The sequence below is a fragment of the Brachypodium distachyon genome, chromosome 1, assembly GCF_000005505.3.
Source record: "Brachypodium distachyon strain Bd21 chromosome 1, Brachypodium_distachyon_v3.0, whole genome shotgun sequence".
NCBI lineage: Eukaryota > Viridiplantae > Streptophyta > Magnoliopsida > Poales > Poaceae > Brachypodium > Brachypodium distachyon.
The window spans coordinates 29,245,030-29,381,904 of NC_016131.3; the positions used below are offsets into that span (position 1 = coordinate 29,245,030).

The 136,875-nt window shown below is 49.8% G+C and overlaps 16 protein-coding genes, 3 long non-coding RNA genes and 1 pseudogene across 24 annotated transcripts; 13 read left to right on the forward strand and 7 right to left on the reverse strand.

Moving 5' to 3' along the window:
- Nucleotides 1-17,995: 17,995 nt before the first annotated feature.
- On the reverse strand, nt 17,996-23,567 carry LOC100832311 (adagio-like protein 1). Its single transcript, XM_003563420.4, has 2 exons — nt 22,998-23,567; nt 17,996-20,258 (listed from the first exon to the last, which is right to left on the reverse strand). The coding sequence occupies exons 1-2, from the start codon at nt 23,369-23,371 to the stop codon at nt 18,650-18,652; spliced, it is 1,983 nt and encodes a 660-aa protein (XP_003563468.2). The 5' UTR covers nt 23,372-23,567; the 3' UTR covers nt 17,996-18,649.
- A 2,499-nt stretch (nt 23,568-26,066) lies between these two features.
- On the reverse strand, nt 26,067-30,436 carry LOC104581491. 2 transcript variants are annotated; one of them, XR_001405539.2, is made up of 6 exons: nt 30,026-30,436; nt 29,878-29,948; nt 29,688-29,781; nt 29,340-29,617; nt 27,403-27,684; nt 26,067-27,308 (listed from the first exon to the last, which is right to left on the reverse strand). It is a non-coding gene; the product is annotated as an uncharacterized LOC104581491 (long non-coding RNA). The 2 variants fall into 2 exon arrangements; XR_001405538.2 differs by having other exon boundaries at nt 29,878-29,959; nt 30,026-30,434.
- On the forward strand, nt 26,555-29,220 carry LOC104581490 (G-type lectin S-receptor-like serine/threonine-protein kinase At2g19130). Its single transcript, XM_014897718.2, has 2 exons — nt 26,555-26,686; nt 27,367-29,220. The coding sequence occupies exons 1-2, from the start codon at nt 26,680-26,682 to the stop codon at nt 28,974-28,976; spliced, it is 1,617 nt and encodes a 538-aa protein (XP_014753204.1). The 5' UTR covers nt 26,555-26,679; the 3' UTR covers nt 28,977-29,220.
- Nucleotides 30,437-31,773: 1,337 nt separating the features above from the next.
- On the forward strand, nt 31,774-33,577 carry LOC100841592 (heavy metal-associated isoprenylated plant protein 7). Of its 2 annotated transcripts, XM_010229094.3 has the most exons (5): nt 31,774-31,912; nt 32,008-32,197; nt 32,280-32,494; nt 32,679-32,760; nt 32,851-33,577. In XM_010229094.3, the coding sequence occupies exons 1-5, from the start codon at nt 31,904-31,906 to the stop codon at nt 33,504-33,506; spliced, it is 1,152 nt and encodes a 383-aa protein (XP_010227396.1). In that variant the 5' UTR covers nt 31,774-31,903; the 3' UTR covers nt 33,507-33,577. The 2 variants fall into 2 exon arrangements, with proteins under 2 accessions (XP_010227396.1, XP_024313070.1); XM_024457302.1 differs by having other exon boundaries at nt 31,855-32,197.
- Nucleotides 33,522-37,013, forward strand: LOC100832623 (G-type lectin S-receptor-like serine/threonine-protein kinase At2g19130). The gene has a single exon (XM_003563421.4). The coding sequence runs from the start codon at nt 34,098-34,100 to the stop codon at nt 36,687-36,689; it is 2,592 nt and encodes an 863-aa protein (XP_003563469.2). The 5' UTR covers nt 33,522-34,097; the 3' UTR covers nt 36,690-37,013.
- A 10,943-nt stretch (nt 37,014-47,956) lies between these two features.
- LOC104582120 (brain acid soluble protein 1-like) lies at nt 47,957-48,803 on the forward strand. Its single transcript, XM_010231459.1, has 3 exons — nt 47,957-48,318; nt 48,401-48,579; nt 48,661-48,803. The coding sequence occupies exons 1-3, from the start codon at nt 47,957-47,959 to the stop codon at nt 48,801-48,803; spliced, it is 684 nt and encodes a 227-aa protein (XP_010229761.1).
- An 11,570-nt stretch (nt 48,804-60,373) lies between these two features.
- Nucleotides 60,374-62,972, forward strand: LOC104581492 (G-type lectin S-receptor-like serine/threonine-protein kinase At2g19130). The gene is made up of 2 exons (XM_010229096.3): nt 60,374-60,511; nt 62,317-62,972. The coding sequence occupies exons 1-2, from the start codon at nt 60,484-60,486 to the stop codon at nt 62,787-62,789; spliced, it is 501 nt and encodes a 166-aa protein (XP_010227398.1). The 5' UTR covers nt 60,374-60,483; the 3' UTR covers nt 62,790-62,972.
- A 2,118-nt stretch (nt 62,973-65,090) lies between these two features.
- Nucleotides 65,091-70,915, reverse strand: LOC112271906. 2 transcript variants are annotated; one of them, XR_002965441.1, is made up of 4 exons: nt 70,402-70,915; nt 70,243-70,323; nt 66,720-66,809; nt 65,091-65,817 (listed from the first exon to the last, which is right to left on the reverse strand). It is a non-coding gene; the product is annotated as an uncharacterized LOC112271906 (long non-coding RNA). The 2 variants fall into 2 exon arrangements; XR_002965442.1 differs by having other exon boundaries at nt 65,091-65,831.
- LOC100842502 lies at nt 66,838-69,845 on the forward strand (annotated as a pseudogene).
- Nucleotides 70,916-70,960: 45 nt separating the features above from the next.
- Nucleotides 70,961-74,978, forward strand: LOC100843113 (uncharacterized protein At2g39910). The gene is made up of 7 exons (XM_003560451.4): nt 70,961-71,525; nt 71,810-71,896; nt 72,076-72,266; nt 72,995-73,190; nt 73,432-73,496; nt 73,587-73,688; nt 74,542-74,978. Exons 1-7 carry the CDS (start codon nt 71,025-71,027, stop codon nt 74,645-74,647), a joined length of 1,248 nt encoding a protein of 415 aa, XP_003560499.1. The 5' UTR covers nt 70,961-71,024; the 3' UTR covers nt 74,648-74,978.
- LOC100843415 (acetylajmalan esterase) lies at nt 74,915-76,861 on the reverse strand. Its single transcript, XM_003560452.4, has 5 exons — nt 76,513-76,861; nt 76,189-76,404; nt 75,907-76,055; nt 75,494-75,767; nt 74,915-75,387 (listed from the first exon to the last, which is right to left on the reverse strand). Exons 1-5 carry the CDS (start codon nt 76,772-76,774, stop codon nt 75,146-75,148), a joined length of 1,143 nt encoding a protein of 380 aa, XP_003560500.1. The 5' UTR covers nt 76,775-76,861; the 3' UTR covers nt 74,915-75,145.
- Nucleotides 76,862-78,636: 1,775 nt separating this feature from the next.
- LOC100843726 (pentatricopeptide repeat-containing protein At5g44230) lies at nt 78,637-81,138 on the forward strand. Its single transcript, XM_003560453.4, has one exon. The coding sequence runs from the start codon at nt 79,071-79,073 to the stop codon at nt 81,027-81,029; it is 1,959 nt and encodes a 652-aa protein (XP_003560501.1). The 5' UTR covers nt 78,637-79,070; the 3' UTR covers nt 81,030-81,138.
- A 163-nt stretch (nt 81,139-81,301) lies between these two features.
- On the reverse strand, nt 81,302-83,267 carry LOC100833553. Of its 2 annotated transcripts, none has more exons than XM_003563424.4 (3): nt 83,123-83,267; nt 82,645-82,895; nt 81,302-82,299 (listed from the first exon to the last, which is right to left on the reverse strand). In XM_003563424.4, exons 1-3 carry the CDS (start codon nt 83,139-83,141, stop codon nt 81,841-81,843), a joined length of 729 nt encoding a protein of 242 aa, XP_003563472.1. In that variant the 5' UTR covers nt 83,142-83,267; the 3' UTR covers nt 81,302-81,840. The 2 variants fall into 2 exon arrangements, with proteins under 2 accessions (XP_003563472.1, XP_014753346.1); XM_014897860.2 differs by having other exon boundaries at nt 82,645-82,972; nt 83,123-83,264.
- On the forward strand, nt 82,802-85,645 carry LOC104581493. 2 transcript variants are annotated; one of them, XR_002962100.1, is made up of 4 exons: nt 82,802-82,944; nt 83,032-83,892; nt 84,731-85,002; nt 85,098-85,645. It is a non-coding gene; the product is annotated as an uncharacterized LOC104581493 (long non-coding RNA). The 2 variants fall into 2 exon arrangements; XR_729456.3 differs by having other exon boundaries at nt 84,734-85,002.
- Nucleotides 85,646-87,769: 2,124 nt separating this feature from the next.
- Nucleotides 87,770-89,565, forward strand: LOC100833861 (nifU-like protein 3, chloroplastic). Its single transcript, XM_003563425.4, has 4 exons — nt 87,770-88,429; nt 88,522-88,606; nt 88,685-88,977; nt 89,185-89,565. The coding sequence occupies exons 1-4, from the start codon at nt 88,364-88,366 to the stop codon at nt 89,374-89,376; spliced, it is 636 nt and encodes a 211-aa protein (XP_003563473.1). The 5' UTR covers nt 87,770-88,363; the 3' UTR covers nt 89,377-89,565.
- A 382-nt stretch (nt 89,566-89,947) lies between these two features.
- Nucleotides 89,948-91,408, reverse strand: LOC100844031 (pentatricopeptide repeat-containing protein At3g61360). Its single transcript, XM_010229097.3, has one exon. The coding sequence runs from the start codon at nt 91,406-91,408 to the stop codon at nt 89,948-89,950; it is 1,461 nt and encodes a 486-aa protein (XP_010227399.2).
- A 205-nt stretch (nt 91,409-91,613) lies between these two features.
- LOC104582121 lies at nt 91,614-92,691 on the forward strand. The gene has a single exon (XM_010231460.2). The coding sequence runs from the start codon at nt 91,636-91,638 to the stop codon at nt 92,266-92,268; it is 633 nt and encodes a 210-aa protein (XP_010229762.1). The 5' UTR covers nt 91,614-91,635; the 3' UTR covers nt 92,269-92,691.
- A 2,253-nt stretch (nt 92,692-94,944) lies between these two features.
- Nucleotides 94,945-96,077, reverse strand: LOC100834172. The gene is made up of 2 exons (XM_003563426.4): nt 95,528-96,077; nt 94,945-95,400 (listed from the first exon to the last, which is right to left on the reverse strand). The coding sequence occupies exons 1-2, from the start codon at nt 95,866-95,868 to the stop codon at nt 95,175-95,177; spliced, it is 567 nt and encodes a 188-aa protein (XP_003563474.1). The 5' UTR covers nt 95,869-96,077; the 3' UTR covers nt 94,945-95,174.
- Nucleotides 96,078-117,245: 21,168 nt separating this feature from the next.
- On the forward strand, nt 117,246-119,009 carry LOC100834474 (peroxidase 45). Its single transcript, XM_003563427.4, has 4 exons — nt 117,246-117,571; nt 117,697-117,894; nt 117,980-118,139; nt 118,365-119,009. The coding sequence occupies exons 1-4, from the start codon at nt 117,362-117,364 to the stop codon at nt 118,739-118,741; spliced, it is 945 nt and encodes a 314-aa protein (XP_003563475.1). The 5' UTR covers nt 117,246-117,361; the 3' UTR covers nt 118,742-119,009.
- Nucleotides 119,010-133,172: 14,163 nt separating this feature from the next.
- Nucleotides 133,173-136,220, forward strand: LOC100834997 (peroxidase 16). Its single transcript, XM_003563429.4, has 4 exons — nt 133,173-133,779; nt 133,880-134,071; nt 135,127-135,292; nt 135,430-136,220. Exons 1-4 carry the CDS (start codon nt 133,516-133,518, stop codon nt 135,843-135,845), a joined length of 1,038 nt encoding a protein of 345 aa, XP_003563477.2. The 5' UTR covers nt 133,173-133,515; the 3' UTR covers nt 135,846-136,220.
- The last annotated feature ends 655 nt before the right edge of the window (nt 136,221-136,875 follow it).

Below are 136,875 nucleotides of genomic sequence, written 5' to 3' on the forward strand. Positions count from 1 at the left end.
TGATGACCAAATCATACTTTCCCCAAAAAATTGTTTATGACAAAAAAGATTAGTCCATGTGTGATGGATGTACTCATGCTGATTTCCACCCACGGACGTGTCATCGTAGATGACGGGCAAGTTCACATGTACCGGCTTGATATCCCTACCCGCTCCTTTGCGTTTACGGCGTGACACCAAAGGCAATGAAATAAGTGGGAATTTGAAACCAGGCCGTACTCGAAGCGCACATGGACGATCAGGATTTGTAATGGTATGCACCCGTATATCTCTCGCTTTGGATCCGTCACTGGGTATATATTTGATAGGTTAAGGACAAAACCTAAAATTTATTAGTATAGTGTTAAACGCAATATACTGCATTAGACTATCATGACAACTTTTTCATTGCTTTTTCGAAGAATCATTGGAACATTAAGTAGGAAGCTCACTGAATTTACCAAAGTCTATTTTTTAAACAAGATTTATTAATGAGTATTAAAAGTTATAATTCTACATATCAACATGATCTAAATTTATCTATGGCTACTAATTACATCGCATACGAGCGACTGGCTAGATAGCAAATGAGAAATCATTTACTAATCAAATATCGCTACGAAGTCAAAAACCAAACGATTAGCTCATGATCTAAACTGAAATACGAGTATCGATAGCATAATTGCGTAAAAATTTAAGCCCACATGATGATTTTCAACAAAAAAATAAGTCACCTACTAATATAGTTTGCCATACACATGACCCATCGGCGCAATCCAAGTGATCGACCAATTTAGCTTGCAAACATTGATCAACTAACATGTTGTGAACTTTAAATTATGGACTACGATCTAAAACCACATAAATGTGAAACCCCAGGTTTCGAAGACTCAAATTATATAGCTTAATCACCATATTTCACAAAATAATACAAAATCCTTTATTACAAATAAATATTTCAAAAATTACAAAGAAGTCTTTTAATTTTACATTCGACCCCTTGGGCAGAATCTTAGCACTTAAGAAACCCTTAGGTGGGCCCAGATGCATGAGTGGCATTTGTCACATGATGTTTGCCATTCGTCAAGCTTCAAGACATGTGTGTGCCATGCATCTAAGCCACACAACACATGTCATCACCATACTACCCACCGTAAATAGCAACTTTTTTCCACCGACCACCACATTCACCCACGGTCATTCCTCACCTTTCTCTGTACTGAGTTTCTTTTTTTTTTGCTGCAAAGGAATGGGCAGTTACTAAATTTTCAGATTTGCTTATGTGTGTCTCTGCTTGTTATACAAAAGTTACTAATATTTTCATATTACATGCTTAGTGGCCTAGTGGGTCGTAAGCCACAGGCTGCGGATGCAAGCTTCCTCCTTCATGAACGCAATCGCCAGCAGGAACAATTTTCCCGACTGAAAGAATCGCGAAATCTGCGAGTGTTTTGGCCAATGCCATTTCACGGTACCCTTAACTCGCTGTAGAGGAATGCGAGTGCCAATTAAATCTGTGTCGCACCAGTGGCACCCGGGGTACCACCGCTGAGTGACACGTCGGCCCCGTTCCCAAGTCCCCGGGAAGGTCTCGTCCCGGGAGCGTCTATGAGCAGCCCGGCAAACTACCTGCCCGGAAGGGGCTTGCGGGGCTTCTGAGGAAAATCCCACCTGGGCACCTCCCGGGAAGCTGCTTCCCGGGGAGGGGTTCCCGGGCGCGCTGGGCCCGGGCGCTTCCCGGGGTCGACTTACCGGGGCAGAGGGTTCCCGGGCGCATGCCCCCGCCCAGGCGTGGGGCCCAGAAGACAGGTCAACAGCGCCGCGCGGGCGCGTGGCGGGTGTGGGGTGCGTGGCCCCACCGGGGCAAGGAGTAAGGCGCGCGGCTCAGTAAATGAGCCGACCGACGGGTTGTTACCCGTCCGATCAAAAGAACAATGGCTGTCCAATCCTACTCTAGGGTTCTAGACCCCTAGCGGCGGAGGTGGCGTCCATGCACGCCACCAGCTCACCGAGGGAGAGCTGGATGCCTCTCTGCTCGACATTTGTAATCCATGCGCCATGGCACCTGTGGCATCTCCTTAAGCATAAAAGGAGGACCCCCGCCAACGGTCAGGGGGTTGGGTTCTCGTTAGGTTGGTTAGCTTGGTTCAGCTCATTGGCATTCTTGCTAACAGTGATCGAGAATAGCAAGGAGCACTTAGCCAAATAGGGGCGAGACCATCCGGGAACCCCCTAGGGGAAGAACTTGTAAACACTTGGTTTCGGTAAAAAATACAAGCTCAGACAAGCAGGACGTAGGGTTTTACACCTCCGGGTGGCCTGAACCTGGATAAAATCTCTTGTGCATGAGTTCTTTGCTTGCATACACGTTGGGTGTACCCCTCTCTGGACTGCGTACGCCATCGGCCACGCCGGCGATCGCCGGAGCGATCCCCGACGCCCCTGCCGAACCTAAAAGGGGGTGCGCCAGCATGCCCCCGGTGTCGGAGCCCCGTGCGACGACATCTGGCGCGCCAGGTAGGGGGCGCGAGAGGAGAGCTCGTCAGTGACCGCCGGCGGTAGTGTCTGCGTCAACGTCGGCTTCGTCCTCTGCGCCGACTGAGCTGCCACCATGCCCCCCAAGCGGGTTGGTGACCCACGGATAGGCGCGGGTGAGGCCCCAGCGGCACACACGCGGTCGCACGACGTGCGGCCCGAGTCGGGGCTCAGGAGAATCCCGAGCCCTCGAAGTCACAGCTGCCTCCCCCGCCTCCTCGGCCTTCTGCAGACAATCGGCCGAGGGGACCGGCTGCCCCCAGTGCCGGGGCCAGTCGCGCGAGCGGGTATGGTGCTGCTCGTGCCGGCCAGCGAGTTGAGTCGCGGGCCGAGAATGTCTCGCGGTAGCGGCACCAGGAGCACACTGCGTCGCGGGCAACCCCCGGGGGTTCGCACCCTGCGCACCCGGAGGCATCCGGGGCCAGAGTGGGAAGCAGCCGTTCGGGAAACCGGATGCCCCCCGTACGAACCCCGGCGGAAGCCATCATCGCTACGCGCGTCATGGTGCGGTACGAGCCGCAGCAGGGCACGCTGGCGCATGAGACCTGGGGCGAGGAGTTGGAAGCGCTTCTCGCCCTAGCCGCCTAGCAGCCGCAAGGCGAGGGCGTCTTGGTAGGCTCCGGCCACGGGCAGAATCCGGAGCGCAGAGACGCGCCACCTGCCTCGCGACAGGGGGAGAACCCTCCCCCTTCGCAGGGAGGCCAAGGAGAGGGGGGTCCGGAGGGGTCCTCAAACTCATCGCCGACCGTTCCGGGGGGCGATGCGCGTGGCATCTTGAATGCCCGCCAGCAGGAAGATTTGCGTCAGCGCTTGGAGCGCCGGCGCAGGCGCGAGGTAGAGCGCCAGCGCCCATAGGAGCAGGAAGATGCTCCCATGGGCCCCGAGGACCGCTGCACCGCGTTTGCACGCGAGCTGCGGCGGGTGACGTGGCCCCACAAGTTTCGAGCGCGCGCGCTCGGTACATACGACGGGACCGCCAACCCCAAGGACTTCCTCCTAACCTACACGTTGGGCATGCATGCCATTAGCGCCGACGACAAGTTCAGGGCAAACTGGTTCCCGATGGTCCTGAAAGGATCAGCGCGAACCTGGTTGCTCAACCTGCCCGCCGGGTCCATCGTCACTTGGGCCGACCTGCGTGAGCAGTTTGTGAGCGCGTTCCAGGGCAGCTATAAGCGTCCGGGAACCATGGCGGAGCTGCACACTATTGTGCAGAAGCCGGGAGAGACGTTGCGGGCCTTCGTCAACCGCTTCTCTAACCTCTCCTACTCCATCCCAGAGGCGGAGACGGCCGCCATTATCAACACCTTCGCCACCAACGTCCGTGATCCCAAGATGCGCGAGAAGCTGAGCACGCATCGGATCCGGACGACGCAGGACCTGTATGCCTTGGCGCACAAATGCGCCATGGCTGAGGAAGGGCGCCTAGCGCCCGAGCTGGCAGCCAAGGCTGCCGCGAGCCCTGGCGAGCGCTCGCAGAAGAAGGGTTCCCGCAAGCGCAGCGGGAAGCAAGTCCTCACTGCGGACTCGGGGGCTCCTGCCGCGAGGCCCGCGAAGAAGGCTTCGTCGGGCGGTGGGCCTGGTGGGATGCAGGGCGACACGCCCCGCTGCCCCATCCACAGCAACTCCACCCACGACGCGCAGAACTGCCGCGTTCTGCGGGGGATCAAGCAGCGGCGGGAGCAGCGCCAGGAGGAGCGCCCCGCCGCCGGCGTCTGCTTCAACTGCGGAGACATCGGAGATCTCTCCCGAGATTGTCCGAACGACCCCAGAGCGGGGTCGAGGCCGGCCGGCGGCGGTGCCGGCCGGGAAGAACCCCAAGGGGGGCGCGGTCAGCCCCCCGCTGGTCGGGAGCGCCCTCCCCGGGGACACGACAGGGCACGCGCTGAGGAGCAGCGCGGGTCCGACTGTACCGACGGCGACGAGCCGGGTTTCCAGGAGCCCCGCGGGGTCGCCTGCATCCATGAGGGAGCTTACGCCCTCCCATCACACGCCGCGGTGAAGCGCCTCACCCGCGATGTGTGTGCGCTGTTGCCAGATGCGGAGCCGCAACAACCGCTGAGGTGGTCGCACGTGCCGATCACCTTCAGCGCCGACGATCACTCGGCTCGCCAGTTGGGTTCAGAGGTAATACCCTTCGTCGTCTCGCCGATCATTAGCAATATGACGGTGACCAAGATGCTGGTGGACAACGGAGCGGGGATTAACCTCCTGTCCGCCAGGTTGGTGGAAAAGCTCCAGCTGCCAATGGAGCAGTTGAAGCTCACCGATCCGTTCCAGGGGGTGAACCCCGGGATCGTCATCACGCTCCGGTCACCTTTGGGTCCCGGGAGGCGTTCAGGACCGACCACATAGTGTTCGACGTGGCGCATACCCCGTTGCCCTACAACGGGATCCTTGGCCGGCCAGCGTTGATCAAGTTCATGGCGGCCACGCATTGCGCCTGTGGCGTGATGAAGATGTCGTCCGTCTATGGAGTCCTCTCCATCCGGTGAGACCTCAAGGACGCGGCCTGGTGCGTCGGCGAGGTCGTCCGGGCTGCCGCCGCAGCCGACACCGATGACGATGATGCAGTCGGGGACGACGGCTTGCCGGGCGATGCCCCGGCAACGAAGAAGGCCCGCACTGCCCCGTGGGAGCTTGCTGGGGGAGGCGCAGGCTCGACAGGGGCTCCGGGAGGAGGCCGCCAAGGTGAAGAAGCTGCCCCTCCAAGCCGGCGACAAGGAACGCACCGTTACCGTCATCGCGAACCTTACTGCCGAATAGGAAGGCGCCCTCATCACCTTCCTCGGGGAAAATGCCGATGTGTTCGCTTGGGAACCGTCGGACCTTCCCGGAGTCCCCAGGGAGGTGATTGAGCATCGGCTTGCGGTGCGCCCGGATGCGCACCCCGTCAAGCAGAAGGTCCGGCAGCAAGCGCATGAGCGTAAAGATTTCATCAAGTAAGAGGTGGACAAGTTCAAGACTGCCAAGGCAATCAGGGAAGTTCTGTACCCCACTTGGCTGGCTAACCCTGTAGTACTGCCTAAAGCAGGGAATAAGCTTCGCATGTGTGTAGATTTCACTGATCTTAATCGTGCATGCCCCAAGGATCCCTTCCCTGTACCCCGTATCGATCAAATAGTTGATTCTACCGCTGGTTGTGACTTGCTGAGTTATCTGGATGCTTTTTCCGGCTACCATCAAATCAAAATGGCGGTCGAGGATGAGGAAAAAACAACGTTCATCACCCCGGTTGGCTGTTATTGTTATACATGCATGCCTTTCGGGTTGAAGAACGCGGGATCCACATTTCAGCGTGCCTTGCGCGAATGTCTGGGGCCCCAGCTAGGCCGCAACGTGGAGGCCTACATGGACGACATCGTCATCAAATCAAAGCGAGGGGACTCGCTGATTGATGACCTGTGGGAGACGTTCGATAACCTCCGCAGGATCAAGCTCAAGCTGAACCCCGGCAAGTGCACCTTCAGTGTTAGCTCCGGGCAGCTCTTGGGCTTCTTGGTTTCGCACAGGGAGATACAGGCCAACCCGACCAAGATAGAAGCCATCGAGAAAATGGAGCCCCCCCGCAAGGTGAAGGACGTCCAGTGCCTCAACGGCTGCGTTCCCGCGCTGGGACGTTTCATCTCCAGGCTAAGCGAGCGTGCCTTGCCTTTTTTCAAGGTGATGAAGAAGAAGGGTCCAGTCAACTGGACTTCCGAGGCCGAGGCTGCGTTCAAGGAACTCAAGCGGTACTTGAGATCGCCGCCCGTCCTCATCGCCCCCAAGCCGGGCGAGCCGCTGCTACTTTACCTAGCAGCGACTGACCAAGTGGTCAGCTCGGTGCTTGTCGCTGAAAGGGAGGAGGACGTCCTGGGGCCTGGGGCGGCGGGGCAGGGGGCTGTGCGGCCCCCGGCAACCTCCTCAGACCCGGGAGCCACCCCCGAGCCAGCGACTTCGGCGCCACGGAAGCGCTTGGCGCAGCACCCGGTGTACTTCGTTAGTACGGTGCTGCACGACGCGCGGACAAGGTACCCGCAAGTGCAGAAGCTCCTTTTGGGGATTCTCCTTGCGTCCCGCAAGTTGCACCACTACTTTCAGGCGCACTGCGTCACGGTGGTGTCAGGGTTTTGCCTTGAGCGAGCCCTCACCAACCGTGAAGCCACCGGGAGGGTGGCCGAATGGAGGATGGAGTTGTCGGAATTCGACCTCCACTTCACCAACTCCAAGAGCATTAAGAGCACGGCCTTGGCGGATTTCGTTGCGGAATGGACGTCCACGGGCGTAGAAGAAAGTGAACCGGAGACCAGCCTGCCCGGCAAGCAGGACGAGGACCACTGGGTCCTCTACTTCGACTGTGCGTTCATTCTTCAAGGAGCGGGCGCTGGAGTCGTCATCGAGTCACCGACGGGGGACCAGTTGAGGTTCGCTATCCAACTCGACTTCGCTAACTCCACCAACAACACGGTGGAGTACGAGGGCCTGCTCGCCGGGCTGCGAGCAGCGGTTGCCCTCGACATTAAGCGCCTCGTTGTTCGCAGCGATTCCCAGCTCATGATCAACCAGGTCAACAAAGACTACAACTGCCTGCAAATGGCGCCGTACGTGGAGGAGGTCCGCAAGCTAGAACGAAAGTTCCAAGGCTTGCGCTTCGAGCACGTCAAGCGGAAGGATAACTTCGCTGCCGACGAGTTGGCCAAGATGGCGGCAGAGCGCCGGAAGCCTCCGGCGGAGGTATTCTGTCAGAGGCAAATGGCGCCTTCAGTTGCCCCCCAGCCGGCTGCCGGGGACGCCCCTTCGGCAACCGAGAGAACCCTTGCGGTGGCAGGGGTCCATGCCGCTGACATGGCAGCATGCGTTGGCAGGGAGATTCCCCCCTGGGCGGAAGAAATCGCCCGCTACTTGAAGGGGGAAGCTCTCCCGGAAGACCACATCGCCGCGGAACGGGTAGCGCGGCAAGCCAAGATGTACACTGTGGTGGATGGGAATCTCTACCGCAGGCGTGCGAATGGTGTCAAGCTTATTTGCGTCCCACAGGATGAAGGACTCGCACTGCTGGAGGACATACACCGGGGCAGATGTTCGCACCATGTGGCTTCCCGGGCTTTAGCCGTCAAGGCATTTTGGCATGGCTTCTACTGGCCCACTGCCCTGGCTGACGCGGAGTAGTTGGTGAGGACGTGTGAAGCGTGCTAGTTCCATTCGAAAAAGAGCAACCAGCCGGCGCAGGCCCTGCATGTCATCCCGTCCTCATGGCCGTTCGCGGTCTGGGGGCTCGACATCGTCGGCAAGCTACCGAGGGCAGTTGGCGGTTACGAATATTTGTTCGTGCCCATCGACAAGTTCTCCAAGTGGGTGGAGGTGGAACCAGTGCGGAAGGTGACCGCCCAGGCGGCCATCAAGTTCTTCAGAGGCATTGTGTGCCAGTTTGGTGTGCCTAACAGCATCATCACCGACAACGGCACTCAATTTACGAGCGTGGCGTTTCAAGCCTATTGCGAAGGCATGGGCACCAAGCTGCGCTTCGCGTCCGTTGCTCACCCGAGGAGTGACGGGCAGGCGGAGCGAGCCAACGCAGAGGTGCTGCGGGGGCTCAAGACGAGAACCTTTGACAAGCTCAAAGGCCACGGGAAACACTGGGTCGAGGAACTCCAGCCCGTGCTATGGTCCATCCGGACCACACCTAGTCAGGCAACGGGCGAAACTCCTTTCGCCATTGTCTACGGGGCAGAAGCGGTGCTGCCCCTCGAGCTCAGGTACGAATCTCCCCAAGTACGCGCGTACGGCGACACCAGCCAACACGAGCAAAGGGTCGACAATCTAAACTTCATCGAAGAGCTTCGATGCCGGACTGCTGTGCAAGCCGTGAGCTACCAGCAGGGACTCCACCGTTATCTCGACAGGCGGGTCCGTCCCCGGGGGCTTGAGAACGGAGACCTTGTCCTGCGCCGGATACAAGAAACGAAGGCCGGGAACAAGTTGACTCCGAAATGAGAGAGCCCCTTCTGGGTGGTGCAGGTGACCAGGCCGGGGGCTGTCCGGCTGGAAACCGAAGACAGCTTGCCGGTGCCCAATAGTTGGAATATTGAGCACTTGCGCAAGTTCTACTCGTGAAGCGGCGGAGCCCGACCCTCAGGTGATGCCGCTGATGCATACCTCTCGAACTAGTGTAGCCGGGCAGCCCCAGTGTGTAAACCACTAGTTATTGTGAATAAAAGATAAGTGTTTCGCACCCGAGCTTTGAGTTTCCCCTATCTATTTGCATGTTCCTCTCTCTTCTGTCTCCTGCCTTGAGTGCACAAAGGTGTCTTTCCATACTTGATTGTGAGCAGGGGCCTGTTGAAGCCTCGAAAACATTAACCCGTTGCCGGATTGTTCCGGCACGGGACATGCGGTTGCCGGGCTTCCCGCAACGCGCATCACTGGACGTGCAGTTGCCGGGCTCCCCGCAACGTGCACCGCGCAGTCACTGCGCCGGGGAATGAAATGCTCTCACCCAAGTTTGACATCGACCTCTTTGTGCCCGGGGGCTAGGAGGCAGGAGGAAATTGTCTGTGTTGCTTTGTGTATTTTCGTAAATTTCAAAAAATTTGCAGCACCTCGGGCCTGGTAAGAATCTAACCTGTAGAAAATTTTGCAGCACCCGCCGCCATGTGTGCCACAGTTGCTTGGTAAACACAGCGGTGGAGATTGTACCACGTTTCGAGGAAGGGGTGCCACGGGTGCTGCGCGAGCCCGACGTGTGCAGTGGCAGACCCCCCTCTCGCGCCTATAAAAGGCGCGCCCCAACCATGGAACGGCTCGGAGCGAAGCCGGGTTCGGGGCTGTAAGGCGGGTGGTGTCGCGGAGGCGCAATGGTGGTGCATTCCATCAGTGCCTAGCGCCGACGGGTGCGCTGCCATCGCGCCCCTGCTGCATCACCCCATCGAGCCTGCCCCGAGGGGCGTCGTAGCGGCACGGTGGTAGTGCATGCCATCCGCGCGTCCTGCGCCGATGGGTGCACTGCCGCCGTGCTCTTTCCGTGCTCCCTCAAGTGGGTGGCTTCTGGGCGAGGGTCGCCGCGGAGGCACTATGGTGGTGCATCCCATCAGCGTCCGGCGCTGACGGGGTGCATTGCCGCAGTGCCCTTGCCGTGCCCCTCCATGGGACACCTCTGCGAGGAGTAGGGGCTACCGCGGAGACTCTATGGTAGTGCATGCCATCCGTGCCATGCGCCGACGGGTGCACTATCATGGAGACCCGGCCGCTTTCCCCTCGAGAAAGCCTTTTTTCAGGTGCGGGTCGTTGCGAGGACGCTGTGATGGCGCCGGTGCTGGCACCCGCTGCTTGTTCCGGCCCATCACCGCGTCCCTGCCACGGCCCTCGAGCAGTTTTGCTCCCGGGCAACAAGGGCTTTCACATCCCTTGGGACGAGCTCCCCAGAAAAAACCAGGTCTCACCGGTTGCGGGGGCCATCGCCGGGAGGCTATAACTTCCTCGCCACCCGTGCCCGCCACTCGGCGTGGGGCGCGACCGGCGGCGAGGACATTATAGCCGTCTTGCGGCTGCTCCCGGGGTGGAGTCCTCCTAAGCCAGGATTTCTTCCTGAAGGGGAGGGTTGCCGCATGAGCGTGGTGGTAGCATCGTTGTCGGCGGATGCCGTTGGCGGCAATCCTGCCTCCGCGCTCCTGCCGCATCCTTCAGAAACCGCTTCCCTTGAACAGGAACCAGGGGTGGGTCCCTACCAAGGCGGTGCCCTAGCCGCACCTTACCGCCGAGCGTCACGAGGCATTGGACTGAACGGAAAAGCTAAGTGTCTGAACACGAACGCTGAATTCACTAAGAACTGAACGAAATTGAACACTGTCTCATTGGGCGTTGCCCCAGATCCTGCGCGTAGCCGGGGTGTTAAAAGGACGCTTGCGGGGAGAGTGCGCTCCCCGTGTGGCTTCGCGGGTCCGTCCCGGAAGGGCACGGCTTGGAGGAGCTACCCCGCAAGTGGAGTGGCTCCCCGCTACCGCTTGGCCCCAGGTCGGCACCGCGGGTCCGTCCCCGGTCCCTGGTCTGGTCAAGGGTGAGGCGTGCGCGAGTCCCCGGCAACACAAGGCACAGTATGCAAAGGCTAAGGGAACCGCCCGAGGCAACTCCGGGAACAAGGAACAAAAATTAAGCAATTTAAAGAGTTTGATTAACCGAGTGCTGAATGATTACATGACCTAATCAAAAAGTGATTGTTCTAATGGCGCTAAGCGCCATACTTGCAGGAAAGCAAACTAGAGAAGATACACTGGGAGCAACGAGCATGGCTGGGGGCTGCGGCGACTAGTTGTCGCCGTCTTCAGCCGGGGGGTCGGCGGGGAGATCAGGCTCCGGCTTCATCTGCATCCGCTCGACGACCTCGTCGACGAACTCGCGCACTGCTTGGGTGTGCGTGGGCTCGTCCTCGCTGTCAGACCAAGCGTCCAGCAGGGACTCGAAGGGAAACTCCGGGTCCCGGAGATGGATCTGCGGGAGGATTGTCCCGGCAACCTCCCAGGCGCAGTTGGAGACTTCGTTGGCGCCATACTTGGCGATCCAGACGTCAGGCGCCCCAAGCTTCCCCACTAAGTCGGAGAAGAAGGGGATCAGCGTAGTGACGTCTATCCCGTCCACTTCTGCTGCCTGCAGCTCGAACTTGGGCAGCAGGTCGCGCAGTGACTGGGCGATCTTTGTCAGCTTCTTCGTCTCGATCCCCCACTGCCCGATCAACGTGCCGTGATGGAGTCGAGCGTCGTGCACGGCCTTCTTGGTCTTGCGAACGTTGCCCTCCATCGCCGCAAGTTCCGCGGTCTTTGCCCCGATCTCGTTGCCGGCCTTGGCAAGCTCCTCCCGGGCGGCACCCAACTCGATCTCGAGCCTGGCCGCTCTGTCCTGGGCGGAGTTGAGCTCAGCCTCGTGCCGGGCCGCCGCTCCCGCCGCTTCCTCGACGGCTTTGACCTGCACCTCCAGCATGACGCGGAGTCCTTGGATTTCGCCACGGTAGTTGGCGATCAGGACACTCTTCTCGTCCAGCCGGGCCTGGGCCGCAGCGACCACCTCGGCAGGTTCCTTCTTGGTCGCCTTGAGGGTGGCCGCCATCGAGTCGAGCCTCCCTTGGAGCTTTGCGCGCTGGGCCTCCAGTTGCCGCTGGAGCTCGGCCTCCGGGACCACCGGCTCCCGGGCGTCCTACAGGGCTCGCCGAGCCAGCCGCGCTTCTTCTTCAGCGAGGCGCGTCTCCTCGCGCAGCCAGGAGAGTTCGCGCCGTTCTCTCTCCACGGCCTCCCGCACCTCGCCGAGCTGATTCTTGGCGGCGGTGTGGTGCTCCCTCACCTCGTTGAAGGAGGTGACGAAGGCCAATTGCTGGTCCCTGACGGCGTCCAGGAACCGGTGCCCCCGCTCGAAGATGCTCGGATCCCAGGTAAGGGGGTTCCAAGCGACCCCGGCGAGGGTGCCGAGGTCGGTACCGGGGAGTGCCGCCGAGGATGATGAAGCCCCTGTTGCCGAAGTGGGGCTGGGCGCGCGGTCGCCAGCTTGCTCCCGGGGGTCCTGCTGTCCTCCCCCGGCAACTTCCCCTGCACTTGTGCCCGAGGACCCCGGTGCAGGAAAAGTCTCCCTACTTCCGACGGGGGCTGCCTCCTGCCGGGCGACGGGTGAGCCCGCGCCGGCCGCGTCCGCAGTTGCGGGCGCGGCGTCGGGCGCAGTCACGGCAGCGGCGGTGCCCACTGCTGCCGCCACGTCCGCCGCAGCGGGGCTGGAAGTGAGAGCCGGTTCCGACTCCACCTCAGCCCCCATGGCCTCGGCGACCAGGTCGAGATCAACCACGGTCGCGCCCGCTCCTGTTAGGGGCGCACCTGTCCCTGCAACAACGAAGGGCATAAGGATTGGCGAAGAATGGCGCTATTGAAGACACGCGAGGGTGACTAGCAAGGTTACCTGGTGCGGCCGCTTGGCTTGCTGGGGAAGCCTCCCCTGCCTCGCCTGTACCGGCGGGAGCGCCCAAGGGGCCTGCCGTGGGCGGGCTACCGCTCACTGCAGAAAGAAAAGGAAAGGTACGCTCATGAGTTTAGCTAACAAAAATTGCTGTTGCAGAGAGGTGACAGAGACATACCGGCTGCCGGCCCTGCCTCCGTCAGGGCCGGGTCACCAAGGGGCACGCCCGTGTCACTGCCGACCCCAGCTCCGGTAGGATCGGCAGCGCCGCTGGCATCAGCGCGCACCTTCTTGCTCGGTGTGCCGGGCGGGGAATCACTCCTCGCCCTCTTGCCGGCACCCGCCGGCGAAGAGGACTTTGGGGGTTTGCGCCGGAGTGCGAAGCCCCGGAAGACCCCCCGGGCAGGTGGCGCCGTGGGCGCCCGTGGAGTCGTCGTGACCCGGAGAACTCCGGGTGTCGACGGGGAGGCCGCCGCGGCGCCGGAAGCCGAACTTGCGGAGGCCCCCGCTACCGGGGCGAAGGCCGTTGCCGGGGCACCGGCGATCCCCGCAGGCTCTGGCGCTACCGAGGTACCGACGGACGTCCCGGGACCGGTTGCCGCCGCAGTGCTGGCGGCTGTCGCTGAGGCGGAAGCCACAGCTGGGACACCCGCAGCCCCAGTTGCTGCAGATGCCGTCAGGGTGCCGGCGGGCACCCCTGAAGCAGCTGCCGCCGCGAGGTCGGTGGCCGCTGCCGGGGCGGATGTAGCCGTCGAGGAGATGGCTACAGCCGCTGCAAATGCTCTCGATCTCCTCACGATCAAGGGCGCGCTGTCGCTGCTTTCGTCGTCATCGTCGTCCACGGCGACCACCTCTGGAGGCGCAGCCGCCTGGCCCGCCTCGTCGTCCAGCGACTGAAGGGAGGGCCAGCTGGGCTCAGACCCGCCCCTGCTCTCCTCGAGCACTTGCTTCTCGCGGGGTGCTCGCGGGGGAGCGCGCGGGACCCGGGTGGGGGTGTCGTCCATCAACCCCCACTCGTTGAAGGGCGGGAAGGCTCCGACGATGTCGTTGAGCCCTGTGACGCCGACATGGAGGGTGGAAACCCTCGGCAGGAACTCCTTCGATTGGAAGGTCTCGTCGGAGATTCCTCCCACCCACGTCCTGAGGGTCTCGAAGTCCATGTCGTCCCGCTGGAGGCGTGTCCTGTCTCCGGAGCCCGTGTACATCCACGCGGGTCGGGAGCGCAGCTGCAGCGGGGCTATGCGCCAATTGACGAATGTGCGTGCCACATCCACATCGGTGAGCCCCGCTAGCCGCAGCGCCTTGATCTTCTCCACGATGGCGACTTGATCTTCTCCACGAATGCTTCGCAGAGGAACTGGAAGGTGGCGAGGAGGAACAGCGACGTGGGGTGGAGCTGCGCCACCCGAAGCTGGTAGGACTCCATCAGCGTGTGGAGGAAGAGAGAGAAGGGCGGCACCATGCCGCAGAGGAGGAAGCGCACAAACACCCAGAAATCGTTGTCCTGGTGCTCGACGCCCGCCGGGAAGATCTGCGTCTCCCCGTGCTCGTTGAAGCTGGAGGCGACGGCACCCCGGAGCTTCCCCAGCGCCTCGCCGTTATAGCCGGGGCGGAAAAAGGCGACTGTGGCGCGCATCTCCCGCCTCTTCTGATCCTTGGCGGCGGCCGCCTTGATTGCTGCCTCACTCTTGCTTGTTGAGGCCCTCTTCGAGGTTTGGACCCCCTTCCCCTTTCTGGTGGTGGGAGGCGCCATGGGAAGCGAGGGCGGAGGCTAGCAGGGGCGCAAGGACTCAAGATGCGGAAGAGGATGAGGATGAAGGCAATGGGGGCAGAGTATTGTTCCCCTTTTGGCAACAGTAAGGGCTTAATAACGTCCGGCCGTTTGGTAACGGCCAGTTCCGTACCCTACGGGTGCGCGGGGATAACTCCTGATCATTAGGAATAATGTGCGGAGTGGCCTTAACTTCTCTATTTCGGGGGGGGGGGGGGGAGTTAGGGCGGAAATCACGCGTCCACTGCTCCGTTTGTAACGGCTCCGTACACGGGGCAGCGAAGGGACGCGGGCCCGCGACTGGTCGGGGCCCACGTGTCGGTTAAGGGCGTAGCCCGGCAACCGACCAGGGAGAAGACTCATCTGGGAACAGGTGATGCCGGCCCACGCTCGGGGGCTGCTGTCGCACCAGTGGCACTCGGGGTACCACCGCTGCGCGACGCGTGGGCCCCGTTCCCGAGTCCCCAAGTCCCCGGGAAGGTCTCGTCCCGGAAGCGTCTATGAGCAGCCCGGCAAGCTACCTGCCCAGAAGGGGCTTGCGGGGCTTCTGGGGAAAATCCCGCCTGGGCACTTCTCGGGAAGCTGCTTCCCGGGGAGGGGTTCTCGGGCGCGCTAGGCCCGGGCGCTTCCCGGGGTCGACTTACCGGGGCAGAGGGTTCCCGGGCGCACGCCCCCGCCCCAGGCGTGGGGCCCAGAAGACAGGTCAACAGCGTCGTGCGGGCACGTGGCGGGCGTGGGGTGCGTGGCCCCACCGGGGCAAGGAGTAAGCCGCGCGGCTCAGTAAACGAGCCGACCGACGGGTTGTTACCCGTCCGATCAAAGGAACAATGGCTGTCCAATCTTACTCTAGGGTTCTAGACCCCTAGCGGCGGAGGTGGCGTCCATGCGCGCCACCAGCTCACCGAGGGAGAGCTGGATGCCTCTCCGCTCGACATTTGTAACCCATGCACCATGGCACCTGTGGCATCCCCTTAAGCATAAAAGGAGGACCCCCGCCAACGGTCCGGGGGTTGGGTTCTCGTTAGGTTGGTTAGCTTGGTTCAGCTCATTGGCATTCTTGCTAACAGTGATCGAGAATAGCAAGGAGCACTTAGCCAAATAGGGGCGAGACCATCCGGAAACCCCTAGGGGAAGAACTTGTAAACACTTGGTTTCGGTAAAAAATACAAGCTCAGACAAGCAGGACGTAGGGTTTTACACCTCCGGGTGGCCTGAACCTGGGTAAAATCTCTTGTGCATGAGTTCTTTGCTTGCATGCACCTTGGGTGTACCCCTCTCTAGACTGTGCGTACGCATCGGCCACGCCGGCGATCGCCGGAGCGATCCCCGACGTTCCTATAGAACCTAAAAGGGGGTGTGCCAGCATGCCCCCGGTGTCGGAGCCCCGTGGGACGACAATCTGAATGTCCACTTCAAAGGGCAGTTTAGTCTTTTTATAATTTACTCAAAATCCGGACCGAATCGTGCATCTAGGGAATCGGAGATATACAATTGTTTGGGCGCTGTTCACGGCTGCTTCTTCGTCCCGGTGGTCACTTGTATCCACAATAGGGATCGCTCGCAATTGTCCTGACAGAACCATACCATACTTCGCACTTGCCATATTTAGCGTTACAGATTCTTCCCTGTACAAAGCATTTGAACAGAGCTAGCCGGCAGCACCAGCAAAAATTTGAGATTGAAGATCCAAGGCAGTGGTGGCAATGCCAGACGTGAACACATCCGGAGCAAGCCCTCTGAAGATCCTGATTGTTACTGCTCCAAGCAGTGGCCTTTGCCAACCTTTTCAGTTTTGCTTGCTAAATCCTGAACCTGAAATTTAGCAACTTAGAATACGGACAGAACAGACAAATTCAGACTACAAAAGGAGTGAGCTTTCCATTCATCAGCATATAATTACAAATTTACAATCTCGAGGAACCTTTCGATTCATCAGCATCCTTGCATCAAGTGTGTACAGAACAGGCAAACTGCATTTGCTGCCAGTAGTTACAACTGCATCACTTGCATCACTGCATGTTCGAGAATTTCGATACAGACACGAAATGAACAAGGAATGATTGCTGAAATCAACTATCCTATTGCTAGAGCCCTAAACCCTATGAGGCCTGGAGACGGAGATGGTCTTCTTCACCATCATGGAGCTCCCGCACTTTGCTCGGCTCCTCTCCTTGATGATCGGGTGCATCTTCCGTTGCCTCTGCTTCAGCATCTCCGGCGCCTCCACCACTTGTATCCTGCGCTGCCGCTTCGCTTTCTCCGCTTCTTGATACCCTTCGTGGAACTTGCGCTTTGTGGCATCCATGATCTTGTCGTCGGAGCAGAGCCCGGCACGGTCGCCACGGGCGATGCCAACGGCGGTAGACACCTTCTTGCGGAGCGGCGGCAGCGGCGGCTCTGTGGTCTTCACCGTCTTCTTGGCCGACGGCTCGAGAATCTTGGCGGAGGCAAGCTGCTGGTCGGCGACGCTCTTGTTGTTATTGGGCAGAGGAATCTGGTCGAGCTTGTCCATGGCCGCTCGGACCCTGACGAGGTTGTCCTGGAGCGACGCCCTCCACCCGCTAAAGATGCCGCGGGCAAGGACGCGGACTCGCTCCGAGTCGTGCTTCCGGAGCGCGGCGACGGCCTTGGCGAGCTCCGTGGACGCCAGCACCGTCGGCATCGCAGGGGCCAGCCGCAGCGTCTCGAGGGACTCCGCCATGACTTCGTCGAGGATGAGGCAGAGCCGCTCGGCCTCGCGGTCGTCGTCCGTGGCGTTGCAGAGGAGCTCCACGACGTCTCCCCTCGCTTCCCGGAGCTCGTCGCGGCGGAGGTCCGGGTCGGCGGCCTCGATCGCGGCGTAGACGGAGTCGAAGGCGGCGAAGAACGGCTTCCAGCGGCGGAGAGGGCCCTGCGCGGCCATGATTGCCGGCGAACGCGAGCACGAACCTAGGGCTTGGGTGGATCGAGAGCAGTTGGATTGAGGAGGAAGATGATCTCAAGGGAACTGCGCATTATCGCTGCCGGGTCTCCTCAGCTTATATCCAGAACCGGGAGTACGAGTGATGCTCGAATTCGGACTCAGAGCAAGGAAGCGCGTGCTCTACACTCTAGTCCGAAATGAATCGGGTTCAACGATTAACTGCAGATCGAGTTGCTCCACATCACAGCCGTGCGTTGGGCGGGCGCTACGTGAACTTGGTCGGTTTCCACGGCATTGAAGTGCCCCCTGAGCCGACGGCAAGTTTGAAGCGTTTGCTCGTGGCTTCGGACCGGCTATTCACCAGCCTGTGATCTGGTTTGCGGGCACCGTCCACGACGCCCCTGTCTGTCTCTGCAGAAGCCGGCATGCCGGCGTCACGTTCTCGGTGCTGATCCAGTGAAGACAGTGATTCGGCACCGGAGATGCTCCTGGGAAGCCGCACTACGGCGAGCTCGTGGAAGCCTGGTCGGTTGGCTTTCCGGGCGGCGTTGGAAGCCGCTGCTCCCAGGCCAGAACGCTATGCTGTAGTACGTTTTTTTGTTTGACCGGAGAACGGTGTGCTGTTGGTCTGAACATCGTTGTACATTTCCGTGCCAATTCCAGTTTTTTTGGGTCTCAAACACATTCCAGGTCATTATGCCAATATTACCGAGATACTGTATTATAAGTTATAACTTGTAGTCAGTTTAACCGCAGCATCGCGTTAGTTTTTAAGTGCAGCGAGGCACGGTTGAATCGGTGCGAAGAGTTGTAGGTGTTGCAGTGGAACTGCAAATAGAACCGTCACCGTGCTTTCAATATTCAAGTACAATCTCAGAACTAGCAAAATATTGCATGGATGATGATCTAAAGCAGACAGTTCAGTATTGTTACACAAAAAAAATCTGTACACACGGAAAATGAAAATGGAAAAGGTTGGCACACACAGAACTAAGCTCACCCGAGAGGAACTTGCTACAGCCTGTTACATTACATGCCTTACAAAAATTCCCACCTATCTCATCACTATCACAGATTCACAGTGCACCAATTCCTATAGAGGCCGTATCAAGATGTCCAAGCATACTAGCATAGTACAAACAGAAGATTCATCTATACAGCTCAGTCCTTTGTTTCCCTAACATAATTGTATGTCAGAATTGTCTGAGAATACATGACACTGGTACTCATAATTCCACAAGAGTAGCTTATGAATTATATTTTTATGGTAAAAGACTAAACAAACAGCAATAAATAAAAAGCATATCATATCACTACTACCCATAAGCTACACAGAGCCAGCAATCCAAATAGGCTACAGGTTTCATTGACTTGAGACCAATCATCTCTTCCAAGCAAATACAAGCAACTTCACCCCAAAAGATCTGGTGTGCTCATTTTGTGTTTCAGGCCTGGTGGTGAAGAACCTTTGGACCTCAAACTGGTGGCTTTTAAGGCCACATGAAATGTCTGCATTTGTTAACGAGGATGCTTGCCCGGGAAGAACGTTTTGGACCTCAAACTGAGTTGCTGGCAAGAGAGAGCTCATGTACTTCAGTTAGCATCCACTCTTCTCCAGTTTGTCCTCCAAGCACTATTGCTTTTGTTCCTCCAACAACGCAGGTGCTGTGGCCCCAGGCAAACCGTGGAGGCCGTCCAGGAACGTTAAGTATCCTCCAGGTAGGTTTTTCTTCAGTTGGATCCAAGAGATACAGCTGCGACGCTGAGTGAAGACCTGCCACTGATCCACCAAATATTAAAACCCTGCCCCCTGGCAAGCTGACAGCAACATGATCAAGACGAGGAGGTGGGCCAGCTCCGGCTGGATTTCCTGCACCAGGCATTCCACTCCCGGTGAGGCACCGCCAGCAGGGCTCATCTTCACTTAAGTCCATTGTGAACACATCACTAGACCTGAGTCGCAGTGGACCACTCTTAGCAAGCCCACCAAACATCAGGATTTTCCTGCCATCATAGACAGACATCGAGTGGCCCAATCTAGAAGGTGGTGCCCAAGATGCAGGTACTTCCCTCCATACAGGTCTATCCATGCTTACGTCAAGAAGATATGTATCACTGAGTAGTACACCCGAGTCCGCGCAGCCACCAGAAACCACCAACTTCGTCCCATCCAAAGTGCAGGAGCTGTGCCATGAACGTGGAACTGGCGGTGCAACACCAGGAATCTCGCGCCAAGTTGGGTGTTTTGCATCCAAATCCAGTATGAATACATCATTAAGCAGACCCTGCCTTCCACATCCACCAAAGACAACTAACCAAGATCCATTTAGGCACGATAGTGTATGGCCCCAGCGGCCCGGAGGAGCGGCACTTACATTGATATGCCTCCACTCTGGATTGCTAGCATTCAGATCCAACACAAATGTATCATTCATTGGTTGCATGTTAACACCTTCCCCGCCAAACAGAACAACACGATTCCCTACAGCACAAGCACTGAAGTTGCATCGGGATGGCTCCACTGCACCGCCAACTGTCAATTTCCTCCAGGCAACAGCTTCCAGGGTGGTTAGTTCTCTTGCCAGTCGACCCCAGCCCAATCTTTTTGCAGCAGGCACAGTCTCAAGAGCTCGAGTAGTCTCACTACCCCATGCATTACGGCAAACCATTCTCCAAAGATCTTCATTTTTTGTTAAGTCATACAACCGTCTACAGACAGAACTAACAGATGCTATATCTCTTGGTGACAACCTTGACAATATACTCTGGCAAAGTACTTCATCAGTCAACAGGAAGAGACTGGAATACTCACGGCAGAAATTGCTCTCCCCTGGCCCCGTGGATATGGGTCGGAAAGAGTTGTCCGGAGCAAACCGTGTGGATCTCACAGGTTCCCTTGTAATTGAGCCAGGCAATGGTCCCAAATCAACATTGGCATTGGTGAAGAACTGAATGCCCATATAATGAGTTATGATATCGTCATCTCCATATATAGGGGTAAGGTGCAACCTGTTCATCAACGGAAAGCCATCTTTTCTGAAATTTAACAAATCGCCGCGGAACTGGGTACCATTGTCTATGCATCTTTGAATCCCAGAAACTACCGCGGCATCAACTAGGGGGTGCCTCCTTTGAGCAAACGGGCCTCTACATTGCAAGAACCGGCTGAAAGAGGATAGAAATGCAAGTACATAAGAACACTTACAAACAAAATATAATACATAAAAAGAAAGTTTAACAATAAACGAAAGAACGGGAATTGCGTCAAGAAAAGAACCACACTTGCAATAAAAAATATTATTTTCAGTTGCCATTTCCAAATTCATTTTGCATACAAGAATCTCTGTCTCCCAGGAAATTGACTGCATCACAAGGCCCCAGTGCTGTAGTAATGGCCGTATTTGCTAGAGGTTTCATTGCCAATACCTCAGTTAACATGTGTGTTTCAAGGTAAAAACTATGCAAGATGTCAACCAAAAAGAGAAATGGTTGTTCCTTGTTCCAGTGTTCAAGGCTTCTTACTAATGCATCCAGTTGAACCTCATGCTTTTAAAATGTGACAGCAACTTGGTTACAATTTCAAGGTAAGAATATCTTAGATGAGCTTATGAATTTATATGAGAGATAGTCAAGATGGACAGCGGCTTTATGACAGAACATCTTACACCGAAGATAATTCTAAACGACCTATTTTTCAGGAAGGATGAAGTATTTATTTCCTAGGAAAAGTTTTATACGATGAGGAAATTGTTATAGGTAATAGCAATGGATAGATCAGTACCAGACTTCTAATATAGCATAAGATAACTGGTTTGAGTAAAGTGCACCATAGGTTCACGAAATTGCATGGGTTACTTATCATAGAGCCCTTTGAACTTGAGGATTGCACATTAGGACCCTAAATTGTATAAGCAAGACAGGTAAGTTTTCTGATTACGAGATGAACATTACTCCCCTTGTACATCCCAAAAAGACATAGTATTGCCATGTGCCCAGCAACATTTGCACACACTTTGATATAACTAGGAAAATCTTTAAGATCACATATAAGAAATGCATGATAAACTGATCAGATGTTTTCTTCTCTCTTTATACCAAAACTAAAAAGTAAAAACACAACGCCTGTGGACACTTGTACAATCAAGCTTTTAAAACTTTGACCAACACTTATCCAGTAATATATTTGTTCCACCATTGAATCAGAGCCGCTAGATTTTTCTTCAGAAGTACTTTCCAATGGTTCCACCCTATTTTGTATTTCTCTATCATATGCAAGACAATAAAAGTAGTATTACAAGGCAAACATATGTTAGGTTATTCTTCCAAAGCAGATAGGCTTAAGAGAACTTTAGAACATGGCCATCTTAGACGGGAAGAAGAAAAAAACTTCAGCAAGGTAGAAATTTGTCACAATTGATCAGTTTCCCATCTCCATGTATACCCCAAATTTTGAGCTATAATATTCATTTACATACATTACTTTTTTGGTTCCCCTTGTGTGTTATAGCTTTGGGTCATCATTCATTTAGGCCAACTACCTCGAAATCCATTTTCACAACTTGTACCACTACAGCTATCATGATTTTCAGCGGTACTGTTGAAGAGTGCAAAGCATCATTGTCAACAGTTCAACCATCAAACACCCTGGGATTCCGTTGAACAGGATATGACACAGAATTTGGCTGAGGACATTACAACAAAAGACCTTCTTTCCTGGAGATGATTACAACAAATAAATTGTTGACTTCCGTGTGAAGGAGCTAAGTTCCAATAAATATTTTTTTCAAAGGACACTAAAACATAAGATCGCTAGACCTTAAGACAAAAAACATGCTAACATGACTAAAACTTATTACAAAGATGCTTTTTGTTTATCACTATATTGTTATTATCATGCAAAAAGAGCCTGTATCAATACAAAATACTAGAAAAGTGACATAATTAAGTCAACCATTTGCAGGGTACTCCCTCCTTCCAATTTTATCTGTCGTATAAGAATTATTTCGGATACCAATGCATCTGCAGGGTGATCAAATGGCCTTTAATTCGCGTCCCCACGAGTCCATCGGGCTTGCTGTTTTCTGGGCTGAGCGTTCCTCTGCTGAAGCATTGCCCAGTGCATGTGCGGCTTGATGGCCAGAAAGCTGCATGCGTCTGGGAAAGCAGCATGCTCCAGGCTGTGGTCTTCCGAAAAGTACTCCACATTAAATCAGAGCTTGCATGCAGTAGTCGGTTAAGCCTAATACGACGTTTTTTATGGGAAAAATTATAAATGCTAATACGACGTTTTTCTGGGATGGAGGGAGTAATATCCAAAACAAAGTAAGCCAACCAAAGAAAATAACTCAGACAATCAAGTTTAGCATGGTAGGGCAGGATGTTGGTTCTCTAATTCCAATACCGTGTAAAAGAAAACTCAAGATATGATCCAAGCTCGACTTTGGAAACGACCCCTAGAACAGGAAGCAAAACATCGTGGTACTTTGTGGTGTTAACTCCGATCCCACTCAGTCCAACACTAGAGATTATGCATTTGCACTATCTGTTAACAGCAAGCAAACAATACTACCAGCATGACCACAGACAATCACAAGGAATCCTAAGCATAACAAACACACGTCACTGCTTGTCGTTTCACCCAATTCATACGTCTTCTAACAACCAACCTTCTATGCAACAGCTCTATTGATCCAACTCATACGTCTTCTAACAACCAACCTTCTATGGACACTTATATTGCCCAAAAATCGACACTCCGGATGGTCATGACGTAACGAACCAAACAACAAAACTAAGTTTTGATTTTCTAAATATTAAGTTCTGATCAATTCCAAGTGGCATCAATTCTAATAATACAAGGAATCAAACGAACTGAAGGGAAGCATATGATCCACAGACACCAACCAGTTCCTGCCGAGCACCTCCTCGGCGCGATACCCCGTGGCCTCCTCGAAGCCGCGGTTGACGTAGATGATGGGGCAGTCGGGCTCGAGCGCGTCCGTGACCACCAGTCCGTACGGGCCGGACCCCCGAAGCACCCCTTCCATCGCGAACGTGAACATCCCGCCGACCCCGTCGCCTCCTCCTCCTCCTCCTCCACCGCCCTCGCTCCCATCAGCTCCCTCAACCACCATCTCTCCTCCTCCCTCCTCCTCTTCTTCCTCCATATCCCCACTGCCTACGCTGGCGGCGCCGTCCGACTCGCTGTCCCACTCCATGGCGCGCGCGGCCGCAAACCCTAGCTCCGGATCTGGGCTCCCACGCCCGCGGCGGCTCATCCCATGGCGGTGCGCACGCGGATGGGAGAGCGTGGGGATTGGATTAGGGCTCGGTGTGGCTCTGGATTGGGTGAGAGAGCCTGAGAGGAGGTTCTGGGGGTATGGCGGAAATGGGAGGAGGTGGTGGGTTCGGGCTTGGGTTGCTGCCTCGCTGTCGGGAGGAGGAAGACGGGAGACGAACGAGTGGACGGGGCAAAAGGCGCGCGACACAGTGGCGTGAAGCCGTGAACGCCTGAACGGCACCGGAGCCATCCTGCTGGGCGAGTCTGCGCCGTCAGATCAGACCTTCGGGGTACGTGGACGGCTGGACCTGGAAGTGACCAAACAGCGGCCTATCGGATGATACCATACTCCACCCCGATCTCAACCGTCCGATCTGATTCGAGAATCAAGATTAAGATTAGTCATAACAGGAGACCTCATCCTCACCTGATTCGAGAAACAAGATTAAGATTAGTCATAACAGGAGACCTCATCCTCACCGTGGCGCATATGCAACTTATTAGTCCTTATTTTTTCTCAGATTATTGCCCACGTCCATCATCTCTGAGTTGTCTCTCTCCAGTCTCCCCTGCGCATTCTCCCCTTCCCCTCCCTCCCCACGACCGCCCGTGCGGGCTGAGGCCGCCTGCCCCCGCAAGACCAGCCGCCGCCGCCGCTTCCTCCTCCATGACGACCGCCGCAGCCTCCTTCCTGCGCACGAGCCGCCCCCGTCGCTTCTCGAGGCCGGGCCCGCCATCTCATCCGGACCCGATCCCGTCGCCAGGGTGCCCTAGAGGCCGGCTGGAGGCCGGATTTGTGGGAGGGGCCAGCCCGGATGCTCCGCCTCTAGGGAGCTGCGGAGGCCTGGCGCCCACCTCCTTCGCCCATCGCGGTGCTGGCGTGTTGCTGCTGCGTGCATCGCGTGCGGAGCCTCCCTCTGCCTGAGCCCTGGGCAGCCCCACCACGCTCCTCGCGCCCGGCGTTGCTCTCTCGGGCCGCCTCGTTTGGTTCCGTACAGATTTCATTGAGTGTGGATTTCTTAGTTCCGAAATAAGATCGTGAAATTTGCTGTTGTTTGTACAGAATTTCATTTGTTTCATTGAAGATTCGTAGATTTTCTATTGATATCTCGTTGAAATTTCATAGATATATCATTGAAATCCATGATTTTGTTTCGTATCGATTGAAAATTCACAGATACACCATTGAAAATCCAAACGTGCGATTAAAATCTCATTTAAATTTCACAGATACAGTTTTGAAAATCCAAATGTGCAATTAAAATCTCATTGAAATTTCACAGATGCACCATTAAAAATCCAAAGGTGCAATTAAAATTTCATTGAAATTTCACAGGTGCACCATTAAAAATCCAAAAGTGCAATTATCTCATTGACAAGTCGTTTGAAATTTCGTTAGCATCAATTATTTTAATGGTATGACAATAAAAAAATTGGTAGCACCAACCATTGCAAAACCGAAGGGTGTAAATAAAAAAATGACTAGAGAGAGGAGTGTAGCGAGGGTTGATTCACACAAAACTTAAAGATCTAAAATGCAAAACTGTCAAATGCTCTAGTTTCACCTCTTAGATTCAGATTGAACGCTCCAGGTTGCTCTGGAGCATAGCACTATTTGGGAGCACCTAATGCACTGGCTGCACTGGATATCTTCTCATTCCGAGAGCAAAATCATGACAAGCTAGCACTAGTGCTCCCTCCAATCCTTAACTTTGTATCAACTTCAAGACACTTATTATTTTGCAGGAGAAGTGTAATCATTCTTATTTGGAAGATAACTGAGAGACAAAAATATAGAGAAATAAATAAAAAAATATTTCTATTTTTTTTATGTACACTTACTTACTGGATCCACTCTCCAATATTCAGGTCTGCAATATTCATGTTGGCTGCAAGAATTGCTATACCTATGGTAGCAATTGTTGTTACAAAGGACAAATATATTTGCTTGACGGTTTGGATGGAGTAAAGCAAGCCAGGAGTTTGATTTTGTAAAATTTTGGTTATTTTCATTCTTTTTCTCTATGGAGGCTAAATTTATTTGTTTATACAGTGTACTCCCTCCGTTTCATATTAAGTGGCAAAATATTATATGTATTTAGACACTTTTGGGGTATAGATACATCCATATTTAAGCAAATTTGAGTCATTTAATATGGGACGGAGGGAGTACAGCAAGCTAGACAGTTCAGTTCTCAATATTGGATATCATTGTTGTGATTACTTGCAAGCGATTGCATGTGATCATGTGATCCTTCATGGTTTAGATGACGAAAAAGGCATTGCAACGAGCTGAAATGTCTTTGATGTTTTCCTGTCAATTTAAAATCAGATGTGTCTTAAAAAGTAAAAAAGTAAAGGAAACTGAGCAGTAAGTTCATACAGACGTTGTCTTAAAAAGTAAAGGAAAAAAAAAGGAAAGGCTACTCCACAGGTAAGTTAGCAGCAAACAGAAACAAGGCCAAACTGAGGCCACCCCTCTGGGCCTCCATCCATCAGATGTGTCTTTTGTTTAGATATAATGCTCGAGGTCACAGGGTCGGTTCTAATTTGCAAATTTGCATCTTTAAAAAGAAATATCACAATGGTAAATCATAAAGTGCAGAACGCGAAGCCATGAGAGAGGTCACCGAGCGTGGAAGGACAATCATGAAGTGCAAAACGCGAAGATCAGTTAAGTATGACACCAAACGGGACACGACAAAGCCAAAGGTGTACGTTATTTTTATCCGCAACAAAGAGCCATATTTACAAAGAATTAACTTATTACCTTTTCTTGCGGAATTTTATTTTCCACAAAAAAACACTAGTAGTAAGATTTGTTTTTCTTCTATGTAGCAAAGCACAGGTAGCTCACTAGTATCTTTTGGATCCTGTGTTGATACTTGATAATTATGTTTGTTTGCAAATACCTTCTGTGGAGCTCATTCCCACACTTTCTTCGTTAATCCTCTTTTCTCCACCACACATACCCAGTAAGTCAAGAACAGCGGCTAGACGGCACCTACTCGGTTGACAACTTTACATCACCACTGCAATAGGTTTTCGTTCAACTTAGTTTGGCTGTTGTGCACGCGTGCTTGACTGTTGACTCCACCGTGCTTATTTCCTGCAATCACCACGGAGCACCCATCCTAAATTTGCAATTTATGCAACTGCAAACTCATCCTCCTCTTCAGGTCATCATGCATCTCCTCGAAGTTTTCACCTTGCTCTTCTTCCTACTCATCCCAGCAATTTCTGCCACAACGGACACCATCTTGGCTGGCCAAGCACTTGCCTTCAACGACAAGCTCATCTCCAAGAATGGCAGGTACGCGCTTGGTTTCTTCAAAACACGCAGTAAATCCTTTGAAGGCACTACCAACTGGTACCTTGGCATATGGTTCAATACAGTCCCAAAATTCACTTCAGCATGGGTCGCAAATAGGGATGACCCAATCAAGAACACCACCTCATTGGAGCTCACAATCTCCAACGATGGCAACCTTGTCATCTTAAATCGCTCCACCAAGTCCATAATCTGGTCTACACAAGCACATATCACAAGAAGTAACACCACTGCAGTGTTGTTAAGCAGTGGAAATCTCATCCTGGCAAACTCTTCAAACTCGTCAGAGGTTCTCTGGCAGAGCTTTGATCACCCCACAGATACAATTTTCCCTGGGATGAAGCTTGGATGGGACAAGGTCACCGGCCTAAATCGGCGTGTTATTTCTTGGAAAAACTTGATGGACCCAGCTACCGGCATGTACTGTGATGAGTTAGACCCTGGTAGTGTTAAACAATTCTGGCTTGCACCATTGAACTCCTCCATACCATATTGGTTGAGCGGTGTATGGGATGGCAAATACTTTGCCTCAATTCCAGAGATGACAGTCCCAGGCCATGCTATTGTTAGTACAGTATTTGTCGACAATGAGCAAGAGAAGTCCCTGTCATATAATTTATTAGATGAAAATATGGTTATTCATCATTTAATTGATGTCTCAGGTCAGTTGAAGGTATTCATTTGGTCCGAGGGCTTACAGGATTGGACGATGATCGGTGTCAACCCAAAAGAAATATGTGATGTCTATGCAATTTGTGGACCTTCCACAATATGCAATGCTTATGGCATTACACACTGCAATTGCATGGAGGGCTTCTCTGCAACATCCTCCGAGGACTGGGAGTTAGATGATCGAACCAGTGGGTGCTCACGAAATACCCAGTTAGACTGCATCAGAACCAAAAGCACAACACGTACAACAGATAAGTTCTACCCCGTGCCATGTGTCAGCTTGCCGCAAAATCCCACAGAAGTAAAACCTGGTACAAACACGAGTCAGTGCTCACAAATTTGCCTGAATAATTGCTCTTGTACTGCATATTCCTTCAGCGACAACGAATGCTCTATGTGGCACAATGAATTACTCAATGTAAGACAACTACAATGTAGTGGCAGTACCAATTCAAATGGAGAAACTCTTTACCTTCGCCTTTCTGCTAAAGATGTTCAAAGTTTCAAAAGTAACAGAAGAAGGATTTTTATTGCACTTCTAGCTGGTATAATCATTTGTGCTCTAGGCTTATTTGCACTCATTCTCGTGCTAATGATTTGGAGAAACAAAAGGAAGAACTCTCGTTGTCTATCTGACGGTGCTCAAGGTTGTAATGGAGGAATCATTGCATTCAGATACAACGATTTACGAAGTGCAACAAAAAATTTCACGGATAAGTTGGGGGGAGGCAGTTTTGGTTCTGTATTCAAGGGTCTTGTAAATGACTCAATTTCTATAGCAGTGAAGAGGCTTGATGGTGCTTATCAAGGGGAGAAGCAATTCAGAGCTGAAGTGAGCTCAATTGGAGTTGTCCAACACATAAATTTAGTTAAGCTTGTTGGTTTCTGCTGTGAGGGTTCTAGGAGGTTGCTTGTTTATGAACACATGCCAAATCGCTCTCTTGACGTCCATCTATTTCAGAACAGCTATACTACGTTGAATTGGAAATCTAGGTATCAGATAGCCCTGGGGGTTGCCAGAGGGCTAGCCTACTTGCATGAGAGCTGTCGAGACTGCATCATACATTGCGATATCAAGCCAGAAAACATACTTCTTGACGCTTCATTCCTTCCAAAAGTTGCAGACTTTGGAATGGCAAAGCTTTTAGGAAGGAATTTTAGTGGAGTCTTGACAACAGTGAGAGGCACTGCAGGGTACCTTGCGCCTGAATGGATTACTGGTGTTGCTATTACACCAAAAGTTGATGTTTATAGCTATGGGATGGTGTTGCTAGAAATAATATCAGGAAGGAGGAACTCAAACGCAGCATGTTCTAGTGGTGGCGACCTTGATATTTATTTCCCAGTGCATGCTGCATGCAAACTTCTTGAAGGAGATGTCGAGAGTTTGGTAGATCACAGGTTACATGGTGAAGTCAATTTTCATGAGGCTGAATTGGCTTGCAAGGTCGCGTGTTGGTGCATCCAAGATGATGAGTTTGGTCGACCAACAATGAGGGAGGTGGTTCAGATTCTTGAGAGGCTAGTTGAGATAAGGATGCCCCTGATACCAAGAATGCTTCAAGTTATGACTGAAAGTCCGCAATCAACATGCTCATAATATTTTTGTTCAAGGGAAACTAGATGGAGTGCTGGACTGTGCGTTCTAAATGTTATAATGCATATGTCTATATTTTAAACTATAGTTGTATACTTATATTTATTATTCAAATATAGGGCCCATGGTTTGAGATAGTGATATTTCTTATGATGTTGTAAAGTTTGTAATGTATATCGTTGGATAGTTATAATATGGACTCATAACAAGCCAGGCGTCATAAATATTCCTCTTCTTTCTCTGCCTACCATGGAAATTTCTAGGGGTGAAGATCCAACACAGGAACTCATTTCAACGATATTTCAATAACCTGTGAAAATGCTTGTCATAATGGTAGCCATATAAACTAGGTATATAATTAATTACCTTATTATACTAGCTCCATGCTTTGCAAAAGATGTCGATGGTGTATGTTCTTATCTTTGGAAGTGTTAACCAGTTTCAGAAGAACATGGCAAGGCATCACTGTGACTTACACAGTGGTCACTCACAAGACCGGCAGGGGCGCAGCAGTGGGGATGCAAAAACTGGAACTGTGGTGCATATGCGAAGATGTGGGTTGCCATGCTGCTCACCATGGTGCATACATGGCATGCTGATGACAGTGAGAGGTGACGCAGATACATGAGCTAAAACCATACCACCTGCCAGCAAGAGGCCGGATGTAACCGTTATCGGAAGAAAAACCTGCGGCAATGCTGCTGCTAAACTCACCAGCATTTTCAGTGGGCTCCGAATTGGTTGAGGCCTGCAGGTGGTCAAGCCGACGGCGTGCGGTAGCCATCTTTGCTCACTCGGTGATAGAAAGCTGGGGTGCACAAGAATTTTAACGGGGTCAACCAACTCGGAGCCCACTGGACGTCAAAGCGATTCTATTGGACGAAGAGATTGTACAGAAACTCACCGGAGCGCGGGAGACGCGGTGGCTGCGCAGGGAGGGAAGACGGCGGCGATCTCGATTTCTGGTGCAGGGAGCTGGAAATTAACTGAGGAAAAAGTTAGATATAGTCCAATGGCGCATTGCGACGGGAATGGGATTCAACGAGGCTCACCGGTCAGGGAGATCGGCGAAGGGCGACACGGCGGCGCGGCGGTAGCTCGATTCCAACCTCGCTTCGGGGGCTTCAGATCGTGAATGGGAGTTGGGGAAGTGGTAGATGAAAGTGAGGAAAAATCATCGGGGTGCTCGGCCTCTGCCGCGGGGAAGGCGAGCGGGTGCAGTGAAGGAGCTCGGACTGAGGGCACAACCTGCTTTGCGTACAGGCGACTAGATCACGCGGGAGAGTGAGATGCGAGCGGGGGTAGGCCCTCTGCAGGTCTGCGCGGCGCGACGTAGAGGAGAGCGCGGTGGTGTTGGCGAGAGCGGCGCTGTTTTGCTGGCGCGGCAGGGGCTACGGGAGAGCAAAATCCAGAGGTTGGGGATAGATCTGACAAGGGGGACCCGATGGCAGCGGTGTCCGACTCAGACCCGGCCCTTCGTCTCGACCGGGGTGTAGAGCAGAGTGGCATATGTTTTCCAGCACCGTTCTTTTTTTTGACGATTTTTCTACAGCTTTTGCAGCACCAAACATTAGTTAGGTTTACAGATTTTGAAGTCAAAATGATAGAAAAAGATAAACGATTGGGATGTCATGAACATTTCCATTTTTAGGAATTTTTCATGAGAATTTCATCTAATGCCAAGAATTCTTAGGAATTACTCTCTTTATGCTCTCATTTGGAACGGAATTTGGACATACACCCTCCGTTTCTTACATTGAAAAACAGTGGGAGGGAGTAATCCTTAGGAATCGAACATCTGTATTTTTTGAAACGAATGACACATGTAGAAAAAATTCATAAAGTTTGAAATCCTCTAAAAATCTTAAAAACCAAATGAGCGTTTAACCAATATTTAAACGATATACATATGTATTGAATACGAAGTTAAAGCTATATCAATATGGAGTAAGATCTATCATAATTAACCAATAGTGAAAATATACATTTTAAATGTCTAAAAATATTTGAGCCGATCCTTAGATCAGATGCCAAAGGGACCGAGGACTGACATGTGCACCCCGTAGACTACAGAGGCCGGAGGGTTTCAACCTCCTTTTCAAAAAGAAAAATGTGCACCCTGTAGACAGAGGAGCCAAATCCATGGTACAGGGAGCAACTGATATTGGTTGAGAACTTGAGATACAAGTCAATTGAAGAGCGAAATAACAAAGAAGCCATAGGGTGGCAGAGTATGTGCTTGCATTCCATCATATAGTTCAGCCCAAAATCCAGACAAAAAAAATACTGCCCACACCTCGTGTGTGTCTGGATCGATATATTTTGAGTCTCCTCTCTCCTTCTCACACTATTTTTTTTTACGAACTTGTGACTCTTTCTTATACGAATTTTGCCATCATGCTCGTATTCCACCATTTCACCGTTTTCAATTCCTGAACTCTACTACCCTAGCGAGGTGAATGGAGGCATTGCACGTGGGGATCCACCCATTTCTACCACCGTGCCTTTTTTTGTACTACTACTTGGTAATGGTTCGTCTAAGACCTCCAGCACCGAAATACCGAACACAAACGTACGTCCTCAAGAGAAAGAAAACGGCAGCAAATGCAGATACGACAGAGCGAAACGTCCACAAGGCCTTTCCTGCATCAGCGTCCGAATGGCGAGGCACAGCCAGGCATCCAGCTAGCTAGCAATCTAGCATACCCGCCGCTAAACCCTGCAAGTTGCCAGGTTGGGTTCCAGCGAAGAAGCACACCGACGCAAACGGCCGCACCGCGCCGCCCGCCCGTGCAGTCCCCTCGACCACGTGGCGCCTCGCGGCCTCTCCACGCACGACGCCTGCCCACAGACTCACCCACATATATGTACGCGCACGCAGGCTCTTCGTCCATAGACACCAGTGAACACCGCGGTGGTGGTAGGCCGGTATGGCCAAGGTATGGATCGGAGACTAGAACGCGCAACTCGGTCTAGAGTTCCTTTGTGATGTTATCGATTCATGGTTTGTTTTGTCCTGATTCCGGTGCGGCAGTGGAGGACGAAGAAGACGGCGGCGGCGGCGGCGAGCGGCGGTGATAAGGCAGGGGGAGACAAGCTGCTGCCGCCGGTGAAGGGTCGTCGCAGCGATGCGCCGGCAGATCAGGAGGTGGTGATGATCAGCGTGCCGGTGCACTGCGATGGCTGCGCCAGGAAGGTGCGCAGGTCTCTGCTGCGCCTCGACGGTAACTAACATGAAACCTGAATGAGAAGTTATTGTTTTGTTACACTATCATGGTATCATTCGTTAAACTTCTTGGTAAGCAGGGGTTGAGGAAGCGACCGTGGAGTACTCGACCAACACGGTGGTGGTGATGGGCCGGAAGGCCCTGGAGGACCCGATGAAGGTGGTGGAGACCGTGGAGAGGAGGACCGGGAAGAAGGCGCTGCTGCTGAGCCCATCGCCGGGCAAGCTGCCGCCGCCGCCGTCGTCCGTGGATACCGAGGAGACCAAGAAACATGATGTTGCGGATCTAGACATGGTATATATTTTACCTTGCGAAAGTAATTACTTGTTGCTAATAACATGATACTAGAATCCTACCTTTTTTTTTACCACAATACTGAGTGGAATCCTACTTAGTTACCATTTTCGTGTTTACCTTTAATACTACTGTAGCGGTCATTATTTTACCTATGTTTGTGACACGGCTAATCGAGTTCCAGGAAATGGTGGTTGTGCTGAGGATCGAACTGCATTGTGACGCTTGCTGTGAGGAGATGAAAAGGAGGATACTGAATATAAAAGGTATTATTGGTGTATGTTGATAGTATGAAATTTGTTCTGTTGCCGTATTATTTATATATACTGCATGGCTGCCATCGAACTTTTGCTCAGGAGTGGAGGAAGCCGTGCCGGATATGAAATCTTCAGAGCTGATGGTTAGGGGGACGGTTGAGCCAGCAACCCTGGTAGGCTTCATCCACAAGTGCACGGGAAGGAAAGCTGCCATTATCAGGGCGGAGCCACTGATGGATCCTCCGCCAGCCGAAGCAATGGCCGCCGAGCCATTGACGGATGTCAAAACACCAGCAGTTGATGCCAACGTAGAGCAACAAGAACGACCATCTGACAATCTAGAAGAGAAAAATGAAGGAGTAAAAGAAGAGATGAAAATGGAGGAGCCAAGTAAAGGCAATGGAGTTGAACTTGAAGAGGAAACCAAGAAGAATATTCCAGATGATGCAAGCAGCGGAGTTACAGAGGAGAACCAGTTGATGAAGGATCACCTATTCAATCTTCCTATGCCGGCTGCAGTTGTTGGGGTGGAGCCTGCAGAGAGTCAGAAGATGGCCATGAACAACATCTACCCGTACTACTACCAGCAACCAGCCTGTGCATATGGATACCCGAACTATGCTTATCAGCCGTATCAACAATACCCTGCTTATCAGCCATGTCAGTGCTCTGCTTATCAGCCGTATGGACCGTGTCCGCACTGTCCACAGCAGACTTCCGGCTATGAGAACCCAGATGGATGCACCATCATGTAATGGGAACGATATGTGACTTTTATGTTATATAAGTGACAATACATGAAATAAAACAGCTGTGTTACCGCATAGTATTGTTGAAACTGTATCAAATATTACTGGGAGATGTAAAATGTAATTCAGATGGCCGTCTCATGACTGGGGATGAGAATCCGTAGTCAAAACTCTGGGGATGTAGCCGTCAGAAGAACACCTTATATTTAGGAGCAGAGGGTAGCTCTTAAATGGCTGGCTGGAGGCATCCATCCTCGCATCAACTGTTACTGAACTCTGAACGTTTCCAAATTTACACCCAATTGTTGTTTTCACCTGGTATTGAAATATCCTATTTCTGGCAGGTGTTTATTTCGAACAGCAGCCACACACCTGGCGCTCACGCAATCAAAAGACTTTGACCAATTCCAGACCGGTTCTTCGTTGTGCGTCGTCCCCTCGATCCCCCACCACGCAAATCCAGTCCAGAACGACTAGTCCGCACGTTGCCATGCCGTGGAGGCCATGCAGCTGATCATGGCCACAGGAATGCTTTCACTCCTCTGCTTTGGCTGTTGTGCTTGACTCCACCGTGCTTACATACCGCCGTGAGCACTGATGACCCATTCTACAGTTCTTTTTTCGAATGCCACCACCCATTCTACAGTTGCATCCCTCTGCACCGGAGTTCCCTCTGCACCCATTCTACAGTTGCATCCCCCTGCACAACAAGCTTCTGCACGCAATACGCTTCAGTTTATCATGCGTCTCTTCCTCATTGTATCCACCGCACTCTTCTTCCACCTAAGCGTCCAGGCAAGTTCTGCCACGAGAGACACTATCTTGACCGGCCAAGCCCTTGCCGTCAACGACAAACTCGTCTCCAAGAATGGCAGGTATGCACTTGGCTTCTTTGAAACACGCAGTAAATCCTCTGAAGGCACTACCAACTGGTACCTTGGCATATGGTTCAATACAGTCCCCAAATTTACTCCTGCATGGGTTGCAAATAGAGATAAGCCAATCAAGAACATCACTTCATTGGAGCTTACAATCTACAGCGACGGCAACCTTGTGGTTTTAAACCGGTCTACCAAGTCCATATTCTGGTCTACACATGCAAAAAACACAAGAAATAACACCACTGCTATGCTCTTGAGCAGTGGAAATCTCATCTTAATAAACTCTTCAAACTCGTCAGAGTTTCTGTGGCAAAGCTTTGATTACCCCACAGATACATTTTTCCCTGGGGCGAAGATTGGATGGGACAAGGTCACCGGTTTGAATCGGCGTCTTGTTTCTTGGAAAAACTTGATCGACCCAGCTACCGGTGCGTACTGTTATGAGTTAGACCCCAGTGGTGTCAACCAGTTACTGTTTGTAGCATTGAACTCATCTATACCATACTGGTCAACGGGTGTATGGAACGGCAAATACTTTGGCTCAATTCCAGAGATGGCAGCCCGCCACTCTATTAGTCCAGCATTTGTTGACAATGACAAAGAGAAGTACTTGACATATAATTTAGTAAGTGAAAATATGGATGAAAATATGATTGCTCGTCATGCAATGGACATCTCAGGTCAAGCAAAGACATACATTTGGATGAAGGGCTCACAGGATTGGGTAATAATCAATGCCCAACCAAAAGCTCAATGTGATGTCGATGCAATTTGTGGACCTTTCACAATTTGCACTGATAATCAAGCTCCACATTGCAATTGTATGGAGGGCTTCACCATAACATCCCCCGGGGACTGGGAGCTAGAAGATCGAAAGGATGGGTGCTCAAGAAATACTCAAGCAGACTGCATTACGAACACAAGCACAACACATACCACAGATAAGTTCTACTCTGTGCCCTGTGTTAGGTTGCCCCGAAGTGCCAGAAAAGTAGAAGCTGCTAAAAGCGCGAGTAAGTGCTCACAAGTTTGCCTGAATAATTGCTCTTGCACCGCCTACTCCTTTGGCGGCAGTGGATGTTCTGTGTGGCACAATGAATTGCACAACGTAAAACGAGTACAGTGCAGTGACAGTAGCAATTCAGATGGAGGAACTCTTTACATTCGCCTTTCTGCTAAAGATGTGGAAAGTTTGAACAATAACAGAAGAGGGATTGTTATTGGAGTTGCAGCTGGTACAGGTGTTTCTGCTCTAGGTTTATTTGCGCTCATCCTCTTACTAATGATTTGGAGAAACAAGAATAAGAACTCTGGTCGCATACTGAATGGCTCTCAAGGATGTAATGGAATCATTGCATTTAGATACAATGATCTACAACGTGCAACAAAAAATTTCACAAACAAGTTGGGGAGGGGCAGTTTTGGTTCTGTATTCAAGGGGTTTATAAATGACTCAAATGCCATAGCAGTGAAGAGGCTTGATGGTGCTTATCAAGGAGAGAAGCAATTCCGGGCTGAAGTGAGCTCGATTGGAGCTGTCCAGCACATCAATTTAGTTAAGCTTGTTGGTTTCTGTTGTGAGGGTTCCAAGAGATTGCTTGTTTATGAATACATGTCAAATCGCTCTCTTGATGTCCATCTATTTCGAAGCAATTCTACGATGTTGAGTTGGACTGCTAGGTATCAGATAGCTCTGGGAATTGCCAGAGGGTTAGCCTACTTGCATGATAGCTGTCGAGACTCCATCATACACTGTGATATCAAGCCAGAAAACATACTCCTTGATGCTTCATTCCTTCCAAAAATTGCAGACTTTGGGATGGCAAAGATTTTAGGAAGAGATTTTAGCCGAGTCTTGACTACAATGAGAGGAACTGTAGGGTACCTTGCACCTGAATGGATTACTGGTGTTGCTATTACACCAAAAGTGGATGTTTATGGCTATGGGATGGTGTTGCTGGAAATAATATCAGGAAGGAGGAACACATGGACAACATGTTGTACTAATGGAAACCTTGATGTTTATTTCCCTGTGCATGCTGCACGTAAGCTTCTTGAAGGAGATGTGGGGAGTGTGGTAGATCAGATGTTAGATGGTGATGTCAATTTGGATGAGGCTGAACTAGTTTGCAAGGTTGCATGTTGGTGCATCCAAGATGATGAGTTTGATCGACCAACAATGGGGGAGGTGGTTCAGATTCTCGAGAGGATAGTTGAGATCGGGATGCCCCCGATACCAAGAAGGCTTCAAGCTTTGGCTGGATGTTTGCATTCAACAGGTAGTTCACATTCTCAAAGGGCTAGTTGAGATCACGACGCCCCCAGTACTGAGACTGATGCAGAGGGTGGGGGTTTTCCTCTTTTTCGGAAAGAAAACAGAGTACCAAGACTGCTCCAAGTTTTGGCTGGAAGCTCACATTCAACGTGCTCCTAATCTTTTTGTTTCAGGAAAACTAGCTGCATTGTGAGACTAGATGTTATATGTCTATATTTAAGACTATGGTACTACACAAATGTAATAGTTATAATTGAATAGTTGTATTTCATATAAATTTGTAAGAGTCTCTTAATGTACCCTCGCTGCATCATTATAATGTGGAGCCATATCGAAATAGGCCTGATGATCCATAGATATTTCTCTTTCTTTTCTCTCTACTTAACAAGGAAATTTCTAGCTTTCAAGATGCAACATAAAGCTCATTTTAAACTTGGATCAACTACTGGCACAGTGGTGTGAAAAGATCATCTTTAATGTATATTGAAAAATGCTCGGCATAATCAAGAAAGCTAAGACATATAATGATTCCAAAACAATGTGTGCAGTTTCAGGAAACTCACTAGAGCACGCGAGAGTGCGAGACGCTGCCGCAGTTTCAGCTGGAGGTGAGGAAGACGACGGCGATCTCGGACTTATGGCACACGAAGCTGGAAATTAAGTGAGAGGAAGATCAGATATAGACTATCATGGCACATTGTGACGCGAATGGAATTGGGCGCGGCGCTCACCGCTCACCGGTCCGGGAGATCGGGCAAGTGCGACTCGGCTGTGCGGCGGCGGACCCGATTCCGACCTAGCCTCTCCGGGGCATCAGAGGGTGAATCGGAGTTGGGAAAGTGGTAATGGAAGCGAGGCAAACGCATAGGCGTGCTCGGCCTCGGCTCTTGTAAATGGAGGTCATGGGCAAAGGCGGCTCGCCAGGGATTCGATTGGGGGCGCACTGGGGGAGCTTGGCCTGAGGGGACAATTTCGGTGCGCACAGGCCTTCAGATCTCGCGGGAGGGCGAGAAGAAAGCTTGCATATTCCCGTGGCGCGGGCCGGTGGCAGCGACGCGGGATGCTAGGTCGATGCGACACAGAGGACGGCGAGGACTCTCGTCGCGCGGCGTGGGCTGGGCGGCGCTGCTTCGGTGGCGCGGCAGGGCTACCAGAGAGGCGAAGCCGGAGGAGAAGGTTCTGACAGGAGGAGCCCGACGGTATTCCCGGTTAAATCTTAGATGAAGTACTGCCTCCGTCGAAATATTGCACGTAACTGGACGTTTTTTAAACATAAGTACATTTATATTTGGGCAAATTTGAGACAAGTAATATGTATTGGAGGGAGTAGTAGTTAAATAACCTTGGTTAAAGATTGTGTACAACGTTTGAAATTGAATTTTGGAAATGACCATTGTATATACTTGCATATAATCTTGAACATGTGTCACTATCCAATATTCATTGGATAAAAAATAGCAGACAGATTATTGACTTGTAATTAAAGGCTTGGTGACCAATTTCATTTAGAAATAGACACTGCGACCAAAACAAACACATGCCAAATCCCACCATATTGAAGGATATTTGATTGCCCAAACATTGAACGAGATTTCTAAGTGGGGCCCGTGCCCTACTTCGTTTTTGAACCGTCGGATGCTCCTTTTCGATCTCTCTCTTGTTTTGTATATATCTTCTTTCTCTCCCCAACAGCTCGAGTCCCGCCACCTTCGCTGATTCCAACGTTCCCTCCGTCAGGTTCAATCGCTTCCTTTGGCTGTCTCCTCCTCCTCCAGAGTCCACCTCCGCCAGATCCGACTGCCTCCTCCTCATGCCGAATTTCGCTCCGCTGGTGCTTGACCAATCTCCTCCGCCTTCACGGTTATGAATTGGGGAACATTAAGGAGATGAAACGGGGAGGAAAAGGGCAAAATTGGTTCGTGGTGTGATGGGAAATATTTCGTAAGCTTCGCTTTTTATTTGCATTTTCAATATTACTCTTCTACAAATGATGAAGGCCCATGATTTTTACCGATTGGTATTTTCTAACAGACATGCTGAAGCCTCAGTTTCATTACCGATCTAAATTTGGCATCTAAGTTTTTCATTGTGTGTGATTAACATTTTGTTGATGAACTGGTCCATCCAAAAAGTAAAAACTTACAATTTGCAAAATCAATTGAAAGTACTACCCAAAATTTGTACAGATCCAAGTTCCATCCAAATTTGATACAGATCCAAGTTTCAAACCATGTACGAGAAGTGTCAAAATAAAACCCAGTGTTTTTGGTCCATGAAATTTGACTGGTACATGAGTCAACATGACTGAATATATACTTTGACCAACTATCTGAAACTTGTGCCAAAATTTGCTCTGATTAAGATTTAATGCAGTCACATGTGATATGAACGCGACAAGCAAGAACGAAGAACGAAGAAGAAATCACAGCACAAGGACACACGGATTTAACGTGAAAAACCACGGACGTCAGCCAGCGGAACTTCACTATATGAGAGTGTTTACAACGCCAGAGAGATTTCATGAACTCAACTCGTCCCGAAACGGCGGCTTACAAGTGGTATATATAACCGGAGCATTAGGACAACTTAGATCCGTAACGGGCACACCGGAAGTTCCGGTTGGAAGCCGGAAGTTCCGCTTATTCTTGAATATTCGGAAGTTCCGCAGCAAGTTCCGCAATTTCCCGAAAAGTAACAGAGAGCACTCGGAGGTTCGGCCGGAAGTTGGGCCGGAACTTCCGGCCCCTGGGAATTTGGGTCAGAATCCAACAAACTCCACCTTGAGACAAATTCCTCCTTATAGCAAATTCCTCCTTGTAGCATGAACATTAACAACTCCTGAATCAACAAAGAAAACACTTTCGGCGCCAACAACCACTAGGGGCTAAACAGTTATACCAACTAAGCTTGAGCATAGCTCAAACTTAGCAATAGGAACAGGCTTTGTCATCATATCAACAGGATCATGAGTGCTGATCTTGCATACCTTCAATTTACCTTGTGCAACAACGTCACGAACAAAATGGTACTTGACATAAATGTGTTTGGTTCTCTCTGGAGCATCTGATCCTTAGTAAGGTAAATAGCACTTTGACTGCCACAAAACAGGTTAATGCAAGAAACATCTTGACAAAGCTCAGCATATAAACCCTTCAACCAAACAGACTCTTTGCAAGATTCAGCAATAGCCATATATTCTGCTTCGGTTGTAGATTGAGCAACAACTAGTTGCAGTGTTGCCTTCCAACTCACAGCACATCCACCTACCGTGAACACATAACCTGTGAGGGATATCCTCTTATCCAAGTCGGTAGCAAAATCTGAATACACAGAGCCAGCGAGTCCCTTATCAGTCTTATCAAACTTCAAGCAAACATTGGATGTGCCATGGAGGTACCTGAAAATCCACTGAACAGTTTTCCAATGTTCTTTACCGGGATTAGCCATGTAACGACTGACCAAACTCATAGCATATGATAAATCAGGACGTGAACAAACCATGGCATAATCAAGGAACCAACGGCACTAGAATAGGGAACTCGTGACATATACTCAACTAGCAGGTGTGCCCGCGCGTTGCTACAAAATCACAAACTATTTATTTTTATTTTTTGTGTAGGCAACTCATGGTGCCGTTGAGGTCGGCATGCGGGTGTGGTGGCGTCGGTTGTAAGACGGAGTAGGAGAAATCGTGAAAAAAAACTGAAGGAAAAGAAAATAACAGGCAGTGGCATATTGGTTGTAATTTTAACGAAGTTAACCTACGGCGGCGACCGTACCATCACGACCAACTCCAGTTTAATATATTGGTATAGATATCTTCATCAGAAGTAGGACATTGCAACGCTGACAACTTGAAATGAGAAGTAATAGGAGTACTAACACACTTTGCATCATGCATATTAAAACGGTGAAGTACTTTCTCAATGTAACTTTGCCGACTAAGAAATAGCAATCTAGATTTTCTGTCCCTTTTAATTTCCATACCTAGGATTTTCTTAGCAGCACCAAGATCCTTCATCTCAAATTCACTACATAGTTGTGCATTCAAAGTAGTGATTACTTTCATGCTCTTGGCAGCAATTAACATATCATCAACATATAACAGCAAGTATGTAGGTGATTCATCAACAAATTTAATGTAGACATAACTGTCATACTGAGATCTACTAAAGCCACGTGAGATCATAAATGAATAAACCTTTTATACCACTGTCTAGGAGATTGTTTCAAACCATAAATGAACTTTTTCAACTTACACACAAACTCCTCTTTACCAGGAACTATGAACCCTTCAGGTTGGTCCATGTATATTTCCTCCTCAAGCTCTCCATGAAAAAATGCAGTCTTCACATCTAACTGCTCAAGCTCAAGATCATGCATGGCAACAATACCAAAGAAAGTACGGATGGAACTAATGCTTTACCACTGGAGAGAACATATCATTATAATCAATACCTGGTATTTGACTGAAACCTTTTGTCACTAACCTTGCCTTAAACCTCATAGGCTCATCAGGAGACAAACCCTCCTTTCTCTTGAAAATCCATTTGGAGCGAACGGCCTTCTTTTGTTTAGGCAAGGGCACAACATCCCATGTGCCATTCTTCTCAAGAGATTGCATCTCCTCTTGCATGGCAGACAACCACTTCACACGGTCGCCGGAAACAACTGCTTCATTATATGTGGCCGGTTCACTATCATGCTCCACCTGTTCTGCACAACTCAAAGCATAATGAACAAGATAACACTCTTCAATTAAACGTGGGCGAGCACCTTTATTTCTCTTTGGACGGTCAGCTGCAATAGACCGTGTGGGTTGCTGCAAAAAAGGTGGTGAGGGTGGAACAATATCATCATTATTGTCATCATTGTTCCCATCATCATTATCATGATCAACCTGAGCATCATCGTTGTCAACAATTTCATCAACGCGCTCCACCTGCACTTTAAGTCTCTCCTCTTCAACGCGAGAGGCATCAGTGGACAAAGTATCATGATACATAACTTTTTCATTAAAGACAACATTCCTGCTCAGTAAAATCTTTTTAGCTTCAGGATTCCACAGCCTGAAAGCTTTAACTCCGAAACCATAGCCAAGAAAAATGCACTTAACAGCTCTAGGCTCTAGCTTTCCATTATCAATGTGAGCATAAGCGGTGCAACCAAAAACTCTCAACTATGAATAATCAGCAGGTTTACCAGACCATACCTCAATGGGAGTTTTCTTTTCAAGTGGAATAGAAGGTGACCTGTTTATGAGGTACATGTGGTGGAAGTTGCCTCAGCCCAAAAACGCCTGCCCAAACCTGCATTGGAGATCATGGAACAGGCCCTTGATATGATAGTTCTATTCATGCGTTCAGCCACGCCATTTTGCTGTGGAGTACGGGCAACCGTGTAGTGCCTAACCACACCATCATTGCTACAAAACTCCTCAAACTCATCATAAACAAATTCACCACCATTATCAGTACGCAAATGTTTTACCTTCCTTTCAGTTTGCTTTTCTACCATAGCTTTCCACTTCTTGAACGCACCAAAAACATGAGATTTATGTTTCAGAAAATAAGGCCAAACTTTTCTTGAGTAATCATCAATAATGGTAAGCATGTAATTAGCACCACCAATAGAAGTCTTACGGGAGGGTCTCCAAACATCAGCATGCACATAATCTAATATGCTTTGGGTGGTATGAACGGAAGAAATGAGCTTAACCCTTTTGTACTTACCATAAACGCAGTGCTCACAAAACTCAAGCTTACTCAAGTTGCAGCCATCGATCAGCTCTCTCTTGACCAACTCTGCCATCCCATGTTCACTCATATGCCTAAGACGCATATGCCACAGATTCGTTTTTGCACAATCATCAGAATCATTAGGTGTAACGGCAGCAGCAAAATCAGGCAAAGTGCGACCTCTAAGAAACATATAATTTGGCAGAATTCATATCACCTATCATGTGAATAAGAGAACCTCTAGATACCTTCAAGAGTCTACGCCCACCGGCGTACTTGTACCCGTCACAGTCCATGGTACTAAGTGAGATCAAATTTCTTGCCATGCTTGGTATGTGCTTCACCTCTTTCAACGTGCGTGTCATGCCATCATGGGTCTTGATCTGAACGGACCCAACGCCAACAATATGACAAGGATTGTCATTGCCCACACACACAAAATCTCCAGTCTGCATAGACTCATAAGAACTGAATCAACCCTTGTTATAACAAATATGAAAGGAACATGTTGTATCAAGAATCCATTCATCATCATGGGAAATACAAGCAGCAAGAACAGCGAGGCATTCACCCTCAGAGATGTCGGTGGAAACGACAGCGGCCTTACCAGTACCATCGGACTTATCTTTCGGTTTGTAGGTACCGTTCCTTTTCTCCTTGTTCTGCAGTTTATAACAATCTTCAATGACATGATTATTTTTCTTACAACACCTGCAGAACTTATCATTTCCACGGGACTTTGAACGAGCTTTTCCGTCCCGGCTCTTATCTCGGTTGCCATAATTGTTGTTCCTCTGCTCGGTCCTGCCACGAACATGCAGAGTTTCTGTCTTTGACGACGACCCATCGGTCTGCACCATAGACTTCATCTTTTCTTTCTGTCTAAGTGCTTCTAAAACCTCATTAAGGATTAGAGAATCATGGCTATAAAAAATTGAATCGCGGAAATTTGTATAGGAACTAGGCAACGAGCATAAGAGTAAGATGGCTAAATCCTCATCATCATACTTAACCTCCAAAGCTTGCAAGTCAGAAACTATCTCTCGAAAAACAGTTATATGAGATATTACCGATCCACCTTCTTGCAGCTTATGGGTGAACAACTTCATCTTTACATGCATCTTACGGGTTAGATCTTTAGACATGCAAATCGATTCCAGTTTCAGCCACAGGGCTGCTGCGGATTTTTCATCCAACACTTCCTGCAAAATATTATTGGATAGATGAAGTTGAATCAATGATAAAGCCTTACGATCTTTGCGTTTCTCTTCGGCAGTCCACTCCTTTTCATCCTTCTTGCCGAAGGAATCAAGCGCTTCATCCAGATCTGAAGTTTGGGCGAGAATCGTCCGCATCTTCACTTGCCACAACGAGAATCGTGTGGTGTAGTCCAACTGCGGCAGATCGAACTTCAAGGTAGACATGTCGCAAACCCTAGGTGGAACCTGGGGCTCTGATACCGCTTGATATGAACGCGACAAGTAAGAACGAAGAACGAAGAAGAAATCACAGCACAAGGACACACGAATTTAACGTGGAAAACCCTCTCAAACAACGAGAGGGAAAAACCACGGGCGCCAGCCAGCGAAACTTCACTATATGAGAGTGTTTACAACGCCAGGGAGATTTCACGAACTCAACTCGTCCTGAAACGGTGGCTTACAATGGGTATATATAACAGGAGCATTAGCGCAACTCAGATCCGTAACGGGCACACCGGAAGTTCCAGTTGGAGGCCGGAAGTTCCGCTTATTCTTGAATATCCGGAAGTTCCGCAGCAAGTTCCGTAATTTCCCGAAAAGTAATAGAGAGCACCCAGTGGTTCGGCCGGAAGTTGGGCCGGAACTTCCGGCGCCTAGAATGGCCGGAACTTCCGGCCCTTGGGAATTTGGATCAGAATCCAACAACATGGTGGGCCATATCTCACTGAATAGAGGAATATATATATCTAAAATACCAAAAGGGCTGAACTTGAATACGAAAAGGGCCAGCCCATTGTGTCAACAAAAAAGAAAAGGGCCAGGCAGATAACAGCAGTGCGACAAAGAAATCCACGTTGCTGATACGAAGCTCCCTACAGCTCCGGAGCTATTTTGAACAAGCAGATACAATTAACCTTAAAAGTAGGCATTTGATAATTAGATATAGATAACCTATCAATTAGGCATAACTAATCTTGCAAGTGGACATGTTGACAAGTAGGTAAAGATAACCTAACAAGTAGACACAATTTATTTGGCAAATAGGTATAAATAACCTGACAAGTAGGCATCCGTCTTATAGGTACAAATAACATGTCAAGTAGGGAACAATTAACCTAACAAGTAGACACAATTAACGTGACAAGTAGATATAACCTAGCTGAAATGCCCGTGCGTTGCAACGGAACAACAAAATAAAATGATACATTCAAAAAACATGCATCAAAACCTCCCTTTGCTCTTCTTGAATGATCACCAAATATTCCTTTAAAAAAGGTTTCTTCCGAAGATTGTGTCTCTATACTCTAGTCTCTCAAAATAAAACAATACACTTCCTTCTAAAAATTATATAACATCACCCGGTCAAAGAAGTTTTGAGACGGAATCACTTAATTTTTTAGTTCTCTCCACTCTCTCACTTCAGCCGTTAAAACAAAGAGTTAGAAGGGGCAGCAAATTATGTTTTGGAAGCTGGATGAACGTTTATGAGTATAGACATTTGATTATTTTGTTGAGTATGACTATTCTGATTTTCTTGGTTCTCTGAAGAAGCTTATCATTATTAGATTAAATCAAGCCTAACTAATAAATTGGCAGTGCACGTGTATTTTTTTTCCAATTATTTGCTCGAGTTGTTCGTCAGATCTGGCTTGTGGGCAGTTCAGACGACTTGACGTCGTTGGCCTCTCGGCTATCTGTCTGCTCGTGGTCCTGTCTCTGCATGGCGGCCGGAGTCTGTCTTATATGGCCGGCAAGTATTAACTGTGGCAACTGGCCCGCGGATATCTGACGCAAATGGGTAGGATATGGGTCGACGTTTACGCCCATGGGTATACCCGATGGATCGCCCAATTAGTCATGGATAGGGTATGGGTATAGGTTTATACCCATGGATACCCGATGGGTCGCCTAGTTAATATTTTAAGTAAAATATTATTATTATTATTATTATTATTATTATTATTATTATTATATAATATGTGGACTCTTTGATTTCTTTTAGCGAAATGTGGACTCTTTGATGCAATAAGGATTAACGGATGAACCTTGTCGTAGCCCAGGGCTTAGACACCGGGGAGGCGAGGCACCCCCATTTTGGTTCGGCAGTGAGCGTTGGGGATCGCTCCGGCGATCGCCGACGAGGCCAATGACGAGCGTACAATGCACAAGCCTGTTTACCCAGGTTCGGGCCACCCAGAGGTGTAAAACCCTATGTCCTGCTTCTGAGTTTGTATTAGCCAATGAACAGGTGTTTACATGTTGCCGGGGGAGTCCTCGAGCGTTCTCTTTCTTTTTCTGCTAAGTGGCTACTTGCTACTTCTGGGCTAAAGACTCTCACTCAAACTCCATTGGAGTGTAACCTACAAAAAAAACTAACCCCCCAACCGATGGCGCTGGTCCTCCTATTATACTCAAGGGGATACCACAGGTGCCTCAGTGCATGGGGGACAAGTGTCGAGCAAAGACCCTAGGCAGCTTGCCCTTGCTGCGCTGGCATGCATGCATGGTGCAAAGTGCTGTAGTTAGGGCGGTACGTGCCTTAGATTCACTGCGAGCCACTCACTGTGGGCTGACTAGACAGGGAACCACCCTTCTGTCGGAGCATTTACTGCTTGCTTGTGCCATACTCCACGCCCTGACCAGCCCTGCACAAAAGGAGCCTGCTAGGCGGCCACGTGGTGCCAATACTCTCCTTGCATTGGGCGCCGGCCCTGTTGTAAGCGCCTGCGCCAGGGATCACCCTCCCTAGCAAGTGACCTTTCCGGGGGGCGCCCTGACGGGAACCTTCACACTGCCATCCGGGGCAACCCCCGCAGCCCGGCTAGTCCTGCCGGGCTGGTGGCTTCCCGGGCAGCTCGCACCGCGCTGCCCGGGGTGCCGTCCTTGCGGGGAGCAAGCGAGGCGACCCACGCGTTGCGCAATGGTTGTACCCCGGGTGCCACTGGTGCGACAGTAGCCCCCGGGCGTGGGCCGGCAATGCCTGTTCCCGAGCGAAGTCATCCTTGGTCAGTTGCCAGGCTACGCCCTTAACCGACGCATGGGTCCCAAGTTGTTTCGGGTTCCCGTTCATGTGCTGCTCCAGGGGCTCCGCCATTACAGGCAGAGTGGTGGGGGCGAGATTTCCGCCCTTAACCTCCCCTTAACTGCGGGTGGTTAAGGCCACGTCCTGCATTCCCCTTCTTTAAGCGTAGTTATCCCTAGCGCACCCGTAGGGTGCGGATGCGACCGTTGCTCAACGCTGGGGTGCTATAAAACCCCACCGCTGCGCTGAGGGGCAATCACTTAGCCCCCAGTCCTTCTTCCTCATCCCGATTCCTCCTCGCGCTCCTGAATCCTAATAATCGCCACCCACATTCCTCATGGCGCCTACGGCCCCCAAGAGAGGGAAGGGTTCCAAAAGCTCTGCGGTCGACAAGGGCGAGAAAACCCTAAGAAGCCCTTGTCGGAGAAGGACCAGAAGAACCGGGAGATGACGGCCACGCGGGCCTTCTTCAAGCCCGGCTACAAAGGCGAGGGGGTCGACAAGATCCGGCACGCTGTCGCCTCCTCGTTCAACGAGTACGGCGAGACGCTCATCTTCCCCGCCGGCGGCAACCACCAGGACAACGACTTCCAGGTGTTTGGTCGCTTCATCCTTGTTGGGTTCGTACCTCTGTACTCCCTCTTCGTCCATGCTCTCATGGCGGCGTACCAGCTTAACGTTGCGCAGCTCCACCCCACTTCTCTCTTCCTTCTCGCTGTCTTCCAATTCCTCTGTGAGTGTTTTGTCGGGGTGATGCCATCGGTGGCGTTGTTCCGCCATTACTTCTACCCGCGCGTCGAGCAGTCAGGAGCGATGTCGTTAGGGGTCTCATTCCGCGCCCGCGACAAGATGAAGTCGGAGTTCATCATGCGGAGCGAGAAGAAGATAGAGAAGGAGTGGCGCAGGAGCTGGTGTTGGGTTCGCGTGGATGAGCCCGACGAGTTCATTCATGCGCCCACCGAGCTGCCGGCGAGTAACGGCAGCTGGCGGGACCGCTACAGCCGAGACGCAGAACTCCTTCCCATCATTCAGAAGATCAAGGCCCTGCAGCTAGTGGGGCTCACCGATCTGTATGTGGCGTGCACCTACATCAGCCGGCGCATCACGCCGCTGCAGCTGCGGTCCCGCCCTGCGTGGATGTACACGGGTTTTGGCGACACCACGCGCCTGCAAAGCGTGGGTGTGACGCCAAAGGTGATCCAGGAGTGGGTGAAGGGAATCACCGGCGAGGACGTTCCATTCATGGACCTGCCCCCGGGGGCTCCATCCCTTCACGCCGGCGTCGCGGGCCTTCACGACATCATCGGCAGCTACCCACCCTGCAACGAGTGGGGGCTGATGTCTGATCCCCCGGTACGAGCCCCGAAGCCTCCGCCACCCGCAGACCGTGGGAACCAAGTGGCCGAGGAAAGCGAGGGGGGATCGGATTCCAGCTGGCCCGGCGACGAGTCCTCCGGTGACGAGGCTGGCGGCGTTGCTGGAGCCCGGACTGTCCTCCCTGAGGCGGAGGGCAAGGATGAGGACGATGTGCCGCTGGTGCGGCGACCAAGAGCGCCAGCGCCAGCGGCCACCTCTGCAACGGCCGCAGGCGCCTCGGTGGCTTCTGCAGCAACCAGGGCTGCGGCAACTCCACGAGGGTCCACGGTCCAGCCCAAGCCGGGAATCTTCACCGGCTACTCTCTGAAGCTCGAACCCCCAAGGTAAGCTGACGTCTTTCCTCCCCCTTTATTTTCAAGTTTGTGCTTGCCTTGATTCCTTCGCTTCTTCGTTGATGCCTTGCAGGGACAGCGCTCCGGCCGGAGCCGGCAAGAGGGGGAGAACCGACGCTGCGCCCCCCGCGCCTAGCAAGAAGCCGCGCACCCGGACCAGTGTTAGTGCCAGCCAGGCCAACACGCGGGCCAGCGGCGCCGCCACAACGCTTGCCGCCGACCCGGTCCCAGAGGAGGAGGAGCCCACAGCAGGTACGGACCCCTCTCCTGATTCCATTGTACACGCTCCTCCTGCACATTGACCCTTGACCGTGTAATTACCTTGGCTTGTAGGCGAAACCCTGCCTATAGCGGACAGCCCGGCAGTACAAGCCGGGACAGAGGGGGACAAATCTCCCCCGCAAGTGCGGCGGCCCCGCAAGGTACTTGCCCAGAACTCCCTTGTGCTCGTCGCCGGGTACCTCAATTTGGTTTGAAGTACTTCTTTTGCCCTTGCCGCAGGTCCCAATGCGCCCGCCACGGGGGCGGACAATACGGTGATAACCTCACCTCCGACGTCGAGAATGCAGAGCTGAGGAACAAGCCGGAGGCGGCTCCCGCGCCAAGCCCCGCCACCCCAGATACGATGGTGGTGGCACCCACCGCCGCTACCAGAGTGGGGCTCGACGGCGCGTCCCCGGCCCCGCAGGCCGGAGGCACGGACCCCGCAGCCGCTCAGCAGGAGGCGACTCCTGCCGGGGGCGTGGCCCCCCCACCAGACCCGCAACCCGCTGGCGCGGGTGTGGAGGAAGACGTGGCTGGGGAGCAGCAGGCGGCTCCCCTGCAAGGGGACGATGCTCCCCCCCGGCCAGACCATGGCAGCGGGGGTCTCGTCCTCGTCCGCCGCTACTTCCAGCCCGGACCTCGGCATCCTTGCCGGGGCGACTTGGGACCCAAGTATCTACGATCAGGGGCACCAAATCCTCGACGCCATCAAGGAGCATCAGCTGGCGTTCGTCACCTCGTTCAACAAGGTGACGGAGCACCACGAGCTCGCGAAGGGTCAGCGGGGCGAAGTGCGGCGGGATGTCGAGAGGGAGCGGCAGGAGCTCTCCCGGCTGTGGGAGGAGACCCGCCTGGCTCGGCAAGCCAGGGACGAGGCCGCAACGCCGCTCGTCCCCGAGGCAGAGCTCCACCGGCAGCTGGAGGCCCAACTCGCCGAGCACCAGCAAGTACTGGACTCGCTGGCCGCGGCGCGGGAGAAGGCCAACACGGAGCATGAGGAGGTGCTTGCAACAGCCCAAGCTCGCCTCAACGAGAAGAGCGGGCTGGTCAGCAGCTACTCCTCCCAGCTCCAGGCGTTGCGCACGAAGATGGAGGAGCAGGCCAAGGCCACGGAGGACGCGGCAGCGGCGTTGGCACGGCGAGAGAAGGAGCTCAATTCCGCCAAGGAAAGGAGCGCCCATCTCAAGTCCGAATTGGCCACCGCCCAGGGCGAACTCGTCAAGATGGGCGAGGACAATGTGGGCAAGGCCAAGGAGATCGTGCGGGTCATGGAACTCCTCCGCAAGGCCAAGCATGCAGTGGCGCTGGCGCGCGGCAACCACGACAAGCTGGCGGAGCAGTGGCGGAGGGAGACCGACAAGTTGCACGAGATCGCCCAGGCCGTACGCGAGCTGCTGCCGAGGTTCGAGCTGCAGGCCGCGAAGGTGGATGGCACGGATGTCAGCACCCTGATCCCATTCTTCTCTGACATGGTGGGGAAGATCGGGGCGCTGGACATGTGAATCTCCAAGTTCTGTGACGGGGAGATAGCGTCGTGCGCCAGGGAGGTCGCCGAGACGATTCTCCCCCGGGTGCACTAGCACCACCCCGACTTCCCCTTCGAGACACTGCTGGATGCGTGGTCGGACAGCAAGGACGGCCCCTCCCACACCAGGGCAGTGGGTAGGTTCGTCGACGAAGTGGTGGAGCGGATGCAGAGGAAGCCGAAGCCGGAGCCCCCTGCGGAAGACCCTGGCAACCAGCCGTCATAGTCCTCTGCAAGCTTTTGTTTTTCCTTTTGTTTCCTGCAAGTGGCGCTTGGTGCCATTGAACAATTATGGTTTTATTAGTCCATGTAATCATTTGCTACTTTTAGAAATCTTGCTTTCTGGTTCTATTTGGCACTTGCTCCTGGAATTGACTCGTGGAATGGACCTTCCTGTCCTCGTGTGTTGCGCTTTGTGTTGCCGGGGACTCGCACGCTACCCACTTAACCAGACCAGGGCCCCGGGACGGACCCGCGGTGCCAACCTGGGGCCAAGCAGCGGCAGCAAGTCACTCCGCTTGCAGGTTAGCTACTCCCAAGCACGCGCCCACGGGACGGACCCGCAAGCCGCATGAGGAGCGCACTCCCCCCGCAAACGTCCTTCTAACACTCCAGCCACACGCCAGAACCGACCCACACCAACGAGCCAGCGTTGAGTATTAGAAAGCTAGGCGCCTAGGATAATGCACTTAGTTGTCTGTTCTCATGTCGAACGTATCAGTTCTCCACTTGGAATGCCTGTTGGAGGGGCGCGGCAAGGGCACGGTGGCAGTGCACCCATCGGCACTGAGCACTTTTGGCATGCACCACCACCGTGTCTCTGCGGCCTCCCTCGCCTTCGTAACCATCTCCTTAGCTTTGCTCTGAGTTGCTCCGTGGCCATCATGTCCTTTTGTAGGCACGGCGAAGAATCCTGCCACCGCGCGCGCCAAGCCACCACGGCACCCGTGGCGACACCCTCCTGCGGTAAGAACCTTGAAGCGGCCACCATGCACCAGTGGCTCCCCGCTAGACGACACGGCCCGTGAGTACTCCACGAGCATCACCATGTGTCCGATCCCTACCCTTATCCTGCATGTCAGATTCTTACCAAGCCCGAGATGCTGCAAAAAAATTCGAAATGCACGAAAAAACGGTACAACACAGACAGCCCTCCTACCTCCCAACCCCCGGGCACAGAAGGGTCGATACCAAACTTGGGTGTGAGCACTCTTTCATTCCCAAGATGCTGCTGTCGCGTGGTGCGCGTTACGGGGGACCCGACAACGGCACTAATCCGTGTCGGAGTGATCCGGCAACGGGATTTCTGTTTTCGAGGCTCTAGCAGCCCCTGCTCACAACCAGGGATGGAAAGAGACTTATGTGCACCTAGAGCAGGAGACAGAAGAAAGCACATGCAATAATCGAGTCAACTTGAAATTCAGAGGAAATCACTTATCTTTATTCATAGAAACTAGCGGGTTACAATCGGGGGTTGCCCGGTTACACTAGTTTGAGAGGCATGCTGCAGCAGCATCACCCGTGGGTCAGGCTCCGGCGCTTCACGGGTAGAACTTGGGCAAATGCTCAAGATTCCAACTGTTTTGCACCGGCAAGCCTTCTTCGGTTTCCAGCCGGACAGCCCCCGGCCTGGTCACCTGCACTACCCGGAAGGGGCCCTCCCATTTAAGAACCAACTTGTTCCCGGCCTTCGTTCCTTGTATCCGGCGCAGGACAAGGTCTCCGACATCGAGCTCCCGGGCACGGACCCACCTGTCATGATAACGGCGGAGTCCCTGCTGATAGCGCGCAGCTCGTACAGCAGCCCGGCATCGAAGTTCTTCGATGAAGTTAAGATCGCCAACCCTCTGCTCGTGTTGGCTATGCTTGCCGTACGTGCGTACCCGAGGGGATCCATGATTGAGCTCGAGGGGCAGCATCACTTCTGCCCCGTAGACAAGGGCGAAAGGAGTTTCACCCGTTGCCCGGCTAGGTGTGGTCTTGATCGACCACAGCACGGGCTGGAGTTCTTCAACCCAGTGCTTCCCGTGGCCTTTTAGCCTGTCAAAGGTTCTCGTCTTGAGCCCCCGCAGCACCTCTGCGTTGGCTCGTTCCGCCTGTCCGTTGCTCCTCGGGTGAGCAACAAAGGCGAAGTGGATCTTGGTGCCCATGTTCTCGCAGTAAGCTTGGAACACGGCGCTTGTAAATTGTGTGCCATTATCGGTGATGATGCCGTTAGGCACACCAAACCGGCACACAATGCCCTTGAAGAACTTGATGGCCGCCTGAGCGGTCACCTTCCGCACCGGCTCCACTTCCACCCACTTGGAGAACTTGTCGATGGCCACGAGTAAATACTCGTTGCCGCCAACCACTCTCGACAACTTGCCAACGATGTCCAGCCCCCAGACCGCGAACGGCCAGGAGGATGGAATGACTTGCAGGGCTTGTGCCGGCTGATTACTCTTCTTTGCATGTCTTGACTAGTTGCTCGGCATCGGCTAATGCTGTAGGACAGTAGAAGCCGTGCCGAAAAGCCTTGCCGGCCAAAGCCCGGGAGGCCACATGGTGCGAGCATGTGCCTCGGTGTATGTCTTCCAGAAGTGCGCGCCCTTCGTCTTGGGGCACGTAGAGGAGCTTTATTCCATTTGCACGCCTCCGGTAGAGATCCCCGTCTACCAGAGCGTACATCTTGGCTTGCCGGGCTACACGCTCCGCGGCAACGTCGTCTTCAGGGAGGGCTCCCTCCTTGAGGTAGCGGGCGATGTCCACTGCCCAAAGCGGGGTTTCCCTACTCATGCATGCCGCCACATCGGTGGCATGAACCTCCACTATTGCGGGGTTTCCTTCGGTTGCCGGGGGGGCTTCCCCGGCAGCCGGCTTGGGAGTGACTGAAGGCGCAATCTGCCTGTGCCAGAACACTCCCGCCGGGGCTTTTTCTGGCGCTCCTCTGTCCACTTGGACAGTTCATCAGCCGCGAAGTTATCTTTGCGCTTGATGTGCTCGAATCGCAAACCCTTGAACTTGCGTTCCAGCTTGCGGACTTCATCCACGTATGCTGCCATCCGCGGACAGTCGTAGTCCTTGTTAACCTGTTTGATCACGAGTTGGGAATTTCCGCGAACAACCAGGCACTTAATATCGAGGGCGATGGTCGCCCGCAACCCGGCGAGCCACCCTCGTACTCAGCCGTGTTGTTGGTGGAGTTGGGGAAGTCGAGTTGGATGGCGAATTTCAACTGGTCGCCCGTAGGTGACTCGATGACGACTCCGGCGCCAGCCCCCTGCAGGCTGAACGCGCCGTCGAAGTACATGATCCAGTGGCCTTCGTCCAGCTTGTCGGGCAGGCTGGTCTCCGGCTCCTCTTCTTCTATGCCTGTCGAGGTCCATTCTGCAACGAAATCAGCCAGAGCAGCACTCTTGATACTCTTGGTGTTCGTGAAGTGTAGATCAAACTCCGACAACTCCATCCTCCACTCGGCCACTCTCCCGGTGGCTTCACGGTTGGTGAGGGCCTGCTTGAGGCAGAATCCTGACACCACCGTGATGCGGTGCACTTGGAAGTAATGGCGTAGCTTGTATGATGCAAGCAGAATCCCCAGCAAGAGCTTATGCACTTGCGGGCATCGTACGCGGGCGTCGCGCAACACTGTGCAGACGAAGTACACAGGGTGCTGCCCGAGTCGCTTGCGTGGCGTCGACGCTGCCAGCTCGATGGCGGTTCTTGGGTTCGAGGCGATTGCCGGGGCTGACTCAGCCCCCGGCCCCGCAGGCTCAGCCCCCGGGAGATCTTCTTCTCTCTCGGCAACAAGCACCGAGCTGACCACTTGGTCAGTCACCGCTAGGTAGAGCAGCAGCGGCTCGCCCGGCTTGGGGGCAACGAGGATTGACGGCGACTTCAGGTACCGCTTCAGGTCCTGGAACGCCGCCTCAGCCTCGAGGGTCCAATCAATCGGGCCCTTCTTCTTCATTACCCTGAAGAAAAGCAAGGCGCGTTCGCCCCGCCTTGAAATGAAGCGCCCCAGCACGGCTACACAGCCGTTGAGGCACTGGACATCCTTCACCCTGCGGGGAGCCTCCATCTTCTCGATAGCTTCTATCTTCTTTGGGTTGGCCGGAATCCCCCTGTGAAACCATGAAGCCCAGAAGCTGCCCCGAGTCTGCACCAAAAATGCATTTCTCAGGGTTCAAGTTGAGCTTGATCCTGCGGAGGTTATCGAACGTCTCCCGCAAGTCATCAATAAGCGAGTCCCCGTGCTTTGACTTGATGACGATATCATCCATATAGGCCTCAACGTTTCGGCCTAGCTGGGGTCCCAAACATTCGCGCAATGCACGCTGGAATGTTAAGCCCGCGTTCTTCAACCCGAAAGGCATGCACGTGTAGCAGTAGCAGCCAACCGGGGTGATGAACGCCATTTTCTCCTCGTCCTCAACTGCCATCTTGATTTGATGGTAGCCGGAAAAAGCATCCAAAAAACACAACAAATCGCAACCGGCAGTGGAATCTACTATTTGATCAATGCGGGGTACAGGGAATGGGTCTTTGGGACATGCACGATTAAGATCAGTAAAGTCTACACACATGCGTAATTTATTTTTCCCCTTGGGTACTACAACTAGATTCGCTAACCAAGTAGGGTACATTACTTTCCTGATAGCCCCCGCAGCCGTCAGCTTGTCCACTTCTTGCTTGATGAAGTCCTTGCGCTCTTGTGCTTGCCGACGGATCTTCTGCTTGACGGGGCGGGCGTCTGGACGCACTGCAAGTCGATGCTCGATCACCTCCCTAGGGACTCCGGGAAGATCCGATGGTTCCCAAGCGAACACGTCGGCATTCTCCCGGAGGAAAGTGATGAGGGCGCTTTCCTATTTGGCATCGAGGTTCGCACCGATGGTGACAGTGTGCTCCTCGTTGCCGGCCAGGAGGGGCAGCTTTTTCACCTTGGAGGCCTCCTCCTTGAGCTTCTGGCCCTTGCCGGGGCGTGAGCTCGAGCTTGTGCTTCCCCCGGCAAGCTGTTGCAGGGTAACACGAGCCTTCTTCGCTGCGGGGCAGTCACCCGGCAGCGGGCCTTCTCTTCCGGCGACGCTTTCGTCACTGGAATCGGCTGCGGCGGCGGCCTTGACGACCTCGCCAACACACCAAGCCGCGTCCTTAAGATCGCACTTGATGGAGAGGACTCCGTACGTGGACGGCATCTTCATCACGCCATAGGCGCAATGGGTTGCCGCCATGAACTTGATCAGTGCTGGCCGACCAAGGATCCCGTTATACGGCAACAGGGTGTGAGCCACATTGAACACGAGGTGCTCAGTCCTGAACGCTTCCTGAGACCCGAAGGTAACCGGCAGCATGATGCGCCCCAGGGGGCGCACAATCCCGGGGTTTACTCCCCGGAACAGGTTGGTGGGCTTCATCTCCTCCAGCGGCAGCTGAAGCTTCTTCACCAACCTGGCGGACAGGAGGTTTAACCCCGTTCCGTTGTCCACCAGCACCTTGGTCACCGTCATGTTGTTGATGATCAGTGAGACCACGAAGGGAAGAACCCCTGACCCCAGCTGCCGGGTTGGGTGATCATCAGAGTTGAAAGTGATAGGCACGTGCGACCACTTCAACGGCTGCCGCGCCTCCATGTCCGGCAACAGTGCACACACCTCCCGGGTGAGGCGCTTCACCACGTTATGGGATGAGAGAGCATAAGCTCCCCCATGGATACAGGCGACATCGCGGGGCTCCTAGAAGCCAGGCTCGTCGCCCTCACTATAGTCGGACCCGCGCTGCTCCTCAGCACGAGCCTTGTCTCGTCCCTGGGGAGGCCGCTCCCTGCCAGCTTTGCGGTCATTCGCGCAGTCGTGCGAGAGATGCACGATGTCCCCGCAGTTGAAGCAGGCGCCAGCTGCTCGGCGCTCCTCATGGCGCTGCTCGCGCCTCTGCTTGATGCCCTGCAGGATGCGGCAATCCTGCGTGTCATGGGTGGCGTTGGCATGGATGGGGCAGCGGGGCGCGTCGCCCGGCTTGCTACCAGACCCGCCGGCGGACGAGGCCTTTTTCGCAGGCCTCGAGGTAGCCCCCGGTTCCGCGGCAAGGACTTGCTTCCCGCTGCGCTTCCGAGAGCCCTTCTTCTGCGAGCCCTCAACGGGACTCGCGGCAGCCTTAGCTGCAAGTTCGGGCGCCAAACTCCCTTCCTCGGCCATGGCACACTTGTGCGCCAAGGCATAGAGCTCTTGCGTCGTCCGGATCTGGTGTGTGCTTAGCTTCTCACGCATATTGGGGTCGCGGTCGTTGATGGCGAAGGTGTTGATGATGGCGGCAGCCTCCGCCTCTGGAATGGAGTAGGAGAGACTGGAGAAGCGGTTGACGAAGCTCCGCAACGTCTCCCCTGGCTTCTACACCACGGTGTGCAGCTCCGCCATGGTTCCCGGGCGCTTGTAGCCGCCCTGGAACGCGCTCACAAACTGCTTGCACAGGTCAGCCCAGGAGGCTATGGACCCGGCGGGCAGGTTGAGCAATCAGGTCCTCGCTTATCCTTTGAACACCATCGGGGACCAGTTGGCCCTGATCTTGTCATCGGCGCCGATGGCATGCATCCCCAACATGTAGGTCGGGAGGAAATCCTTGGGGTTCACGGTCCCGTCGTACGTTCCAAGCGTCGGTGCTCGGAACTTGCAGGGCCATGTCACCCGGCGCAGCTCGTGGGTGAACGCGGTGCAGCCGTCCTCGGCGCCCATGGGAGCATCCTCCTGGTCCTCTGGGCGTTGGCGTTCTGCCTCACGCCGGCGCCGGCGCTCCAGGCGCTGGCGGAGGTCTTCTTGCTGACGGGCGTTCAGGACGCCCCGCGCATCACCCCGCGTAACGGTCGGTGACGAATCCGAGGATCCCACGGGATCCTCGCCTCCTTGCCCTCCCTGCGAGGGAGGGTTTTCTCCTTGCCCCGAGACGCGAGGCACGTCTGCGCGTCCCGGGTTCTGCCCTCGGCCTGAACCAGCAGGGGCGCCCTCACCTTGCGACTGCTGGGCGGCGAGCGCAAGGAGCGCGTCCAGCTCCGCACTCCACGCCTCATGCGCCGGCGTGCCTTGCGGTGGCTCGTAGCGCACCAAGACACGCGCGGCTATGATAGCCTCTGCCGGGGTTTGGGTGGGAAGCTGCCGATTCTCCGACCAGCTGCCCTCCGCCCTGTCCCCCGGTGCCCCCGGGTGAGTAGGGCAAGATCTCGTCGGCGTCGCACGCGACGCGGTGTGCTCGTGGCTCAGCTGCCGCTGCGCGTCTTCGGCCTGCGAGTGGACTCGCCGGCCTGCGCGGGCGGCGTCATGGCCACTCGCGCGACGGGCTCCGGCGCTGGGAGCCGCTGGCCCCCTCAGCCGGTTGTCCACCGACGGCCGAGGAGGCGGAGGTGGCAGCTGCGATTGCTGCTGCACCCAGGAGGGCTCAGGGTTCTCCTGACCCTGCGACGTGGGTTGCACGTCGAGTGATCGCGTGTGCGCCGCTGGGGCACCACGCGGGTCGATCCGAGAGTCGCCAACCCACTTGGGAGGCATAGCGACGGGTTTTGTCGTCGGAGGAGACGAAGCTGATGTAGTTGTAGACGTCAGCGCCGGCGGTCACCGGCGAGCTCTCCGCACGCGCCCCCTACCTGGCGCGCCAGATGTCGTAGCCCGGGGCTTAGACACCGGGGATGCAAGGCACCCCCTTTTTGGTTCGGCAGTGGGCGTTGGGGATCGCTCCGGCGATCGTCGGCGAGGCCAATGACGAGCGTAGAATGCACAAGCCTGTTTACCCAGGTTCGGGCCACCCGGAGGTGTAAAACCCTACGTCCTGCTTCTGAGTTTGTATTAGCCAATGAACAGGTGTTTACAAGTTGCCGGGGGAGCCTCCGGGCGTTCTCTTTCCTTTTCTGCTAAGTGGCTACTTGCTGCTTCTGGGCTAAAAACTCTCACTCAAACTCCATTGGAGTGTAACCTAGAAAAAACCGAAGCCCCCCAACCGATGGTGCTGGTCCTCCTGTTATACTCAAGGGGATACCTCAGGTGCCTCGGTGCATGGGGGACAAGTGTCGAGCAAAGACCCTAGGCAGCTTGCCCTTGCTGCGCTAGCATGCATGCATGGTGCAAAGTGCTGTAGCTAGGGCGGTACGTGCCTTAGATTCACTGCGAGCCACTCACTGTGCGCTGACTAGACAGGAAACCACCCATCTGTCGGAGCATTTAATGCTTGCTTGTGCCATACTCCACGCCCTGACCAGCCCTGCACAAAAGGAGCCTGCTGCGCGGCCACGTGGTGCCAATACTCTGCTTGCATTGGGCGTCGGCCCTGTTGTAAGCGCCTGCGCCAGGGATCACCCTCCCCAGCAAGTGACCTTCCCAGGGGGCGCCTTGATGGGAACCTTCACGCTGCCATCCGGGGAAACCCCCGCAGCCCGGCTAGTCCTGCCGGGCTGGTGGCTTCCCGGGGTGCTGTCCTTGCGGGGAGCAAGCGAGGCGACCCACGCATTGCGCAATGGTGGTACCCCGGGTGCCACTGGTGCGACAAACCCTGTAGTAAAAAAAAGTAAAGACCAAGTGCAAAATTGGCCCAGTAGGCCTGACTCGATGACTCATCAACTTTGCCTGTTTGGCCATCTCTCTCGCTCCGTCAGGCTCACAGAAGAAAGGTATCGAGGCGCCTTCTCCCATCTCCAATTCTACACTCGGCCATCATCTCTCGTTCTCTCTACTAAGCCCTAGGCGCCGTCACCATTCTCTTTCGCAATCTGTCTCATCAGGTTCTTCTAACAATTTGCCATCTCCTCGTGTAATTTAGCCCTAGGAGGAGACGGTCGTGGCTGGGAAACGAAAGAGGGGACCAGCCGTGGCCGCGCCTGGGAGACAGAGGGGACGGCCGTGGCTTCGATTCCTTGCCCGATGGGTGCCCGATCGGGTCTCATCTTCCGACTCCCGTAGTGTTTCGGCGGAGCGATCTTTTTCTCGTCAGATTCGGAGTTGTTGTACGACTCTCGTAACGATCCCGCTGGCCAATTCGGAATTCCAGTCCAATTCGGTGCAGATAATGGGCCAGCCGGCTTAGTAGGCCTAATATACATGCAATCTTGAAGGCCCACAAATTTTTGGGAAGTTTGACAGATGACGGTGAAGGGAACGGTCCATATTTTTTAGATAGGTATAGACAACCTGTCAAGCAGATACATGTAACATGAAGGTAGGTATGAATAAGCCAGTAAGTAGGCGTGAATAATTTAACAATTAGATGTTGATAATTAACAAGTAGGCACAACTAGGCGTGTATAAAGCTAGTAAGCCGATGAGGAGACATGTATGCACTGGTACACAGATAAATCAAAAAATAGACATAGTTAAACTTTTTTTTACACAAAAACAGTCAGGACCTTCCCACCGTGTCATTTCTCATTTATAACAGGGGATATTTACAAAATTGGTACGTACATGTCTTATTACATTGAGAATTTATAAAGTGTCTAGTTAAACATTGAGAAAATAGACATAGTTAAACGATGGCTATGCCCCTCTTGCTTTAGCCATTCCTTTCCTTCCAAGTTACATTGATCTTTAGAATGTATAAATTTCGGACAAAATGGTAATCTATTCTTTCATTTTTCACAAAAGTAGCATATTTGGATTCATTAACACAAGGGTTTGCAGTTAAAAAAAACACACAAGGGTTTGACCAATAATTATTTTATTAACATGTGTTTTTTATAAATAAAATTTATATCAATAGATTCATCTGCGAAATTTGTAACCAAATTTAATACATTTATTATGAATAGTAGAGAGTAATAAAGATATTACTGGCCAAAGTCAAACCGCTTGCGCTGCGCGGGAAGGCATGCGCCACGCTGCATCGGCGTGCGTACTTATGTCGTGCACGCCGCTCCCTTGTCCTATCTAACAAAAAATATCCTCTTAAAAAAAATCTACTTCGTAACAAATAAAGCTAGCGCCTGAAGTGTTACATACTGATACTTGTGATGGCAAATAACTTGATGTCGGCTGTAACTAAATGCCTCAAACTCATGCCGACACGTTCTTCTTCGTTCACTCCTCTCCTCTCCTCTCCACCACGCAAACCCAGTCTAGCAAAAGATCACATTGTTCCCCTGCTGTGGATGTAACTCGGTTGATCATCACCACTGGAATTATTCCACTGTCTATCCGTTATGCTTGACTGTTGACTCGAATGTGCTTATTTATTGCTCACCACCACAGCCCAAAGAGCACACATCCTACATTTACAATCTCTGCAACTACAAGCACGCCCTCCACTTCAGTCCATAATGCATCTCCTCATAGTTTTCACTTTGCTCTTCTTCCCACGAATCCCAGCAAGTTCTTACGCGACGGACACCATCTTGGCTGGCCAAGCACTTGCCGTCAATGACAAGCTCATCTCCAAAAATGGCAGGTACGCACTTGGCTTCTTCGAAACCAGCAGAAAATCCTCCAAAAGCACTACCAACTGGTACCTTGGCATATGGTTCAACACAGTCCCCAAATTTACTTCTGCATGGGTCGCGAATAGGGATAGGCCAATCAAGAACAGCACCTCATTGGCACTCACAATCTCCCACGATGGCAACCTTATCATCTTAAACCAGTCTACCGAGTCCATAATCTGGTCTACACAAGTAAAAATGGCAAAAAATAGCACCACTGCCATGCTGCAGAGTGATGGAAATTTCATCCTGGCAAACTCCTCAAACTCATCACAGGTTCTATGGCAGAGCTTTGATCACCCCACGGATACATTTTTCCCTGGGGCAAAGCTTGGATGGAATAAGGTTACCGGCCTGAATCGCCGTCTTGTTTCTTCAAAAAACTTGATCAACCCAGCTAGCGGTGTGTACTGTACTGAGTTAGACCCCAGTGGTGTTAACCAGTTCTGGCTTGCACCGTTGAACTCATCGGTACCATATTGGTCTAGCGGTAAATGGAACGGCGAATACTTTGCCTCAATTCCAGAGATGGCAGGCAAAGCTGTTTTCAATTCAAAATTTGTGGACAATGACCAGGAGAAATACTACACATATAACTTAAAAGATGAAAATATGATTAGCTGGCAAGTACAAGATGTCTCGGGTCAATCAAAGTTGTTCATTTGGATCAAGGGCTCACAGGAATGGGTAATGATCTACCGCCAACCAAAAGATCTATGTGATGTCTATGCAATTTGTGGACCTTTCACAATTTGCAACGGTAACGCACTTACATATTGCAATTGCATCGAGGGATTCACCATAACATCCCCTGAGGATTGGGACCTAGAAGATCGAACTGGTGGGTGCTCAAGAAATACTCCGTTAGACTGCATCAGGAACAAAAGCACAACACATACCACAGACAAGTTCTACTCTGTGCCATGTGTTAAGTTACCCCAGAATCCACGAAAAGTAAAAGCTGCTGCAAACACGAGCATGTGCGCACAAGTTTGCCTGAATAGATGCTCTTGCACTGCATATTCCTTCAGTGACGGCAGATGTCTTATCTGGCATAATGAAATGCTCAACATAAGAACAGTACAATTTAGTGACACTACCAACTCGACTGGAGAAACACTTTACCTTCGTATTTCTGCTAAAGAAGTTCAAAGTTCGAAAAACAATAGAAGAGGGATCGTTATTGAAGTTGTAATTGGTACAGGCGTTTCAGTTTTAGGCCTACTAGCACTGATCCTTGCACTAATGATATGGAGAAACAAAAAGAAGAGCTCTGATCGCATATTGAATGGTTCTCAAGTTTGTAATGGACTCATTGCATTTAAATACAATGATCTACAAGGTGCGACAAAAAGATTTGAAGATAATTTGGGGGCAGGCAGTTTTGGTTCTGTATTCAAAGGGTTTATAGATGACTCAATTGCCATAGCAGTGAAGAGGCTTGATGGTGCTTATCAAGGAGAGAAGCAATTCAGAGCTGAAGTGAGCTCCATTGGAGCTGTCCAGCACATCAATTTGGTTAAGCTTGTTGGTTTCTGTTGTGAGGGTTCCAAGAGGCTGCTTGTATATGAATACATGTCAAATCGCTCTCTTGATGTCCATCTATTTCGAAGCAATTCTGCGATGGTGAATTGGACTGCTAGGTATCAGATAGCCCTGGGAGTTGCCAGAGGGTTAACCTACTTGCATGAGAGCTGTAGAGACTGCATCATACACTGTGATATTAAGCCAGAAAACATACTTCTTGATGCTTCATTCCATCCAAAAATTGCAGATTTTGGGATGGCAAAGCTTTTAGGAAGGAATTTTAGCCGAGTCGTAACTACAATGAGAGGAACTGCAGGGTACCTTGCACCTGAATGGATTGCGGGTGTTGCTACACCAAAAGTTGATGTTTACAGCTACGGGATGGTGTTGCTGGAAATAATATCAGGAAAGAGGAACTCAAACGCATCATGTTCTAGTGGTGGCGACCTTGATATTTATTTCCCTGTGCATGCTGCACGCAAACTTCTTGAAGGAGACATGCGGAGTTTGGTAGATCAAAGGTTACATGGTGATGTCAATCTGGATGAGGCTGAACTGGCCTGCAAGGTTGCATGTTGGTGCATCCAAGATGATGATCTTGATCGACCAACAATGGGACAGGTAGTTCAGATTCTCGAGGGGCTAGTCGAGATCAGGATGCCCCCGATACCACGACTGCTTCAAGCTATGGCCGGAACCTCGCATTCAGTGTGCTCCTAATATAGCAGATGTTAGATTTAAGACTAATATAGTGTACTTCCCTATTCAAATGTAATAGCTATGATTGGATAAATAGTTGTATTTTTTTATAAATTTGTAACGATTTTAATGTATCATCGTTCTATCGTTATAATCTGGAGTCATAAATAGTATTTCTCCTTTTGGTGGAGCCAGAAAAGCTAAGCATTGGGTTCATTCTCATGGGTTCAGATATAGCTTTTGGTCCAAATTCTATTGAATCTGATCATTTTCATTGGGTTCATTTGAACCCAATGCCAATACAGTAGCTCCGCCCCTTAGTTTACTCTACTTAACATGGAAATTTCTACTCCCTCCGTTCCTAAATTCTTGTCGCTGTTTTAGGAATGGAGGTAGTAGCTTTAGGAACGGAGGGACAAGAATTTGAACTAAAACAGCGACAAGAATTTAGGAATGGAGGTAGTAGCTTTTAAGATCCTACATGAGAGCTCCTTTTAAACCTTGTTTTAATAACTGGTGGTGCACAAACGTCGTCTTTATATGACTTTGAAAAATCTCCAACATAATGGTAGCCATGGCACTGTCACAAAAGCTGAACCATGCCGGCGCGATGCTCCCACAAACTCACCTGCACTGCACACCGAGTGCATGTAGGTACGGAATTACACACCGGTGGCGAGGGCTGGACGGCGCTGCTTCGGTGGCGGGGCAGGGCTACGAGAGAGGCGAAGCCCGAGGTCAGGGATGGTTCTGACAAGAGGATTAGAAGAGCCCGGCGGGCCAGGTGCGGCTTCAGCTTCAGAGCCCTTCGTGTGAAGCTGACCGGGTTCAAAGCAGCCTACCTTTTCAGCACCGAGCAGTTGGGTCTTGGGTGGTAGCCGCTAGAAATACCGCCCAGGCAGTAGAGGCGCCCACCGAGCAGTAGCTTTCCTTACTCTTGTTTTTCTTCCTCCTTGAATGAAACGGCAGTCCCACCTGCCTGATTACTCAGAAAAAAAATGTTCAGTTACTGCGAGAGCCAAAAGAAAGAAGAAGTGTTGCCGTAAAAAGTTGTGACAGTACGAGACGTATTGTCAGTAAAGTTGAGGCATTGCAGCACTAGAGTTGTTTACTTCAGTTGTTGTTTGAGTGTTTCAGGTTAATCACCGGAAGCTTGGGGATCTGTGTTGGTTAGGCATTGGTCACCGCCTCACCGGTTGTGAAGGTATGAAACTACAGATGATGTTCTTTGCTGATTTCTCTGTGGATTAGTTCTGATTACAGTGCTGTTAGTGATTATTTGTGTGAGGATGTCCATATGACTGACAGGAACAGAGATTGGTTAGCTCCATGCACATACCACTAATAGAATTAAGTTTGTATGAAGATACAATACTTGATGCTTGTTGCAATAACATTTCTGCAGATGATGAGTTATGGTATCGCATTGTTGAGGTATCTGTGCGTTCAGGTGCACGCAAAGAAATGATCCCTCTTTCCCTGCTTCAAAACTTGTTCCCATTTATTCCCAGTTGTGATGGCGTTTTGTGTGCGCTAACTAAGACGGGCCATTCTATCAAAATTTTCCATATGATAAGGAACATTTTCTTTTGTTGAGTGAAATGCAAATGATGCCCTGCTACTTCCATGATGGCTCAGGAAACCCACATCTACAATGGAATTGTTTAGAAGTAGGGATGCAAACTGGCGCCGGTTAGAGGCCCATTTGAGCCCGTTTACTAAACCTCTGCGGGATGATAGATTACCGGGCTTGGCGGCGAAGTTGACATCCCTATTTAGAAGTGAGTAAGTGCCTTTAAGCGAGATACAAATAGTTACAAGGCATCTTGTCTTTTTGTTAGTTTAGTTTTTAGGACAGGAAAACTTAGCTGGAATTTGTTTTACTTATACTGATACAGCATCATCGTTGGGGAATCTAAGATTAATGGTTGATCTCTAGGAAAACAGAGACACCAACTTAAAGTTAGTGAGCTGTATACAGGAAATGCTAATATGAGTTCCATACGTGCACAGTGATCAGTCTGGATCATCTCTAGTAGGAGTATATAAACATCCACATAATATGTTGTCTCTTCTTTTCTTATGCTTCAGTTTTCTGCATTGGTTCCAGATATGATCGAATTCTTAATTAGCGCGATGTTGGGCCACCTGCAAAGGCAACCGCTAAACCGAAAATGTCGTGTTGCATGGCTTACCATATCGGGCCAGTGTTGTATACCATGAGCCTCTTCCTAGTGGCACATTTTTGTCTCCTTTTCTCTTCTCTTTTCCCCAATAGATGCATATGCTGATTAGCTGATAATGATCAAACAGTTCTTCTGGTAAGGAAATTGTCAAGAATATGGTCAATGTGATTACATATGTATTCATAGACATTATTTTTTTTTGACGAAAACAGCAGCGCTGTATTTCATTAATTAAGGGGAAAAAGAGACAAAGGCCTCATAAAGAGGAGAATTATTCCAGAAAGATAAAAGACAGCACAACCTGAACTAAACTATGAACAAGCAACAGACAGCTAAATCAAACACTATCAGAAACGACCAAGGGAACTGCTCCGGCGGCCTCACTTCTTGTCCCCAGAAGATTGCAATCATAGACATTAGACACGACCATGATACACCTTCATCTTGGGCTCTTGGCTTTCTGTTGCTGTCAGATAATATGTTGTTGTCATCATTTATTGGGCAAAAGAGTTAGCCTTGTAAATATAGGACGATAATATGTTGTTGTCATCATTTATTGGGCAAAAGAGTTAGCCTTGTAAATATAGGACGTATGGTATACTTCCTCCGTCCCATATTAAGTGACTCAAATTTGCCCAAATATGGATGTATCTATATCCAAAAGGCGTCTAGATACATGTAATATTTCGTCAGTTAATATGGGACGGAGGGAGTAAGAATTAATGGATGGCCTCGGGGCCGGAACTGAGGTATGATCTTGCTTGGACGATGCACGGCAGCGCTGTATCAGTCTATCAGACCGTGGAGGTCCCGGAGCAGTTTCCATGGTGGCATCTACTGAGCACAGCAGCTTCCGCTTCCATCTGAAATTATGTTTCTATAATTCTGTCAGCAAACACTTGTCTTGTTCATTATTCAATAAAGAATATTTGTTGTAGTATTTTGCCTATACTCCTATGTTCATCTCAAATCAATGTTGCACAATCAAGCCCACTGGTTTTCCCTTGACAGTTTCTGCCAATGTTGCTAAGTTTTGACGAATAGCCTGTTTATATTATTATTTTTTCTATGTTCATTACTTACTGGATCCTCTCTCCAATATTCATGTTTTAAAAAAGAGATATCTTGTGGACTCTGCCATTTGGTTTCAGCAATATTCGTGTTAGATGCAAGACTATGGTAGCAATTGTTACAAAGGACAAATATATTTGCTTGACCAATTGGATAGAGTAAACCAAGCTAGGAGCTTCATTTTGTAATCTTTAGTTATTTTCATTCCTTTTCTCTATAGAGGCTAAATTAATTTGGTTATACAGTGTACATCAAGTTAGACAGTTCAGTTCTGCATATTGTATATCATGGTTGTGATTACTTGCAATCGATTGCATGTTCATGCGTCCCTTCATGGTTTAGCTGACGATAAACATTGCAACGAGCTGAAATGTCTTTGATGTTTTACAGTCAATATAAAAATCAGATGTGTCTTTTTGTTTCTTCACACTTGTAAAAATTCGAGTTGGTGGTCATCCGTTCACTATATCAAACCTACTCCTTCGTTTGTTGGATGATTGTCACTCGATTGCCACCCACTTAATTTTTTCAAATAAATATTTTGAGCAAATCACTATTTGCAATAACATTTGAAAATGTGAGCACATAAATATTTAAAACAACTAATGTATTTTTTTTTAATTTCGTAGCAACGCACATGCTCGAGGCCACAGCCCACATGGTTGGTTCTAATTTGCATTTAAAAAAAACTAACCACTATTGTATCGAGAGGCAAGCGGACCCATGAGAGGTCACTCAGTCCAGCCGGGACATGACAAAGCCAAAGGTGTACGGTTTTTTTTATCTGCAAAAAAGAACCATATTTACAAAACCATAACTTGCTACAAATGGTGTTAAAATAATACAGTACTGTAGGTAATAAGATTTGTTTTCCTATCTGTAGCAAAGCACGGGTAGCTCACTTAGTCTCTTTTCGATTCTGTGTTGATACCGATGCTTCTTACTTGTGAAAACCTTTCTGTGGGCAGGTAACCAAATGTCTGGACCTCATGCCCACACTTCCCTCGTTCAATCCTCTTTTCTCTACCACACATACCAGTCAATAACAAAGACCAGACTGCATCTACTCGGTTGGTCATCACCACTGAAATACGTTTTCGTCCAACATAGTTTGGCTGTTGTGCGCTCGTGCTTGACTGTTGACTCCACCGTGCTTATTTACTGATATCACCACGGAGCACCCAACCTACATTTGCAATTTTTGCAACTGCAAACTTACCCTCCTCTTCAGCTCATCATGCATCACCTCGAAGGTTTCACCTTGCTCTTCTTCCTACTCATCCCAGCAATTTCTGCCACAACGGACACCATCTTGGCTGGCCAAGCACTTGCCGTCGACGATAAGCTCCTCTCCAAGAACGGCAGGTATGCACTTGGCTTCTTCGAAACGCAAAGCAAATTCTCTGAGAGCAACTGGTACCTGGGCATATGGTTCAATACAGTCTCCAAATTCACTTCAGCATGGGTAGCAAATAGGGATAAGCCAATCAAGAACACCACTTCGTTGGAGCTCACAATCTCAAAGGATGGCAACCTTGTCATCTTAAACGGGTCCACTAAGTCCATAATCTGGAGTACACAGGCAAACATAACAAGAAATAGCACCACTGTTGTGCTCTTGAGTAGTGGAAATCTCATCCTGACAGAGTCTTCAAACTCGTCAAAGGTTTTGTGGCAGAGCTTTGATCACCCCACAGATACACTTTTCCCTGGGGCAAAACTTGGTTTGGACAAGGTCACTGGCCTGAATCGCCGCATTGTTTCTTGGAAAAACTCGATCGACCCGGGAACCGGTGCGTATTGTGATGAATTAGACCCCAGTGGTGTTAGCCAGTTCTTCCTTGCAACGACAAACTCCTCCATACCATATTGGTCGACCGGTGTATGGAACGGCAAATACTTTGCCTCAATTCCAGAGATGACAGCCGCAGCAGACTGTTTAATTCAACATTTGTCGACAATGGCAAAGAGAAGTACTTGTTACATGACTTAGTCGATGAAAATATGGTAACTCGTAATGTAATTGACATTTCCGGTCAGTCACGGCAGTTCATTTGGTTCGAAGGCTCAAAGGATTGGACAATGATCTATGCTCAACCAAAATCTCAATGTGATGTCTATGCAATTTGTGGACCTTTCACAATTTGCAACGATAATGCCCTTCCACACTGCAATTGTATGGAGGGCTTCGCCATAACATCCCCCAAGGATTGGGAACTAGAAGATCGAGCGGGTGGGTGCTCAAGAAAAACTCAGTTAGACTGCATTAGCAACAAAAGCACAACACATACCACAGACAAGTTCTACTCTATGCCATGTCTTAGGTTACCCCAAAATGTCCCAAAAGTAGAAGCTGCTACAAGTGCGAACAAGTGTGAAGAAGTTTGCCTGAATAATTGCTCTTGCACCACCTACTCCTTCGGCGACAGCAGATGTTCTATCTGGAATAACGAATTGCTCAACATAAGACAACTACAATGTAATGACACTACCAATTCAAATGGAGAAACTCTTTACCTTCGACTTTCTGCTAAAGGTGTTCACAGCTTGAAAAGCAGCAAAAGAGGGATTGCCATTGGAGTTGTAACTGGCACATGCATTTCTGTTCCAGGCTTATTTGCACTCATCCTCTTACTAATGATTTGGAGAAACAAAAAGAAGAGCTCTGGTCGCATGCTGAATGGTTCTCAAGATTGTAATGGAATCATTGCGTTTAGATACAATGATCTACAAAGTGCAACTAAAAAATTCACACATAAGTTGGGGGCAGGCAGTTTTGGTTCTGTATTCAAGGGGTTTATAAATGACTCAATTGGCATAGCTGTGAAGAGGCTTGATGGTGCTTATCAAGGAGAGAAGCAATTCAGAGCTGAAGTGAACTCAATTGGAGCTGTGCAGCACATAAATTTGGTTAAGCTAATTGGTTTCTGTTGTGAGGGTTCCAAGAGGCTGCTCGTTTATGAATACATGTCAAATCGCTCTCTCGACGTTCATCTATTTCGAAGCAATCCTGCGCTGGTTAGTTGGACTGCTAGGTATCAGATAGCCCTCGGAGTTGCCAGAGGGTTAGCCTACTTGCATGAGCAATGTAGAGACTGCATCATACACTGTGATATTAAGCCAGAAAACATACTTCTTGATGCTTCATTCCATCCAAGAATTGCAGATTTTGGGATGGCAAAGCTTTTAGGAAGGAATTTTAGCCGAGTCATAACTACAATGAGAGGAACTGCAGGGTATCTTGCTCCTGAATGGATTTCCGGCGTTGCTATTACACCAAAATTTGATGTTTATAGCTACGGGATGGTGTTGCTGGAATTAATATCCGGAAGGAGGAACTCAAGCTCACCATGCTCAAGTGGTGGCGACCGTGATATTTATTTCCCTGTGCATGCTGCAAACAAACTTCTCGAAGGAGACATGGGGAGTTTGGTAGATCACAGGTTACATGGTGATGTCGATCTGGATGAGGCTGAACTGGCTTGCAAGGTTGCATGTTGGTGCATCCAAGATGATGATCTTGATCGACCAACAATGGGGCAGGTAGTTCAGATTCTCGAGGGGCTAGTCGAGATCAAGATGCCCCCGGTACCAAGACTGCTTCAAGCTATGGCCGGAGTCTCGCATTCAGGGTGCTCCTGATCTTTTTGCTTCAGTCAAATTAGGTGGATTGCACACCTAGATGTTACAATACTGTATAACTTATATTTGAGACTATATATATAGTCATATTTCCTATTCAAATGTAGCACTTATGATTGGATAAATAGTCGTACTTATAAATTTGTAGCAGTTTTATTGTAACCTTGCTGCACCGTTATAATCTGGAGCCATATCACAATAGGCACCATAAATATTTCTCCTTTTTTTTTGAGAAATATATTTCTCCTTTTCTCTACTTAACATGGAAATTTCTAGCTTTTAAGATCCTACGTGAGAGCTGTTTTAAACCTTGTTTCAACAACTGGTGGTGCACAAACATCATCTTTATATGATTTTGAAAAATGTCCAGCATAAATGGTAGCCATGGCACGGTGACAAAAGCTGACCTATACCGGGGATGCTACTGCCAATACAATGTGCGCGCCCAATACAATGTGCACGCTCGGCCTTCGGCTACGGGCTCTCACAAACTCACCTGCATACCGACTACCAAGTGCATGTATAGGTGGCCATCCTTGCTCGGCGCTAGCAAGCTGGGTTGCACGAAAACTCACCTGGGCACGTGTGACGCCACGGCGGCAGTTCTTGCAGGAGGTGGGGAAGACGACATCAATCACGAGCTCCACTGCGGGAAGCTGGAAATTAAATGAGGAGTGAAATTAGATAGAGTACAATGGCGCATTGCGACGCGAATGTAATTGAACAGGGCTCACCGTTCAGGGAAATCGCCGGCGTGCGACATGGCGGCCCCGCGCGGGCTCGATTCCGAGCTCGCCTCCGGGGCTCCAGAGAGTGAATAGAAGTTGGGAAGGTGGTAGGTGGAAGTGATGCGAACTCATTGCGGTGCTTAACCTCTGCCACGGGGAGGGAGTTCCGCGTTCGCCAGGTGCTCGATTTCGGGAGCTGGGCCTATGGGGACACCTTGCGCGCGTGCAGGCCTCCAGATCACGCAGGAGGGTGAGACGAAGGCATCCATACCCGGCCGGTGCTGGTAGGTCCAGCAGAGGGCTCAAGCGCGGAGCGGCGATGGGACGAAGCGGGGGCAGCGGCGCAGGATGCTAGATCGATGCGACGCGAGCGAGGAGTAGGTCTGCTGTAGTTCTGCGCGACGCGACGCGGAAGGGCGCGGGCTCTCATCGCGCGGCGACGGTGGCGAGGGCCGCGCGGCGGGGCTACGGGAGAGGCATAGCCGGAGGTTAGGGATAGTTCTGACGAGCGGGACCCCGCGTCAGAGGTATCGACTCGGGTGACGACTACTCGAGTCCTTCTGAAACTGACCGGGTTCAAAGCGTCCTGCAGCACCGAGCAGAAGGGGCGGCCTAGGCGCTCAACCCGCATGCCACCCGCTGCCGCCGCCGCCTCGGCGGCTCTCCCCCGGGAGGAGCTCCTCGGCATCGCCTCGCCGCTTCGCGAGTTGCTCGCCGCGGCGCCCTACGCGCCCCCAGAGGGCTCCTCCACCTCCATCAAATCCCTTCTAGCCTCCCTCCTCCCGTTCCCCTCCCAACCCTCGACCGGCGGGGCACGCCAGGAGGCCGTGGACCTCCTCCTATTATGCGCCGCCGCCCGTGCGGCCTCCGCGGAAGCCCCCGCGCTGCACTGGGTCCCCGAGGGACTCTCGAAGGGGGCGGCGGATGCGATGGAGGAGATGGCCGCGGCGGGAGGATGGCACGGTGTGGCGGAGATGGTGGTGGCGATGATGACGGAGGCGGTGCCGCCGCTGAAGGCCGTGCTGAAGGATACCAACACGGACGCCGAGGGCGACGTGATTGGCGCCGCGACGCCGCCCAAGGAGCACGCAGTTGTCGCCGCGCACCAGTTCCGGTGGCTGTTGTCTCAGGTCTGTGCTCCTTGCCTCCTTTATGGTTATATTATCTTCATCTTCTTGGCGATCGATATATTCTAGTTGTACGGCAGAAGTGTAGTTGTTCATTTAGAAATTTTAGACACCAGCTTGAAATTACTGTTAGAACCAAAATATGTGTTGCAATACTGTTAGAACCAAAATATGTGTTGCAATAAACACTTGTGACGAGAACCAGAAAGTATTAGTTTGTAAAGTTGAGATATTCCAGCATTAGAGAATGGAGATGCTTACTGTAGTTGATTCTTTGAGTCTTTCAGGTTAATTACCCAAAGCTTGGGGATCTTTGTTGGTTAGTCATTCCATGTGCTTTGACGGCATTGGACCATTGGTCACCGGATGTGAAGGTATGGATGATGTTCTTTGTTGGTTTCTCTTTGGAGTATACCATTAGTATTTGCTGTATAGCAGTGCCAAGTTTACATTTACGCTATTCAGCTCGCCCTATGGTGGTGATTACAGTTTTCCCTACAGTGCTGTTAGTTTTTGTTTTTGTTTTGAGGGAGAATGTTCGTATGATTGACAGGAACAGGGAGTGGTTAGCTTCATGCACATAGCAAAGAATGTGAAAGTGACAGAATTAAGTTTGTACGAAGATGCAATACTTGATGCGTGTTGCAATTACATTCCTGCAGATGATGACTTATGGTATCACATTGTTGAGGTATCTGTGCTGCTGTTGACATGCACACAAAGAAGTAATCCTCGTAGCCCTTGGTACGCTCTTCTCCTAATTCGAAAGACGTCTAGTTTTTCAAGCTCTAAAATCTCTGAACAATAAAACCTTATCCTTCTTGGAGTTTATATTGCAGTATGGGTATTTTGGAATGTATAAGATAATTACAGTATAAATGAAGTACTCATCTGTTTTTGTGAGCTGTGGTATAACCTTTTTCTTGTGCACCAAAAGGCATGCCCCGGGGATGGTATGGAAAGGGAGATTTAGTAAAGTGCTTCATCTTAGTTTATCCTTCGGTAAAATGCCCCATTGAGGAAAAACATTTTCCTTTGGTTGAGAGCGAAATGCAAATTACGCCCTGGTACTTCCACGATGGCTCAGGAAATCCACATGTACAATTGAATGGTTTAAAACTGATGAACTGACTTTAAGCGAGATAGAAACAGTTATGACATCTTCTCCTTTTGTTATTTCACTGTTGAGGGCATGGAAACTTAGCCGGAATTTCTTCTACTTATGTTGTCATGTTGACATACAGCATCGTCATTGGGGAATCTGAGATTAATGGCTGTAGTTACTGTTTGGAGAATATGTCTAGGAAAAAGAAGACACCTGCTTAAAGTTACTGAGCTGTGTACTGGAAAATTTTGCATGCTAATATGAGTTTCATACATACACTATCATCAATCTGTATCATCTCTAGGATAAACATCTACATAATATCTTGTTCGTTTTCTTGTGCTTCAGTTTTCTGCATTGGTTCCAGGTACGATCGAATGCTTAGCGCAATGTTGGGCCACCTGGAACGGCAACCACTAAACCAAAAACGTCGTATTGCATGGCTTACCCTTATCGGGCCAGTTTTGGATGCTATGGGCCTCTTCCTATTGGCGCATTTCCGTCTCCTTTTCTCTCTGTGTTTCCAATGGATGCATGCTGATGATGATCAAACAGTTCTTCTGGTAAGGAAATTGACCAGATTATGGACAATGTAACTATATATTTATTAATGGACAGGACCATGGTACATTTTCATCTTGGGCTATTGGCTTTCTGTTGCTGTCAGATAATCTTACCGAGTTATGTTTACAGTTTTACAGGATATTATAATTAACCTTGTAACTAGAAGACAATATTATATAAGTATTAATAGACAGGACCATGGTACGTCATTGATATTTTAACCACATGTACCATCTACAGGTTTTGGAGCGAATTCATACAGTTGTTAAGCTCACCTGGATAAGAAAGTCACCTTACACTTCAAGGTATTAGGAATTACGATACTTATAGTTATTATCTTCTGTTTTCTCTGCATGCTGAATCTGGAAATTTCTAACTCACTTAATTGTATTTAGGCTGGTAGATGAGCTTGTTCTTTTATATAAAGAGTCAGCCATGCGTAAGAGCCGTGAGGTCATCCGAAATCACATAGTGGAAACACTCATGCTACTCCAGAAGTAAGATTATCCTTGACTAGCTATTTTAGTTTTTGCATCACATTCCTATTAAATGGTATTTGTACTCAGTCTTTCAGAGTTGATTAGGTTCAGAAATCAGAATAGTTCATCGATTCAGTATGACTCTTATGTTGTGTAGATGGACAGGCGGCTTAGTCGGGGATGAGTTTGGGGGCATAGACGCTAGACCCACACCCTCCTATTCTTCCATCTTGTTGGACTCAAAAGATGGACTAGTTGGAATGAAACTTCCTGCATGCCTAAAAAGTGGAAAATTTTCTGTCCAGGAAGCAACTGCTTATCTTGTGCTGTTTCCTCCACTTGGACTAAGGGACAAATTGCTGTTGGTTTAATATATGATTCCTCTGTTCCAAACTATAAGGCGCATTTGACTTTTCACGGTCTCCAATCCATGACTTTGACTAGGGATTTGACCTATTATATGTTTACCATATATTAGTAAAGACATGTGAATAAAAGTATTTTACAAGACAAATATGATGGCATTATTAAATGTTCAATCTTATACTTCCGCATATATTAGTGGTAAAAGTTTTAGAGCGTTGTCGTCGTCACGCATATTTATGTGCACTATATTATGGAAAGGATGGGGTACTGTTCAAGCCCCTTCAGAAAATTTAAGGATTGCCAGGAACTCTAGGAAGTATGCAAATAGGTGCAAGTGCAACTTTCAGAATATAAGATTTTAGATCAAATTGCCCAAAATGGGATCTACCATGGGCCAGAACTCTGCCTTGAAATTTAGTTAGTTATTGATGCATTTCATGACTCATCATTTCTTTCTCAAAGATCTCTATTTCAGTCTTTCTCATAGTATGATGTACTCCTGCAGATGCAAGGGACAGCAGTTTGAGAAAGCTTGGAAGAAGCATGAAGTTGACACAGATTTAACATTGCTGCTATCCCGTTTCAACGATTTATGCATGCAAGATATATAGTTAGCCAGAGTTTTGAGTTCAACTGGCATTCTTGACGTAAATAGTTGTTTAATGTAGATCAAAGAAATGCTGTTAAATCATGGCTCTTAGTGTCCGAATCTGGATGCATGTATTTGCTGCTCGCCGCTGGACAATAGACTCGCGTCCAGATAAAAGCGTGGTAGCGATAGCTAGATACACGAACTGAGGCAAAATATCAAGTGCAGTGCAACCCGCTCTTGTGTTGTATTGTGTACCTGGCTTTGGCTGGGGCACCAAATGAACATGTAAACTCAAATTCTTACTGTATTTTTTTTCTGTTGCCATTTAATTTATCATTTGTAGTATCTTCCCTGAGCTCAGCTAAAACGGTATCGTTTTGCTTTTGCTCCTACTTTAATCTGGATACATATATAGAGCACATAGCGAAGAGTAACATATACTGGTCGTAGCAAATGGAAGAACCCCTCTGAGGCTGCAAATATCACGGAAGGCTTCCATCTTTGAGTGTCCCTCAGTTTATTTCTTCCCCTTTTTCTCAGGGAAGTTCAGTATCTGCGGCTGCAGGTACCTCCCGTGGTAGATGAGCCTGGACATGGCCTTGTACGCCGCCTGCGTCATGTGTATGCCGTCCCAGCTCAGGTACGCCGACGGCTCTGCGCACGCCGTTGTCCCCTCCATGCCACACATCTTCCTCTCGTCGTAGTTGTACTTGCCTCCGGCTCCGCAGCACGCCATGCGTGTGCTGTTCGCGTCGAAACCTGAAGAAAGGCTCAACCAAATGAGGATCATCAAAATTGAGAACGAGTTCTTCTATCAGAGTATATATGAATCTGTTGTGGTTTTGTGTCGTCTCCATGGGCATACCGAGCGATGATGCGCTTTTGAGGATGCTGAAGAAAGAGTTGTAGTAGTCGGCGTAGGCGATCGACGCGTTGGGGTATGATGATCGGAGACCGGCAATGGCTTGCTGGAGCTTGGAGTTGTGCTTGGCGGCGAAGAGGTTCATCTCCCTGAGGCACCCCGTGGAGTCATAGTCCGACGGCTCCGAGGACCCCATTGTCGTCAGGTAACCAGGAATGCAGCCGATGGGGAAGTTGCCCGGGATGATGACTCTGCTTGCGCCCATGTCAAGCACTTCCTGCACGACAAATGCAATGCGGCAGACAGGATTAACTACCATCAGGTTAAATTTGTTACTCCGTATTTTTTTTATTAGTCCAGTTAGTAAATGTGAGTTTATTAGCTTTACGTGTATGAAGATCTCTGATGTACAGTACCTTAGCTGCGTCTATGATTGTCTGAACGACAGCTGGGATTAGCTTCTCAACATCGCTGACGTTCTTGTTGGTGAAGAACGCGTAGTTGTAGTCGTTTCCTCCGATCTCCCCGACCAAGACAATAGAAGATTGGAGCCTTTTGCGTATATCTGCACACACGCAGTTTCAATTCTTCATAACAATATTTTACACATAAATTTTATTATATATTTAACTGGTTTAAAAAAATACAGTGTGGATTGACCACTAGAAAGTAACAAAATGAATCGGATATATGCATGCCTTCATCAGTGGCGAAGCTGGACTTCAAGAAGTCCTTGAACCATCGAAGCTGCAGCTTGAGTGAGCTGACGGTGAAAGGCATGGAGAAGCTGCGCGGCCCGAACAGGCCGGCGGGGTCCATGGCGGTGGCTCCTGCCACGGCGAAGTTCACGCCGTGGTCGAAGCTCTTGTTCTTCCCCAGGTATGGGTTCAGGAACGGGAGACCCATGTCCTGAGCTGCATTACACAGACAGTAGAGACACACACACACAAACAAACCATCAAAATTCAGAGTATTCACTGTTCATTCGGAAGTTCAGAGAAACGTTGTGTAAATGCACGTACCTAGGAAGTCGATCATGAGGAGGCCGTCGGAGCACCGGCCGGTGGGGTAGCCGAGTGTGACGCCGTAGGGGAGGTGCTTGATGGTCTCGAACGCGCCGGGGGGCGCCTCCTTCACCAGGTTCCCCGTGTCCGTGATGGAGTCGCCCAAGCTGTATATCGCAGCCACGCCTTGCCGGCCGTGGCAGCAGCACAAGTGTAAAGCAAAAACAGCGCCGAGGAGCGCGAAAACAGAGGAGGAAGAGGAGGCTGCAGAGGAAGCCATGCAGAATTAACAGTAGAAAATGACTCGGAATTAAACGGTCGAGCTAGCTAGGCTGTGTACGTGGAGTCATTGGTGAGGATTTCCGGTGGCCACACGGCCCGTTTTATACACGCGCACCGTCGGGCGCACGTACGTTCTAGAGGAAAGGAACCGTGGATGGGACGGTGAGTGGTGGTGCTCGTAGCCCGGGACGGCTGGGGTCGGTTGCATGCGTACGTGTTTAATTATGAATTATGGAAGCTCTTTTTTTTCTTGACAGGTTCTATGGAAGCTTTTACCATCTTTTTTCCTGGGGATGCTTTCTGTTTCTGTCACTTTGGTACTGTGAGAAGGAGGGCGTATCATAGGATCGGATCGAGGCCAAGATTATGGGGTTCTCTTCTCCTTTTGGGCACGGTCTCTTGAGTCTTGACCACATAAATGTCTTGACCACTGTAGATCCGTAGCTACAAAGCTACTATACGATACGAATATACGACCGCACGCTCGTACCTAAGTGGAGGATCGGAGTGCACCTTTGATTTCATTCTCGACTTTACGCCGAGATATGGCGGTGGAGAAGAAGATGAAAGCTCTGCTCCATTAGAGCGAGACGGACCGAATCTCATCGGCACCACTACTACTCGTGTTCCCGATGGACTTGACAAGCACGCATGCCATGGTCGGCGAACAATTGGCGGTGCGCGGCGGATATGCGTGCGTGGCTCAGGATTGATCAGCACGTAAAGGCAGATCGTGTGGAGCTCTGTAGCATGTATGGGCGGTGCACTGCAGCCGCGCGTGCAGGGGATAACGGATGGGTCGACACAGATTCCGGCCGGTGGTGCTCGAGGTTTCGGCTTCCGGGGCCAGGGCGGCGCATGATCGAGAGCGAGAGGCCGGGGAGGAAGGGAAAACAAAGCGGGGGTGTTCCGAGAAGAGACGCTGGTAAGCGGACGTAAATGTCGACGTTGTTGTCATGTGACAACTCACCGGCGTTCCCGGTGAGAAAAAGACCAGAGGAAAACAGAGCTTCATTTGTTGAGATTATTAAAAGGAACTACGTTTTGCTTTTCTCACCGTGGTTTTTGGACGCCGTTTTTGTCCATGTCAGTATGTCTGTATGTCAGATGTTTTCACGGACCGCCGGACGTATTTCGGCCGCAGGCGCCATGGAGCACTTGTGAGTCCAATTTTGGCCTACGGAACCGTGGTTTTTATGCCTTTTATTACAAAATCCAGGTCTCGTGATTTTGTGTAGTTGACAGCAACTCGAACACTCTAGGTCCAAATGTGGGTGCACACGTGCACTCTAGGTCCAAACGTTCAATTGCCATGCAATTACTCCGTTCGTCATGGGCAGAGCCGGAAAAAAATTTAAGAGTGGGCACTTAGATAATCTTAAGAAGTTCTAACTTAAATTAGAGGGGGCATCTTAAATTAGAGGGGGTATCAGTGGTGAAAATTTAGCATTTGTACTAGTGAATCAAAATTGAGTGGGGGCATTGGCCCCCATGGTTTATATGCTGGATCCGCCCATGCTATTCGCCCTGGCCTATTTGCTTGCGCCTGACTTGGGTACTTATTACAGTTCAGCTCCTTCAGTTGCACTCTGAGGCTCTGAGCCTCTGAGCGAGTTGATAAGAAAAAATGTCAAAAACATGACCGTGATGTGTACACCGGAACGAGGATGGAGTCAGCACACTAATTTTCTAGACGATGTCATATCCACCGTTAAGATGGCACCGCGGATGACACAGAAGACTTTTTTTTTTTTGCAAAAACTAGGTGCCAAACATCGACGATGGTTCACTTGTCAGAGATGAAGGGAACCACCGAAAATTGAAATTTTCTTCAACAACGGCCGATAGGGTTCTCAGTTTCTCTCCTGGCTGCTAGGGTTTTTTCATCTCTGGAGAACTGAGCTTTCTTTTTTTTTTGAGCGGAGGAGAACTGAGCTCTGACTGCAGAGCTGATAAATTACAAGTTCACCACCTAGATCTCAAAATTGGAGCCCAAATTCCACGTTTCTCTTCCAAAGGACCTTTTTCTTTTTCCTCTTTTTTGAGCGGCCAAAGGACCTTTTTCTAACCTTAACCGGTTAACCCAAGGTCCCTAGCCCATCCCGCCATCCATACAGAGGAAGTGATTAGGCCCAGTAGCCCACTTCTCCGGTGCCTGTTGCGCCGCCGGGCCGTCTCCCGCCGTCCCGCGAAATCGAAACAAACCACCAGTCCACCCTCAGGCATCAGCCGCGGCCAACGGCGAAGTCCAGAACACCGCTCGCCTCAACGCAGTGCCGCACGGCCATGCCGGCATGGTGCACCTCGCGCCGCCGTCCCTCCCTACCGCGCGGCTTCACGCTCCGGCCGCGCCACCGCTTCCCGGCACGCTGCCGCTAGCCCTCCTCCCGCCCCCCACGCTCGCCTCACTCCTCCTCGCCGCCGTCGACTCCTCCCCGTCCCTCCGCCACCTCCGTCATCTCCACGCGCTGCTCATCCGCCTGCCGCTCCCGCCCCGCTCTCTCCCATTCATCCTCTCCCGCCTCCTCCGCCGCCTAGCCGCCCTCCCGCCCCCGCACGCGCCGCTCCCGTACGCGCTCTCCGTCTTCGCCGCTCTCTCTCCCCCGGACCCCTTCCTCGCCGCCGCTCTTCTCCGCTTCGCGCTCCTCACGCAGCCGCCGCTCAGCCCGTTCCACCTCTTCTCCCGCATCCTCCGCACCGCCCGCGGCGGCGAGCTTCCCTTCCTCCCATTCGCTTTCTCCCCACTCGCCAAGTCCGCCGCGGCAGCCCGCTCCCTCCCCGCCGCCCAGGCCGCCCACGCGGTCTCGTTCCTCGTCGGTGGGTTTGATAAGCACCGGTTTGTCGAGAACTCGCTGATCGGTGCTTACATTGCCTGTGGTGACGTCGGCGCTGCACGGAAAGTGTTTGATGAAATGGTGGTTAAGGATGTGATTTGCTGGACAAGTATTGTGGTGGCATATTCCAGGAGCAGGGATATGGGGTCCGCAGAGGAGGTGTTTGGGCAGTGCCCGGTGAAGGATATGGTGGCATGGACAGCCATGGTGACTGGGTATGCTCAAAATGCCATGCCTATGAAGGCGTTGGAAGTGTTTGATCGGATGACCGCACTCGGCATAGGCATTGATGAGGTCTCGTTGACGGGTGCAATCTCAGCATGTGCTCAGCTTGGTGCGGTGAAGCGTGCTGCCTGGGTTCAGGAGATCGCAGAGATGAATGGTTTTGGGATGAATGTGGTTGTCGGGTCAGGGTTGGTGGATATGTATGCCAAGTGTGGGCTTATTGATGAAGCATGTAAGGTTTTTGATGGGATGCAGGAGAAGAACGTGTACACATATAGCTCAATGGTTGTTGGTCTCGCTTCTCATGGGAGGGCTAGAGAGGCAATTGCTTTGTTCAAGGACATGGTTAGGAGGGCCGATGTGGCTCCAAACCATGTGACCTTTATAGGGGTATTGACAGCTTGTAGCCATGCAGGGATGGTGACAGATGGGCGCTACTACTTTGCACAGATGAAGGACAAATATGGGATATTACCATCTGCAGATCACTATACCTGTATGGTCGATTTGCTTGGTCGGGCAGGATTGGTGGATGAAGCTCTTGATCTTGTGAGGTCGATGACTGTGGAGCCTCATGGTGGTGTGTGGGGAGCACTGCTTGGTGCTTGTCGTATCCATGGGAAAACTGAAGTTGCGAAGGTAGCAGCTGAACATCTTTTTAAGCTTGAACCAGAGGGTATAGGGAACTATGTGCTGTTATCGAATACACTTGCGGCAGCAGGAAAGTGGGATGAAGTCTCAAAGGTTCGGAAAGTAATGAGAAGCCGGAGGCTGAAAAAGGTTCCTGCAGTCAGCTGGTTTGAAGGGAGAGATGGGTTGGTCCATCAGTTCTTTGCTGGTGATAATTCTCACCCAAGGACCCGTGAAATAAAGAAGGCATTATTGGAGCTAGTGGCAAAGTTGAAGCATGCTGGTTATGTGCCAATCCTCAGTTCAATTGTTTATGATGTGAGCAATGAAGAGAAAGAAAGGCTGCTAATGGGTCACAGTGAAAAGCTTGCTCTGTTATTTGGATTGCTCACGCTTGGATCTAGATGTACAATTAGGATAGTAAAAAATCTAAGGATCTGTGATGACTGCCATTTGTTTATACGACTGGTGTCAAGATTTGAGCCTGTTGAGATTATAGTCAGGGACAATATGAGATTCCATCATTTCAAAGATGGAGAATGCTCCTGTGGTGGATTCTGGTGAAAGCATAAAAACAAAAGTTCAATCAAAATTGGGAAAATAGGAACTTGATGACTGATGAAACCTGGAGCAACTTGTTTATTTGACATGTTTCTTGAGCATTTGGCACTCAGTTCTCAACAGTGGGACAAACTCACGTCAGATTGTTTTTTTAGCGTACTCACTTCATATTTTAACCGGGGGCTGAGAGCAGTTATTGGCAAGTCCAATTTGCACTGATTTGTCACATAATTCAGATTTAGTCAGAAGTGTTTGGGTCCTAAAGTGTGTGGATGTACGATCGCAAAAATCTCCATAATTGATTAAAAAATATGTTACTGAAAACATTACACGGATGACACGGACTGACATACAAATGCAATCCACGAAGCAACTGACAATTGTAGGTTAGCCAGAGCCCTTTTAGGGCAGTTTTTTTAGGAATCCTTTTGGGGCATTGGTGAAATAACTATGCAGTATGAGGACCGAAGTCAGGTCATTCCTACTTGCTGTTGTGTCTTTCAGTTTGAGGAGGACAAATAAGAACTGAATAACTGCCAATACTTCGCTGTCTTGGCATTACTTTGGTGTTGCTCCTAGCAAGTCCTTGTGCCTGGCAGCCTGAGAAGATCTAGATTTTTGCAAACATAGTACTCATGGCCCAGGCATAATTCTGTTCAAAATTTGAAGGCAGCATACCGTGGAGATACGATTTCTTGACAGATATCTTGAAACTCTTGCGGTCCACTGCAGGGATACTTTGGGTGCCCAGGCACAGACTGACGATTCTTTGCTCTTGCAGCATCTAGCAACTGACCTACAATGCAGTTCGTTGTCATCGATGCTGGCCAGAAGACTTCCTTTCCCTTCTGCCTGATGAGAAGAGCCAATGTGGTGCTTTTGTTACATGTGAACTGGGGGCAATGCTTAGTTTGAGGTCGAGATCACTTTCCATAGAAGCACTCCAACTTTCACCTTCAACTGATTTACCCCTTGCTGATCTTCCTTCTTGGTTTCTTGAAGTTTCTTCAGTGAAGAGGTTTAGGCATGATGCTGGCTTGCATTCTTGAATAAATGGACGTTCTGGTACTTGTTGGGGAGCAGAGTATTGTGCGTTACCAAGATGAACACATTGACTGGCCTCTGATGTACAGGGGCTATTCTTGAGGTTTGGCCTCTGGCTCTGCACCATTTCTTGATTTTCTTCTGTTCTGAATTGGAAACTATGCTTCACTCCACCTAATTGAGCCATCAGTGATTTTTGTACACTGTATAGCCGGTGCAGTTCATGCACCTGATGCAAGACAACATGAATGCAAAGTTCTGAGTTGCAGCAATGACAAACAATCACGGAGCAGCATAATAATTTGTTGACAACTTTTTAGATGAATGTCTATGCAGGATAAACAGCACACTACGTTATATTGTGAAGCTAGAAGCCTAGAAGTCTAGAGCAACATGTTATTTTTCATTGATGGCTGCAAACATTTTCATATTCAAGAGTCTCGGAGTCTCAGATCTATTCGGGTATTTGAACATTGACTTCCTTCCTATTGATTTTCCCACATTTTGTGCTATCTACCTATCTTGTAAATCTTGCGTGTGTGTTTTGATGAATCACAAAATTATTCCTTCTTACCTGCTGTCTGAAGACCTCATCATGTTCCATGATTGTTCTCCGAATTGATTCCTTGCTATTATGCTTGGAGTATTTGTCCATTGGCTCTAGCAAGATGTCACTGGAAAGCTTTTGCCCACTAGCTTTCAGCAATATTTCGGCTAGTTTCTGAACAGAACCTTTACTTTCTAGCCCTCTAATGATGGCTATCCCTTCTTTCTCCAACAAGGCAGAGATGGTTCTATGAATACCAAATAAATCAGTAGCCATTCCTGAGAAGTTAGAACGAAAAGTCAGATCGGTCACCATATTGTCTGCAAGGTAAGTCAATTATGACAGGAAGTTTAATCTGCAACCAGAGTTGATTGTACTACGTTAGTCAGGTAACTATCATATGTTTTACTGCAGAGGACGAGGGAAAACAGCCGGTACTGGATACTGGACCAGCACAGGGTTGCGAGAAGCAAACATAGAGCGATTCACATGAAGACTCACTCACCTGAAAATCGGCGACTCATGCTGCACCTGCTTATCTCGCATCTTTGCTCTCCTTTGGTTACAGCTCATGAACACTTGGAATCTCCATATATCAGCAAGGTACTGAACGGGATGCAGCTTGCATAAATCTCTCTTCAGCACCCATTACTCATTGCACTTCTGTGGATAGCCCGCCCGAGCTACGGGAGAATTCTGCAGAAGACGATTTGGAGTTTGGATGTGGCAGCAAGACTCTCTATCCTCATGGTTCTGAAGCAAACATCATCCTTTTGTAGGAACAGCAGTAGCCAAGCCAACCAAAAGGAAAGAAAAGGTAGTAATGCAAAGGTCGACAGGCTGTGTGATGGCTAAGCAGGATGCAAGGGCAACAAGGCAAAAGTTCAGGATTTGAGATCGTTGGCAGGAGGTACAAGTATTTGTTTAACAGGCTGAAGGAAGGATCAGGGAAGTGCAGCAACCAATGGGAAGGCCAAATCTTGCTGGTTTAATGAAACAACCTGTCCAACCTACATGTGAAGCAGATATCTCACGCAGGTCTTGCCGGGACAAAAGATATCAAGGTTTTGAACTTGGCTGCCTCTCTCTCTCTCTCTGAGATAGATAAGTAAGGGCAGACATATCTTCACATGTTTGCAGTTTATAGTCGAGATCTGCAGATACCATGGGCCCACGGCAATGAGTTATCCTAGGGCGTCCTTCGCAGTCGTCACGGTCCCAGTTCTGGGATCTGGCCACAGCCTCAGAAAAGTAAACTGCCGTTTGAGCTTCCATGTGAGTTGCAAGCCCCCTTACTTTGAGTTTCTTTTTTTAACCTGGACACTGGACAGGTTGTTGCTGTACTGTGAACTCAGCATGTTCCATCCCTGCCTTCCCAAGATTCTAGGACGTCTGTATCTCAAATTAAGCCTTTGTTAATCCCTTAATTGCACCGACAGGGTACTACTAAACTCTCTTCTTGATCTAAATCACATTCGGGTTGACTTAACACTAGCTAGGCTGTTCAGCGATCAGTTCATGATTTGATCTGCAGTCTAGATTCCATATAGTTTGACTTTTTTAGTTCCTCTGTGCCCTTAGATGGATCTGTGCCTTGATTTAAGCCTCACCATATGAACAGTATCCTGATCTAGCTGCAAGATTTTGCGCTAAATCTGTTTATTTTTTTCAGATATGGGTGCATACATAGGACAGTAGCATAGTACAACGTAGGATAAGATTGTGCTGGCCATCGATTAACTTTCCAAGATTCCTACATCAACAACTAAAGATTTAATGCCGGGGCCATGTTACTTTCTAGCCACTCTAACTCGAACCCGCATTCTCTTATCGGGTTTCCTTCTCCGCGAAAGAAGGGATTCTGGAAATCAGATTGTCACTGTTTCTGAAAAGGATTTGCACCTTGGATATATGGAATGATTATACTGTTGACCCTGTCTTGTGTTTATCATTTTGCTTTCATTGCTGAACCCTATGTTGTGGCCAAGCTTTGAATTAAACACCCAACACTGACGTATGCATGAAGTTTGATCTTCTCTACAGAACGAAGTTAGTTATCTGACATTCTACTGTACCAAGGACATGAGAATCTAAACACTTTAATTTTGTCCAGCAGTTCAATTTGTTGAGTTGTTCTCCTCTATACCCCATGCTACGGGTGCCTCATATCAGACAACCAAATATCTAACATGGAAAGGAACTTTGCAACGTCATGGACTCATGGCCATCCACGTACCATTCGGAGACAAGCAGCATCAACCCACACTATATCTGGATAACTTCGAGAACAATCGACTGGCTGTGGTTGCACTCTCGGAGCAGATATTCGATAGTTCCTTTCAAGAAAGGCCAGACAACCGGGTAGACAACTTGCCCATAAAGCAGGTACAAACACATTACAAATTGTTAGTTTCCTTGGCAATTCTCTTAAACACATATTATCCTTTACGATAGTCCATGACTTGAAAATTAAAATCCAGATATGCTCATGGATGGAGGTGGCTGATACTGATAAAGAAGGAGAGGATCAAGCGTAGATCAGAGGATCCCAAATAAGGAGCAGCAGCAGCCAAAATAATGCAAAGCGACCGTCGCGCTCGCCTCCAAGGCCCGACAGGCTACCTGCCGCGGATCCTTTTTCATCGCTGTCTTGCATCCGGGCGCTTGGTGGCCAGCCAGCGCAAACAACATCGAACTGGCTGGCTCACATGGACCACACCGTGGCTATGCAGTCCATTGTTCACATATGCGTCTTTGGATGCGTCCGGATCTCAGCATAGATTATTGGTGCCTTCTTCTTGCCACGCGATATGTGTTCTCCACAGCGATATACTCATGGAGGAAAGTCACTTTTGGGACGCTTTTCTCTGGACAATTTGCTAGCTCTTCTGGTGGATTGTAAAGTAGTTGAAGGATGAAGCATGGTGATACTGATATCTAATTTGTGAGATTAACTCCGGGAATAAATGTACTTCGTGTAACCTTTTCTCCAAAAAAAATTAAGAGCATGAATGATTTGACGAGCTGAGATGGACTGACTGGGTTCCGTTAACCTGCGCTGTATGTATGTCGTTGTCTTGGGCATATCACTAATTAAGAAAATTCAGTGACCAATTAATTAGCAAAAACCGAAAAAATTATTTGAGTACGCAACTAAAGATTACTTCGAGAAAAGCACTGTTTTCTTTCGGCATCTCAGCTTTGGATCGAGCTCTACGCATCTCTATGCTTTCCTCTCTTTTTTTCCTTTTGAGAGGCTAATGTTTTTTTTTCCAGAGGGTACGTATTTCAGAATTATTTCAGAGAGTAGACTGTGCATCAAATAGGCTTCATTATGATCATTGGCCCTGGGCTCTGGAGATGGATGAGCCATAGCCTCACGCACAATCAAGACACAGTCGGCCCAATGAACTTTTATCTCAAGTGAAAGGTGAACCGCACCTAGGAAACGTAGAAATAAAAACGAAAGGGTGAGCCTGCCGGTGGCTTGCCAGCACGACGACACCGACGCACACCATGGATGGCAGTATGGATTGGGTACCCGAAACCTGATTATCCGACGGGTATAGACCGGATTAGGTGCGGATCTGAGAGAAATTTTGGACCCGTCGGTTCTGGCGGATCCGGGTCTGGTTGGTCTTATCCAAACTTGAAAACCCGGATACCCGGTTCGAAATATAGGCCTCAGATGTCATACCAAGCAATTAAAAGGAATTCGGCCCGACCCAACTTGAGAAACCTTAGCATCTCAGGCTCTCATCTCCCGATCAGCCCCTAAGCACAATCCGTAACTCCTCCCTCCCTGAGAACTGAGCTCTCAGTTGGCTGGAGCTGCCGTCGTGCAGCCAGCCTGTGCAAGTTCGATCCTCGGTTGGGGCGAATTTCGCATGTCTCATCAGGATTTTCGTTGTGCCTCCTTTGTGGTAGAGCAACGGGTACATGGTGATATTTGTTGCTGTAATTTTCCTTCTGCCTTGTTTGCTCCATTTCAGATATCTGTTGACTTGGGTCGGGTATACCCGGGGTCTGTGAGACCCGCATCATGGCCGGGTCTGGTAAATTTTTAGACCCGCTATCGGGTCCCCGAACCCGGCTGGTGCCATCCATACCCACGTACCTCGTCTAATTTGCCATCCTTTTTGTCTCGCGACAAGTAAAAAAATATTAGAGATGAGGCTCTCGCCCAATCTCCGGCAAGTCTCCGGCGCCACCCTCGCGGCAGCACTCCGCAAGGTATTTCCACTCACTCCGGCTCTCTTCCTTCCCAACAACCATTCTTCTTGGTTGAACCTCAGCCGGCCATGGATAAGGGAGCTCCAGGAATTCTATGCAGAAACAGTAGGATCGGTTGGTGGAGCAAAGGGAAGAAGAATGGTTGTTGGGAAGGAAGAGAGCCGGAGTGGGTGGAAATACCTTGCGGAGTGCTGCCGCGAGGGTGGCGCCGGAGACTTGCCGGAGATTGGGCGAGAGCCTCATCTCTGATTTTTTTTTTTACTTGTCGCGAGGCAAAAAGGATGGCAAATTAGACGAGGTACGTGCGTATGGATGGCACCAGCCGGGTTTGGGGACCCGATAGCGGGTCTAAAAATTTACCGGACCCGGCCGTTGCTGCATACACCAAACGACCGTGTCAAAAGGACATGTATATGCAAGAAACTGTGTGTGTAATAAGTTGTGCCTCTCCCATGCTTGTCCCTGAGTGGTAGAGCAATGTACCGATGCCAACAGAGTTTGTCTACTCTAAGAATCCACTGTGTGTGTAGTAAGTTGTATATCTAGCTTACATACTAGGGGTAGCATGTCTGGGTGTGATGTGTGTCAGTGCGTGAGTTCGGATACTAGGGAGTAAGTTCGGATACTAGAGTTGTACTCCCTCCGTTACATAATAATATAAGACACGAACGCATTTCAGTGTTTTGCTTTGACCACCAATTAGACCAACAAAAAGTAAATTTTATACTGTAAAAACTATACCATCATAAACTTTTCTCAAATATGAATCTAGTGGTATAATTTTTATAACACATAATTCATATTTTGTTAGTCTAGTTGATGGTCAAAGTTGGACCTCGAAATGCGTGGGCGTCTTGGCATTATGAAACGGAGGGATCATTGTATCGTAGACACAGAGCACTCAAAAAAACTCCTCTCGCTCTCCCCAAGTTCCAAAAATCCAGCCGCCGGCAGCAAGCATCCCGGCGGCGGCCAGTCGCCGCGACCTCTAGCGTCCGGCGTGCGCATCCTCCCTCCGGCGACGCGGCTGCTCCTCCCTCCAGAGGCACGGGCACGCGGCGCTGCTCCTCCCTCCGGCGGCCCGGCCTTCGCAGGCGCGCGGCGTCCTCTCCCCTCCGCCCCTCGTTCTAGGCAGAGCGCTCCAGTGGAGGAGGAGCCGGCCAGCCAACCTCCTCGCTGCTTTATTTGATTTGTGCTTTGTTTGACAGCAATTGATTTGTACCTTGTTTGCTTTGTTTGATGTACTCCTATATTAGTTGATCTGTGGAATTTTCAAGTCCAAATCGGCGCCTCTAATTTTCCTTCTGCCTTGTTTGCTCCGTTTGTTTGCTCCGTTTGAGATATTTGTTGACTGGGGTCGGGTATACCCGCAGACCCGCATCGAGGCCGGATCTGATAAATTTTTAGACCCGGTATCAACCCCGAATCCGGCAGGTGCCATCCATATCGGCACACACCTGTCTGATTTGCCATTTTTTGCCTCGTCGACAAGTGTAAAAACATCAAGTTCGAGATGAGGCTCTCCTCGCCCAATCTCCGGCAAGCCTCCGGCGCCACCCTCGCGGCAGCACTCGGCAAGGTATTTCCACTCACCCGGCTCTATTCCTTTCCTTCCCAACAATCATTCTTCTTCCCTTTGCTTCACCAACCGATCCTACTACTTCTGCGTAGAATTCCTTGAGCTCCCTTATCCATGGCCGGCTCAGGTTCAACCACACGTTGCTGCATACAACAAACAACCGTGTCAAGAGGACAGGTATATGCAAGAAAAGTGCAGAATTGAAGGATTGAGCATGAGTTTGTAGCACTTTACACGGTGTCTTTGTACGTGCAGAAGGATGGGCGGTGCGTGTGATGCCCCTGACGGAGGAGAACGTGGAGAAGGTGCTGGACGAAGTCCGGCCAAGTCTGATGGCCGACGGCGGTAACGTGGCACTGCACGAGATCGATGGCCTCGTCGTCGTTCTCATGCTCCAGGGGGCCTGTGGCTCCTGCCCCAGCTCCACCATGACGCTCAAGATGGGCATCGAGACCCGCCTCCGTGACAAGATCCCCGAGATCCTTGAAGTCGAGCAGATCCACGACACCGAGACCGGGCTCGAGCTCAATCTGGAGAACGTCGAGAAGGTCAGCCAGATACTCGGTCATACGCTTTCCTTACTGATCAATGACATACTAGGTCATATGTTTTGCTTATCAGTGTCCATTATGCATCCCACTCGTCCATTTCACCGAGCCTACAATTTTCTCTTCTAGCTTAGATAGTTCATATAAGTGCAGTACTCGGATGATCAAACCGTAAGCATGAAACTGAAGTTTAATGTAATGTTGTAGGTGCTAGATGAGATCAGGCCATACCTTGTCGGCACTGGAGGTGGAAGCCTTGATCTAGTTCAGATCGACGGTTTTGTCGTCAAGATTCAAATCAGTGGACCTGCGGCAAGTGTAATGACAGTGCGTGTAGCTGTAACACAAAAACTGAGGGAAAAGATACCATCAATCCTGGCTGTTCAGTTGACAGAGTAGAAACATAAAATCAGTTGTGCATCAATCAAGGGAAAGGAAGGCAATCAGCATTCTGATGACATTTCGATGTTCAGTTCTTCAGTCATTTAGTTCTGAATCATCACTGCAGTAAAATACTGAACATGTCAATATAGTTGTTATGCACAAGATTTTGTGATTATGAGAGAACAAAACTTACAGCACTGTTAATTCAGAAAGACACAGCTCAACAAAACTTTCAACCATTTGTATGGGCCTAATCATTATACTTTAGCAGTTACAAACTTGCCATTGCATTCCCTTGGCACAGGCTAAGCCAAGTTTTTCTGCAAAACTGGAAACTTCAGTATCTTTAGAGAATCTTGCAGTCTCTCAAACTCTAACAACCCCAAGATTCTTAAATCTCCATAATTTTCTGTAAAATTGACAGCTTGGAGCTACCATTTTATTCCCTGCTCTCCCAGTCAAAGCGAGCTTGTCATTGCAACATGCAACATTTCACCAGTGGGTAGCAACGGACCTTATTAAGCATGCGGCTTGCAAATTTTCACAGGGTCCATTTCCAAAAAAATTCAAAAGGAACAAACCAGTATTAAACCTCGTCCTCTTCAATTTGATGCTCCTCCAATTGGTTTGCCTTCATCATTTGCCTAATCTCCTCAATCTTCCCAAACTCCTGCCTCTTTTTCAAGAACCCTTCCAAAACCCTGAACGCACGCTCTGTAGGTGCCATTCCCATTTCGATCATCTCTCGGAAACACCTATATGCTTCGACAACCACGTCTCTGCAGCATAAACCAGTAACCAGAACATCCAAGGCATGCCGATGAGGTACACATCCTTTCCCGATCAAATAATCCCACAGCTCCAACCCAAGATCCGGTCTCCCATTCTCGCAGAAAACCTTCATGAGCAACATTGTCGTCCTAGTCCTTGGCATGAACCCTGAGCAGATCATCTTGATATATATCTTCCAGATCCCCTCCAAGTCACCAACCCTGCGAAATCCACACAACATTGTGTTGTAGGTAACATCATCCAGACCAATTCCCTTCTGCTCCATCTCGTCCATCACCGCCATTCCGGACTGCAAATCCCTAGCCCTCACATAGGCTCCCATGAGCGCATTGTGAGCTCCACGGTCTGGAGTCACTCCGCACTGTTCCATTTCATCAAACAAGCGACGTGCACGAGCAGGGTCCCTCGCAATCCCAGCTCCGTATATCAGGGTGGTGAAAACTTGCAGCGTGGGCTCGCAGTTCTCCCTCCTGCGCATTTCGTCGAGCAGCTCCAGGGCGTCCAAAAACCTCCCTTTCTTGCAGAGAGCGTCCATCCTCACGCAGTAAGACACCGCGTCCGGGACGAATCCGCGCAGCACGGCGTCATGGTAGAACAGGTCCAGCGCCTGGGCGTGGCCGGCCTCCTTGAACCCGAGCAGCAGCGTGTTGAACGTGCGGGTGTCGGGCGGGTAGGCGTCGCGGTACCGGTGGAACAGAGCGCGCGCCTCGGCGACGCGGCCACGGGCGCAGAAGACGCGGAGCAGCGCGTTCAGCTCGGGGGCGCCGAACGAGCGACCCGCGCGCGCCCAGACGCCGGCGGCGGACTCGAAGCAGCTGACGGCGGCAGCGAAGGACGAGCCGGGAGCGGAGGCGCAGAGCGCGGTGGAGAGGACGACGGAGAGGGCCGGCACGGAGAGGAGGTGGGGGTGGGTGGGCGGGAGCGAGTCGAGCAGCTGGAAGGAGAGGTGCGCGTGGCGGCGGGAGCGCGCGAGGAGGCGGAGCAGGACGGGGAGGGAGCTCTCGGGGACGGGGAAATGGGGGAGCGCGAGCAAGCGGCGGAAGAGGGAGAGCGCCGGGATGGGCGGGGAGTGGGAGAGCAGGAGGTGCGAGAGGAGCGGCGTTAGGAGCGACGGCGAGGCGGGCAGGACGGCGGTGAGGAGCGGCGGGATTGCCGGCGCTTCTGTGAGGAGGAGGCGGGCGAGGTGCGGCACGGTCGGGGTGAGGAGCGACGGGGCGGCGCGCGGCGGCGGCGGCGGCGGCAGGAGGATCGGCATGGCGGCAGTCGCACTAAAGCATCCGGCTGCACAAATCGTATTACGAGATCGACCGTGTGAGAGAGCTGAACACGGTTAGCGAGCTGACTTCGGACTACTGGAGATATAAGGAGAGGAGGGGCTTTCGTGCCTCCGCTCTCCATCTCCTCCCCTTCCTCGCTTTCTTCCCATCGTCTTTCGGTTCTCTCGACTCGTCGAGTTTCTCTTCCCCCGATTCCCCCGAAGCAATGGCCACGTCTCAGGGCTATGGCTTCCACATCGTCTCGCAGACACGATGCTGCAGGCGATGGACGTTCTCGCCGGGAAACAACCATCCTCCGCCGTCTCCACGGATCACATTGGTGAAATGGACGCCGCCTCGTCCGGGATGGGCAAAGCTGAACTTCGACGGATCGGTGTTCCACGACGGCAGCGGACGAGCGAGCATCGGCGGCGCCATCCGCGACGGCAACGGGCGCGTGCTCCTGGCCTTCGCCGAGCGGACGGCTCATGCTCCCGTCGGCGTCGTCGAGGGCAGGGCGCTGATCCGCGGGCTGCAACTCGCGCTGGACTTGGGATGTCGCCGGCTGCTCGTCGAGGGCGACGACCTGACGCTGGTGCGGCTGCTGCGGTGCGAGTCCGCCCAGACGCGCATCTCGCCGGAGATGCTGGACAGGATCATCTGGCTCCTTGATTCCTTCGACGTGTGCGAGGTACAGCACGTCTACCGGGAAGGCAACGCCGTGGCGGACGCGCTGTGCCACGAGGCGTACAAGACGGCCGAGGGCAGGGTCTGGACGGACAGGGTGGTGCCCTTCAAAGTGTGGGAGAAGCTCGAGGACGATCGCCGCGGCGTCGTGCACGAGCGAGTCGGCAAGTGATCGAGTTTCAGATCAACCAGCGTCAAGAATTCGGCGGATGAACAGCACAAGAAATTGATCGGCGGCCAAGAACTGAGATAAAGACCAGAACCAGATCAATCATCCGCTCCCTGTGGATCGCGGCGTCAAATCAAGAAGCGGCTGGCCGGCGGCACAAGAGGAGACGAAGCAGCTGCAACTCACAGGTCCGCTGGCCGCGCCAACGTCAAATCAAGAAGCGGCACACATGCAAGAGGCGGGAGCAATTCACAGGTCGGCTGATCACCCTGCTAGACCACGTCCACCTTGATTTCTACTAGTAGAATAGAAAGACTAGAAGATTGTACTGAAGATCCGATCGATGTCGATCGAAGACATGTAAACTTTTGTCGGGTGAAGAAAATATGTAATCTCTTGTATATTCAGGTGGAATTTGTGCTATAATTCATTAATTTGTTAGCTGGGATGTTATGCGACATGTTTCAAATATACATGCAAATTAATCAAATATGGAGTATATGTTTTGTCTCATGGCAATTGCTATTGGCTAACTTAGAGTAAATTTCATTGAAACCACAGGTTTTGAGGCATCATTATCACAAGGTACCATTTTTGCTAATTTGTCCGAAAAACCAGAGTTGCGTGTCTAATTGTCTCATTTTACCCAAAATAATGATTCAAGCGGTTTTGACAGTATTTCTTACATGTGGGTCCCGCCTGTCAGGCATCGCGTCTTTTTCATTGCACCCCTTGCCTTTTTCTTTTGCCCCTTTTTACGGTACCTGTTACTCCACATCGAGGGACTGGAGTAGCAATCAAATCTAACCCTTTATTTAAAAGGATATATTAGACTTTCTCCATGATAGGCTAAGGGTGACGTGACTCTCTGTCACCTCCGTCCATATCAAGCACATCTGCAGGCCGCCGCCGCCTCCTCCCCGTTAGAGAGCTACCGTGGCATGGCATGTTTAGGTTTCAAATTAGGGCCTAATCCAATGTGCAAATCTCATGGTTCCTTATAAAAGAAAAATAGTAGTATACGGGTGATTGCATACACCATCTGAAATCTCCATCACGGTCAAAGTGATGAACTACTGCTACTAGTATATCTAACTCATTACCGCATTAGAAAGCCTATTGCCTGCCACTTCAGCTACTAGGGTGACTGGGCGAGCCGTGTGATGGCTGGAAGGCTGCCAGCAGGCTGAGCCACTGCAATCACCGTCTCTCCACAGGGAACATAAACTGCTTGGATTAAATAAACATGTTTATTTTTAAATCACGGAGTAGGTAATTATGAAATTATCCTCTTGATTACTGTTTTACCCCTCAACCGATAGTACTCCACAGTTTTTAGATGCGGTACTCCTTCTGTGTTGTGATGGAGTACCAACAAAAGATGTCCATTGGATTGAGATAGATGAACGGCTTGTATTTATTTCCGGATACCGTAAAATAGCTCTTTCTTTTTTCCCTCTCATTCTTCCTTCTCCACTCCAGCCGCATCTTTTCCTTGCTCCAACAAGCCATAACCGCTGCGCCTGCGCCATCCTCGTAGTCAGCGGAGATGAAGCCCCCAAGACTTCGCGCACACGCGCACGGTTATCCATTGGGCCCCGCGCAAGCCAAGCGCCGCCGCCGCGAGGTCTTCTTCCTTCCCTCCGGCAACAGCGCCGCCGCTGCTCCGATCCGCCCTTCCGCGGCCTCCTCGACCTCGACAACATGCGAACGAGCGCCGCCTTGACCTGGCGAGGTCTGCGCCGCCCTCACCCGCGCCTCTCCCCGCACAGGAGCACCGCGCGACGGTGCCGCCCAGCGCGCAGGGCACGATCCCGACTGGGATCTCTTCCAGGAGGACAAGGTGCGGCTCGTGGGCGCCCTGAAGGCGAGGTTGGGCCCGACGGTGATGGTCGGGGACGGGATGAACGACGCCTCGGCACTGGCCATGGAGGACGTGGGCGTGTCCATGGGTATCTCCAGCTCTTGCCCATTACTCGCTCAATCCGTGTAGCTACGCCCCGTCCCAGAGGAGATGTCGCTACCGGGATAGCATGAAGACTTTGATCCATGTCCGATGCCGCCCGCTCTAAGGAATAACACCCGCCTGCACATCCTTTTGTACTTACATAAGATCTCCGAAATTTGCATCGATGTCGGAGGGAGAATCACTAAGTCAGGGTCGAAGTCCGAGCACCGGAGGGATGGCAGACCTCGACACCTTTATTATTCGTAACATGGTGGAGCACTATTACCATCATATTCTGCTTCATAAAACAGAATAATGACTAGAGACATACTTGAAAAACAAATCACAAAATCTAATCTTAAAAACAATGACAAATGAGGTACCGACCGAAGCGATGTGAGGAGTTGTCGAGTGAATGGAACTTGCGAGCACCGGGTGCACAAGGTTTGAGACAACAAAGGGTCCCTCAAGGTGTCAACTTCATCCTTAGCAACTCATTTGGCATCCATTATTTGGGTCTAGAATTTTGAACCATAAAATCACACTATAATTAACCCCAATTTCTCTCTAAAAGTCATCATTTTTCTTAAATTGTATCTCATTCTACAAATCCATGTGATAGACAAACATGATTTTTGAACTTGAAATTGAAATTCAACCAAATTAAATCTTACCAAAAATTGTATCTCAATTCATTTCTACCAAATGAAATGAAAGAAGGGATGCCAAACTAGCTGTAAAATGTTTTCACGTTGCGGCGTTTCCAGACGTTCAAAAGGACGGCGATGGTTACGGATACAAAATTGCAGTTTCCCGACACGGGCGACACAACACTGAGCTGCTCGTTCAGTTAACTTCAGTACAATGTTCCTTCAAGATTCAGACTGACACAAGAGCAGAAATAGTCTCGCTCGCTATATTACAAGGATCGGATATGAGATCGATTACACGTTCTACTCGTCTAGTCATCGTAATCATCCTTGTCCCTGTTGAGGAACCGCCGGACAGCGCCGACGACCGCCCCAGCCACTATGAACAGCACGAACGTGTCGAAGCCGCCGCCGACCCCGACCGCGACGCCCGGGCCACCGTAGAAGCTGAAGGGCGACCAGCCGTACCCGCCATATCCGCCGTAGCCGTATCCCCCCAGCGGCGGCGCCACGCCCGGGTTGACGTAGATGTTCGTCCTGCGCAACCGAGAGCAATCCCAAATCGAACAAATTTCAGGAATTGCATCATCCAAACGCATATATATGTCATGTCCATGATGTGTTCGGCAAATTGGCAGACCACAGTACAGAGCCCGATGTTTACCTGGAGTTGTTTATCCGTGGACCGGACGGGCGAGGCGCCGCGGACCGGAACGCCTTCCCGCCGACCCTGCCGCCGGACTTTCCGGCCATGGCGCCGTCGACGGGACCGAGCGCGAGCACGCCGGCGGCCAGCGCGACCAGAGCCAGCTTCCCGAGCTTCACCCCGAGGCCACTAATTTCCCGCGACAGCGGCGTGGCGTCCTTCTCATCGGAGGCCTTGCACGAGAGCCTCGCCGATGGCTGCCTGGACCTCGTGAGCTGCGGGACGGCTGCTGTGGCCATGCTGCACAGGGGCCTCCCAGTGAGGAAGCACTGAAGAGTTGTGGGCGCTAATAACGCCATGGCAGCTCCGCCTCCTCCTCGATCCTAGCTTGTTCGGTCTTCTTTCTCTCTCTCTGGGATTCTTGGATTTGTGCAGTTTTGTTCGTGGTAGAACCGTGTAGATCTTCTTGGATTGCCGCAGCTTCCAAGGGGAAGAGGAGGAAGGATAGTAGGAGTAGAAGGCTTATCTTGAGATGAGAAAGCGGCCACTTGGCCAAATGTGAGCGGCCGGGTGAAAACGTCTAGAAGAGAGAGATTTTTTCAGCTCCCATTTGTTCCGTGGTGCAACTTTTTCCAAATTGGCCTCAAAATTTTAACCTTTCAGTCAAAAATTTCGGCTTGACTACAATTTGAGCCCAATGCAAAATCCAGCATGCCCTTTTTTGTTTTTGAATGACAGTCGGGTAATTGACTCGTGTTGGATAAATTTATGTTTTGCTACCATTTTCATATTTTCTGTAAAAATTTGGTGCAATATGGAACATGAAAATCCAAAATTGATTTAGTGGGTACCATTTTAAACCTTGCTACGGAGTTTGTCAGAGTAGTATCCGGAGATCACTGAAGTTCTCCAGAATAGTTGCCGTCAGCGGTGGTATGGTAGTGTTCTATGTTTGTTTGAATAAAAAAAAACTAGCGGGGTGACCCGCGCAGATTGCACGGTTAGATTTGTATAATGAAATAATTTTATATGTATTTTTAATAAATTAAATTTGCATGAAGTTTAAGTGTATTATATTTGTATGCATTTTAGACTTGTTTAATGAGTCTGGAATATTTGATTTGTTATATTTACTTTTTGGTGATATTGATTTTCTGAATGATAAGATTGGATGGTCTGAATGATTAGATTGGTTTAAGTTCATATCACATCGATTACTCTATTGCTTTTGCTATACATCAGGCGCTTGCTTTTTCTTTGGAAACAGGCGATTGCAACACCGTTCGATCGTGCGTCACGATATGTGTAATTTTTCTGTGATTTATTTTTAATCTTGCGTCGGGCCGCTTCTTTGTGTCCTCTGTCTCCAAGCCTCCACTCTCCATTGAGGCATTGACCATTCCCACCCGCAACCTCCCCCCGTGCCCACCCAAGCAGCTAGGAGAGCAGCATGATGCACCAGGGCTGCTCGCCTGCGCCGCTGCTGCATCCTTCTCGGGCGCGCAGCGGCGTCGTTCGGTGCCTGAGGGGAACGTGCCCATGAGTGTCAGCGAGGAGGGCAGGCCTGTGGAGCACCGGCATTCGCGGCGTTGCTCCGGCACGCTCCGTATCCCCTGATCCGTCGCCAACTTATGTGGACAATTCCTCAGCCTCCCCTACGCAACCCTCCTGCTCTGCTCTCGCCGACTTCTGCTCAGAATTTTTGGGCTGATGATTCGACGAAAACGCAGCCTACGACGGAGTTCCCTCGCTCCCTTCCGGTAAATCCCTACCCCACTCCCTGCTGTTTATGTGGATCCATGGTTCGTTTTGCTCGTATTTTGCTGCTGATTTTTGCTTCTGATTTTTTTCGGCGGGTGTTGCTAGGTTCAGCAAGGACAAAGGGCATCTCCACCTGTCAGCGTTGAGATCTCGCTTCGCTCGTGCCGTGAGTTGATGCCGGTGGAATGCTTGCGCTGCGCTTGCTCTTTAACTCGGTGTTTAATTTTTTTGATTTTTTGCTCCGCGAAATGATTGTTTGGGGTGGATGTGGCTACGAGAAGGAAGCAGAGGTGAAGCGCTCTTCTCTTCGGTGTAGGGATCTGCTCGGGCACCATCCGGTGAGTGCTTCGTGCGGATGTTCGGTTGTGCGCCAGCGCCAAATGGGTGTTTTAGCCTAGGGGGATTGGCGGGCTTTTGATCTGTTGTGTGCGTGGTTGTTTATGATGTACTGGTAGTTGTAGACTTGTAGTTGCCGTGGGTTGAATGTCGGGATAGGTTATGTGTTTCAGATCGAAATCAGAGTTGATTGCTTACAAAATTATGATTTGGTTGCTGTCGTTTTCTGATTCCTGGTGGTCATGTGTGTAGATTATGTGATCTGGATCTGCCCCTGGTTATGTACCCATTGCATAATTTCATGTTTTCTAGATCACAGATGAATCAACTGAAACTAATTTAATTCACTCTTTATATCAGTAATTTTCTGTTGGCAGTACTGTAGTCTGTAGCTATATAGCTGAATCATAAAATTTTCTTGGATCAAAATATACATGGGACATTACATATGACTAGAAACCCATGGGGAGTTTTTGATTTGTCCAGGTGCTTCCGTTCTTCAGTTCTTGATTTGTCCAGGTGCTTCCTTTCTTCAAAATATACATGGGACATGTAGATATAGATGAGACTAAATAAACTGATGTGGTGTCAGTGTATGGATTAGTTTATAAATGTCTTAGATTCAGTTTACTGTTTTTTCACCAAGCTTCAGTTTGTTTAAGACTTGCAGATAGTGTTAAGAAACTGCAACTAACTGATGCTAGGAACCAGGTGCAATGAACCCCTACGAACTGTCATTTGGTTTGTTGCACTAGGATTTTTGTTGCCTGACTGACCTTTTGTGAAGCTAGATTTTGAATCAGCGTTGTAGAGAGTACACTATCCGATTAATGAGTCCATATCTTGTTGCTTGGTACTGCAATTGCAATCTTGCAGCTTGGCATTTTGTTTCATTCGTGTGTTTTTCTTCCATTGTTTTGACCAATTTGCACTGCACTTTAAATTTGATTGCACTAGTTTAACTTTTTGCAATTCCAAGTGTACCAACTTGCAATAGCAATGTTTAGGTTTTGTAGCTTTTTTCATCATGGCAAATTGCACTGCCATTTATATTAAATTGCCCCACTTTCTCAATTCCAAGTGTACCAACTTTCTCAATTTAGTTTTAGATTCAGAATTTGCAACTTTGATTCACAATTTTCAAGTTTTGCACTTCCCTCCTAAATTAGGAGCAATACTGCAAGCTCTGCAATTCATAGTCTCTATAATTGCAATTATAGTTTTATTTTGTAGATGCAGCAGTTGGTGTTGTATCATGCACACCAAATTTCTTTTGATTGACTTTGAACTTCAGGTGTTCTAGGGTAGTAGTAGTGCCCCAGATTTTTGGATGAACATGAATTTTGCACTTCTTTCAAATTGAATTGCATGCAGTTTATTTTTTGCCATCCAAACCACAATTGCACTTGATATTTGTTGGAATTCCACCCCCAGTTAGCTGTTAATCTCTTCCTTTTTGTTGTACTTTTGAATTCTGTCGAAAAGCAGTTTTTTGTGTGTGTTATTCTTTCGTCATGAAGCAGGTGTTCCCGGAACATAGGTAGAATGGTAGTGTTCCAGATTTTTTTTATGAACACCAAATTTGCCCTTCATTTACTCAATTGCATGCAGTTTATTATTTGCAATCAAAGGTCTCTTCAAACACAATTGCAATTGATTTTTATTCGAATCGCACGTCAGTATTCTTCCCCTTTCTGTAGTGTAAATCTGGTCTATTTTGAATTCTGCTCAGAAGCTGTTTTTTTGTTTAATCGTCACTAGATGGATTTCTTCTTTCAATTATGCTAACATGGATAGTGCTGCAACAAAGGCTTGTGACCACTATAGGTTAGGCCATGTTAGGCCCAGTCCAGTCCATTTTTAGACTCGGAAAAGAAGCCTATCAAAGAAAACAACTACAATTTTCTCGTGCCATAGGATTGCAAATCAATGGTTTTGTGTGTAGTCTGATCTCGTTAGGAGATTTGTGCTAAGGTCCGTTCTTTTTGGTGGCCCAATTTCATTTTGAACATTTTTCCACTGAAATACGACTGAACTGTGCTACTTCCTCTTCTACTTGAAACTTGTGTTCTCTTATCTTCTTCAGATTCTTCAATCAAATGCCCTCTCTTCATTGATGTCTGATTCTTAGCTATCTTATCTTGTCCAGATTCTTCAGTCCAATTCCCTCTCTTCACTTCTATCTGATTCTTAGCTGCAAACAAGGAATGCATATTTCCATTTGCTTCACTCATGTCTAATTCTTAGCCGCAAACAAGGAATGCAGATTTTCATTTGATTTAACAGTGTATTGTAGATGCAGTAAAACATTCTTATGCACATAAATATCATGTCATGACCTTACATGCATTAGCTTCTATAATTACATTGCCTATTGCATATCATCAGCCTCTAATTTTCTGCAATTCAATGCCTTAATAGGTGCAATTTATAACTAAACCTATATTTTACTAGGTTTTTATCTAGTGATTACAGCTTCATTTTGCACTACCCTTTTAACAATTAGTTGCAGTTGACCAGTTGTAATTCCAAGATTTCCTAATAGATGTAGTTGATAGTTAAATCTATTTTGTCTAGACTCCTAGCCTAAATTATGTGTTCCTTGGCTTCGCAATCATAGTATGGGTCAACTATTGTCGTAGCACGGGGCTCAGACACCGGGGATGCGCGAGCACCCCCTTTTAGGTTCGGCAGTGGGCGACGGTGATCGCTCCGGCGATGGCCGGCGAGGCCAATGTCAAGCGTTGGGACACGATGAACACAAGATCGTTTTTACCCAGGTTCGGGCCACCTTGAGGTGTAAAACCCTACGTCCTGCTTCTGAGTTTTCTATTAACCGATGAGCAAGGGTTTACAAGTTGCCGGGGGGAAACCCCGGGTGATCTCTCTCTTCTTAGCTAAGTGCTACTTGCTACTCTTGGCTAGAATTAGTAGTGAACCGAGAGTCCATCCAACCAACCAACCAATCAACATTTGACCGTTGGCGGGGGTCCTCCTTTTATACTGAAGGGGATACCACAGGTGCCTCGGTGCATGGGTGACAAATGGCGAACAAGGAGCCAAGGCAGCTCGACCCTGCCGTGCTGGCTTGCATGCAGGATAGGTAGCCCTGCAACTAGGGTCCTGCGTGCCTAAAATTTACACCGAGCCAGTCACTGTAGGCTGACTGGACGGGGAATCCCCTTTCTGTCGGTGCATTTAATGCTTGAGTCTGCTTCACTCCTTGTCCTGACGAACCATGCGCACGGGGAGCCCGCTGAGCGGCCGCGTGGCGTCGCTGTCCTACCCATTCGGTCCCGCTCCTGTAACGGGCGCCTGCGCCCGGGAACGCCTTTCCCGGCAAGTAACCTTCCCGGGGAGCGCCCAGGCGGGATTTCTCTTGCTGCCCTCCAGGGCAACCCCCGCAGCCCGGCTAGCCCTGCCGTGTTGGTGACTTGCCAGGCAGCTCACGGGGTGCTGCCCGGGGTGCGATCCTCCCGGGGAGCAAGCGAGGTGGCCCACGCGTCATGCAGTGGTGGTACCCCGGGTGCCACTGGTGCGACAGTAGCCCCCAGGCGTGGACCGGCAACGCCTGTTCCCGGGTGGACTTTTCCCTGGTCGGTTGCTGGGCTACGCCCTTAACCGACGCGTGGGTCCTGAGCCGCCTCGGGTCCTCGTCTATGCGCTGCTTCAAGGATTCTGCCATTACGGGCAGAGTAGTGGGTGCGAGATTTCCGCCCTAACCTCCTCCTTAAACACGGGTGGTTAAGGCCACGTCCTGCGCTATCCTCTTGAAGTGTAGTTATCCCCAGCACACCCGTAGGGTGCGGATGCGACCGTTGCTTAGCGTCGGGGTGTTATAAGACCCCACCGCTGCGTTGAGGAGCAAGCACTTAGCCCCCCAGACTTTCTTCTCCATCCTCACGCTCCCTTGCGCCCCTGAATCCTGCTAGCTTCCGCCTGCGTTCCCCATGGCGCCCACCGCTCCCAAGAAAGGGAAAGGCTCCAAGAAGCTCGTGGCCAGCAAGAGCGAGACGGCCCCCAAGAAGCCCGCCTCGGAGAAGGACCAGAAGAGGCGGGCGCTGAGGGCCACGCACGCCTTCTTCCGGCCCGGCTACAACGGCGAGGGACTGGACAAGGTCTGGCACGCCGTCGCCTCGCGGTTCAACGAGTACGGGGAGACTCTCATCTTCCCCGCCGGCGCCGAGCACCAGGAGAACGACTTCCGGGTGTTCACGCGCTTCATCCTCGCCGGGCTGGTGCCTCTGTTCTCCTTGTTCCTCCACGCGCTCATGGAGGCGTATCAGCTTCGGGTGGCGCAACTCCACCCCACCTCCCTCTTCCTCCTCGCCGTCTTCCAGTTCCTCTGCGAGGGGTTCGTCGGAGTGATGCCGTCGGTGGCATTATTCTGGCACTACTTTTACCCGCGCGTCGAGCAGGCGGGGGCGATGTCGTTGGGGGTGGTCTTCTGCGCCTGCGACCGGATGAAATCGGAGTTCATCGTCCGGTCGGAGAAGAAGATCGAGAAGGAGTGGCGCGCGGACTGGTGCTGGGTTCGTGTGGAGGAACTCGAGGATTTCATCTACACACCCACCGAGCTCTCGGTGCCCAACGACACCTGGCGGAACCGCTACAGCCGCGACGCCGAACTCCTCCCCATCGTCGAGAGAATCAAGGCCCTGCGGCTAGCAGCGCTCACCGACCTCGACGTGGCGCGCACCTACATCAGCCGGCGTATCGCGCCGCTGCAGCAGCGCTCCCGCCCCGCGTGGATGTACACGGGGCCTGAGGACACCACCCGCCTCCAGCACAGGGGCGTGGCCCCGGAAGCAATCCGGGCGTGGGTGAAGGGGATCACCGGCGAAGACACCCCCTTCACAGAGCTACCGCCGGGGGCTCCCTCCCTCCATGCCGGCGTCCCGGGGTTGCACAAGATTATCAGCGGCTACCCACCCTGCGACGAGAGGGGGCTGATGTCCGACTCCCCCGCTCGGGCCCCGCGTCTCCCTCCACCCGCAACCCGAGGGAAGCGGGTGGCCGAGGACAACGGAGGAGAGTCGGAGCTCAGCTGGCCCGACCTCGAGTCTTCCGGCGACGAAGCGGGTCAAGTTGCCGGGACCCGAGCGGTCCTCCCCGCAGCGAAGGAGGAGGAGGAGGAGGACGACACACCCCTGATCCTGCGAAGATCAAGGGCTCCCGTGACAGAGGCTGGGACGGAGGAGGAGGAGGCTCCTCCCGCAAGCTCGGCAGCCCTGCAAGGTACTCGTTCAGAGCTTCCTTGCGTTCATCACCGGGTAACTTAGTTTATTTTTAGATTCTAATTCTTTTCTTTGTCGCAGACCCGACTGCGCCCATGACGGGAGCAGGCGATGCGGTGGTCGATCTCGGCTCCGACGTCAAAGACGCGGGGACGAGAGAGGAACCGGAAGAGGCTCGCGTGCCAAGATCCACCACACCGGACACAACAGTGGCGGCGCCCACCGTCGTGACCGAGGCGGAGCTCAGCGGCGCGTCCCGGGCCGTGCAGGCCGATGACGCGGACCCCGCGGTCTCCCAGCAGGAGGCGTTTCCTGCCGGGGGCGCGGAAACTCTACCAGTGCCGCAACCCGTGGGCGCGGGTGTGGAGGAGGCTGCGGCAGGGGAGCAACAGGAGGCTCCGCCGCAATTGGACGACGCCCCTCCCGGCCAAACAGTGGCGGTGGGGGCCTCGTCGTCATCCACTGCTACCTCCGGTCCAGACTTCAGAATCTTTGCCGGGCCGACTTGGGACCCAATCACCTGGGACCCAAGCATCTACGACCAGGGAAACTAGTTCCTTGACGCCATCAAGGAGCAGCAACTGGCGTTCGTCACCTCTTTCAACCAGGTGAGGGAGCGCCACGAGCTCGCGAAGGGCCAGCTCGGCGAGGTGCTGCAGGCCGTCGAGAGGGAGCGGCAGGAGCTCTCCTGGCTGTAGGAGGAGACGCGCTTGGCCCGGCAGGCCAGGGATGAACCCGCAGTGCCGGTCGTCCCCGAGGCGGAGCTCCACCGGCAACTGGAGGCCCAACGCGCCGAGCACCAGCAAGCCCTGGAAGCTATCTTGTTGGCTTCACTCTGAGTTGCTCCATGGCCTCCACGCCCTTTTATAGCCGCGGCGAAGAACCTTGCCACCATGCGCGCTGAGTCACCGCGTCACACGTGGTGCCACACCCCTTGAAGTGCGACAGAGGCCTTGCCACCATGCGCGCCAAGTCGTCGGGGCACACGTGGCGGCTCCTTCCAACAACAGGAGCCTCGAAGTGCGGTGAGGACCTTAAAGTGCGGTCGCCACGCACTACTGGGCACCGCTAAATGACACAGCCCGTGAGCGCTCCACGAGCATCACAGTGCGTGCAATTCCGTCCTTGTCCTGCATGTCAGATTCTTACCGAGCCCAAGATGCTGCAAAAAAAATTCGAAATGCACGAAAGAAGACGCAACACAGATAGAGCACAAGTAACCCTCCTGCCTCCCAGCCCCCGGGCACAGAAGGGCCGATGCCAAACTTGGGTGTGAGCACTCTTCCATTCCAGGATGCAGCTTCTGCGTGATGCGCGTTCCGCGGAGCCCGGCAACGGCATGAGCCCATGTCGTGCCGGAGCGATCCGGCAACGGGTTTTTGTTTTCGAGGCTCCAGCAACCCCCTGCTCACAACCAAGGATGGAGCGAGACTTCTGTGCACCTAAAGCAGGAGACAGAGGAAAAAACATGCAAATAATCGAGACAACTTGAACTTAGAGGAAAACACTTATCTTTATTCATAGAAACTAGCCGTTTACAATCGGGGGTTGCCCGGCTACACTAGTTCGAGAGGCATGCTGCCAGAGCATCACCTGTGGGTCGGGCTCCACCGCTTCACGGGTAGAACTTACGCAAGTGCTCAAGGTTCCAAATGTTTTGCACCGGCAAGCCTTCTTCGGTTTCCAGCCGGACAGCCCCCGGCCTGGTTACCTGCACTACCCGGAAGGGCCCCTCCCATTTCGGAGCCAGCTTGTTCCCAGCCTTCGTTCCTTGTATCCGGCACAGGACAAGGTCTCCAATCTCGAGCTCCCGGGGACGGACCCGCCTGTTATGGTAACGGCGGAGCCCCTGCTGGTAGCGTGCAGCCCGCACAGTAGCCCGGCATCGAAGTTCTTCGATGAAGTTTAGATCGTCAACCCTCTGCTCGTGTTGGCTATGGTTGCCGTACGCGCGTACTTGAGGTGATCCTTGCTTGAGCTCGAGAGGCATCACGCTTCTGCCCCGTAGACAAGGGCAAAACAAGTTTCACCCGTTGCCCGGCTAGGTGTCGTCCTGATTGACCACAGCACGGGCTGGAGTTCTTCGACCCAGTGCTTCCTGTGGCCTTTGAGCTTGTCAAAGGTTCTCGTCTTGAGCCCCCGCAGCACCTCTGCGTTGGCTCGTTCTGCCTGTCCGGTACTCCTCGAGTGAGCAACAGAAGCAAAGTGGATCTTGGCGCCAATGCCGTTGCAGTAGGCTTGGAACACGGCTCTCGTAAATTGTGTGCCATTATCGGTGATGATGCCGTTAGGCACACCAAACCGGTACACAATGCCCTTGAAGAATTTGATGGCTGTCTGAGCGGTCACCTTCCGCACTGGCTCAACTTCCACCCACTTGGAGAACTTGTCGATGGCCACAAGCAATTACTCGTAGCCGCCAACCCCTCTCGGCAACTTGCCGACGATGGAATGACTTGCAGGGCCTGCGCCGACTGGTTAGTCTTCTTCGCGTGGAACTGGTTCGCCTCGCACGTCTTGACTAGCTGCTCAACATCAGCCAGCGCTGTAGGCCAGTAGAAGCCGTGCCGGAAGGCCTTGCCGGCTAAAGCCCGGGAGGCCACATGGTGGGAACATGTGCCTCGGTGTATCTCTTCCAGTAGTGTGCGCCCTTCGTCTTGGGGCACGTAGAGGAGCTTCACTCCATTTGCACGCCTCCGGTAGAGGTTCCCGTCCACCAGGGCGTACATCTTGGATTGCCGGGCTACGCGTTCCGCGGCAACGTCATCTTCCGGGAGGGCTTCTCCCTTCAGGTAGTGGGCGATATCCACCGCCCAAGGCGAGGTTTCCCTGCTCATGCATGCCGCTACATCAACGGCATGGACCTCCGCTGTTGCGGGGTTACCTTCGGTTGCCGGGGGGGCTTCCCCGACAGCCGGCTTGGGGGGAACCGAAGGCGCAGTCTGCCTGTGCCAGAACAACCCCGCCGGAACCTTCCGGTGCTCTGCTGCCAACTTGGACAGCTCGTTAGCCGCGAAGTTATTCTTGCGCTTGACGTGCTCGAACCGCAAACCCTTGAACTTGCGTTCCAGCTTGCGGACCTCATCCATGTACGCTACCATCAGCGGGCAGTCGTAGTCCTTATTAACTTGGTTGATCACGAGTTGGGAATCCCCGCGAACAACCAGGCGCTTGATATCAAGGGTGATCGCCGCCCGCAACCCGGCGAGCAACCCTTCGTACTCAGCCGTGTTGTTGGTGGAGTTGGGGAAGTCGAGCTGGATGGTGAACTTTAGCTGGTCTCCTGTGGATGACTTCCAGGCGCTGGCGGAGATCCTCCTGTTGGCGGGCGTTCAAGACGCCGCGCGCGTCACCCCCCGTGAAGGTTGGTGACGAATCCAAGGACCCCTCAAGATCCCCGCCTCCTTGCCCTCCCTGCGGGGGAGGGTTTTCTCCCTCGCCCTGCGGCTGCTGGGCGGCGAGTGCGAGGAGCGCGTCCAACTCTGCACTCCACACCTCATGTGCCGGCATGCCTTGCTGCGGCTCGTACCGCAGCATGACTCGCGCGGCAATGATGGATTTTGCCGGGGTTTGGGCTGGGGTGTTGGGTTCGTTGCATAGGAAACAAAAAATTTCCTACGAGAAGTGCGGAAGAAACCCAAGAATATTTATACTAGATGTATGTAACGAGAGGGATCATGAACACCATACCCTCGTAGACCGCTAAGCGTTACGATCACGAGATCGTTGTTGGTGTAGTGGAACTTTCAATGAGATCAATCTCAGTGCCGAACGGACAGCACCTCCTTGGTATCCACACGTTCAGCTTCACGTTATCTCCTCCTTCCTCGATCCAGCAAGCGAGAGGGAGAGGTAGACGAGATCCCGGCAGCACGACGGCGTGGTGACTATGGTGAATATTCTCACGAGCAGGGCTACGCCGTGCGCGTGAGAAGAGGAGGAGAGGAGGGCTCAGGGGAGAGAGATCCAACTGAAAGCTTGGGGGTGTCTCTCTCCCTTGCCCCCCTTCTATTTATATAGGGGTAGAGGAGGCGTGGCCGGCCAGGACTATCCCGTGGCCAGGACTCTCCCGCGGCCAGGACTCTCCTCCTGGCCGCATGGGCCCTGTGGGCTAGCCCCTCGGCCCATTAAGGCCAGGGTGCTCCCTCACAGGCCCATTTAGCCCAGGGATAGGTGGGCCTCAAGGTGGAACCCTCCGGATCCCTCCGGAACCTTCTAGAAGCTTCCCGGTCAAAACCGGGAAATATTCCAAACTTTCCAGAACCCTGAAAACAACTTTCCATATATAAATCTTTATCTCCGGAACATTCCGGAGCTCCTCGTTGCGTCTAGGATCCCATCCAAGACTCCGAATCATAATTCGATATCATCATCATTTATCTCATCTAACCCAAGCAACATGAAACGTTAAGTGTGTGACCCTACGGGTTCGAGAACATGTGGACATGATCAAATATCAATAACCAATAGCGGGACCTGGATGTCCATAATAGTTCCCACATATTCCACGAAGATCTCATCGGTTGAACCACTATGTCGAGGATTCAATTAATCCAGTATCCAATTCTCTTTGTCTCGCGATATATTACTTGCCCGAGATTTGATCGTCGGTATCGCCATACCTAGTTTAATCTCGTTACCGGCAAGTTCTCTTTACTCGTTCCGTAATATAATACCCCCGCAACTAAACACATTAGTCGCATGCTTGCAAGCTCATTAGGATGTTATATTACCGAGAGGGCCCAGAGATATCTCTCCGTCACAAGGAGTGACAAATCCCAGTCTTGATCCATACAACCCAACAAGCACCTTCTGGGATACCTGAAAAACACCTTTATGATCACCCAGTTACGAGATGACGGTTGATGCCCACAAAGTATTCTTCCGGTACTAGGGAGTGGCATGATCTCATGGTCTAAAGAAATAATACTTGACATAATAAAACATAAGCAACTTAAACTTAAGTGACACGATCAAAAGCTATGTTTAGTTTTGGGTCTGTCCATCACATCATTCTCCTAATGATATGACCTCGTTATTAAATGACAACACATGTCTATGGTTAGGAAACCTTAACCATCTTTAATCAACGAGCTAATCTAGTAGAGGCGTATTAGGGACACGGTATTTGTTTATTTATCCACACATGTATTTGAGTTTCCAATCAATACAATTATAGCATGGGCAATAAACATTTATCAAGAACAATGAAATATGATAATAACAAATTTATTATTGCCTCTAGGGCATATTTCCAACAGTCTCCCACTTGCACTAGAGTCAACAATCTAGTTTACATTGTAATAAATCTAACACCCATGGAGTCTTGGTGTTGATCATGTTTTGCTCGTGGAAGAGGTTTAGTCAACGGATCTGCGACATTCAGATCCGTATGTACTTTGCAAATCTTTATGTCACCATCCTTGACATATTCACGAATAGTGTGAAACCGGCGTTTAATATGCTTGGAATTCTTGTGAGACCTCGGCTCCTTGGCGTTGGCTATGGCACCAGTGTTGTCACAATAGATGTCCATGGGATCCAACGCACTCGGAACCACACCAAGTTCAGATATGAACTCCTTCATCCAAACTCCTTCCTGTGCCGCTTCTGAAGCAGCCACATATTCCGCTTCAGTTGTTGATGCTGCCACAACGCTCTGCTTGGAACTCCTCCAGCTAACTGCACCACCATTCAAAATAAATACGTATCCGGATTGAGACTTAGAGTCATCCGGATCAGTGTCAAAACTAGCATCGACGTAACCCTTTACGACGAGCTGTTCGTCACCTCCATAAACGAGAAACATTTCTTTAGTCCTTTTTAGGTACTTAAGGATATTCTTAACTGCTGTCCAGTGTTCCACTCCTGGATCACTTTGGTACCTGCTAGTCAAACTAACAGCATGACACACGTCTGGTCTAGTACACAGCATGGCATACATAATAGAGCCTATGGCTGAGGCATAGGGGATACTATTCATCTTTTCTCTATCTTCTGCCGAAGCTGGACACTGAGTCTTACTCAATGTCTTACCTTGCAACATGGGCAAGAACCCTTTCTTTGCTTGATCCATTTTGAACCTTTTCAAAACTTTGTCAAGGTATGTACTTTGTGTAAGTCCTATCAGGCGTCTTGATCTATCTCTATAAATCTTGATGCCTAATATGTAAGCTGCTTCACCAAGGTCTTTCATTGAAAAACTTTTATTCAAATAGCCTTTAACACTTTTAAGAAGTTCTATATCATTCCCAATCAGCAATATGTCATCCACATACAGTATTAGAAATGCTACAGAGCTCCCACTCACTTTCTTGTAAATACAAGCTTCTCCGTGAGTTTGGACAAATCCAAACCCTTTGATCACCTTATCAAAACGGAGATTCCAACTCCGATTGTCCGTCGACGGCCGAGGAGGTGGGGGTGGCAACTGCGACTGCTACGCCCGAGAGGGCTCAGGGTTCTCCTGAGCCTGCGACGTGGGTTGCGCATCGTGCGACCGCGTGTGCGCCGCTGGGGCGCCACGCGGGTCGATCCAAGTCTCACCAGCCCGCTTAGGAGGCATGGCGACTGGCTCTATTGCCGGGGTAGACGAGGCCGATGCGGCTGTAGACGACGGCGCCGGCGGTCACCGGCGAGCTCTCCTCACGCGCCCCCTGCCTGGCGCGCCAGATGTCGTAGCACGGGCCTCAGACACCGGGGATGCGCGGGCACCCCCTTTTAGGTTCGACAGTGGGCGACAGGGATCGCTTCGGCGATCGCCGGCCAGGCTAATGTCAAGCGTTGGGACACGATGAACACAAGATCGTTTTTACCCAGGTTCGGGCCACCCTGAGGTGTAAAACCCTACGTCCTGCTTCTGAGTTTTCTATTAACCGATGAGCAAAGGTTTACAAGTTGCCGGGGGGAAACCCCGGGTGATCTCTCTCTTCTTAGCTAAGTGCTACTTGCTACTCTTGGCTAGAATTAGTAGTGAACCGAGAGTCCATCCAACCAACCAACCGATCAACATTTGACCGTTGACGGGGGTCCTCCTTTTATACCGAAGGGGATACAACAGGTGCCTCGGTGCATGGGTGACAAATGGCGAACAAGGAGCCAAGGCAGCTCGACCCTGCCGCGCAGGCTTGCATGCAGGATAGGTAGCCCTGCAACTAGGGTCCTGCGCCCAGGCGGAATTTCTCTTGCTGCCCTCCAGGGCAACCCCCGCAGCCCGGCTAGCCCTGCCGTGCTGGTGACTTGCCGGGCAGCTCGCGGGGTGCTACCCGGGGTGCGATCCTCCCGCGGAGCAAGTGAGGTGGCCCACGCGTCATGCAGCGGTGGTACCCCGAGTGCCACTGGTGCGACAACTATGTTGCAATTTTAGTTTTCCTTTTTTTTTCAAATTGCACTCCCTGTAGCCCTTGATTGCAGCAGTTTCAAATGTGCAATTCAAAGAAAACAAACCTGCAATTTGAAGTTAAATAGAACCCCCTAGGGGTTCTAGTTGCAACAGCACATTGAATGGTTGAATGTGTTTGTGGCCGGCCTAGAGCAGAAAACAGACGCACAAAACACAAATCAACTAATTTTCATGTGTCTGGTTTTAGTTTAAATACCAGGTGACTGGTTTTAACTAAAAAAACAAGCGCCTGTTTAGGAAACAAAAAACAGATGCCTGGCATATAGACAGACCCTTACTCTATATTTTAAATTAGATAGTCATTACATGTTTTACTATGAGAGTCGTATTTTATTACCACTGTGTGCAATACAAAAGTGTTCATCTTATACCTGTAACACTTGTGTTTTTTGCTGCATTATTTGCATGGCAATTCCTTTTATCATTTAAAAAGTGCTCTTTTAGACATCACGTATAGATTTTTTAATCATAAATTATTATTTCGATATTGATGATGCAATAAGCATTTTTTATCCAGCCCAATCTGTGTCTGTATAATTTTTTCGGTTCTCTTTTAGCCGATGTTCCACACGAAATCTCCTTTATTCCATTGTGCTTTTTCTAGTGTTTTTGCTGCTTTTGACGGCGAGCGGAGAGAGTTTGTTTGACTTTAGGTATTCGGTTGCGGTCGTGGTTGTGGAATTGGTTGTGCGTATGGTAGATTAGATTTCAGCTGGCGTTTTCATCGAGGGTGCTGCTACCCGTCGGCAGTGTAGATTGCTCCATGTCGATCACATCAAATTTGTTTGTATTCCTGATTTTTTTCTACTCAGTACCTATCCGAAATCAATTTCATATCTCCGTACCGACATTAACTTCTTATATAATTTTTTCTTTGTAGCGATGTTAACGTCTTATGCAGAGTTTTTTTTTGGACGTATGAACCAATGAGATTTGGTCTATACTACGTAACAAACCTTTATGTTATCTTCTTACCGATTTGTCCCGATTTTCTTTTATTCCGAATTGCATATCTCCATAGCGCCGTTAACTTCGATGGGATTTGGTTTATATTACTCTCTTCGTCCCATATTAAGTGACTCAAATTTGTCTAAAAATAGAAGTACATATATATATACTAAAATACGTCTACATACATGTACTATTTCTGCACTTAATATGGAGGAAGGGAGTAATACGTAGCAAACCTCTGCGTTATGTTCTTACAGATTGTTTTTTATTTTGAAAAATTGCCTATTTGTTTCGATTTGTTGTTATTAATTTCTCCGTACCGATGAGACATATTAGATTTATTGGTTTCAATAAATCTGGACCTTTATGTTAAAGTTTTTTTGAAGTTTTGTTTTGCAAAATAAAAAGTTTTAAAAAATCTGAACCACAGAACCCTATCGTGTGGCACCCTATCCATCCAGGACTCCATCCATCCCTTCTGCATGCACTAATCAGAAACCGAAGCCTTTGCTTCCTGTAGCGTGTAAACCCGCCGCCAGTCCGCTAACAAATCCCCGACCAAGTTCAGGAGCTCAAGAGGGATTACCTTGGTCGACCTCCATCGCGGTGGACTGCTCCACCTCCTATATCTCTGCTGGTTCCACCCGCCCGCATTAGCGTGACGCGCCAGCGCCCCCGTCGCCGCCGCCATGGACCTCCGATGGGGCCCTTACGTGGGTCGTCCATCACCCCCGGGAACTCCGCCTGCACCTCCTGTCAAAATCGATCTCGCGAAGAAGCGACACCACTCTCCGCCGCGGCGACCGACCCTCGTCCGATCGTGAGCTCGGATTGATCCCTCGAGGAGATCGCAGACTTTGAGCGTCAGGCTCCGCGCCGAGGTGTTGCGCGTGGCGCCCGTCGCCGGCTTCTCTTTCTTCTGTAGTAACGCTCATCTTCCAGCCATCATTAATTTGGGAACAACCGAAGCCTTTGCTGATTTGGGTGATTTGGATTGCTTTATACAGTACAACGATGGTTCCGTTGGATTTCCATGCTGGTCGGATTGATCTGTTTGGTCGGGTTAGATTGTACTTCTGAACAAATCTAACGATGGATTTTGCAAAATCTAGATGGACAAACCTGAACCCTTCGATAACTTTGGTAAAATCTGGACCGTAGAATTTCTGTTACTTTAATTAAATATTAGATCACCAATTGCATGCATCTAATTAAAAAAAACTTTTCTTATTTGACCTTTTTGTATCTTCTCATTCATCTCACTATGCCCCTTGTATCCTTCCATTCGACCAAGGAATTCTCTGCAATAATTTGCAAATGGCAAAGCATTTCCAATTTTCACTCAATTCGGAGAGGGCTATTTTAATTTATGGCCAATAGGAAAGAATTGACTGTCCAATTTCAATTCTCAATTCTATGGACAGCCAAACAACAGAATTCACAAAACTAAAAGCATACGGGAGTACCAGCTCCCCGTTCAAAAGAAATTGTTCAAAATAACAAAAATATTTAAAAAAAATCTCAGGTGGTAATAGCTGAGTATTAGGGCACTATCATTCTTGTGCTCCCTAAAATTTACTACGCAATTATTCTAATTTTTCCGGTCTGCGGGGGAAAAGACAACTGAAGACATTTTTTTCTCTCTTTGTACGCTCTTGTTATTTTCACACGAACTAGAAATCAACGTATTTTTCTCATAAAAAAACCAGATATTGGTTACAGTCCAATAATTACGCTTGAGACCTTTTAGAATGTTTTGAACTTTACACGCCCGCATTTGAATTTTTTTCCATTTCTCCAATAGGGAAAATCAATTCTACTTCCTTCGTCCAATAGAGGATGTCTCAACTTTGACTAAATTTGAATGCATTTATACACTAATTGATGTCTACGTACATTCAAATTTTGATAAATTTGAGACATCTTTTGTTGGAGAGACGGAGTATTCTTTTAGTCTTTTTCCTACGAAACCGCTGCCTGCGTACCTTCGGTCCTTCACGCAGCGTCACCCACCCTGCCCCTGCTTCTCGCACCTAGGCTTTCTGCCTCTCTTCCTCGGTTCCTCCTCTCCAACTGCCCTGTCCACCTCAATCCACCTCCGGACCAGATCGGCTGCATTGCTTCTCGCAAAAAGAATAAGATCGGCTGCACTGCCAGCCGGGCCGCTTGTGGCGTCAAATGTTCGTGCCTCGTATGGCCTCCAAACTGTATGCTGGGGAAGTGGGGATAAAGTCCCTAGTCCTACTCTTTTTTTTCTAAGATTCCTACTCCTACATTTTACCAAAAACAAAAGGAGTAACTTTTTCACACGCATATGGGTTCTCTATTGGGCAAGTTCACATCGTGCCGGCGTTACAAAGAAGCTGTCTCAAAAAAGACGGACATCACATGAGCTCAACACATCTAAACTACTCCCTCCTCTAGTCATGGTGGAGTTGTAGGGTTCAAATCCAGATGCTCATAGTGTTTCGTTAAAAAAAATAAACTACTCACTCCGATCATAAATTATTGTCAAAATATTACATGTATCTAAACGCTTTTTAAAAATAGATACATCTATATTTGGACAAATTTGAGTTAAGAATTTAGCGGAGTAGAATACATGTTCAGTGCTGACATATATAAGCCGGGGAAATGTACCATCTTCGGCAAGCAGCTATCGGCAAGTCCTGCAACATATATATATGCCACGCCCCTGATCGGTTGATCCGTGAGGGTCAGCTGTATAATAGCTCGTGTATTGCGTCAGGTCCTCATTGTGAAGCAATTTCCCATCAAAGCAGACGCAGGTCTGAATCATCATCAGAGATATATGCATGTGCGCAAGTGTCCCGATGAAGGAATTCGGTTCAGTTCTTGTTTTGTTTGCAAGAAACGTACGATTGCTTGAGCCGAGGCAAATTGACAAACGATCGATCAAGGGTTTGCTGAAGAAAGAAGACAGTAGTACTCCACTAATTAGTATATAAATCATGGTGTACTAGTATGATGATATATAAGTTAGAAACATGTTGCTAGCTTGCATATGCAGATGATACTTGAGGACATTAATAAAAAACATCAATGTGCTAATTGGTAATTCTTATGGGGAACAAATGTTTTTGATTAATTACAGCGGGTATCTGGCAAGTACTTACTACTGTACTAATTACCGCACACAGGCCCAACATGCGTGATCCGAATTATTTAGACCACTAGATATTATGTTTAGCTGTCAAGATTAATGAGATTTAAGACGAACATAAACCCAATATGTTACGATTGCCTATAGTTAGGGACCAAACCGAAGGCACATTTGTTTTCATGTTTCGTTTTAGCGAAACCGAATACGAAAACACTCCAAAATACGTAAGCACGTTACATGTGAATATGGCACAAACATAGAGAAGAAGTTCAACGTTGTTGTACCAGCAAAGAGGTCACGCTCACCGTCGGTCGGTGCAGCGACACCATGGAAGACAGGGGCCAGCACCGTGTGAGCACAGAGGGGCGGAAGACTTCAAAACATGAAGCTACTCCTCACAAGTATTTCAACAAACAACTTACACCTTGCGTGCATATAACAAATCTGAACCGGTACATCAAATATGCAAAGATCGAGTTCTCAAACCTACACACAAGATTAAGAGATGCAAGGGTAGCTTACTAGAACATCCATACGCAAATAAAATCGCTAAATTTTTTTAAATAATACATTTTTTTCATCAATATTAAAAATAATATGCAGTTTGAGAAATTTTCAAAAATAACAACACAGCCTTAGCTTGGGCCAAACCGACGGACACTAGTCGGCCTGGCCCAAGCCGATCAGTACTAATCAATTTGGGCGAAGCTGATTAGTACTTATCGGTTTGGGCCGAGCCGACTGCCATATGCATGCATGTTTGCAGCATGCAAGAGCTTCAACTTTGAAGTAATCCTCATTAATTAAAGCCTTATCAAATAAAACTTAATACTTTCTCCGACCGGTATTACTTGTCTCAAATTTGTCCAAATACGGATATATCTGTATGTAAAAAATATCTAGATACATGTAATATTTCGACAAGTAATTCCGGCCGGAGGTAGTAGTATGATTTATATTTTAGATGTCTAGATACATGTAATATTAAGTGACTCAAATTTGTCTTACCAAGGGGAATACCGAGGCTGTGTCGTGCGTACGTACAACGTGATACACGGCCGGAAGTAGCACTTCACGTATATGCTGCTGGCGAGAGATACATGTCCGTACCTTCATCCATATACTCAATCAGTCTCATATTAAGTGACTTAAATTTGTCTAAATATGAATGTATCTGTATGCTAAACATGTAATATTTCGGTACTACATATGGGACAGGGGAGTATGTTGTACACGCATTGTTCTACCTCTGTCTAAAATATAAATCAGACTATTATGTTACATTTGATAAGGCTTTAATTAATGAGGATTACTTCAAACTTGAAACTCTTGCATACTGCAAATGTATCATGGAAATGCATGCATATGGGCAGTCGGCTTGGCCCAAGCGTTCAAGCTGATTAGTACTTATCGGCTTGGGCGAAGCTGATTAGTACTAATCGGCTTCGGCCAGGCCGAGTAGTGCCTGTCGGTTTGGCCCAAGCCGAGGCTGTGTTATTTTTCAAAATTTCTCAAACTGTATATTATTTTTAATATTGATAAAAAATAATGTATTATTTTAAAAAATTAGCATATCAAAGAAGATAAGTATGCTTGCCTTAAGTGTCAAGTCAACCAAATAGCACCCAACTTGAGCAATAGATGTTAATAGCAAGTAGAGATGATGACCAGCCACATATATAGCAAGAGAAACATCAAATCAAGAGTAGACACAAGGATTTATGTGAAAACATCAAATAGCACCCAACTTGAGCAATAGATGCTAATAGCAAGTAGAGATGATGACCAGCCACATATATAGCAAGAGAAACACCAAATCAAGAGGACACACAAGGATTTACGTGGAAACCCTTTGCGAGGGAAAACCACGGGCGGCGGCGAGCCCGAACTTCACTATGGAGATGAATAGTACAAGGTGTAAGCCAACAAGTATAGGAAGGTTCCAAATCCCCAACAATATCTCACAAATTAAGGTGGATTTGGTAGATCAAATGTCTGTCCTCTCACCCTAACTCTGGAACTCTCAAAAACAACAAGACATTGAATTACCTATCTATTTTCGAGCAAGGGAAGAAGGCCATAAAAGAAAGATTTGCATTCAGCTCCTTCAACTTCCTAACATGTGCAAACAAGTTCTACTTCAGCATAACACATGACTATGCATTGTTTTGCATGATTAACAAGCCAAAATGGTTCTCAAATGGTGAAATTAGGAGCTGCACATCGCACACCGTCATGGAGAGAATGGAGGATGTGAGAAGGGTCACAGAAGGGGCTCAGTTCTGCTGAGTGTTCCGCCAGAAAACATCGTTTCACTTCCGCAAGAAAATTTTCATTTCTGATTCAGTTTCCGAAATTCCATTTTCATTTTTTTCCTCTCTGTTTCCTTTTTGTGAAATGGAAATATTCCGTGCCATTTTCAGCTCTAGTGGTAATATCTTTTTTGCGGAACGGAGAGATTCCACCTTATTTTCACCACTAGCAGTAGTTATCTAATCTTAGGCTTGCAGAGCCTTCTTATTCTGTCGACGCAAAGCATTTGCATTTTTTTTGCAGGAAAAAAATTCGCCAAACATGTCCACTAACAGTTTGATTATGAATCTGATTTTGGAAGGAACCAGCCCGTAAGTCGTAATTAAGCGTGCAACGGCAGCCGCAGACCTTCCTTGGTTCACAATTTCGGGCGGCTACGTACAGTCAGAATGAGCTGTACGTACATGATCTTGCCACCGACATCATCTCCTACGTAGATGGAGCATCACATAGACGGATAGACCTGACGGCCAAACCCCAATTGGCAAGTACTAGCTCTGACAATTAGGTTAAGTTGAGTTAAATTGGTTAAATTGACACTTCAATTATAGACGACAGTTAAGACAGAAGCCACCCCGTGGTTTGTTGGGCTATAAAGCACGCGTACGTGCAATCTCCAAATCTCTCATCACTTCCATACCGCCTTGATCCAAGCAACTAAGCCACTAGCTAGCTATAGGAAGGAGCACGCAACAGACAGTCTTCACTGAGCAAGAAGATACCAATTCATGGCGAACCTTCGGTTAGCCTTACTCGCCGCCGCCGCGCTCCTCCTCTCGCCGGCGTTTGCCGCAGCCCAGCTGAGGACGGATTACTATGCCACCATCTGCCCCAACCTGGAGGCCATTGTCCGGGGCTCAGTGAAGTACTCCATGGGCCAGTCCCCCATCTCCGCTCCCGCCGCGCTCAGGCTCTTCTTCCACGACTGCGCCGTCAGGGTACGCCCACGCAGGCAGAAACTTCTCTTGGCTCTTGCCAATTGCCATGGATGCATTTATGATCAGTGCATTACTGACACGCTAGCTCTTGCTGTTTCGTATCGTTGTGCTTAATTGTGATGCAGGGCTGCGACGCGTCGATCATGATCGTGAACTCGAACGGCGACGACGAGTGGCGGCACCCCGACGACCAGTCGCTGAAGCAGGAGGGGTTCCAGACGATCCTGGACGCCAAGGCCGCCGTCGACAGCGACCCGCAGTGCCGTCACAAGGTGTCCTGCGCCGACATACTCGCCCTCGCCGCACGGGAATCCGTCAGCCAGGTAACCATGATACTCCTACAAATTGATGAGCCACAGTACAGAAATGTTGCATTGCATTGATCATCTTCAGTGCGGCTAATTGCAGAGCGGAGGGCCGAGCTACCCAGTGGAGCTAGGCAGGTACGACGGGAAAATCTCCACGAAGAACAGCGTCGTGCTGCCGCACGCCGACTTCAACCTCGACCAGCTCAACGGCTTCTTCTCCGGATTGGGCCTCTCCCAGACCGACATGATCGCTCTATCAGGTAACTGAACCAAAACTCCAGGCTTTTCCCTTCTCCATCATCGCACGCGCGCCGACTTCAATTCTCCTGCACTTCATTTGCTAGCTCTTTCCCATATCGCAATACTACACGTACGCTACTACGCCGACTTTAAATCTTTTAAGTTTGACACTTTGACTGTCTCGCACTCACGAATCACGATGGCTTACGCGTGAATCTAACATCAATCCACTCAAATTGGAGCAGGCGGGCACACGATGGGCGCGGCGGACTGCAGCTTCTTCCAGTACAGGATCGGCACGGACCCGAGCATGGACCCAAACTTCGCGGCGCAGCTGGGCGGCACCTGCGTCAACAGCCAGAGCTTCGCGTTCCTGGACGGGTCCACGCCGGTCAAGTTCGACAACGCCTACTACAAGAACCTGCAGGCCGGCAGGGGCCTGCTGGGCTCTGACCAGGTGCTGCACGCCGACGTCAGGTCCAGGGGCACCGTCGACTACTACGCCTACGACCAGGGCACCTTCTTCTACGACTTCGCCAACGCCATGACCAGGCTCGGCAGGGTCGGGGTCAAGACGGCCGCCGACGGCGAGATTCGCCGCGACTGCAGGTTCCCCAACTAGTTCAGCTCGCCCTATATATATGGACCGGCCGGGGCGCGCTGGCGGGGCACATGTTGATAGGTCTACTTAATTATTGCATGCTCCCACTGTTGCTAGCCCATGGCGTCATGGCGACTGTAACTCTGTAATAGTAATAAGCTCGATCATGCATATGCTTGCATATTGCTCTGATTCATGCATGGCCGAGAATAACATGCAGATCTGTTGTACAAGTACTTGCGTGGCAAATATGAGCCCGGTTCCAGCAGAAAAGAGTAAATTATCCTGTCGTGGCCAGATTGGCGCGCCAAAAATCAGCCGTATGTCCTAACTTCATCAAACATCGATCAAATGAGGATTGTACATCTCTGCACTTGCTCTAATCGGTTATGGAAATATTCTTGCTCTTTTTTTGGAACAGAGCAAGGACTATGCACACTGCACAGAGCACCATCACGCAGATTCGGTCTGCACACTGCACTGTCATCGTGCACATTAGTACATTTACTCGAAGTTGCTATGCTAAGCGACCAGTGTGTCGCTTCAGTAAAAGATCAGGCGCCCCACTCCTTTTGAGTTTTGACCACGAGTACGACATCTCTCAATCACGCATGGTCTGAAATAAATAAATAAACATCACACGATCGCTAGCCAGAAGATTAGTTAGTTAAAGTATGTTCCGGACTGATCACGCGTTAACTAACCGTTCCCATTCGGTACGTAACAGCACGATCGGCGTGATCGACCATGTTCTGAAGATTGCACGCTCGCACGTTTTTTAAATTTGTTTTTCCAATCATCCTCAGGGCCCACTTTGAAACATCACAATTCCCCATCAATCTGAGGGAGGTTTTATTGTATTCTCTCTTTTTTTTGACGGGGAGGCTTTTATTGTACTATTCTAGAACCGGAATTTTCGGTGTAGTTTCCAAACCTTGCGTGACATTATGCTAATGAATTCGCACGGCTTGCAAGTCATGGCTGCGATCAGTTGTGTTCGTTGCACGATTGCACGAATGGTCACTTGCGTGTTTCTCTAACAGAACTCGTTGATGTCAGTGAGTCAACTTTGGCATGCTGGCATACTAATCCAATAAGACAGACGGATAATACTCGGTATATATTTTTAGACCGATAATTTAATAATTATCTGCAGAGGTGAAATGAATTTTCGTGCATCTTTTTTTTAGGCGGTCTTAGATTTGGCCCTGAAATTCTAAAAAAGGTGGGTCAATGCAGCAGTAGCTACTTCGGTCCATGGGCCGCTTTAAACTAAGTGCAGCCCAGTAATACGAGCTACGACCAGCCCTTTCTTTTCTGAAGCCTGATCCAGTCCGTCCATGCGTTCGGCTTGAAGAGATTGTATGGGCCCAAATGTAGCTCGCGATGTTTGTTTTTCCCCAACAGAAACACGCCACCAGCAAATTTCCGTAAACTTTCGCTCAAAAAAAAAGCAAATTTCCGCAAACTAAACGGAAACACAATTTTACCCAAAATAAATTCCTTTCCGAAACTGGAGTAGGAGGTAGAATACTTTTCCTATTCCTAAACGGTCACATAAAACTGTTAGCTTAATCTTGATCTTTGTATCCGCATGTTGTTTTCTTGTTCTGCATGTAGTTAGGAAGAGCTCGTTCTGGGCTGAGCAGCAATACCGGCAACTCGCCCACTCCATTCAGTCCCTGTTCAACCTCAAGACGGTGTCCATTGAAAAGCTTACGGGGCGCTTCTTGGCTGTAGAGGAACTCGACATGGATGAAGACAATGGTGAGCAGCACGGTGGGACTCGCCTTCTCCTCACAGAAAAGGAGTGGACCGAGAGGATGAAGAAGAATCGCAAGAACAACAAGAAGAAGATGCGATGCTTCAACTGCCAAGAACTTGGCCACTTCGCTTGGGAGTGTCCAGAGAAGAAGAAGGACCAAGCCCATGAGAAGAAGAAGGCACAAGAAGAAGAGGAGAAGGCACTGCTCGCTGGTTACCGACATCGACGAGCCAGCTCTTCTCTGAAGCTTTGAGAAGATTAGATGATCAAGATTAGGGGGGAAATGGTTAGCTTAATCTTGATCTTTGTATCTGCATGTTGTTTTCTTGTTCTGCATGTAGTTAGGAAGAGCTCGTTTCTGGGCTGAGCAGCAATAAAAACTTCATTGACTGTTTTTCATTACAACAAACACAACCGATAAAGTGGCATGCCACATGCATGTTTTTTTTTTTACTAAAACTGTGCAATTGTGTATTCAAGATCTTTTGCTTCCTGAGGTTCATATATTTCATACACCAGGACTAAATTTCATTGGGGTAGTATTTTTTCCAGCCAAAAAAAAGGTTGTAAACTCAGTCTATAGTTTACGAGGACTACAGACTGAGAGTTTACAACCTTTTTCATTAAAGGAACCTGAAATTAACGTGTAGAAGGTCGACCGTCGATGGTGTTCAGCCCAACCGAGAAAGACGTTTCGTAGGTAAAAAGGCAGGGAACATATATAGGATGGCAAAGCACAGATTATACCACTATAAGACCGATCGACATGCCGAATTTTCCATGTGTCCAGCGGCCAAGCCGATCGAGACAAGCTAGTGCGGACTGCGGAGTACGTACTTTCTTCCATTGACACGACACAGCTAGCGGATACCGATCGAAACAATCCTGGAGGACCGGCCGATTCTGTCCCAAATCAGCACCCGAATGCACCCTAAAATCTTGTGCAATCCATGGTCGCTAAACTTGCTCCCGCCGGGGTAATATAGGAGTAGTATCTCGCTGTGCTGTTGTGTGATCGCAGCTTGTGCCATGCATGGTCCCGGGCCCAGCACACACCTGGCTGGCTGGCAAACGCGGAACATTCCCTGGTCCAGGCGCAACGCCGATACACGGGGTGGGGGTGCCGACCGAGGCTCAGCCTGCCGTACGTGGCGCGGCGAGTTCGATCGGAGTTCCCGGCCGGCCCAGACAGGGGTTGGACGCGCCTCGTGCATTGACGTCTCTGGGAGTACTCTGGGACCAGACCCCGGCCGCGCCCCGCGCGCGCGGGCACGAGCCGCATGTTCGCTGCGACATTATTCGGGCCCAAACCAGCCATTTTGTTGCCAGGGGGAACATTACATTACAGTGGGTGGTGTTTCTGAAAGAGAAGTTGTATAGCACGTTTATCTGTCTCGTTTTGCAACCCCGCAGACGGCAGTGCAGGTGCAGCCTGCCGTCCGTCTGCCGATCGGAGATCACGTTCGCCCATCCATCTATGTTTGTCAGAGCAATAAGGGTGTTTTGCAGAGGAGCTAGCTCGCTGTTTCGTGTGTAGCAGGGCGCGCTCTGCTCTACCAAAGCCTGGACTTCACCTGTTAACTCACGTCGTGAACGACAATATGCTTCAACAAGTACACACGCAGAAACTACAAACTGTGCATATACGCAGCAAACGGTACTCCCTTCGTTTCTAATTTTTGTTGAAGTATAAGTGGATTGTCTAGCTTCTTCCATTAGATCGGTCTTTTGGTTGCGTTGGCTAGCGCATGAAGCTCTTTAGTTTCAGTGACACTAAAACAGCGACAAGTATTTAGAAACAAAGGCCGCGACAATTGTTTAGGAACTAAACTAGTACGGTTCTAGGATGTGCTGTTTACTGCATCTGTTTTGGACATGGCCATCGGCGCCGCCTGCTGGCTGTACGGCTGTATACGTAGCGCGCGGGCGGCGTGCGGTTGTGCCGTCGCTTTCCGGCCGGTTCACTCGTCGCCCGCTCGCTATCCGTAGCGCCTCCAAGGCACACAAGCTGGTGATGAGCACGCACGTCCTGCACACTCCTGTGTCCTGTCCGTGTCGTGTCGAAATTAATATTGCCGATGTGGCTACCGCAGCCCCGGCCCGTGCATGCATATCCAACGACGCGCGCGCTAGCCTGGCATTCGGCGCAACTTAAACAGTTCTATGCGTCAATGCGTAGGCCTTCGATATGTCTATCTGTCTAGCCTGTCCATCCGTCCGGTACTGCTTTTCGTTGTCTGCATCTATGGAATTGGAGGAGTAGTTTTGACTTGCGCCGCGCTGGACACGGGAGACGCCGCTAAAGGCGTCGTCTCTGTCGTCCCATTGCTTATCCTCGAAGATATATACTTCCGTTTGCCAGAACTTTGATCTGCATCTGATCATATTGTTCTTCAGACTTTCAGAACCAATTAGTGCATGCCACCCGCACGTGCAAAGCAATATCGATCCGATCATGCGGATGTGCATTACGTCCGGTAGGGGCACGCATTTGGACATGTATATATATGTGTCCGCAGGAGAGGAGTGACGTACACGGATGAATGATCAGGACGGAATTAATGATGAACATGGAAACTCGCATGCATGTCGTTGCGCGCCGACCGTAACATTTGTCTGTTTTGCGCCGCGCAAGGAAACAAGGGTTTGTGCGGCCCCGTGATGCGATGATTGGGTACAAGCTTAGGATTATAGGATAGGCATGCACGGATCGACCCGGCCAGTTCTGTCTGTACATGCATACTGATCGGCAGATGGGCACGTTATACGTACGGGCTTTTTTTTTCGGTTTTGTTATTTCTTGAGTAAATTTCATAAAATTGTGGTTTGGGTTTCACGTAACCATAATGATGCTAATTTGTTTTCACAAAACCATAACATTTACTGCAGGATTTATTAAATAATCCTGAACTTTTAATTTGTGGATTTAACCATGTTTCCGATATGTGTGGCCCTCACACGTAAATGTCTACATGGAAAAAAATACCCGTCAGCAACCCGACTCATCAATCCCTATCCAAACCCCGAGCCTAGAAGAGATCAAGAACAGGTCGAGTAAAAAACCCGTTAAAAGATGACATGGCACTTATATGTGGGCGCATCTAGACTAGTAGATTATGGTTTTGTTTTAGAAGACATGTCTTAGAATGGTGATTCCGTGAGAAAATTAGCGATGTGCTTCATGAAACTGTAGCTGCAAAATGTGTGGTTGTATGAAATTTACTCTTGTTTCTTTATATGATTGAGAAATAACTATTTCTAAATCGCTAAAAATCTTTTGATCTTATTATTAAGATTGGTGCACGATTCTTCATGTAAGTGCAAATAATGAAAAAAAAAATCTTCACTGCATAGTTATGATTATCAACTGTTCTCGGAAAAGGAGGGAGACACAGACACGGGCTTTGAATTTTCATGATCAGGGTGGGGTATAGCAGCATTTTTAGAGAGCTGACTATACACTACACGATTAGCTAACTGTACAGGATAAGATCGTTCTCATCAGCGGCAGAACATCATATATCCGAGGAAGACAGATACGTCCACCAACGACAGCGCTGGGCACCACAAAGTGCGCGATTGAATCCGGCCGCTGCAAAAACGACGTGATCGCGGGCCCAAAAACACAACACCTTACACCGCCTCCAAGGATCGGCCGACGAGTCGACGATGACGAGACGTCGTTGGTCAACTCTCGCGGGCCGGCCGCTGGCTAACTGAATTTCAGCCAGCCGCACGGCGCCATCTGATAAATGGGCATGGATCACTTGGAAACCCGGGGGAGATCGGGCACTTCCGATCGACCTGAATGCCGCAAAATTGCACCGAGCAATCAGAACTTTAATTAATGGTCGCGATCGATCGGCTAGGATTTTAGGCAACACGCATGCCGATCCACGAGGATTAGACGCGCATCAATGCCGGGGAGCTGCGCGCTTCTATGCACACGACCGGCCGGCACCGCTCGCTAGCTTCCTGAATTAATCGCAACGGAAATAAGCATACTATGCACTTTCTGCAGGTCAGTTTTCTCGAAAGAGGCCAGAAATTATGACCGTCGACACGAGCCGAGCCACCGTGTGTATATATCTCTGCTCCCTACAGCTGTCTCTCGCTCCGTGGGGGGAAAAGGCTGATCTTGTAATCATCGTCTAACCTTCTGTGACTGTCGTTAATAATCTTGGTTACCTGCCTTTTTGCCGTCCAAGTTACGTCACTGGTGATTAGATTATACTGCCGCGCTTTCTTAGCAAACATCCGTAAGATAATTGCTCCGCCGTGTGCGTGCCACCCGGATTATTTTTCCCAGCAAATGGTCTGTCTCTCTTTTGTTTGTTCTGGAAGCACGGGAAAGCTAGTGATGTGTCTGCTTTGCGCTGTAACTGTCAAGCTTTGCCATAGCAGTTACCGTTAAAGCGCCGGCTTGTCCTAGTCCTACTGACAGGTCTTCGGAATGTCGACGCACCATACACACATACTCTCATGTAGGTCCTTTTCTGTCTTTTAATCATTCGCCTTGCCACTTACTTCTAGTCGACTTGATGCAGCAGCAATATTTTGTGCCGAGACTCCTTTCGGCACTTTCCTATAGCAAAGTTATACTCGAAGTAGTAATTTATGTCTGACCATCTGGAACCCGGACTGAAAATAAACTAAACATTACAGTACTTGTTGGCTGGAAGAAAGCATATTCCAGAGCAACCTGCAGCGGAATTGCTTTACTTCGTACGGAGTACGAGTATATGTCTAGTCCATACGTGATTCCACGCAGGTGAAGTTTTAGAGAGAAGAATCAGATGTGCCTCGAAGAAGCACGGTTTGTTCCCTGGCCTTCTTAACGGAGATTCATACCGCCCGGCGGCCGGGACAATTTTATCCATGATTCTGTGTCCACCATAGTACCATACCTTACCATACTACACACGACACGCTAGCTTGCACAAGATAAGATACAGTATATTGACGCGAAACGGCAGCAGCTGTACCACGAAGTTGATCAAATTCTAAATTTTTACAGGCCGAAATTAAGCTAGCAGACTGAATACAGGCCGAAATTAAAGCTAGCAGACTGAATGTTTTATGCGTTCCTGCGCAAAGACTCCAGCGGTGTTTTCTTTTACTGCAAAATCGTACTGCATAGTTAGTAGTACTACGTGGTAAAGTAACAAATCTAGGAGTGCGAGGATAACCCACTCGTGTTTGCTAAAGAATGAAAGGTGGCCGCTCTTTAAGCTCCAACCACAAGCCCAAAATTCCAAAGAGGTGATTTCCAAATCAGCTGGACTTGACATGAATCCGATTTTATATACGGTTTTGTTATTTTTAAGACGAGTGAGAAATAACTACTCCCTCCATCCCATACTAAATGACGAAATATTACTTGTATATAGACGCCTTTTGGGTATAGATACATTCACATTTGGGCAAATTTGAGTCACTTAATAGGGATGGAGGGAGTATTTCTAAATCGATCGTAATAATATTCAGATCCAATCGTTGAGCTTTGTGAAATATCTGTGCAAGTATAAAAGATGATTAAATCTTAATCAGATGCTACGATTGTTGTCTGAGAAATAATTATTTCTAAGACGACTAAGAAATAGACACTTCCTTTTGTACAATTCCCCTGTTCTAAAATATAAGACGTACTTCATTTCTTTTGACCGAGGCTCTGACAAAAGAATATCTGGATCAACATGTGACGAAGGTTTTTACAAAAAAATACTTTGACAAAAATGGTCGGGTACAAAAACAGGCAATGAAAATGCTAGGGTTTTCCTCAAGGTGGAAACCATATTACCGATCGTTTTGGGCATGATCAGAGGATTATGTCTTCTTTAATCGTGTCGCTTTACGGAAATATAAATATTTACTTCTACAAAACTTTTTCTTGAAAAAATAGGATGAGACAAAGCTTTTGACTCTTTTAAAAAAACTAGCATGGTGTCCCGCACAATCGCGTGGGAAGCATTTTATACAAATTTACTTCCTAAGTATCACTAATGCAAAACAATCCTTATTTCTCAAATAAAAATTACACAAAACGCTAAAATTGTGATATTTTTATGTGTAATCCTTCTACATTATATTATATCACTATAAAGAATTGCAACTTTGGCCACGGTAGGTATGCGGAAAAAAGTTTTTCAGGGACAACATGCTCTGTTTGACGTGATATTAGAATAATTAACTCAGGTGAAGTTTGGATCAGGAACACGATTGGTCGTTAGGAGGCAGGATCAATCAACCACATTACACCTAGAAAGTAAACTCAACACTTCCCACCACAGCTATAAGTTCAGAAGCATATTATCTTTATGTTGTTTCAGATGGTAGTTCATGATTAAAATTTAGAATGTGAGCTGACTGGTCGTTCAATGCTTGCACGCATCATATAGATTGTTTCATTTGAAATTGTTCACAACCAATTTTGCCTTACAACGGGAAGTCCACCGGAAGTTCCAGTTGCAAGGCGAAAGTTCCGCAAATTCCTCGAAGAGTGACAGAGCCGGAGGTTCGGCCGGAAGTTCCGGTGCTAGGAATCGAAGTTAAAAACAGAGAAAATAGGCATTAACATCTATTAGGAATGAAAAGTTGTCAACATAAAAGTTCTTCGTTTTTTCGATACTAACAATTTTGCTTTTGGAGTCATCGCGATCTGAGCTTGTTTACTACCTCAAAAATGGATCGGATGGTGCAGCCAGATTTTGGACCGAACAAATTTGGGAAGTTCGGACCAAACCTCCCGAATTGGACCCAAATTAGGGTTTTGGACGTGAATCCAAGCCTTTCTCTTGCACTGGAAGTTCAGCCGCCCTTTATATACATGAGGGGTGGTGGCCGATTGTAACAACACCAATCGAACAAACACATCTAATACCTTTCATCTACTTTTATCTCTCTACCCTATGTATCTTTCTTCTCGATCTTCATAGTTCTTCAAGTTGGAGGGCAATAATCCACGAGGCATGAGGGGCGGTCAGGCTGACCTAGGGCAGCCCATAGCCGCCGCGCCACCCTGACGGGGTCCTTCCTAGGCGATCAGGGTTTCGGGTCAAGAAAAGCGCCCGTCGGACTGTCTTGCGTATCACACTTCCGGCGAGCCTCCTACGGCGCGTGCTGCCGCGCATCGCGCTCGGCGTCGAGGGTACACAGTGACGTGTTCGTGTGCGAACAGAAATATCTATGAACCCGAAATTAAAATACAGATCATCGGACAGTTGCTAGTCTTTACGTGAGATTGCTGACCTTACGTGATACATATCACATTCTACACAAAATTAAGTTTACATGATGGTAAATCGATTGTTTGTTGGTAAGCCATGTCTACGTATATTAATAGGTAAGAATTTTACGATAATAATCATAATGTGATACTATAGTTTAATCTACGTGATTATTCTATCTATACTGAGAGTAGAGTTTAGATCGTCAGCTATTTTTTAGATCCTTTTAATGGTATTTAATCAGTAAATGTTTGGCTCGCTAGCCAGACAGTCTTTCGTGCATGCTGTTAATTAGTAACCAAAGTAGGGAGTGAGCCTAGCTCACTTGGTTGCGTGAGTGAATGTATAATCCCACCATCTAGATTGAAGTCCTCACGGGCGAATTTAGGTTCCTATTTATACTGCAGGGGCCTCCATTACAATTTCCTTTCACAAAAAAAAATAGTAACCCGAGTTAAAACTCCGGGTCATGTATTGATATATGGCGACTTATCCAACGCAAACTCTCCTTCAGTGTAAACTTCCAAACTATTATCGTAGTCCATTTGGATTAAGAACACAGGGCTCTGATGAAATTTGGAAATTCCGCCAGCCACTTGAACATACTTTACACATAACACCTTACCATTGAGTTTAAGTGGTTGGTGGGACTTCCACCTTTCATCCAAGCTGTGCGTTTTTTATCCAATGATCTTCAAGAGTAGTTTGCAAGTTTGCACTGGAAGTTTTTTTTACCGGATACGTCACCTTATATATAGTTATTAGTTTTTATATGGACCCTAATAACTTATCCTTGCAAAAATATAGATTATAATAGATGGAGTTGATCTTACTACTTATTGTACTTATGATTCTTGAAAAAACAAAAAAATAAGTTGTGAGGTCGTCACACATTGATCATGTAACAGAGTATGTTACATTTAGCACCATAAAAATATTATCGACTTAACACTAATCGTAGCATATTGGCCTGCTAAAAAAATAATCCTTTCAAAAAAGATAGATTATGATCGATGGAGATGAGCTCAGTACTTATTATTCTTATGATTCATGAAAAAACAGCGAATTGAGAGGTCAAAACATTGTGATCGTCTAACGGAGTATGTTTCATTTAGCGCCATCAATTTGTTTTTGACTTAATACTAACCGTACCATATTGTCCTACTAATAAATTAAACATGCATAAATATAGATTATGATGGATGGAGATGAGCTTGGTACTTAATATTCTCATGATTCGTGAAAAAGAACGGAAAAAAGTCCAGATACCATAACATGTTGATCGTCTAACGGAGTATGTTACATTCAGCATCGTTAAAAATAAATATTTACTTAAGACTAACCCTAGCATAGTTGGCCTAGGCGCGGGGTCTTAAACCAATTTGACGGTTCATGGTAGGCCAACATAACACTAACCGTGGCATATTAGGCATGGATGGGTCTTAAACCAATTTGATTATGCTAGCCCAACAAACATATCCCTTCATTAAATCTTGACCGGCCTTGAGCTATAACATCTGATAAATTCGGAAGATATGGCTCAATGTGGTCCTTTCCCTCGATACCACTCATATTGTTCTTTTAGTATATAATAGATAATAGTTGCGGTATGTTAATTAAGCACGACCAATTCTACCCCCTGTCCGTCATCAACATTCCATGGCGCGTGGTGTCTTCGTAACACAACGATACTTTTGGGAAATGTATTGTGATTCACATGATTAAAAAATCTGGGGATGAGAAAGAACTTACGATGCAATGGCACGCCCTTTTAGTTCTTAAAGGATTAGGAACAGTAGAAATTAACACAAAATAGTTTCTGAAAGGAAATTTTCATTTGCAAAAAAAATTATAGCGTAATAGGTCTAGTCCTACAAATCAAACAATTTTCATAGGGAAAATCCTATGGAATTCTACAAGATTCTTAAGAAAAAAAGAGCTTTGCTGATATGGAAGCCTCACAAATAGCCAGTACTCAATCAATAGAGTATACAATGCATGTGTCCAACCAATCTGATATCGGTGCATCGATCAGGACATGTAGCTTTCCTTGGATCAAACTTCCAGGAGGAAGAGCGGTGTGTCTCCGTACATGCATCAACTGATTAACAACAGAAATGGTGTTGATAGCATCAGGATGTATGTATGACCAGATGTGCTATATATGGGGATGTCCCTGGGCGGAGAGCACTGGAGGAGGGTTAGCCCAAGGCGGCAGAACAAATGACCTTCATGCGCGTCGAGTTAAACTAATATACGCGTGTATGTGTATTGCGGTTGACGGGGGATCGATCCTTGAATCTAAAGCATGGAGGGAAAAGCTGATAGCAATCTAACACGCTGATCAGCAAGGGTCCACGTAACGGACGGCCAGATGTTTTCATAGCTTGTATCCAACGATCAGAATAATTGAGGTGATATGTATCAACGCGGAGGTTCCCCTCAGTACCTCTCATATTGCTTTTAGTATATAATAGAAGAGAAAGAGTAGGAAATCAGAAGGGGACAAATAAGGAAAACGAGAGCTTCTTAACGTGTATCTGACGCTGTATTGTGAGAAACACGCCGTATTTGCTACGGCTAAGTTGTTTTTTTTCGAAAAGGGGGGGCTCCCTGGCCTCTGCATCGAAGCAATGCACACATCCAATTTATTGCAAAGTTAAAACATCTCAGTACAAAATTCACGAATCACACAAAGTGAAGACAAAAATAAGCCAAATAAAACAAAGATCCTGAAGATAATTCCTATGCATCTTGCAATCTAGCAATAGGCCGCCAGCCAGTCAGGTTGGAGATATCCCGAGCGACCGTCTCTAGCCGAGTGCACCCAGAAGCCGAAAGCTCCCGCTTGTCCACAAGGAGGAGGAGGGACCAAAGGCGGATTAGAGCGGTGGCCCTGAAAATAACCTGCAAAAAGTGATCAACTCTAGCCCTGTTAAAAATAATATCATTTCGACAATTTCAAATAGCCCAACAGACAGCAGACACTCCCACCCGAATGTGAGCCTTAGTCTTTTTGTCAATCCCATTTAACCAATTCCCAAACAAATTATACCCCGGTACTCCATAAGTAAGGGAGGGAGTACCGATCAAATCTAGCCATCCGTTGGAAAGGGTACTTTTGACTTTTTTTTGTTATATATTTGGATTAGATCTATTTATCTCCTAATTTTCCGGTTACATGCCGCCGTGTGTCTACCTGAACCCGGATCACGTGTTGGATTAGATCTATTCCTCTCCTAAATTTCCGATCAAGCACCCGCCGCTGTGTGCCTCCCTGATCGCGCACAAATTAAACTGCGTAGCGTTCTCCTCTCTCTCCGTCATATGCACTGACACATCCTGCATGCCTGCGTTCTCATGGTGCCCCAGCCGGTCCTCGTAGCTCGTCAAATCAACCTTTGCACTTCCTTATCCGGCAGCTTTAACTAGCTAGCAATTACTCAAACCTGAGTATAGACGTGCGTGTTCATCACATGGAGGGAGCCCAACGTGGGGATTAATTAGGGTTTACCATGGAACTTTGTACGTGCTCAAACGAGCAAGATTTCCTGATTTTTAATAGTACTATTTTCTCTAATCTATTTCAAACTATATTTGTATTGTTTTGACCACACTAAATTATGCTAGATTACTATTTTACCCTCAACATCAAGGTATTCCTTGGTTTTTTGAGGCAGTACTCCATATCACCTGTAACGGAGTACCACGGAACACTAACCGTTAGATCAGACAAAATAGACGGCTCATATTTATTTCGAGGTACCATAAAAGATATTGGTAGGGGGAAGCAAATTAAAGGCAAAGTAAAATATTGGTAGGGGGAAGCAAAGTAAATAATTCGCCACACAAGTTGGTTATAGGGACAAGTGATGAATAAATGATAAATGAACTCCTCGACATCACAAAAACAACATTTCATACATCCTGTCCAGTTCCTTTTGGCTAGATTATCCTTCGTAAGCAACACTTTTCGGTCAAAAAACCACATAAAAATCTTAACTCTTAGGAGAATTTTTAATTTTCAAAAATAATACCGCGAGAAAACCATAGGGCTATCCATTAAATCTCTGTACATAGATTTAACCGAGAAAACCCATTGGGCTACGGCAAAGTTGTACGCAACAGTGCATTGAGATTCGCAACAGCGTCTTTCACATTTTCAATCAGTAGAGCGAATAAGTTCGCCCAGGATAAAACTGGCCTCGCTGAATTTAGCGATACGCCCGTCTGACACCTCTGATCTCCGGCCCGCTCCTCCTCCGTGCAAAGTTTGTCGTGTACCACAGCATTCGTGTCCCAAACTCCCAACAGGATCTCCTCGCTCAAGCCAGTTTACTCTGACGAAAAAGCCACCACCGTATGATCATTCGCACCTACCCTTGTTAGAGAGCAAGTTTTTTAATACGCTCTTGTCAGCAATCACGGTCGACGCCCTCGGGAGCGTTGGCTGGTTACCACCCGAAAAACACACAAAAAAACGGGCAAATTCAGATGCCTCGTGCACTATAACGGGCAGTATCACCACTCCCATAGTGGAGATCTGTATTAACTTAAGCCCGTAAAATCACACGGGTAGATGAAGGGAATATCATGCGGAAAACAAAAGCAGGAAGAAGAACACGCCGGCCTTTTTGACTCTCTTCTCTGCTCGCCACGCTCTTCTGCTCCCTTTATCGGCACTCCTTCCTCTCGCCCTTCGAATCGCCGCCCGCCGGCCCTTTTGCTTCTTCTCGCGGCGCCCGTGGCCCTTCGTGGCGTATCTAGATTTGCAACCTCTTTATGTAACGTCCTTGATGAAAAAAAGAAGAAGAAGAAGAAATCAGCTGAAACTTCCGTTTCCATCTCGACATGATACAGCTGCTAGCACGCTACGAACCCGGCACATGGGCGGAACGGAGATGTGATATCACATCTCCGTTGGGATCGATCGTTAATTCCCGGTTGCGGCCGGCCAGTACCGGATATCCGGACGAGCTCGTGAACCCTTTTTCTCAAGCGGTAATCTTCTCGTGAGAAGCTTCTGTTTGATTCCTCCCGTCCCGTTTCGCCGTTTCGGTACTGTACTCTTTTAACGAACAAACCTTTTCCAAGCCTATCCATCGCGCCGAAATGCAGCCGTGCCACGTTTGGCGTGCGTAAGGTGCAAAGTACAGCCGCGGAAACAGTGATCAAGTTGTTCGCTGGGAGCTATACTGCTAGTAGTCTGCTACTACCCATGCATAATTTAAATCCAATCACAGGTTTCCAAGAGCAGATGTCTGTACCACATTCGCATTAAATTACGTTTAGTTAAGAGTTTCTGTGTCTCTATAGACGCTTTCCCAACGCGGGCCAGGCAAGCGAGAAGAGGACGCACCGGAGGCTGGAGCACAGCCGGTTGCTAGTTGGCGCTGGCGCTTGTTTAGTGCCGAGCCGGGCAGGGCGCTGTGTAGTCCCCAGGCGGCCCATGCTACTCGTAATATTCTCCCCCGTCCACATCGTCGCAACTAGCAACACACAGCAGCAGTCCCATCTCTCTAGAGTCTAGAGTCTCTCCTTCCCGGCGAGCTCGTTTCATTTCCCCCATCTATATAAGCAAGCGCGCGCTCCCTTTCCTCTCTCCTCACTTAAGGCACGCCGAGTGTTAGCTACACACAGAGAAAGAGAGAGAGAAAGAAAAACAGAGCGAGAGCAGCGGCCGGCCGGCGAGCGAGCAATTAAGCTGCAGAGAGAGAGAGGAGTTAATTAGCGAGAGCTAATTAAGGCTGAGTCGAAGAGAGTGAGCTCCCGTTGTCATTCTAGCTAGCTAGGTTGCTCGCAATATGAGGTCGAGGGGGCTGGAGTTGCGGTGGCGGCGGCAGAGCCAGAGCCAGAGCATGCTGGCCGCGGTCGTGCTCGGCGTGGTGGTGCTGCTGGCGACGGCGGCGGCGTGCGCCGGGGCGCAGCAGCTGAGCCAGAGCTACTACGCGTCGACGTGCCCCAACGTGGAGACGCTCGTCCGCGGCGCCGTCACCCAGAAGCTCCAGGAGACCTTCAACGCCGCGCCCGGCACGCTCCGCCTCTTCTTCCACGACTGCTTCGTCAGGGTACGCATAGATCGAAAAAACCCCAGCTCAAGCTTCCGTGCTGCAATTTTTACTCGTTTTTACAATCGGTTTTGAATTGAATCGATGAGTTTGTTTGCAGGGGTGCGACGCGTCGGTGCTGATCTCGGGGCCGGGGGACGAGCACAGCGCGGGGCCGGACACGACGCTGTCGCCCGACGCGCTGGACCTCATCACGCGTGCCAAGGCCGCCGTCGACGCCGACGCGCGGTGCTCCAACAAGGTCTCCTGCGCCGACATCCTCGCCCTCGCCGCCCGCGACGTCGTCTCCCAGGTACACTTTGCCTTAGCCGCGGAAGAGCCGTTCGAGTAGTGCTCTAGCTGCTTCTGGTTGCTTGACGGCGACGCGTCTAAAACCTTAGTTAGTGCGGTTTTTAGTCTCTAATAGTAGTAGTACTCCGTATTAAGTTTTTGAGCCGGTTTTCTAGTTCTGCTCTGCTCTAGACCTGCCCGTGGAGCGACAGCTATGATGATGGGGGCGCCGAGTTGACAAGTCCCACGACCCACGGCGTGTGTGCGCACACTGGCCTTGTCCAGTTCTGCGCAGCCGTCCGGCACGACGAGCCCACGCTCGCTCTTCACGACCTGAGCTGTGAGAGCCTGTGGCGCAATTATGCCTCGCCCTGTGCCGGGAACACGTAAAAGCGTCACCGCTCAACAAACAACTAATCGTAGTATTATTACTGCGGAGTCGTCGACCAGTTAAATACGGCACCGAGGCAGGCAGTTAACAAGAGAGACATCTCTTATTCCAGCAAGTTCGTAATCATTTCTTAGGCAAGTCGGCGACATTCTCCGTCCTTCGCTTTGCTTGTTTTGAGCAAGAACCTAATACCAGAAAGTTCGCATCTTTTGGCGCTAAATTTTTGGAGATGGCCGGGCGTGGTCCATGTACGGGGCCAGCCGGTCGGGATTCCGCTTAGCTGCCGTATTTACTACTCATAGCAGCCTTCCGCTGCCCACAAAGGCCATTGGCGCAGTTGGAGCCGAGCGTGAGACGGGAGCGAGAGTTATTACCACTGCACTGTCCTTGCCCGGCCAGCCGGCTTCAGTTCCCCCCGGAGTGCGTAGGAGTACTGGCAGTAGTATTACACGGCTCTTCAATGAACCGCGTGCAGCCCCTGTGGGCAAGACAGGGGCATGGTACATGGTAGCGGTAGAGCTACGGAATCCCCCATCAATTATTGGGTCGCGCAAGTTGGCCGTGTCCCGTGTGTGTGCGTGCCCGGTTCCTCGATCGCAAACCGTGATGTAAATTCATGTGATTGTGCATTATTTTCAGGATTTTGAATTTTGTTTTGTTCTTTTGGTGGGTGCTTGTGCGTGCAGGCGGGAGGGCCGTACTACCAGGTGGAGCTGGGGCGGCTGGACGGCAAGGTCGGGACGCGCGCCGCCGTGAAGCACAGCCTCCCGGGCGCCGGCTTCGGGCTGGACCAGCTCAACAAGCTCTTCGCCGCCAACGGCCTCACCCAGACCGACATGATCGCGCTCTCAGGTAGGAGTACCTAAAACGTCTCTCGGCCCAGAAGCCCGTTCGGTCCAGATCTCTACTAGTCCCCGGCAACATCACGCCAAAAACATTCCGTCTGGGCCTGATTACAACTTGTTTTGGTGCACGTACGCATTTTTCAGGGGCGCACACGATGGGCGTGGCGCACTGCGCAAACTTCGTGCGGCGGCTGTACCCGTTCAAGGGGGCGGCGCCGCGGAGCAACCCGGCGATGAACCTCTACTTCCTGCGGCAGCTGCGCGGGACGTGCCCGCTGAACAAGTACAGCCCGGCCGCGGTGGCGATGCTGGACGCCGTGACGCCCATGAAGTTCGACAACGGCTACTACCAGACGCTGCAGCAGCAGAAGGGCCTGCTGGCCTCGGACCAGGCGCTCTTCGCCGACCGCCGGTCCAGGCCCACCGTCAACCACTTCGCCGCCAACCAGACCGCCTTCTTCGACGCCTTCGCCGCCGCCATGGCCAAGCTCGGCCGCGTCGGGGTCAAGTCCGGATCCTCCGACGGCGAGATCCGCCGGGTCTGCACCAAGGTCAACTGATCTATTGCCATTGCTGATGCCAGGATAGAGGACGTACGTACATTCAGTAGAGAGAGGGTAAATCGGTCAATTGTGTGTCTCTCCTCATCTTCTTCTTCTTCTCCGTTGCCTTGCCTTGCTCCGGCCCCCCACATGCTTCCCACCAGTGCATTCATTCATCGCAGCGAATTCGTTCGCGCCCGATTCTTTCTCTTCACCGTGTAATAATCGTACAGGCGCCATCAATACCTTAGGGCCTACCAGTACCATGTGATGGATCGATAGGAACAAACACTTACAGGTTACATCCATGTAAATCTTACACTTGGTCCGGTTAAGAAGCAAGTATATCCCATATGAAGTTATTTTTTGAAGAAGAATATCCATGTAAGAGTAGATGTGTATGGTGTTGAATCTGTCCACTGTATGTATTCTGTTGCCTTGTGGTGGATCCAGACTGGCGCCAGAGGATTCAACATGCTTGGTCCAAGGTGAGTTGAACACCAGCCAGAAAAACATGTGAAATTTTCAGTCAAACTAACAGCCAAGCACACCTTCGGTTGACATGAGGGAACAATCGATATGATGTCTATTTCTACTCCAACTACAGAGATGATAAGCTTCCTGTTTTAACAAAGTTTAGTCTCACCTGGATAAGAAATGAAAATTAGATGGCCATGGAAAAGCGAGAGAACACCGGCTCACACTCAATAAGAAAGTGTCTGGAATGTGATTCTGTAACACCACAGAGCTTGCCGGCCATAAACCACTGAAATTGTCCGGTCCCTTCATAATCATAAAGGAAAGAAGAACCGATTTTGCAGTTTCTCCAACCACCTGGCTTGCTCTGAATTTGCACTGCAGCTTGCAAGTCTGAACAATCAAATCGATGACAGAAAAGAAAAGTTGCACAAATCTCACTTTCCTATCGGCCCTTCATTTATACCTCAGCTCCCCATAAAAATTTTTTATACCTCAGCTATTTTCCTGTTCCGTTGAATGATTCTTTTAGAAATTCTTAGGTCCTGTTCCGTTGAATGATTTGTCATGT

Coding starts and splice junctions, on each gene's coding strand:
- LOC100843113 (XM_003560451.4), top strand. CDS start 71,025: ATGCCACCCGCTGCCGCCGCCGCCTCGGCGGCTCTCCCCCGGGAGGAG. Junction 71,526..71,809: donor TCCGGTGGCTGTTGTCTCAG/GTCTGTGCTCCT, acceptor TGAGTCTTTCAG/GTTAATTACCCAAAGCTTGG. Junction 73,689..74,541: donor ACACTCATGCTACTCCAGAA/GTAAGATTATCC, acceptor GTACTCCTGCAG/ATGCAAGGGACAGCAGTTTG.
- LOC100834474 (XM_003563427.4), top strand. CDS start 117,362: ATGGCGAACCTTCGGTTAGCCTTACTCGCCGCCGCCGCGCTCCTCCTC. Junction 117,895..117,979: donor CACGGGAATCCGTCAGCCAG/GTAACCATGATA, acceptor GGCTAATTGCAG/AGCGGAGGGCCGAGCTACCC. Junction 118,140..118,364: donor CGACATGATCGCTCTATCAG/GTAACTGAACCA, acceptor AAATTGGAGCAG/GCGGGCACACGATGGGCGCG.
- LOC100834997 (XM_003563429.4), top strand. CDS start 133,516: ATGAGGTCGAGGGGGCTGGAGTTGCGGTGGCGGCGGCAGAGCCAGAGC. Junction 133,780..133,879: donor TCCACGACTGCTTCGTCAGG/GTACGCATAGAT, acceptor GTTTGTTTGCAG/GGGTGCGACGCGTCGGTGCT. Junction 135,293..135,429: donor CGACATGATCGCGCTCTCAG/GTAGGAGTACCT, acceptor CGCATTTTTCAG/GGGCGCACACGATGGGCGTG.
- LOC100832623 (XM_003563421.4), top strand. CDS start 34,098: ATGACCCATTCTACAGTTCTTTTTTCGAATGCCACCACCCATTCTACA.
- LOC104582120 (XM_010231459.1), top strand. CDS start 47,957: ATGTCTGATCCCCCGGTACGAGCCCCGAAGCCTCCGCCACCCGCAGAC. Junction 48,319..48,400: donor CTGAAGCTCGAACCCCCAAG/GTAAGCTGACGT, acceptor GATGCCTTGCAG/GGACAGCGCTCCGGCCGGAG. Junction 48,580..48,660: donor GGAGGAGGAGCCCACAGCAG/GTACGGACCCCT, acceptor CTTGGCTTGTAG/GCGAAACCCTGCCTATAGCG.
- LOC100833553 (XM_014897860.2), bottom strand. CDS start 82,932: ATGGTGACCGATCTGACTTTTCGTTCTAACTTCTCAGGAATGGCTACT. Junction 82,300..82,644: donor ATGAGGTCTTCAGACAGCAG/GTAAGAAGGAAT, acceptor GTCTTGCATCAG/GTGCATGAACTGCACCGGCT.
- LOC100843415 (XM_003560452.4), bottom strand. CDS start 76,774: ATGGCTTCCTCTGCAGCCTCCTCTTCCTCCTCTGTTTTCGCGCTCCTC. Junction 76,056..76,188: donor CAGCTTCGCCACTGATGAAG/GCATGCATATAT, acceptor GCGTGTGTGCAG/ATATACGCAAAAGGCTCCAA. Junction 75,768..75,906: donor CAATCATAGACGCAGCTAAG/GTACTGTACATC, acceptor TTTGTCGTGCAG/GAAGTGCTTGACATGGGCGC.
- LOC100834172 (XM_003563426.4), bottom strand. CDS start 95,868: ATGGCGTTATTAGCGCCCACAACTCTTCAGTGCTTCCTCACTGGGAGG. Junction 95,401..95,527: donor CCACGGATAAACAACTCCAG/GTAAACATCGGG, acceptor TCGGTTGCGCAG/GACGAACATCTACGTCAACC.
- LOC104581492 (XM_010229096.3), top strand. CDS start 60,484: ATGACAAGCTCATCTCCAAAAATGGCAG. Junction 60,512..62,316: donor CTCATCTCCAAAAATGGCAG/GTACGCACTTGG, acceptor CAAAAATTGCAG/ATTTTGGGATGGCAAAGCTT.
- LOC100841592 (XM_024457302.1), top strand. CDS start 31,975: ATGGTTTGTTTTGTCCTGATTCCGGTGCGGCAGTGGAGGACGAAGAAG. Junction 32,198..32,279: donor GTCTCTGCTGCGCCTCGACG/GTAACTAACATG, acceptor CTTGGTAAGCAG/GGGTTGAGGAAGCGACCGTG. Junction 32,761..32,850: donor GAGGATACTGAATATAAAAG/GTATTATTGGTG, acceptor ACTTTTGCTCAG/GAGTGGAGGAAGCCGTGCCG.
- LOC100832311 (XM_003563420.4), bottom strand. CDS start 23,371: ATGAGCCGCCGCGGGCGTGGGAGCCCAGATCCGGAGCTAGGGTTTGCG. Junction 20,259..22,997: donor GAGGTGCTCGGCAGGAACTG/GTTGGTGTCTGT, acceptor ATCCTCTTTCAG/CCGGTTCTTGCAATGTAGAG.
- LOC100833861 (XM_003563425.4), top strand. CDS start 88,364: ATGAGGCTCTCCTCGCCCAATCTCCGGCAAGCCTCCGGCGCCACCCTC. Junction 88,430..88,521: donor TCGCGGCAGCACTCGGCAAG/GTATTTCCACTC, acceptor ACTTCTGCGTAG/AATTCCTTGAGCTCCCTTAT. Junction 88,607..88,684: donor CAACCGTGTCAAGAGGACAG/GTATATGCAAGA, acceptor TTGTACGTGCAG/AAGGATGGGCGGTGCGTGTG.
- LOC100844031 (XM_010229097.3), bottom strand. CDS start 91,408: ATGCCGATCCTCCTGCCGCCGCCGCCGCCGCCGCGCGCCGCCCCGTCG.
- LOC100843726 (XM_003560453.4), top strand. CDS start 79,071: ATGGTGCACCTCGCGCCGCCGTCCCTCCCTACCGCGCGGCTTCACGCT.
- LOC104582121 (XM_010231460.2), top strand. CDS start 91,636: ATGGCCACGTCTCAGGGCTATGGCTTCCACATCGTCTCGCAGACACGA.